Below are 143,566 nucleotides of genomic sequence, written 5' to 3'. Positions count from 1 at the left end.
GACGGCTTCGATTTCTGCACACAGCATTATTTAAATTAAAATGTCAACCTCGTTGCTCATGATGTGAGAAATAATGTAGAGCTACATTTCTTGGGATGGAGACAGCTGAAATTGAGAAAGGTACCACAAAAGTACAGATACAGTTATTACTTGTGTCCCTGTTTCTTCAAGCCCATGTAATCTTCTCTTAATGTGCTTCTGTAGCAGCAAGAATTCCTTTATTAGATCACTCCCAAATTGTACCAGGGACTGCCAACACACACAAATACAGAAACTTCTTCTAGAGAGTTTATTCTCTAAACAGTCAAGCTAAGAGGGGAGTAAAAGGGCAGCAGCAGAATCAGAAACGAAGCCAAATAAAAAGAATTATTGGGGATAGCTGAAAAGACATTTAACTCCATTTTTAACTCCAAAGCCTATTCTCACAAAAAAAAACCAAAAAAACCCCAACAATACAGATATACAAATTGAGATATAAAAACAACAAATTCAACAGAGTGTTTCCATTTCACACAATTAAAATTAACCTGATTAGGACCTCAGAACTGTGGCTGTCCCTACCTGGCCATGGCATCCATGCTGCCATCAGAGAAGAAAGTTGATTTTGAGCCTGGAAAGCATTTGCAGCCCTGTTCAGTTGACTTTCCAAGACACCTTGAACTATAGAATCATCAGCATATTCACCTAAGCTCCTTTCAGAAACCCACTGCCCATCTCCTGAAATCAAACATTATTAAAGGAAATTATTTGCAGGTTTTGTGTTAATATGCATTTACTGCTCCTATATTTGCTGCATTTAATGTGTGAATTAAAGAAGCCATGCAATGAAATTTTTACAGATATGTAACAGACTGAAAGCTTATTTTCAAGTGATATATTTAATCAGATTAATGATACTCACTTGTTGTTTCATATATACCATGAAAAGCAATAGGAAGCTCATAGAGCCCTATTCTCAGGGGATATATTTATATAAATAATTATATACATTTATGGCACTGGATTTCCTCAAAGTAGGGAGTTTATTTTATCCTTGTGCAGCTTCACTCATGTAGCATGCCTGTCACCCTGAAGTGACTCCTAAAACAAGCTGGATGGAAGGGAACAGAAAAAAGATGATTAAAAATGTGTATTTTTGAGGATTTCTTCATACACCAGTACCTGGAGAAGGAATTCTCCTGTCCCTAGGGCTGGAGGCAGCAGCCAGGGAAGAAGGTGCCTCCAGCTTGCCCTGTTTAAGGTTTGTTCCTGTAACAAAGAAACCTTCAAGTCCTTGATATGATGTAGAACCACATTTCTGTCTTTTGGCTACCTCCTGTAACTTGAATAAAACAGAGAGATTAGAAACAGGAAAGGAAAGAGGCAACTCTATAATCTGCCCCTGCAAGTTTAGATTGATACAACATTCATTTCATAGAACTCAGACTGATTTTGACAGCCTGCTGTAATAGATCTTCATGAGGATGATGTTTTTGTTCAAGATATGCTTTAAAATCCTAAAACCTTCTCAAGTTGTGAGAGTTTGAGTCTGTTCTGTCACTGGAGGCATGAAAAGCAGATTTTCTTTGTGTTCACTTTTGGGTACATAAAGGAAGGTGATCACTGTTTAACAATGACTCCAAAACAGTGTCCCAACCTTTTCTATCATTTTTGCTTTTAATTTTATCTTCAGCAAATGAGGATCTGAATAATTTGTTAGATAAGACTGAGCACCATTTTTTGGTCATTCAGACAAGAGGTGAAGTACTGTTACTACAAACATGGGAAGAGCTGCTCCTCCGTCTTTTGCATCTGAGATGGGTTTGTTCTCTTATCATTTTTTTGAACATTTACAGAAAAGTGGCAACAGAAAGCTGAGCCTTTCATCCCCTACATATCAAATATGGCAGGCAGTGAGTGACAACCCCCTAAATCTAAAGCAGATAAAGCAACATCCTTAATCTATTCAGCAGTTAAAGACATTGTAACTTACTGCTGAAGATTTTGTAATTACAGGCAAGACCAAACTCTGACTATTGCAGGCACTGCCTGGTTCTTGTGGCTCTCTCCTGTTGTTCTGCAGTTCTGTCTCCAGGAGATCTCTGCTGCTCTTCTGCTCAGTCCCAATGAGCTCTTTGCTCCCTCCTTCAGTGGGGGCAGAGATCTCCTCAGGAGGTTCACAGGAGTTCAGTGATCCTCTCCCAGCCTTTGGTTCAATACTCTCCTCCTGCACTGCATTTATTTCAAGATCACTGCAGACAATCAGCTTTTCTATAAGAGTACAACAAAATAATGAAAATAGCAATATTTGTAATGAATATTAATTATAAGCTGTAAGTACATTATTCTCTTTGTGAACTCAAGATATAAAGTCACCATTAAAGCTAAAGAAAGGCAGTTGTGGAAATTGAATAAAACTTCCTTAAAAGATTTTAAATTCATCCTATCAGGCTGTGAATGATTCTGGAAGTTGGTTTTCTTTGTTATACATGTTTACCACAGTGCTCACACAGCCCATCAAACTGCAATCAAATAAAATTTTGGCAGCCCAGAGAATGGTACATAATTTAATGACCTTTAATTATTTTGCAGACCATTGTAGTTGACTATCCCGTCTGATATGGGAATGATAAACTGAACACATTTATGTATTTTCAACAAAGATCTTAATAACTCTTCACATTTACCTTGAAAAGTTTCTTTAGGAGAAACAGGATTGCTGTTGAGAGGAAAAAGCAAAAACTATTCAGTGTCAGCTGAGGAAATTAAATGGAAAGAAGACTTTCCCATTATACCCATTTCTCTTTTAAGGGACTGGTTTTAACCAGAAGAATACAGAAAAGCAAAACAGGTCACAGTTAATCAAATAAATGTTGGGAAATCAGAAGAATTGCAGATGTATCAGTTACTGTTTTTGTCTGGAATTACAAGGTTAGTTAAGTACGAGTATCTTAAATGTGCACAGCACAGACTAATGGTAAAATCTGTGTGTGAGTTCCTGCTGAGGTAAGAGCTTAGAAAAGAGAAATTTTCCCAAAATTTAGGACAGGTAAATGCAAAGAAATGCATCTTACATGGGTTAGGATTTCGAAGTGATGCCTCTCTAGTTACAGGCAATTAATAATCCTTAGTGGCTTTAAAACAGTGGACATTCAATAACTCAAATATAACTGCCTGCAAAGAAAAGCCCCTTAGTTCTTAGGGGCTAACCCTAAATTTGGGATTCTTTCCTTTCCTCCCTGACAATCTCTGCATTTCTGATACCTTTCACACTCCAGTGGGTCAGTTTTTCCTTGCTTACTCATCCCCACAGCTCCAGTTTGAACCACTGAAGAGTGTAAAGATTCTTCCAAGTCTTTGCTGTGAGACTGAATAAAAAACAAAAACACAGACCCATGCTCAGCAACAGATTAAAATTTTTAAAATAAATTAAAAAATTAAGAAGTGCTGAAAAGCTGCCAGATTTTATTTGTTAATAAATCTCATAAAGTGCACATCCCTGAACACAACAGAAAAAAATTACAGGGAACTTTTGGAATGATCAATTTTCCCCATATGAATGGAAAACAGTGAAGCAGTATTTTTCTTTATTGGAGGTTATTTAACTGTTTCTATCTTAAATATTTAATAGATCAAGACTTGAACAAATCAGTTCATTGTGAGATTCATTAACTCCTTCATCAGTACTCACATCATCAAGGAACTCAATTTTCAAAGATGACTCAGCATTTGCAGAAACAGTGTTGGATTCTTCAACTCTATAAACAGATGCCCAGTATTTCCTCACCTCTTCATCTGTGAAATACAAACAATTTTCTGCATTTCAGTTTTTCCTGTTCAAAACACACTCAAAAATGCCACAATTTTATTCGTTAAGCCACAGATTTCTCCTTTTATTATTGCTGCTTTTAGCAGAAACTGGTTAAGAGCAGAAATGTTCAGCAATCATAGAAATCTCAAGGAAAAGCTATTTTAGATTAAATAAACAGAAATCTGTTATACCTGTTAACTCCTCAATGTCATCATCATCATCATCATCATCATCATCATCTCCTTGTCCCCCTCCTCCAGCCTGATGAACACCTGGGGCTTGCACAGGCCTTGAATCTTTCATGCAACTTGCAAAAAATTGATCAACAGGTGTCCTGAAAGAGGGAAAAAATAAAATAAAAAATTAAAAAAAAAATCTTAAAAAGTCTGATTTCCTAAATACATCACAAAAAAAAAGAAAAAGGGAAAACCCTACCAGCCTAGTTAATGTTGCTGCAGTAAATAACTCCTCTTAATTGCACTGAGGTGACTTTGCTCCTCAAGAACTCATAAAACAACTCTGTAATGTCCATACAAGAACACTGAATATTCCTTTTCTCTATAAAACTCCTGTAGCAAATGCCCCAAAATCAAGCAACTGAATATCAAAACCAGCCTTCAAATTCAACAATAAACTGATAGCAAAGATATGCAAAGATAGCAAAGAGAATGCCTCTAAATACTCACTCTGCAGGAATTCTGAACTATGAAGTGATTGAGCCTGTTAATAACCATTTTATTCAAGTGAAGTCCCCTGTATACACTCCCCTTAACTCTTGACAATATATCTAATACTTTAAAAGTTTCATCTGGATTTTTGTTAATTTGGCATTTCTGAATTCTTTCCTTAAGAACAGCAAATTCAACAATACCTCCTGTATTTCTTCAGCAGGAGTTTCTCCATGTAGCTCAGGCCATCCTTCTGGAATTCCACATGGATGGGTTCCTTCAGAGCAGTAACATTGGTCTGCACCTCACAAATCCCCACAGGTTCTGCCAGAATTGTTTAAAAAAAATTCTACAGCTGTTCAGGCTTACAAACATGTTCTTCATTTACATTATCCTTGAATGAACATCACATTTGGGTCTGTGCTTAGCTCAGTCTTTGCATAACTCCAAAATTTAAGTGGCAAGCAACATTACATTTACAGAACACAGTCAGTAGTGGGGGCAGCCATAAAAACTCATTTATTACAGATTATTACACTGGAGCCATAGAAAGAGTGGGGGAGATGAAAATTCATGACTTCACAGATCAAAATCCCACAGAAAAGAAAAAAAAAATTAGTTTAATATTATTTTGTACAAAGAGCCACAGAGAAAAACCACTATCTGTGGACTAGAAGAACAAGACACAGATTGGATTTGCACAAATCTAATCAGACCAGAGAAATTTTCCATATTTTTTCCATGCATACTTCAGCTGATTGCAGCTTTTCATTGGGACAAAGAAATATTAAGAGCCTGTGGAAGGCAAGCAGAAAATGCACTTGGATAGAGCACACAAACTCCTGAGCTGTGCACATTCCTTGACTCAGTTTAAAACTGGTTTTATGTTTGAGCATTGCAGTTCATGCTGAAGTGCCATGAGACATGGGCTGGAGAACCTGCCCACTGCCAGAGATCATTACAAAAACTGAGCTGAATACTGCGCATACCATTAAAAAACACCTTCAGAGATGATTGTTATAATAAAGGCAGGCACACTGAGAAAGAATAAAATGGGTTTTCTTAGCTTCACTAATCTAAAATCTCAAGTGGCACCTACAGTATTTCTAATGCCACTAAAACAGAACAAACCATACCTGATGGGACCCCACTGGCACACGGTTCTCCTCCAGGATCACTTTGATCTTTTCTCCACTGAAGCAAAGCTTCCTGAAAAGACTTTGCAGATGCCTCCTCGTCAAAGGCACCACTCCACAACAATCCTTTGTTTCCAAGCTTTCCAAGGCTTGCACAGGTTGATTCTGAGACTGGTTCCTAAATCAGACCCACAGCATTACTGATAAAGCACTTCTGATGAGCAGCAACATTTTTAGTGTCAGCTGTGGAACTGCAGCACTCCATTTTCTGGGCTCAACTGAGCTACCTGGTAACCAAGATCACTCCCCACTTTATGTGATCTTGCTCACAATTAACTGCAAAGATCTACCAAGAGCTAAATAAGAAAGACAGAAGTTTTTTTTACTAGACACACAAAACCCCTACTTTTAAAGGTTTCTGGTACCAGAGGAGCAGTGGCCATGGACACCCACAGCCCATATTTTGGATATTAAGCCATGAACACCACATCCCATGTACAGGAAGGATTAAATGAGGCATTTAATGCAGCATGTCTCATTTAAAGGAATTTATGAGCTATGTGCTTTACTAATGAAGAGCTGCTTATTGAAGCTTCTCAGTGGACAGGGGCACATCTGGAGAGGTCAGCAGGAGGAGAATGGTCATTTAAGGGGCTAAGTGGGATAACCATTAAAACAGCAGTCCAGGGAAGTCCAAATTGTAATTGATGAGATTGACTGAAAACAACTACAAAACAAGAAAAACAGTCCTGCACTGGGACTTCAGTGCTTTTTCAACCTTTATTAGAACAAAGATAATTACTGTGGAATGCTTTTGTTAGCAACTCTTGGATGATTATCAACCAAAACCACGAAATAATTTATGCATTTATGGGAAAGATCCTTTGTCTACACATTCTCCAAGTGAGGGACCTGTTCTTACCACAACAAACAGTAAAGGTACAGGCAGAAAGTGCAATCAGAGTCAAATATCAGCAGCCCCTGCACAAGCAGGGGATCCTCCCAGCTCCTCCTTTCCACCTGTCCTATGCTTTAAGTGACCCAGGGACTGGCTGCACATCTAAGGGCACTTGTGCCCGGCAAAGGCAATAAATGGTGGCTGTTAAAGGTGTCAGTGTCTGCTGATCCTGCCACTGCAGCGCGGGGCGAGCACGGCGCAAAGTTCACTGTGTGAACACGGATCAGCAGGGAACAGCTGGAGCTGCACCTAACGCGGGGCCAGCGAATCGCAGCTCAAACCCTCACAGCAGCGCGGATTTCCAGACCGATTATTCCTGCGGCTCGATCCTTCCCAATCCCGGGGATCCCCGGGAGCTGGAGTCCTGCGGGGGCGCAGCGCCCTCGGGCGGCGACTCCCGGCACTGCGGCCGGCCCCGCGCTCCGGGATCGCTCCCTAAAAACCGCTGGAAAAAACAAAACACGATCTGCGCTGTTGGGAGTGTGCGGTGTTCTTTGTTCCGTAAGCGTTAATGAAACTGGGAGCACGGAAGCAAAATCCCCGTGGTTTTGCTGGCAAGTTACCTTAAATTCCAAATCCGCACATATTTTTTCCCCCCAAAGAAAAAGCATTACAAAGACACACAAAATATCAGTTCCTTTTGAGGGTCGGCAGCTCCAGCTGGTTTAATAAAACAATGGAAATAAACCACAGTGTATTACAGGGTGTGGAGGGGATCTGTCTAAGAGAGATGGTACTTTTTTAGAATAAAAATGTTATTTTCTTATTCAACAGTGGAACATCTCTATTCACATACATTACTTTAAAAATCGAGTTGCATGAGGCTACACCACACTTTAGAGTCTGGGCTTCCTGTTTATTATTACAACTTTCTACTTGCTAAGAGGCAAAATATCCTTATTAAATAGAAATCACCTCACACTTGATAATAGAAATTTCCACTCTAACACAGCCAACACAGTGCCAGCTTGGAAAGCAGTCAGAATTCAACATGTGCCCTGGGCTTTATCTAAGGATTTAAAATTACAAAACATTCAGGGACCACTTAATTTTTCCCCCTTTGCCTGCAACCATACATCTTATTTTAATCACAGAGAAGCATTCCTTAGTTAAGGATGAGATCAGCCTTCTTCAGTCATGCCCACATGCTGGGAAAATTAATAAAAATACAGGTTAAATAAATCCTTTAACTTTTACCAGTTAAAGAAGTGGTCATAGTTCTGATAACAGAACCATTTAATCTGTTTCCTTACATTTAGGGAGATCAGTCTGAAAAATGTCTCTCTATGGGCACTAAGTAGTTATCAGAAAGAAAAATGTGTGTCTACATACTGACACACAAAAAAAATCTACACACACATTAAATTGTGTTGCTTGAGAGTTATTTTTAATCCATTTACTTACCAGTGCCCCACCCTTAATTTCAGGTGTTCCACAGGCCATCCCCTTCACTCCCAATTTTTCATGAGCTATAACATCTCTTTCAGACTTCACTGTTTTTTTCACTGGCCCTGGAACAAAACAAAAATCTCAACTAATCCAGTGTTCTACTCTCTGATTTCTCCACTGTTTAATTGCAGCAATCTCCAAGCAGCAATAATCTAGCAGAAATTTAAGTTTTGTTTAGTTAACAAAGATGTCTTTACCTTGACTCTGTTCCTTGAGTACTTGGAACTTCACTTTTTCTGGAGAAATCTAGAGGAAAGAATATTTACATATATCTGTATAATGATAACGAATAAAGAGTAACTTCTACAGAATGAAAATGGTTTTAGGGAAAGCAGTGCATACATTCAAAGAGAAAACTCCATGGATTGCTCATGATAGCCATGAAGCCCAGGACCAGTTTCCCTCTCCAGACACAAAATATTGTCCATGTGACCCTTCCATGATTAACACCACAGTAATTAATAATTTTCAGCATTTTTGCTCATCAGTTTTCCCCTGCAAACAGGGTTAACCCTGCAGCCTCACACTGCCCCTCGTTCACCCCTTGTTTTAATTTTGCCCTTTATTAAATTCTGCCCCATTCATCTCCTCAGCCACTCCAGCTGAAACTTGAAGTCTTCAAAGCAGCAACAGCTCCGAGTTCCCTGTGTCAGAAGAGGAAAGGGAAAGAGGTGGATAAAGAAAACCTTTTCATTCTGATCCTCTCCTCTCACAGCAAAGGAGACAATTTTATTGAAGTTTTCATTTTCTGCCAGTTTAAGAAAAATTGCCACAGACTTTTCAAAAAAAAAAAAAAGCACCTCATTTGTACATACTGAAAACAGAATTTTCAAAGATTTAGCAGGAATGTTCTACATCCCTTCTTTTAGGTATGAGCAAGATTGTCATAGAAAAAGAGTCAATGATCACCCAACAGAAATTGATTCCTCCAGCTCAAAGGGAATCAGAAGCTTGGCATGGAAAAGTAAACAGTCAGGAATTTTATTCAGAAGGGGCTTAACCTTTTGGTTTTACAGTATTTGAAATTTTCCTGTTCTGCAGCGTAAGAACAGCTCTAAATCTTGTTACTTTAAATAGATTTACTTACATATATGGTTTCCTACCTTCTTCCTGTTTTCATTATTTTGTGCCACAGCTCGGGCTTGGGTCATCCTTGGTCCTGCCTGCCCAGATTTCCAATGATAAGCACCTAACTTCCTACAAACCAAGGCAAGAAAAAACTTCCAAATTAGACCTTCTGCAAGCAAGAGAAGCATAAAAGTTTTCCTTCAGCTTGTTAAACATGAACATCACAAAAATAAAATCCTTGTCTACAGGATCATCAATTTCCCAAAGGAGAAGTACTCCCTTCCATTGAAACCTGCTTCATGTCAACTTTCATAGCAGTTAATACAACATGGAAGAAACTTATTTTTAAACCATTAAATTGGTCCAAGTTTTTAAACTTGAAAACAAAAATCTTATCAAAGCTTGGTTTCAGAAGAAAAAAACAAAAGCATATTTTGTTTAAAATTGTCCCAATTTACTCCAGGACTTCATCCAGCACTACAAAAACTGCAGGAACTTTCAGATCCTTTCCAGTCCAAACCACTCCATGATTCCAATGGTACAAATGCCAAAGCCTCCTGTCCTTAGAGCTCACCACAGCAACCCTATCAGGGTCTGCAGGTACAAGGCTTTGAGAGCAAAACAAGAACAGCTCCAGGAGAATAACGTGGAGACAAAAGTGCCACACATCACCTGCAAAGCACTGCCCCAGCAGCCCAGGGCAGTGCTCACAGAGCTGCCAGCAGCAGGCCCTCAGCAGCACCAAGGGATCCAAATCCAAGGCAATTGTGTTCCCAGTGAAAAAGCACAGCAGGAAAAGGGAGCAGATGTTGCAGAAATCTGCCAGCATTCAGAGGGACTCAGGTTTAAACTTCACCCCAGCATTTGCCTCAGTGCTTGGTCCCGAGCCTTGTTGGCCGTCATGAAGGTGCCTCTCCGGGAAGCCACACAAATGTAAAAGGGAACCAAAGCAAAAATAACAACAGTGTCCTCTGCAGAATCCTCAGAAATGAACAAGGGGGCAGGAGAAACTACTCTGTCTCCTGACTGAACACTAAGGTGACAAATCCAGTCAGACACGGAAAAGGAGAGATAATAAATGAGGAAAACAGATCAAATATCATAAGGGAGTTTAAAATTAATAAAGTCAGGGAAGCAAGTTTATCATTGGAATAAAGACAGAGAGAAGAGACTGAATATAATTGTGAATTCCAAATTTTTCGAGATCCCATGTGAGGAGCTGGAGGTGTGGAGGGAGCATCTAATTGGATTCCTTTTTTCCAAAGGGAAACTGAACCTACCTCCTCTCTTCCTTTTCCCTGCTCATGTTTGTCTGCAGCTGCCGTAATCTCTTCTCCATCTCTTTGTTTTCTGTTTCTAACTGCTCTTTCTCCAACTGCAATTCCTTGACAGTTCTGGAGGAAACAGTAAAACATTCATTAGGAATCACCTGGATGTGAGTAATGCACCTGAAGAAGTCTAAAGCAGAAAAACAGAGGCTGGAAATTTTATCTTTCCAGCCATGTCCCTCTTCTATCTCCCAGCAGGACTGAAAACAGCTTGGGAAAATTTAGGACAGGTCAAGTATCAAAACTGATACAACTGTGCCTGGACTCAGAAAGGTTTGGGGTTTAATTATATTAAAACAAACAATCCACTGATTTCTTTAGTATGCTTGTATTATGCAGGATATTCACAGGGTTATAAAACCGATAACTTAATCAGGAAGTAGATTAAAGCCTGAGAAAAGAAAGGCTGGTGGATAAAAGCATAGAGAAAATGCAAGAAAAGAAACACATCATAATTCTTCTTGCTCTTCTAGTTAATGTTGCATTGAAACCTATTAAAAATTATGAAAACCCATCTCAATCCCAATCAGATGGAATGCACTTACTTTGTTTTTAATCTCACTGAGGTTCCAGATTTTGAGCCTGGGAGAATTACAAAATCATTGACGTTCATGATGCCCAGTATAACGTCTCCTAAAAAAGAGAATTTCAATGATCTACAGTTAGGAACTTGTTGAAATGGGAATTTGATTGAAATTAAAACAGTAAAAATCTCATTACACATCCAAAAATATTCATATATAGAGGGAAATGGAGCACAAAACTTGTTTAGATGAAGTGCCAATAAAATCCTAGAGCAACTCAAAATTAAATTTAACTGGGAAAAAACCCTTTTTTTAATATTACATTTATGATACCAGGGAAAAGATTTTCTTGGCTGTTTCATTTGGGCAATTCCCTAAAGTTCAGCAGAAGCAGATTAATATTAACTGAAACACAGCTTTCTTGAACCAAACCCATAGAAAGCACCAAGAAGGAGAAAATTGTACCACTGGCTATGAAGCCAAACCATCTCACCTGATTCGGGAAGATAAATTCCTTCTGTCACAGACAAATTGATACAAAGGAACACAATAACTCGCAGAGCAGAATTAATCCCTCCTCTCGAGTCTTCAGTGGTATTTCAAAGACTTTTTTTTACCCAGGATGTAAAATAAAATACTCTTCCACAAAGCAAATTCATACAGCATGGGGTTTAAATTAAAGGTGAACATCCAGAGCCTTGCTGGCCTGGAATGTTTGTGGGATAACAGCAGTTCAGTGCAAAACTGGGCATTTCCTGCTGCTGCTGGAAGGCACATGGAAAAATACACAAAAGTTGACAGTCCAGAGACTTACAGCTGACTTGGAAACTCTTCTGCAGCTCGTGGATCTCAGCTTCCTGGGAAGAGCAGGACCTAGTAAATGATAAGGAGAAGCTTAGGGCTGTAAATATCCCAAATGGAAAACTGCCTGTTCACAGGTAAACCTGAAACTGAGCATTAATACAGATAAAATGTGCCCAAGCATCTCCACCCATGAGGCCAAACACCTCAGTGGCACCTGGAAGTTAAAACACCTGGTGCCACAGAACCTAAAACACAACACTTCAGTGCTGACAAAGCATCAGATTTGTACACAATGTATTTCTTATTGTGTCAGAAAACCCAGGCACTCAATTCTAACATCACTTCAAAACAGTTATTCCTTTATCACTTGCCAAGATAAAAAAAAGATTTTATTAATTTTGAATAGAATTAAGTTTTTCTCTTGGTAAATGTATGCTGGCAGGACCAGCACAGATGGACAGGAGGAGGTCACACGCTGGATTTGAGGTGGCCTAAAGGCTATTTAATAGTAAAAACATAGGCAAATGACATAGGTCAACTGAGCAAGTTCAAAGAGGGAAAGCAGTTAATAAAAAAATACTATCTATGCAAGTTAAAGTTAACATATTCCACTGAAAGTAAATATTTAAAGGGATAGCTTAAAAATGTGGTACTACCAGAGATGCTGTGTGAGAATAGTAGAGATAGAAAGCCCTACAAAGTTTCAAGCACACTGGGTGGGGAAAAAACAGCATCAAGTTGTAGATAACAGGGGATAGAGATACACAGTGATCAACCCCCTGAATTATTCTGAGAAAATACAGGAAATCATTGAACAGCATAATCCTGGGAGGGATAAAACCAGCTGTTAAATGAGTCTGGAAGAGTCAAAGTTAAACAAACCCCATGAGGAAATACACACCTTGAGCCTGAATGGCATCCTGAAATATCCCTGAGCTGGGCCCTCAGGGGTGCCAGGGAAGTGCAGCAAAGGCAATCCCAAACTCCCCAGAAACAGGCTTGGAATTTAAATACACACAGGAGTTCCCTCTTTCTGTCTGGTTTTTGTTTAATGAATCCCTTTTCTCTCTAATAGGCAACACAATTTGCAACTCATCAACATCAATAAATCAAGCACTAATTAGCCACATCCTTTCTGCCCGCTCCTCTGCCACACTGGCACTCAAATTTCATCATTCCAGCAAGTTCCTCTGTGCTGATAATGGATGTACAGTTAAAAGTAACAAAACAAAAACTGCTGTTAGGGCTAAACAAAGTTTGAGTCAACTTTAAAGACTGCATAGCTAAATAAACCCAAATTCCACATAGCCTGTACCCCAGCTTAGCTCAAGTCTCTTCCTAATCAATTTCAAGACAAGTTTATAACTTACAGAAAGCTAAAGATGGGTGTAGTTTATTTCACAGTACAAGAGTTTAACCAGGGCAGACTAAATTCCAACAGCTTCCTCACATCAATAAACCCATAAAATCCAAAGGGATGCTACTGTCTATGCAACAGCTCACATCCAATTATCAACACCATGAATGTGGATTTCATGCTACACTAAGTTCCATCCACAATACTTCAAGCCAAACTATTTCCTTTGAAGAATTATTCCAAGTGCAATAAATAGTTTGTCTAGCATTGGTCCCCACCCATTTGCTGTTAATTACAGCAACTGAGACTTCTGGTCCTTCCAAACATTTAACATTATGCTAAGTACTTTAAAGAAAGAGGAGAAAGAATGACATTAAAAATATAAGAAAGAAAAAAAATACATCACAAACTTTAATTCAGGTGTGCTGAAATAATCCCAGCTTTTCAGAATAAATTCATGTTTTCCATTCCCTGACATCTGTGACATCAACCATTTCAAGCTCCACTTTCTATTTTTAAGCCAATTATTCCATTTCTACATGTAACACCATACAATACACAAAGTAAGATCAGCAAAACAACATGAAAACAGCTAAATGCCACTTTCCCTAAGTCCTTTTACCCTATTTTGCAATTCCACCACACTTGGGAAAGATGTATTATCTTGATAACTCTGCAAAATCAACACCTATTTCTACAGGTTGTGTATCTTCACTGTTGTGGTGGTTTGAAGTAGCTTTTTAGTTAAGGGAAGAAATTATAGCAGTTAAGGGAAAAAAACATGGTCAACTTGCGACAACCATTTAACCACGAACTGTAATTTCAGCTTTATTATAAATAACTTCAAACACAAAGGCCATGAGCAGGATGGTCTAGGCCTCTCCATGCACGCTAACAAAAATAATAAAAAAAAAATAAAATTAAAAAAAAAAATCAGAAAAAAACCCCAAAGTGCAAACCAAAAACCTCCACGTTACAAAGCACGTTTCTCAAGAGAAAAACCTTCTTACCCACACTATGGAGTTACAGTCACTACCCCAAGCAGAAGGAAGGCAGGTGGGGTGATAAATAACAGGTGGGGCCATAAGTAACAGATAAGGTGATAAATAACATGTGGGGCAATAAACAACAGGTGGATAATGGCAGCAGAGTCAGTACTTGCCTTTAGAGCTCCTTCAAGCCCCAGTGGTGGGTTTGCAGGCTGTACTCGGTCCCGATGGCCGCTCTGGGGAAACACAGCAGAGCACAAAGGCAGATAGGAAATAAAGGTGTAAAAACCCCGCAGTAAGGCGGTGTGGTTGTCTGGGTTTGTTTGTTGTTTTTTTTTCCCCCTTTCATTACCAGCGTCTTTTCAAGCCTGATAAACTCGGCGGGGTAGGGAAGAATGAACTGCCTGGAACTGTAACCCAAAACCAGAAAGGCGTCAGAAGGGCAATAAAGAGAACAGTGCCAGGGCCAACACAACTGCGGGTGTGCGGGTGTGCGGCCGGGGCGCCTGCGGGCTCAGCTTGGGGGCATTGACACAACTTAAACCTGCCCCGGGTACCCTCAGCCCTCCCCGGGCATGGGATGCGCGCAGGGACGCGCCTGCTGGGCGGGAGCCTCGGCTGCTGAGGGGAGCTGAGGGCTCACCCCGGCCGGAGCTGAGGGAAGCTGAGGGCTCTCCCTGAGGGGAGCTGAGGGCTCACCCCGGCCGGTGCTGAGGGGAGCTGAGGGCTCACCCCGGCCGGAGCTGAGGGAAGCTGAGGGCTCACCCCGGCCGGAGCTGAGGGGAGCTGGGGGCTCACCCCGGCCGGAGCTGAGGGGAGCTGAGGGCTCACCCCGGCCGGAGCTGAGGGGAGCTGAGGGCTCTCCCTGAGGGGTGCTGAGGGGAGCTCCCAGGGCTCACCCCGGCCGGTGCTGAGGGGGCGCTGACGGCTCACCCCGGCCGGTGCTGAGGGGGCGCTGACGGCTCACCCCGGCCGGTTCTCCTGGCGGGGACTGTCCCGATCCCGATGCCCGAGGCTGTCCCGGCCCCTCGGTCCCTCAGCGCGGCGCCGTTGCCGTGGCAGCGCGGGAGCGACCATTGGGCGCCGCCGGCTGGGGGAGGCCGAGGCGAGAGCCGATCCCGTGCGGGGGGCGCGGAGCTCGGCTGAGGGCAGAGCCTCATTTATCACTGAACCGCCGAACTGCCTGAGCTGGAAGGGACATTAAAAATCGTCCAGTGCCACACCTGCCGTGGCAGGGACACCTTCCACTTGTTGCTCCCAGCCTGGCCTTGGGCACTTGCAGGGATCTAGGGGCAGCCGCAGCTGCTCTGGGCATCTGCGCCAGGCCTGCCCACCCTCACAGGGAACAATTCCTTCCTAATCTAAACCTGCCTTCCATCAGTTTAAAACCATTGCCCCTTGTGCTGTCACTCCACGCCCTTCTAAAAACTCCCTCTCTCTCCTTTTAATGCGCCCCCTCCCATCTCATTCCAACCTTTATCCCAAACTTCTGAAAGCGTCCCTCTGTTTTAAGCCAGGCTTTTCTATGGTTTCACTCTGAGGTATTATTTATTCACCACTCTGGAGGAAGCAATCTGCACTTCCTGCTCGTTTAGTGCCGTGCTTTCAGTAGCTGAAATCTAAATCAACCTTGCTGAGAGCAAGGAGGCATCAAATGGCTTTTTTTTAAAAAAAAAAAAAAAAAGTTATCCCATTATCCACACTAACCTTTAGTTAGTGCTCAGAGCTAAACATCCTTGTGATGTTTAATTTTTCACAAAAGCTGTATTTATGCCCACCCTGTAGACTTGTGCACTTGTAGGTCCATGCATCACACTTCAACTATTCCACACCAGGTATTTATGTCTCTGCCAATAAATGATAATTCCCATGCCTCCCCCTCAAAGGATACCTGAAGTGTATGGCAACACTCGAGTTTTTATCGCTTATATTGCTGAAGTTTATTTGCTTTGAGTCGTGTCCTTCCAATTTTGGTGGCTTGACCATTATTTATAATTGATGCTCCTTTAGGGGATAAACAGCCTCCACAGAAAACCTGGAGATTCAGGAAAAATCATGATCCAAGCCAGGATTTAATAAGGACAAAGTATTATCTGTTTGAAATTTATGCACTCTAAACTGTATTTCATTTGGCGAATTTGCATTTGTCCCATATGTATTCAAGCTAGGAGGCACACAATAACTTACACCGTTTTTCTTCACTATATAATCTGTCTGGCAGTAATTTTCCTTCATCATCCTGGTTACAGCACAGTTTTCAAGATTTTTTTTTTACCCTGACAGGCAATTTGAGTGGAGAGCCTGCAGAAACACATATGGATTTATGGAATTTTTGATCTTGAGAAGGAACTCAAGTAGTTTGCATAATGTGTAATCAACCTGAAAATATCCTGTATTCTGGACCTTACCTGGAGTATTGTTTTGTAGTGTTATAACATGTTCTTCCCTGTAGGAGAATCATATTATTAGTAGCCAGTTGAATACAGTTTTTAATATTCTATAATAATGCCTTCCTGAAAGAGATCCCATTGTACATGTGATATTTTTCCGTTATTCTCAAAGAAAGTAGAAGCAATACACTATTCTACATAAATTATGTTAAAACACTCAAGACTACTTTTAATTATAAAGTTTCCACTAGGAAAAATGCGATTTTAGATGTAAGATAATTTCCTGCAGAAAAATTGGCACTCAGCATCCAGAACTTAAATGATTCATAGTGACTTTGTGAGCTTTGGATCGAGTGCTTCAGCTGGAAGAGCATCAAGAGCCTGTTTTGCTGAGGTTTGTCCCCTTAGATTTACATGCATGGGAGATGAAGTAATGCAGGATTTGATGCTGGCATTCTCTATGTCACCGTATTTATAATTAGATTATTTAACTTTCACGCTCAGTTGTATTTTTATTTCATTTACCAAGATCTGATTTTCATAAACATAATTCCCTATTTTTGCAATCAGCTTTCACAAACGTAGATCACACAAAGAAATCAGTGCTTGCCTGATTTCTCATGGAGTCACTTTTATTGGAAGTAAACGTAAAGTTTATAAGGAAAATAAAAACTGAAATTCAACTCAAATCCATCTGGTGGAGTTGTACTATAAGTTATAAACCTTTTGTGTTTCTGTTGCCATTCTCTTCCTTTGTTCTCATACTGCTCCTGACAAAAATGAACCAGATTTGTTAACTTTGTGGGGCTTTTTATCCATATTTAAATATTTTTAACTGGTTTTGAAGCTCTGTATTTGTAGCCACAGTTAGAAAGAACTTCTGAGCACAGAGGTGACTGAGGCATCAAGGGACTGACCAAAAGTGGCTTTTACCAACCCACATTCCTACTTTGATTTGCAATCCCTTACATTTGTTTCAGGCTTTAGATGAGCTCCCAGATCAACATTTCTGAGGTTGCAGGACTGTGAGTTACATTAACACTGGAAATGAAGAATGATCAAGAAATGTAATTTAATTTTTTCACAAGCTGCCTTTGATCACTTTCCATAAACTTTGGTACAGTTCGAATTCCACTTTCATGACCATTAACCAAAGGCCAGTTTTAAAATCTCATAAACCAGGATCTGCAGGAAATTAACTTTAAATTTGCTCTGGAACTGCTTGTTCTTATGACCAGGCAAGAAATAGAAGTAACATCATTTTACTTACCTGATGACTTTCAATAAATAGACTTTCAATAAAAGCAGGGTATTTTTAGTCCTCAGGAGGAGATTGTGTTACTTATTAGTTGTGAGTTATTTGCTCCATTTTGTCCATACAGAAAGAACATTGTTTTCCCTCTTCCTCCCCTGTTTTTAGCTGCAGAGGCACTCATGGAATGACAGCAACCAATCAGATGAAGACATTTTACTTTTAGTCACATCAGATCCCATTTAAGATGGTCTGGAATATTAAAATTATTTCAACTCAAGGGAAACCCTGAACAGCTTTAATCCCTTTTGTTTGATAGGAGAGAGCCAGTTAAATCCATTGGGGAGCAAAACCCAAGCAGGGTTGGATTTACTGCACATGAAATTGCCACATTCAGTCATTTTTTATCTTTCTTCATAGAAAAAAAAGATTTCCTTGCTCAGCCAGAGCTTGTGGTTTGATCACAAACCTTGGGCTCAGCCAAGCACAGGCAGAAATGAACTCAACACCTCCAAGCATCAGAGTTCCCCTGATGAAAAGAGATGTTCACCTCAAGGTGTGTGGTGCAGACCAGGACATTAATTTGTGCCTTCAACTAAAAACACACAGTGCCTTTATTGGCCCTGCTTGACTCAAAACTCAACCCAAAACATCCAAAATTGGAGCCAAGTTGGAAGTTTTTTGTGAGGCCAGGTGATTTTCAGGTTTCATTGCCACGTTTCAGGCTCTGTGACCTGCAGCCTGCACATCTGAAGGTAAAGCAAGGCTGATGCCTCCAAGGAAAAGCACTTTGCAGTAATAAATGGGAGGATTATCTCCAGTGCTTCCAGTGAATACAGCTGCTGGGCAGTGTTTTATTTGTTCACTTTATAAGGATAAAAAAAAAATGAACTTGTTTTAAGCCATTCAGGTTTAAGACAGGCTTTATCTGCTTGGAAAGAAAGATTAGCACTTATTAGAGCCTAATCTTAATGATATCCATTTATAAGTAGGGCTTCAAATTTCCTAAAACATTTAAACACGATGAAATATAAAAACTTAAGACAGCTGAAGTCTTCAGAGAGGAAAAAAAATTGAAAACCTGAAGATTTATCTACAAAGATTAAAGTAGCTTTAGTGGCAAAGCCCTAGGAAAATAAAATAAAATATCAGAAGGAAAATGGAAGCTTTTGCTGTGTCTGTACAAGGCAAATTAAGTTATAGGTGTGGTAAAGTGGCTTAAGAAATTATGAAAATGTAACCATTTAGCTGATGTTTCATAGCCAAAGCATCACAACTGTTTACCTTTGTCTAATCCTTTGTTTTTCTGAATCTTCAGTCTTTGTTTTTCGTAGAGAAGAGTGTTACTGCACTGAGGCATTTTCAGGTTTTAAAAAATAAAAATGATGCTTTTTTATTTATTTTTTTTCCCCACACTGTAGGAAAGAGAGAACATAACTCTTGTTTTTGTGCAGGTATTGAAGTGCAGCAGCAGGGGAGTTCCTGGCTGATTACAGGGTGAGGCAGGTTACAAACACTGCCTTGCAGAAATTCCACACTTTAGCACTGAAATTTCCACCTCTGCCCAGGATCATCCTTCCCTTTGACCCAAAAGCTTCCCCATCCCGAGTGAAAAGGTGTTTTGTGCCCAACCCTAAGAGGAGCCTGGATAAGAAAAGCCTTTTCCTGAAGGTTTTCAGTGGAGGATGGGTGTGAGGAGCTGGAAGCCAGATAAGTGCAGGGATCTCCAGAGCTGAGAGGGCTTTGCCAGCAGGTTCAGGGCGTTTCTCCAGGTGTGCCTGTCAGGAGATGTCCCCACCAACCTGAAGATCAGCATGGCAGCGCCGACTGCAAACAGATGGATGTTTCCTGGGCATGCAGGGAATGGGCAGCTGGGTTTTTATGGAAGGCTGGGCTGAATTTGCTTTGCTTCTGCTCGCCTGATCCACGATGACACATTTTAAACGCCCAGGGTTATACAGATGTGAACCAGAACTCACCTTGCATCCTTTCTTCTGCTGCTCAGGCTCACAGCCCTGCTGTTCTTTCCTGATACCCCAAATTCCTCAGTGCTGCTTTCCACAGAGCCACTGAAAGACTTTTGCTGTCTTTCCATGATTTGCTGTTAATACAGTTCTCAAACAGCTCCTGGCTGGTTTAGGGCATCTTTTACCTAAACTCAACACAGAATTCTGTTGTTCGAAGTAGTTAGGAACATTTTCCTTCCATTTTCAAAACTCCAGCACCTCAGTTTCTTTCCATTCCACAATAAGAAAAACCAGGAATCGGGAATTTGGTTCCAATAACATGCACAAACTTCCTAGAAAGATTGAAACTGAGAAATCCTCAACTGAACTTTATCTATTGGCATTCACTTGGCACGGTTGGTGAGTGCACCTCACTTTTGCAATTCATCTCTGTAATAGATTTGCAGAGCTTCTTCAAAGCCTTGCCAAGTTATTTCAGGTGTCATCATCAATATTTTCTTCAAAAATTGGATATGAGAAACAGAAAATGGGCAGTTTATATGTGAATAATGATTAGCTTGAGCAGCAATACCAAACCATTTCCCGTAGCCCTGGTAGAAATAGTTCAATGATTCTACATCTATAAAAGAGGGTAAGACACAAAAAAGAATGCAGATGACAGCCCAGTTTTACAGCCAGAATGCCAACAGATCATCTTTTAAAGCATTTTCACTGGAATTGCTTACAAATATGAGGAAATGTTGCTTATTTAGCACATCTGTAGGGGAGAGCCAGAGATGCTTCCCTAGAGAAGAGCTTTTTAATATAATCATTTAAATAATTCTGTCTTGCAAAAGTTTGCAGTTTTACTAGACTGTAAGAAACATGATAAGGGTGGTTTGGTCTTCTTGTATTAAATTCCTCTTTGTAGCTAAACCACTGCAGTGGTTTATTGAAACATGAAAAATCAAAAGCTCAGATCCTGCTTTTCTGGACTGGGAGGGATGTCAGCTCCTAGAAGTCATATTGCTGTCATTTGTGATTTGCTGAATAACTGTGATCAACAGGCAGACCTTACAGAGGGCACTGGGATGAAGGTGGGACGGAAAAGGGGTGGGAGAAAAATTCATTTGTGCATCCTCCAAATCTCTGTGGTGTTAAAGAAAGGACTTGCCTCATTCCTGGTTTAAGTTGCTGGGAAACTTTCCATTCTAAACCATCTTTGCTAGTTCTGTGATAAATAGAGGAGGGTGAGAGGGAATGTTGGGGAGAAATTGTTCCCTGGGAGGGTCGGGACACCCCAGCACAGGTTCCCAGAGCAGCTGTGGCTGCCCCTGGATCCCTGGCAGTGCCCAAGGCCAGGCTGGGAACATCTGGGCTTGGAGCAGCCTGGAACAATGGGAGGTGTCCCTGCTATGGCAGGGTTGGAATGAGATGAGATTTAATGTCCCTTGCAGACCATTCTGGGATTCTGTGAGGTTCTCGAATTTCTTGCTGCAGGCTGTCAGAATTCTGAATGTCTGGAGAAATGACTTTCATCAGTTCTGTACAAGTTTGCAAGATGCAAACTTTGAAAAGCTTTTTCTCCTTCATGAATTTAGTATCAGAAATGCTCATTTCATTTCGTCATAGAGCCCCTTGAGTGGAACCTGGAGCTCTGGACAAACCATTTAAAGGCAGTGACAATGAATGGGAGAGGAAAACTTCTCAGGAAGCTCATCTGAAGCATTGACTGCAAATTCTTTCATTCTATGCAAGAATTCCTTTCTTGATTTCATTTTAAGAACTACAACTCTCAATATATCCACATCTCACACAGTCTGCTCCATATCCCTCTGAAAAAGGGGGAAAATTTACCCCTGGATCATCTCAATGAAAGAGATCTCCAACATTTTTGACCTCCCAGCACAGCTGGGTTTCTCTGATTTTACACTGTGATTTTGGCCTTAAGGTATCTCAGTCCTGCCTGAATTCTGCTGGAGATACCAGAGTTCTTTCCCAGCTGGAATTCCTGCTGTGCTTTTCACAGAAAACTCCTGACAGGACTCCATAATTAAATGTAATCATTGTAAACACTGGTACCCCCACGGTGAGCCCTTATTCCATGTAAAATCCCACAAAAAATGTAATCCCTGTCTCACAACTGCATAAGGGGTGTTAAAGTTACACCCTTGCTCATGGCTCCACCAGAATTTTATGGGAGAAGTTAGCACATGGTCAATGTTTGAACAAAAATGCCTTCATAGTGCAAATGTTGTAGTCTGGTTGTTGGGTTGTTACCAGGCAGAAATATCCATCAGGAAGTTGCTGACAATCCTGCAAATAAAGAAGGAAAGGATTCACCTTGTGACTACAAAAAAAACAACAACAAACCAAGCAAATACTGCTGGATTAAGAACAAAAAATGAAAAGGGGAAAAAACGCTTCCAATTTAGAAGAGCTTCACTGGAATCCTTTTTTTTTATATATCCCAAGAAGCAATAGAAATTAATCATCTCTGCTGGCATGCCAAAGTTAGAGACTAAAACATTGGTCCTGCAAGTAAATACAAGTGAAGGTCTTGCTGTTAAAAATTCATGTAAAAATCATTCCAGCAGAGGAATAAGATCAGATATTTTCTTTCAGTTCCAGCAAGCTGACAAAGGAAAGAATTAGATACCAAGTCACAGCGTGCATGAATTAATCAATATGGATTTCAAATGCATCTCCGTGAGAGCTGCAATAAGAGGAGCAGACAATTATTGCATGGCCAAAACCAAGCTGCTACAGAAACAGAATTTTCTTCTGACATTTAAGTTTCTAATCTTTTTTTTACCACTTAATGAATAAAAACTGTACTTAATTGCTAATAATGAGATTGTAATTTCAGAAATTAGACCTTATACGCTTTATATTTTTTAAACCAAATTATCTTTTTCAGCACTCCCGAAAAAAAACATGGGGCCTACATATTCAAAGGGAAGGGGAATTTATTTAATGCTAATCATTACTGTGAACTTTGGGTTTTCATCAGTTGCTAAATGGCCTTGGCATTAGAAAATACCACAGTGATAGGTAATGTCACAGAACATTAACAATTCCATTTTTCTTATCAATTAGGCTGACCTTACCAACACTTATTATTTATTTGAACAAGAAAAATCTAAACACATCATGGATATTACAGTCCAGCTACCACAGAGTTCTCTTAATGCTTTTCCTTACCCAAGGCTTTCCATAATTCATCTCTGAAGACACTAATAAAAACAGCAATTGTATAATCAGTAAAAGCAGGGATTTCTTTTCTTTTGTTTTTACATATCCTACAAATGATCTGCCATTTACTCAAACCCATCATTTAAGAAATAGCTCCATTCTCACATCAGAAAACAGCAGATTTTTTTTATTAAAGGCATTTTTGTCAATAATGATAGTGTGGAAGGATGTGGGGAATTTTCTGTCTCCTCTCAGCACCCCTTTGGCAAATGGAAAACATAAAATGGCATAAAATAATGGACTAAAATAAAATAATCTAAGTGGCAGTGGAGATGCTCAAGAAAAGGGGTTCACGACTGAAAATGTGCTGGTTGCAAATGAAAAGTTGACACTGGCAAACTCCATCATAAAAATAAGGTTAAATTACCTCCAATTCCCTCCTAGCATCCTTGCTGGAGGTAATAAATCATTGCTCAGCTTTAAAACAAGTTGAAAAGCAGATTAAGGACCAGAAAACCAAACCAGAAATTAACTTAAAGGCAAAATTTACATTTCCAAGGTGTAACACTAAAATGGAGGCAACTGTCAGGGCCCAGAGCCCTGGGTGTCCTGGAGTTGGAGTTTCTTCAAATTCTTTGTTTCAAATTAAATTACGAGAAACATCCGTGGACATCCTCAACATTTCTTTGTCAATCCTTGTATTTTCACACTGACAAACAACAAAAGATAATGGAAAGAAGTCACATTGATAAACATATATTTAGAGTTTTTTTCTCTTCTTGCTCCTGAACTTTCTGAAGCCAGGCTCAGGTAATTCCTTTGTGCTACCACTTCCACAGCTGAAGGGTTCGGCCTAAGCTGAGCTCCTCCTCTTTTGGGGATTGTTGCAAAATCTGATAATTCCCAAAATTGTGAGAAAAATGGCTCGAATAGAGGCAAAAAGGTTTGCCCAGTAATTGATAATGATGAAGGCAATAATTAATATTTTATAAACATGGAGAACCCCCATTTATATTAAATTACCAATTCTTGTTCTCTGGGGAAAATGCAGCATCTCAGGGAAAAAAATTCAAGTTGCAGCATGGCCAGGTCCATCCTTAGAGCTCTTCTCCAAGACAGGGACTCTGTGCTTGGTGAATTCCCAATATCCCAATTCCAGTGATATTTGTCAAATATCATTCTGCACGACAATATTAAGAAATGTTTCCAAGGGTTGGGAATCTAAAGAAAATCCCTGATGTTTGGAGCCCCTGTCCCTTCCAGATCAGCTGTTCATGTGAACAAACCATGGTGCTGCTGACTTCCAATTCCACTGGGCAGCTCCTTGAATCCATCACAGATCAGAAGTTCGATGCAAAGCAAACATTTAGGACGTGGGAGAAAGTGGAGAATAACTGGCAAAAAAATTATTCTGAAAAAAACCCAAAAAACTGTAGAGGATTTACCATCTGTTTTGTTTTCCATCCAGGTACTTCTGGGCTCCAAACAAGCTTTTGTGCCTTGGAAATTCACCAGTTTTCTGAAAAAAATCCCTTGTTGCTATGGAAATACCATCCCTTCCCGATGAATACTTCTTGATGGTGGAGGACATTGGCAAGACTAAATGTAAACTTTTTGGGTTTTTTTTAAATGATGTGTCAGACAAAAGCGGCTGGAGCAGGGAGAATTCCTCAGCCCCCAAAAACCACTCGTGTTATCATCACCTGCATGTGAGGAACATGTGTGATGGGGTCATTATCCATCCCCAAAACACATCCAGGGTCCCCTGGAGCTCCTGGCACGGCTGCTGTGGAGAGCAGGGCTGAGCTGAGGGCTGGCTCCGTGCCCAGAGCTCTGTTTTAATGAAACACAAAGTTGAGAGGGATCAATAACGCTCTCCCCTCCCAAACAGCCCGTTAGAGCAGGCTTTGGGAAGGTGATGGGGAAGGAAATTAGATGTCTGTGAAAACTGGCAACATTCCTGTCAGGTTCACACCACGGAGGCTGCCTTGTCATTCTGTGGCAAACCTCAGCAGGGGGATAGAGAACAGAATGAAAGACAAGAGCGTGTGAAAAGAACATGAGAGAAAACCTCTTTTTTCCCCCCCTCTCCCCTTCCTCCCACTTGTTTTTTCTCTCTTCGTGCATCCCAGCAACCCCCAAGTGAAACTCCCCCAGATGTGACCCTCAAGATGAGCAGCCAGCCAGAAAAACAGAGCTGGTGATGTTGAAACCCCCACTCAGAGCCCTCCCATAAACACAACCTGATGGCAGCTGAGGCCGCTATCGACCCCTGAGTAGAGTGGGAAATAAAATGAAGCCACCCCTTCAGAATTAAGACCTAATCCATCCTCTTGCAGCTCAGACTCGTGCAGTGATTTATGACCGAATTCCTCCCACCCCTAGGATGCACTCACCATCACAAACAGGCTCAGGGACCACTCAAAAAAATTAAAACGCAGCTCAGCATAAGCATGGCAAATCTGTCTGTTAACCTTGTGGGTTTCTTCAAAGGGTAATACCCAATGGAAGTAATTTCAGAAGCAACACATGAAACTGAAAAAAAAAAGCAATTTAAAGATGGTGTGCCAGTGAGATCTTGTGGTTCTCTAATAAATTGATGTCAGGAGCTGAAATTTTCACAGAATCCCAGAGTGGTTTGGACTGGAACATTAAAGATAATACAGCTCCACCCCTGCCATGGACAGGGGCACCTGCCACTGTCCCAGGCTGCTCCAAACCTCAGTGTCCATCCTAGCCTTGGACACTTCCAGAGATCCAGGGGCAGCCACAGCTTCTCTGCGCACCCTGTGCCTCACCATCCTCACAGGGAAGAATTTTTCCCTAAAATCCAATCTAAACCTGCTCTGGCTCTGTGGGAAGCCATTCCCCCTGGTCCTATCACTCCAGGCCCTTGTCAATTGTGCTTTTCCATCTCTTCTCTCGGCTCCTTTCAGGTACTGAAAGGCTGTGGTAAAGTCACCTCAAAGATTTCTCTTCTCCAGGCTGAACAATCCCAATTCTCCCAGCCTTAGAGCAAAGCTGCCCATCCCTCTGATCATCCTGGTCTCAGACTCCCTTCCTGTGCTGGGACCCAGAGCTGATAAAAGAAGCAATTGTGTAATCAGTAAAAGCAGGGATTTCTTTTCTTTTGTTTTTACATATCCTACAAATGATCTGCCATTTATTCAAACCCATCATTTAAGAAATAGCTGGATTTTCACATCAGAATACAGCAGATTTTTTTATTTATTTTTCTTTTTATTAAAGGCATTTTTGTCAATAATGATAGTGTGGAAGGATGTGGGGAATTTTCTGTCTGGGGAATTTTGCCTTTGGCAAATGGCAGCTCTGCAGGTGGGGCCTCACCTGAGCAGAGGGGCAGAGGGGCAGGATCAGTGTGGGCAGCGTGCTGGAGACACAGGTGGGGTTTTTAAATCACTTGCACGTTTGGCTGTTCTTATTGGGAGCTCTCCTATATTGAAATCTTCCACTGTTTGATTCTGATTTTTTATTTGTGAAGCCTGAGCCGAGTGCAGTTCCAGAGCACTCCCACTGATGTCAGCAGCATTACAGCTAAGCTGCTTTATGCCACTCCAGCAGCAGTCCTGCTTATTGCAGCTTCTTTCCCTTCAGCTGCCTGCTCATCTTACCCCGTTCTTCTGAGACTCCTTTTTGCAACCTTTTCAGGATGAATTCATCCCGTGGTTTTGGCCCCCTGCAGGGAGTGCTCTGCTCAGACCATCTTGTTCCAACAAGAAGCCTGAGGAGAGCCCTCTGTGCCAGGGACACCTGGCAGCACTCACAGCCCTGCTGCTTCCTTCTGTTTGTTCAAATATTTTTAATGATGGGGGAAACAAATTGTAACAGCTACAAATCTCCTGCCAGAGTGACCAGACTTGCATCATAAACCTTTGCACAATCAATACTTGAGAAAAGCCAAGTGGTCCCTTGGTAAGTTAACATTTTATTTTTGTGAGTTTAGAAAGGGCTGTGGTAGGAAACAGTTCAAAGCAGCATTCAATGTGCTGAATACTTTTACTTCCAAGTGCAAATCCGTGACTGTACCTGTTAAGATTGTATTAGAATGATAAAACAAATTAAAACAGATTTATTGCCTTTATAATATTCCCTTTTGAGATGGAAATAGTCCTGCTTTTAAAACATGAATTAATCTGTTCTATGCAGGTTGCCCACATTGAAAAAGTATTATCAAAAACCATAGGATTGCCTTTTGAAGTAATTTTTTAATCTTTCACTGCCTGCCTTTCTCAGCTGAAACAAGTCAGTAGAGAGCACTTTTTAGGGAAGGCTGAGAAGAGAATGGAGCTACAGCAAATTTCTGGCATGGGACCAGAATCTGACACCAGAAATCTCTTGTGGTAGGAACAAATGCTCCCAGGAATTTTAGCGAGGAGCTCATGGGTCCGGTTTGTGCACAGAGCAACCCTGGGCTCAGCTCCTCCCCTGCCTGCTCATGCCTGGCCACAGGACACAGTCTGTGGGGACCAGGTTGGTTTGGGATGCTCAGGGGAGCTCCACGCTCCCTGTGCAAACTGGAACTGAACTCATGCCTTCCAATTTTTTCTTTGAAAAACCTTTCCATGAAGAAATTCCTCCTGATGTCCACCCTGACCGTCCCCTGCTGCTCAAGGTCATTTCCTCTCATCCCATCACTGGTGGCCTGCAGGAAGAGCCAACCCCCTTTTTTAGAGTCATTTTCTCAGTTGATTTGTTGTTACCTTGTGAAAAACACTTTGAAACACTAATCTGCTGCAATTTCTGGCAGTAGCGGGAAATCCCTCCCGGAGACCAGCCAGCAGCAGGACAGGAGATACTCACCATCAGCTGAAAGCTGCTTTTAAGTGCTTGTCCTTTGTCCCCAGTGCCCCATTTGGAGCACTGGAGCAGCACCAAGGGGGATGAAGAGCCCATGGAGATCCAGCCCCAGCACTGGCAGCACAGGGACAGAGCAGTGTCCCAGCAGGGACAGCCCAGTGCCAGCCAAGGCAGAGCTCTGCTATCACACACTTGGCATTATCACACTGTTTATTGCACTTTTCCCCCGACAGATGATTGAAACCAATTAAATTATTGGAACCAGGGAAGTGATTTATCTTCAAAGTACTGCTCTTGCCTGAGAAAATTAGATAAAAGTACTGACTTTTCTGAAGTTTTATTGCTCCGTGTCTTTACTCATGGAAGGAAGTTGCCTACGTCCTTTGGGAGAGTTATCTCTGACCTGGAGCAGGACTGGGTGTAAATCAGCCTTCTAATGAAAACTTCTGTATCTGAATGGCTGCCAGATCTAATCCCACAAAAAAACCATGTCAAGGAAAGTTAAAATTCATATTTAGGGCTTTCTTATCAGAATTATTTGGCTTAAGAAACACATTCCTTTAAACGCCCCACTCACGGACACAATAAGAGAGTTCCTTTCCTCCTGAGAAACAAATTCAACAATTGCCTCATTTCCCTGATCTGAGAAGCAAATTTGTTATATCCACAAATGCTGTATCACTCTTACACACAAAACCAAGCCCTTACATTATTTCAATTATTGAGAAATACTATTGAGAAGCACTCTGTAGCAAGTAGAAAGTGGCTCTCATGGCAAATACAAACCTGGATTTTCAATAGTGTAGCACCCCACTTCAGAATTTTTAAGTCAAGATGGCTAAAATCCTGGCAAGATTTCAAAGAATAAGAATTTTTATTTTTTTTCTGATCTTTGTCAAGGCAAGTCAAACTTTCCTTTAGAAAGGCATTCAGATATGGACTTAGAACTCCACTTCAAAAGGATCACCAACACCCACACCCCCTTTTCTTCCATTCAAAGAACTGCCACAACATATTTATTTTCTTTCATGGGGATCTTATTTATTGCTGGACAAGCAGGATACAAAGAAATAGGATCTCTGTAATGCCTTAACCCAGACTATAAATGTCAATCACATGAGGGAGCTGAAAAGGGGATTTGGAAAGCATCTCAGCAGCTCTTGGGAGAATCCTGCCCCAAATCCATCCTGCTCTTTATCACCTGCACTGTCCTAAAGGCATCAGCTGAAAAGGAATAAAACCAATGGGACTCTTCCCATTTGCTTTAATGGGCTTTGGATCAGTGCCCAAGCACATTAAGTTTCAGAGATAAATATATTTTTAATTCAATCAAATTTTCCAAAGTTTCTGTCGAGATCAATCAGGAACTGAGAGGTCTTGTGGGAAAGAGCCGAGGCCCACACACAGCTCTGCCTTCCCTTAAAGCTTAAGGAAAAGCAACCCAGATTTAGGCACTGGGAATTCCAAACTCCGCTTAAAATATTTAACTTTCCTCTGTTAATGGCTGTCTCTGGCTGCTGTTGCAACAGTGTCCCGTGTGAATCCCCATCAGTGACACATTAACTGTTCCCAAAGGCCTTGGACAGGATTAACATGCACAACTACCTGGAAAACAGTGTCACACCTCTCCACTGGTCGGTGGTAAAGCAGGGTTGCCTTGAAAAATAAAGTCTAAAACAAGGACACAGATAAGCCTAACATGAAAAACAATTTGATTAATGCACCAAGGGCCAAAACAGGCGAGCAGCAAATGCTGAGCTGTCAGGGCTGCCTTTGGAAGAAATTAATGGAGGGAACAAGGTTTCAGTTTAATGGGATTACGAGAATTTAAGAAATGCTCATTTCTGTCTCAATTTACCTGACATTTTTGTTTACCTTGCAACCTCTTCTGTAACAGAGTTCAGAGCTCTGCATTTGTAGCTCATACATTACATAGGGTTCCTGATAATCTTGCCCTGTGTGGCTCCCACAAGAAATTGCTCTGTCCTGTGCCCTTTTCCTTCCATTCCCTAGAAAAAGCAGCCAGAAGCAGCCTGTGAAATCCCCCTTAGTCAGCACAGGGCTGGGGCTCAGCCCAGCCTTTACCCTGCAGATGCAAAGCCATCCCTCACTCCATCACCAGCTGAACGTGAACAAAACAGCTTTAGGCTAAAAGCAATCTAATCTAAACCAGAGAAATACTGTGACATTAAAAGCGCTGGAAATATATGATAGAACATCTAGAAAGCTTTTAATCTGGATGGGTTGGAGATAAGGCTGTTGTCACTTGCGGGAGGCACGACAAGCTCGCTGTGACTCAGTGATGGATGGCCCAGCCTGTGAGTGCTGGGTCTGTACAGAAACATTATTTGTGGCCTTCTCACAAACATTCATTGTCACTCTGCCTATTTTAAATCTGAGCCTGCTCAAGCTTTAAAGGAAGAGAATGCCATAAATAATGGGTTAGAAACTTCTGAAATTGAGCAAAAAAGCTTTTCTGTGCATAAAGGTGGCAATGGTTTAAAGTCCAATATATTGCCATCTCCTCAGACTAGAAGTTGTGGGAGAGTGGGAATTTTCTCTCTTCAAGAGTATAAAGGTTTAATTTCGAGCCCTGAGAACAGAAATAATCAGGTCTAAGTCCCAGGGCCAAGCAAATCTGTGTCCCATTTGCACCTCAGCCCTGCACAGCTGATTTGGGGCCGGTGTGCACCGATGGCTTTCCATTCCTGCGAGGCACAAAAGGCCACCGCTGCAGCAGATCAATTCTTAAAAATTGGCCTCCCCTGAAACTCCTCAGGTTTGAAATTAAGTTTAAGTGATATGAAGAGGAGAGCATTCGGTGCAAGCATCAGGCAGCGAGAAGGGAAGGTCCCTGTGGTCCTGCAGCAGCGGCAGATGCATCTTCCTGTCACCTCCAGAGCAGCCACCACTGCCTCCTCATGCCCTAAAACTCAGCCAAACCCCCTGTGCTCCCCCCTGCTGCTGACTCTGCCACCCCAGGTACACACCTGGCCAGGAGGAACTGCTGGTTTCCTTTCCCTGTGCCCCCGGATTATTTTAATTATCTGACTCAGAGTTTCTAGGAGCAAGGATAATTTTTCACCACTTAGAAAGCATCAAGCATCTACTCTGCGTGTAATTGAGGTCCTAAAGTCGTTAAGGCAATAACACAGGAGAGCTGTAAAAAATTATCAGAGAAAATACAGACGGGAGAGATAAGATACAGCTCTGGGAAAAGGAACAAAAGTCCTTTAAAGTTCTATTCTTCGAGTCTTTGGCTTAATTAATTAAATCTCCTCAGCTTGCTTTGCTTTATGTAAGCTCCCCATGCTTGGCAGTATCCAAGGCCAGGTTGGACAGGGCTGGGAGCAACCTGGGATAGTGGAAGGTGTCCCTGCCATGGCAGGGGTTTGGAATGAGATGGGCTTGAGGATCCCTTCCAATCCAAACCATTCCACGATTCCATGGCTCTCGTATCCATGGCACTGATGCTAAAATGGCTCTGAATTAATGAACACATATCTGACATTACCCATTATCACGTTACTCTGCAAATATGTTCTTGCAGGAGGAGATTTTATTTGCTTTGAAGTTTACGTGGTACTGGGAAAAAAACAGGCTTTGACCTTGTAAACAACTCTGCACTTAGGATTTAATTTTTCAAAAGCATACGTAAACCTGAATAGTCCTCCTGAATTCAGCATGACTCAAATCTCTGCAGGATTTGGTCTGGCAAATTACACATGCAAATTATTCTACAAGAGGATATTTTGCAGATTGACTTAAACTTGAGCATGAGCCAATAGAGTAACTATTGCAGTAAGATATGTAAATTGCTTTGAATAAAGCCCATTTTCTAGTGACAAAATATTTTCCAGGAGAAATGAGATGACAAACACTCAACCAGATACTGCAGAGAGCAGCATCTCCTGAGCAAAAGCTGCCTCTGAGGTAGGAAAGCAGCTCATTGTTTTCTTCCTGCAATCTGACCTTGCTCCTTAATGAATAGCAAAGTTCCCGGCAGAGAAAGAATTAAAGCTGGAGTTTTTTTAGAGAAAGTACCTCTTAAAACATTTCTGTCAGTTTAGGCAAGCACTGAATCCTCAATTACTTTCCCCAAATTTATCCAGGACAGGTATTAAGCTGGAAAATGGAGGAAATGAGGTTGTCTACAGAGATTTCTTGCCTTTCAGATTCAAAGAGGAAATTATAGTAAAACAGTGCCAGAATAGTGTTGTTTTTTCATATTCAAAGACACACAAAGTATTTTTTTCCTTTTTTTTTTTTTAGTTAAAAAGATCCATGATTGCCATGATTAATGTTTTAACACCACCTAATGCAATCAAGCATCCAGCTCAGCTGCTCAATTCCATTTGCACGTGGCTTCCCTGATGGACAGGGATGGGTTGGTACCAGTGGGAGATCAGGCTGGGGGTCAGCACTTCCTTACTCTGAATTAATGATATCCAACCTTGGGGACAGCACAATCCCTGCAAACACCAGGTTCTTCTCTGGGCTCACACTTGCATTTGTTCTGTAGGGTTAGAACAGGAAACTCAGAGGAAACCTTAAATTTGGAAGTGAATAAATGACAAGTAACTTCACTGCACTCAAACTCTTTGGTTTAAATCAGATGAGGATTTGATCGCTCGCGGTTTTAAAGCATTCCAAGAACATCCGAATTTCTGGAAACTTCAGCTGGATTTCAGTCAGGGAAATTACCCAAACCACAAGAAAAAAAGTAGAAAAGTGACCTCCCTGATTCTGGTTCCTCTGATGAAAAGCCCAGGACAGGGTTGGAGAGAGGGAATCCTAGCTAGGACCCAGGGGTTGTGTAAGGATGAGATCCCAAGCAATGGCTGAAAACATTGCTCCAAAGAGAAAAGAGAGCACATTGGAAAAAAAACAAATGGCACAGCAAAGACAATTGCCCTGGATCTGCATTCTGTGTACACACCTTCCTTTGGAAGAGGAGGTTTATTTTTCTGCCAGCTTTGCTTGCTGCTTCTTTCTTTTTATTTCTCCTCCACACTCGCTGACAGAGTTGCTTCGCTTGTTTTGTTCAGGATCATGAATTTCTTTTGGGAACAGGCTTCTCTCATCAAATATTGCTTTCAAGGCTACAAAACAGGAGTGAATTCCACATCAAAACCAGGGGAACATTTGGTGAGGTGCACTGTGAAAATCAGGCTGCAGGAAGGGTTTAAAAAAATGAGAGAGGCAGAGCTCGAGCACTGCCCTGCTCCAAGAAAAACACCGGATTTTCAGCTTCCACTTCTGCTGACAAGTTTAGATTTTGGGGATTTCTCTCCCAGTTAGGGAACTGAGACTTGTTCAGCCCAAAGGGCTGCAGTGTTTCCATCTCTGCCTCACACCCTTGAGTTCATTGGCCAGGTCTAGAAAATCTGATGGAATGGAGTCATGGAATTGTTAAGGTTGGAAAATGCCTTTAGGGTCATCATGGTCAATACAGAACCACCCCCATATTCACCATTAGACAGTGAAGGGTGAAGATGTCAGGGAACAGAATTCCTACAGAACAGGAGTGAAGAGAGTCTGGATGGATGAGGAACAGCCCTTCTTTGGGGATGTCCTGTTCCTGGGCAATCTTCAGCCAGAGCCAGCACCTTTTCTGGGCACCAAAATCAAACCAGTCCATCTCAAGGGAGAAATCCCTGGCAATGTGCCTTCCCCAGTGCTTTTGTAACTGCTGATTCAATTTAATTTCCTTAAACCTTTGGACTGAAAATCAGCTGCAGATCCTGAAACATCCAAAGAGAGAGGCCTCGCACCCTGCATGTGCTACTCCTTCCAAAACCTTCCCTGTATCAAGCAGAACTTTGCTTTTAACTTTTTCACAGGGGCAAATTCACCTACTCTCAACTCAGGGAGTCTGGGCTGGCTTTTTCTCCCCACCCTCCTCCTCCAAGTCTCCATTCCTTTAATTTTTTAGAACTCCAATCCTGCCATTAAGGACTGAAAAAAATAATCAAATTATCCTCTACTGAAACAAGAGCTCTAAAACTGTTCCCTGAAGGTCTGCATGACTGAGCAGGTTTAGCCTGCAGCCATTTATTTACATGGATACAGCGGGATGGTCTCCGAGGATTCCTCCAGTCCTGGACAAGATTCCTTCTCCTCATGTGCATCAATCCCTCCTGCTAAAGCCAGACTAATTCATGAATAGGAATAAATGATGCTCTCTGAGCTGTTACTATGACACCTGATAGTATCTCAGGAGCAGCGTGGGAGGAAGGGCTGTGCTGCCTTCTTTGGGAGAGGAGCCTGAGGAGTTGCCTCGCTCAGAATTTCACACACTCGGATATTGTTAACGAGATGATGAGCACAGAACGGGCACAGATCTAAAATCACTGCAGCCACTTCAGCTGAGAGTGCACTTGCATTTAACAAGACAGAAAAGCAGTAGGCAAAGGCTGGATTTGATGGCCCAGTGATTGTTATCACTGTAGAGAGCATTAAATAAAATCAAACCAAAAGTGCACGGCACTCCTGGAGCCCTGCTCATTACTGGCCAGGCATGAAATGATGCCCTGAGTGCTGAGGGGGGAAACAGCCAGCAAAACATCCCACACCACTTTTTGTCCACACTCTGGAATCTCACCTTCCAGCTGTAATTACAGGCATTTAGCTCTTGGGAAAGCCACAGGACTTTGTCTATTGATTTCTGTAAGTTTAGGATGAAACTTGCAACGATTTAAAGGACTGGGATTTAAAATGTGTAAACTGTGTTTCTGGCTTCAGTTAATTAAAAGGTACATTAAGCTAAAAAAAAAAAAAAAAAGAAAAAAAAAAAAAAAAAGAAAAAAAAAAAAAAAAAAAGGACTAATTAATACATTACCAGGACTTAATACTTAATTTCAGATACAAGATAGCCATTTAAACATAAATGAGAAAACTTTTGACTGGGAATTGTTAAAGCTAGCAGCAAAAAAGAATCTGATACAGATTTACTGCTACCCTGATCCTAAAGGCAGCAGGGTGGCTTTAATGAGTGATGGTTCAGAGCCTCAAACAGCAAATCTGCTCCCAGTGCCCACATCTGCAGCACAGCCAGAGCAGGAAAAACCTCAATATTCAGCGTGCTGGAAGCAGGACTGGGGTCACAAGACTTTCAAATAAAAACTGGCAGGGATTTTATGAACAATCCAGCTGTTCCCTCTCTGTAGAGGTCACTGAGAAGCCAAAGCCATTTAGAACTGAAATTCAGATTTGCCAACAGCTGGGCTTATTTACTTTGGTAATGGGGATATTCACACACAAGCATCACACTCCACTCGAGTTTGGCTTTTAAAATTGCACTGCCCACATGGTTTTAATGGCTTTATCCCTCATTTATCTCTCATTTTGAGCAACCTATGGTCACATGGAAGTGCCAGACCAATTTTTCTTTTGCTTGATGAAGGTGAGGTTTGGACAATTAAAACTAAATTAGTGAGGAAGCTCTGAAATGCTGGAATTGTCTGAATAAAAATGACAGTGTTTACACCTGGCCTTCCACAGAAAAGCAGAGAGAGCGTTGCTGCTGTCATCCTTACAGAGAAATAGCATCCCCTGGTCAGATAGAAACAGGCAGCTGATTAAAAAATTCACAGCTCATGTGGCAATTAAATCAGCTTCAAAGTATTTAATTTAGAGGCTGCACACTTGGCCTTGCTGAGTCAGCTGCCAAGTGTCCAACACAATCAGATTCTTTCACCTCATTTCTTTCTGGAAGCTGAGCTGTTGACCTTTGAAATCCATCTCAGCCAAAGTGAACGTGTCTCACAGCAAAGCTCCCAGTTCTCACCTCCAGGTTCCTCACCCTGGGATCTGCAGCCTGTGATCACCTCAGTGCTCCAGCCTGCGGGGCTGGATGTGCCCATATCCTCCATCCTTCCCACCATGGGCAGGCTGGGAGCTGGCAGGCTTGGAGGGGAGCTTCTCTAAGGAATAGGAAGTGCCAAGCAAAATTCCAAAGGCATCAGGAAGCCTCCTGGAGGACGCAAGGACACTGATGAATGCGCCAGTCAGCTGCTTTAATGCGTCCAATTAAGCAGCTGCACAGACCCTGTCAAGCGGTTTCCAAATGGACTGAGGGAAGTCTCTCATCTTATTAAACAGAAATCACCTGGTGCAATCCCCAGATGTAATTTTCCTCTCATACTCCCATGTATTTCACAAATTAAAATCCTTTTTATTTGGTCAAAGCCATTCAGGAGCAGGTATTCCAGACTCGTGTTTTCAATTAACCTGTGAAGTCTGATCCAGCACCTGATTGAAGGAAGTTCTGATGTTTCCATCAAATTCAGAGGGTTCTGGAACATTTTTACAAAATAAGGAAGTGTTGAGATAGGTTTAAGAGTCTCACTGCTTACTTGAAGCCCCAAATCAGCTGCTAAGCAATAAATCTTGGAGTTCTCTATTACCTTCATCTCCTTTTAGCACAGATGGTAAAAGCTAGTGACCTTTATATTTTTTTGTCTTTCTGTGCTGAGAGCTGGAGTAATGAGAATATAATGAAGGTCTCTTTATTTTCCAGCAGCCTGGGAGGACACAGATTTTCCCAGCACTGCTCCACTGTCTTTTCCCAAAAGTATTTCTCAGGGAGAGGAACAAAATCAGACACATTCATGCCATCAGTCTCCTTGAGGGCTCCAACACTCAGTGACCTAAACACACCCTTCAAAGCCAGGTTTACTGGAAAAACAAATGGAATTTTACTCCTGTGAATTAACTTTTCTCATCTCATCTTTATAACGCTGTTCTACCAGGCAGATAATGTAGTTACAGGCAAAAAGTGTTCAGAAACTCTAAATAGAGTAAAAAGATGTTTTGTTTGGGGTTTTTTCCTCCTTATTACCACTTAGGGGAAATAAAATCCCTTCTCTGCTAATAAATAAAACCCATTTCTCTCCTAAAACCAGCTTCCCCTTCAGCTAAAAAGCCCAAACTTCCTGCTCTGGTGGGATTCTTCCCAAGTAAGATGAGCACAGGGAAGTGCAGCAAGAGCTGGGAAACTGGGCCAGCCTCTTGAAGATAATTAATAGCGTTAATTACTGCTTTGTTTTGTGCAAACAATTCCATCCTGAGGAGAATTCAGGCACAACACATCATTTGTTGCTGAGCTATTTGGATGCCACGTGAAGCAGCGACACCAAGGCTCAGCTGGGATCCGGTTTGATCCCGTAGCAGGAGCAGAAATGCTGTGAGATCAATTGTAGAGCTGAATAAATAAATCTGCTGAAATAAATCTGAATCAATTCAGCTGAAATAAATCTGTGTTTCCTGTCGGTCACAGCCCTCGGGGAGTCCCCAAAGGCAGGAAGAGGAGGGCAGTGTCTCCCTCAAGGCTGAGGAGGATCCGTGGGGATGGATCCAGGAGCAGTTACCTCCGTGAGCCTGCCCTTGTCTGCACTTTGGTTTTGCTCTTGCTGTCACCTTCAGTGCTTCCCTGAGCTTCAAACTGCCAGATCCATCTGTGTTTGCAGAGCATTCAGGGGGAGGTTTTTCATATATGCACAGTTTATATATTTATTTAAAATATTGATATAGTTATAGACATATGGAAATGCAGCTTGGAGCAGACCTTGAGGGAAGATTGCAGGATAAAAGGTTTCTTGCCTGCCAGCCAAGGAGGAGAGTCATGGAATGGTTTGGGTTGGAAAGGACTTTAAAACTCATCTCATTCCAGCCCCTTCCATGGGCAGGGACACTTTCCATTATCCCAGACTGCTCCAAGCCCTGTCCAGCCTGGCCTTGGGCACTGCCAGGGATGATCCAGGAGCATCCACAATTTCTCTGGAGCTGCTTCCCCTCCTCAGCCTCTGCTTCCACAGGAGGACGAAGGGATGGGGCACAAAGCTGTGCAACTTTTTCCATCAAAAACAAGCAACAAATCCAGTTGCAGCAATTTAAGGTCACACCAAGAACCTTTTAAATCCAAGAGAACTTTTCTTCAGCATTTTGGAGGGCTTCAGACCAGGTAAGGAGCAATCTGCAAATCAGATGTGACACAGCCTACTCGTACAAATACAACATGTTTAGCAAGTCAGCCAGAAATCCAACTTACATAATAAGGCTTCTAATCATCTTTTTTTAATGAAATTTTAATTATGGAAAAATTAGTATCTGGTCTAGAGGTTTCTGCATTACCATAAATGTCTCCAAAAAAAGCACATACTCTAAGAAATACCTCCCGTTGCTGCAGAGCTGGAAAGTAGGACATGTTGATGGAATCCCAAAGCAATTTTTACTAAAAGCACTATTTCTGAGGAATCTGGCTCCAACAGAAGAGAGAATCCCTCGCAAGCCCACTTTCTCACGAGTAAAATATTTACAAGAGCACCCAAAAGCCAGCTTCTTCTTCCTGTGCTTTTGGTAAAAATGTACCAAAAGTGGAGCAAGTTCATCTGTTTCTCTTCCAGGCACTCTGAAAACTCAGGGAAGAAACTTTCTGCATGGCGCCCGCTGGGCTGGGAGGTGGGAGAAGGGGATCACACCCCTGCTCCTGGCTGGCATGGCTGGGAACTGGCAAAAAATGGAAATTCCTTGGAAAAATGCACCTATTTGGCCATTTTTCTATTTTCATATGAGAATAATGAAACCTACAGTGCTGGGCCAAAATTGAGGTGTGGTTTCTGACAGCTTTATAGAGTGAAATCAAGGGAGAATGCTCTGGAATTTAATTCTAGATTGAAATTGTATGAAAAGTGCTTTTCATTCCATGTTCTTTTTATTGCTGCTCAGTCTTCAACAAATATCCCATGCAGAATTAACCCCACATATAACAAAATCACCTTCAATTCTAATTCATTTGGATGATTCAGATGCTGGAGCTGGGAAATTCCATTTCCTATTTGCCCATCACATGATGGTTTGGTTCCTAACTGGGGGGTGGGGAAAGCAAACTTGAGAAAGCAAGAATTTACTTAAAATCCAATTTATGTTGCCTTAACAGACAAATGATTCAAATTGGAGGCAGTGTGAGTGTTTTCTTTTAACATCAAATCTTGTCTTCCATCACCCTCCAAAAAATTTGGTCTGAAACTTCCTGGTTTTTGGCTTTTTACCTAATTCTGATGTGTCAAAGCATACCTCTGCATAACCCCCCTTGTATAAGTTACTTACAAGTAAAATAATTGTTTCTCTCCAAAATTAGGAGATTTTGGAGATAAAAAAGGAGTTGCTTTCCTCCTCATCTTCATCCTCATCAGCCTTTGTTCTTGTTCTTGTTTTTTGAAACATCCTTCCTGTGAAAGACAAGCAAGATTTTCAATTTGCTGATTTTCTTAAAAAAATAAAAAAAAAAAAATACAGAAGAAGAGTTTGCTTGAAGCTTGAATAATTTCTTGTAGTCTTCAAATAAAATCAGCAGACTCTCCTACAGATAAATATATCAATTGTCATCCTTTTCCTGGAAGAAAAAAGAGAGGAAGAAAGCACATCTCTCCCCTGAGACATCTGCAGAGCCATAGTATTTATTTCTACCAGAGAGGTTCTTAAAAGTGTTGTTTTTAGAAGTCAGGATAACTCCCAGCCCACAGCTGCTTTTTATTTGTATTTCATCTTTCTACCCAACTACTGCTAAAGAGGGAGAAGTTGTTCCTAAGATATTCCAGCCTTCCACACGGTTTGTACAGGGAGTGAGGCTGGGACCTTCTCACGGGAACCCAGCCCTGGAAAAACATTTTCAGGAAAGAAATTCCCCAGGAGGAGTTTGGGAGCTTCCCAAGGCCCATCACGTGCTGTTTGTAATCCTGGGAAGGGAGGATTGATAAGGGGAAGTCTCCTCCTCCTCATCTTATTTGGGTGGGAGTGGGAATCAGTTTCTTTTGAAGTGCCTGCTGGGCATTCCTTGGAGTGAAAGGGATCCCTGGAATTCCCTCAACAGCTCAGACTTGGAGTTTGGAGCTTTGCTCCATTTTTCCCTATGCTAAAGCCAAACCTAACAGAACAACACCAAAAATTAAAGCCACAAGCAAAACCTGCTTGATTTGCCCTTGTCCTATAGGGAACAAAAATAATTGGGCTGATTTCCTTGCACCCCACCTGTGTTTTCCATAATTTCACTTGTCTGATCCATCAGGAGATCCTGGCTGCCTTGATCAGTGGTCATCCCAGACCCAGCTCCAGTCTGAGCATCCCACCCTGCCCTCAGCCCCCTCCCAGGATTACACAGCTTCCATGGGAGCACAGTTTGCTCCAGATTTCTCCTCAAACCCCAAACAGGCTCAGCAATTCTGCACTGAGGGAGCCACTGCTGTGCACAACCTCATTGTTCCAGTCATTCCTTAAACATTGACTGGGGCAAACCTGCAAATCAATTCCCTCCACAGGAAAAACATCCTGCAGGTGGCTGCTGGAAGGATTCATTTCCCTGCACAGTGCAAAATGAGAAACAGTTACAGCAGGAAAAAAGCTTCTTTCAGAACTCTACCTTTATTTCCTATTCATGAATACAGCGCTCCCAAGTAAATCTCACTTTGTAAACAGTTTTCTTTATCGGGCTGGAAGTACCTGGTGAAACTGGATGTAGATGGGGAGGGGGAAAAGCCATAAATCAACAGCCCAATGGACAGATTTCTTTGAGCAGAGTAAATAAATTTGCATGTTTTCAAATTGTTTTACAGACGCACGGTACAGGTTCAAGGAATGGCCAGGAGAAACAACAGAGAATATATTTCACTTTCTCCAGACAGAAATCAGCTGAAGAGCCCACACAAACCCAGAATGTGCTGTCACAAATATCCTGTGCAACCTCAGTGACTTTAGGACAATTCCATGGGCTGCAGGCAGCACACATTAGGATTCTGTGTTTGTTGCCAGGCTGGGTTTAGACTATTTAAATTCCCTGTCAGGATCAGTTATGGTCAAATCATTTCCCATAAAAAGAGAAATGGATCCGTAACGAGACTTAATGCTTTGTTGTTTGAAAAACTATTTCAACACACTATTAAAAACTCCAAGGACTCTAATTGAACTGGCTTTTTAAGGAGGAGACAATTAAAGTTTGCTGCATAATTAATATATCACAGCCATTAATAACCCCTAAATGATCCCTAAATTTCATTTTATTCATTAGGGACAAATTGAGCCGACTCATTTTACAGGAAATACTTTAAAACACCTGTCAGTGAAATATTCCTTCTACCATCTAGAAAGAGAAGCCTCCTAACAACTCCCTGAAATTGGTGTCACTCATTAAAATCATCTTCAGACATTGTGTGCCTTCCACAAGTCCTCTGAGCACGGTCACGGGGCTGTTTTAGTCACCGCTTATCTCCAAGAGATATTCCCAGCTTTTATCAAGGAGCTTGTGTTTGTAAATAGGCAGCACAAAAAGCCACAGCTCATTTCCCCACTTTTGTACTGAGCTGCTTCATGAATCCCAATCTCTTTTGAGGAGAATTTGCACATTCACACGGTTTTATTTTAACGAGCTAAATCCTGCCATCCTTCAGGCAGCTAAAGAGATTCGGATCCCGGAGATTAATCACGGAGCTTCAGCGGAACCATTCATTGAGGGATGATCAAACTCCACAAACAAGGCAGCAGATGGTGGCCAGGGGAAGCTTCCAGGCCCTTCTCTAACGAGCACAGCACCGGCTCAGCCTCGTTTGCACATCCCAGCCCCGGCATCCAGGAGTTGTCTCTGCACGGGCTGGAAAGCGGCGCCTGATTGTGGGACCTCAGCTCCTCCAAACTGGCCTGGCTCCTTTGGGAGCCCTCGAGATGGGGAGTTCAAGGCGTGTTTGGAAAACACTCCCAGGCACGTGATGGGATGCTTGGGGTCACACAGCCAGCCCTGTGATCCCTGTGGGTCCATTCCAGCTCAGGATATTCACAGAACCATGGAAGGCTTTGGAAGGGACCTCAAAGATTCCACCCCTGCCATGGCAGGGACACCTTCCACTGTCCCAGGCTGCTCCAAGCCCCTTCCAGCCTGGCCTTGGGCACTGCCAGGGATCCAGGAGCAGCCTCAGCTTCTCTGAGCACCCTGTGCCAAGGCCTCCCCACCCTCCCAGGGAACAATTCCTTCCCAATATCCCATCTAAACCTATTTTGTCAGTGTGAAGCCATTCCCCCTTGTCCTGTTGCTCCAGGCCCTTGTAAAAAGTCCTTTTCCATCTTTCTTGTTGGCTCCTTCAAGCACTGGAAGGCCAAAATTAGGTTACCCTGAAGCTTCTTTTCTCCAGGCTGAACAATCCCAGTTCTCCCAGCCTCTTTCCATCCCTCTGATCCCCTTGGTGCCTCCTCTGGGCTCCCTCCTGTGCTGGAGGCCAGGGCTGGGGCAGCTCTGCAGGTGGGGTCTCACCTGGGCAGAATTCCCTCCCTCACCTGCTGCCCACACCAGTTTGAATTTTGATATTCTAGGATTCTACAAATTTCTATCACCAAAATGTTGTGCTCACGACTTCTGGAGAGGTTCTGTTGGCCTGCAGAACCCCCAGCACTGGAAGTCCCTCTGCAGCAGCTCCCAGCAGCAGAGTGAAGAATAAACCCCTAAAAGCTCCACAAGCTTATTGTTCCTTTGACATATCAGTGACATTCACAGCACCATAAACCTTCCTCATCTGAAATATTTAGCTCCTTAGCAGCAGTCAAACAGACATGCATCCTGCCTGGCACATCCCCACCGTAGATCACGAATTTATTTCTTACAGCCCTCCTGGGTGCTGTATGTGCTGAGACAACTGCATTCCCAGAAATGGGCATAAATATCTGTATTTATTTTCTCATCATACTGGCTGGGGAGTTGGGGGGAGAGAGAGAGAGAGAGAGAGAGAGCCAGAGTAAGAATCATACAGAGAAAATGGCCTGACAAACGCTCTGGGTGCACTTCCTCCAGCGGAGTGCTTGACATTATTCCTCATCTGCTGTGCCACAGCTCAGAGTGGGCCGTAATTATGGATTTCCAACTGGCATTATGGTTATTATAGATTAGATGTTCATCTGTAAAGACTGTCAAACCAATGAAATTTTCAGGTTTTGAGTAGCCTCCAGGGCAGGGCTCTGCTAGGCTCGCTTTCCTGAGCCATTAGTTTTATTTATAGTCTAGGACTAAACAAGGCAGGAATTAAGGGAATGCTCCTCGCTGAAGGTAATGGTATGGAAATGCTGATGTAGGTCTGTGGCAGCAGACAGGAGCAATAGCCTTGAGGAAATATTGGAAGTGTGGAGCTGAGCAGAGCAAGCCGCACCTCAAGGCTGCTTTTTGTCACTCTGACAGGACAAAGTTGTAAATAATCCCCCTCACACTCTGCACTCAATTATCAGTAATTTAGTGGCCCATAGAATATGATATGCACAGGAAAACACAGCAGCCACCCCGAGTTCTCAACAAAATCTCTGGGATGAGTTCCTTTCTCACCTGCTTTGGATTGCAGAGGCTTTGGAAGATTGAAGCACAGCTAAAGGTTGGCATTTTTCAGGCTGCTATTCCAAACAGCTTTTCCACCATAGTTCCTAGGAACAACATGAAGTTGAAATGAATCAGCCAATCTTGAGCCAAAATTACAGAAAAAAAAAATAAATAAATGAATAAATTCTTATTATATACATGTGCTCTGTGAAAGCTCTGCTTTTTAGGGCAAACAGAACTTTCAGATCTACATGGGTTTGATGCTGGTCACTGAGAGAAAAAAAAGGAGGGAGGAAATGTGATTTTTGTAAAGATAAGATTATTAAAATATTGCTAAAAGTTTTCTAAGGAAGTGGGAAGTGGATAATAAAGGTTTTGGTGTCCTGTACATCACCAGCAAGTCCCTCTGTGGGTGCCATTTCCCACAAGGGACAATTCCAAGGGCTCCTTGGAAAGTCAGGACAGCAGCTTTGGCTGTGGCTCCTCTCAGTGCCTGTTTTGCCAACTCCATTGGCAAAAATTGAACTTGCAATCACCAGGATCACAAAGTATCTGAAGGAAAGGCTGGGATGCTTCAGCTGCTGTCTGTGCTGTGAGGAGCTGCTATGGAGACACCCCAGCTGAGCCAGGAGGCCACTGAAATACCCAAAATACCCCCATTCAAAGGGAAATCAGTGAGAGGCAAAGATTACACAGAGCACTGCTTGAAAAAAGTTTAATTTTGTGTGTGTGTACGTTGGACTTTCATGCACAATGTGCTACACAGAGGTGTTGATGGCTGCACAGTGACAGGCACCAGCCGTCCCTGTTAGGCCCTGCACTGCAAATCACACTCACCCCACACACCTCAGGGGAAAAAATGCTTATATGGGGAAAAATAAAGTAGATTTGTCATTGATACTCAAAATGATCCAGGGTGAATGCAGGGGAGTGGATTGGGAGTGGCCCTGAGGAGGAGGACTGGGGTGGGTGAAAACCTGGACATGACGTGGCCCAGAGCCCCTGCCCTGGGCTGAGCCCCAGCGTGGGCAGCAGGAACGGGGACATTGTGTCCCTCTGTCACAATATCCCTCTGAGAGCCCAGCAGAGCTGCCCTGGAGCTGGGGAGAGCCCAGGGGAGCCAGCAGCATGCTCAGAGGGATGGAGCAGCTCAGCCCTGGAGCCAGGCTGGGAGAGATGGCAATGCTGGACAAGAGAAGGCTCAGGGAGAGCTCAGAGCCACTTCCAGGGCCTGAAGGGGCTCCAGGAGAGCTGGAGAGGGACTTTTTATCAGGGCTTGTGGCCACAGGAGAAGGGGCAGTGGTTTGAAGCTGAAGGAGGGGAGATTCAGGCTAAATACAGAGAGATTGTTCCCTGTGAGTGTGGGGAGGCCCTGGCACAGAGAAGCTGTGGCTGCCCCATCCCTGGGAGGGTTCAAGGCCAAACTTGGAGAAACCTGGGCCAGTGGAAGGTGCCCACAGCAGGAGGTGGAATGGGATCATCTTTAAGGTCCCTCCCAACCCATCCTGGGGTTCTGTGATTTGGTCACACCTGGCCAGTGTCCCCCTCAGCCCCAGCCAGGACCTGGGGATGGATCCAGCCCTGTGTGAATTCCCAGGATCCATGGGGCAATGGACATCCTGCTCCCTGTAACTGGGACCTGCAAAATGCCCATCCCAACCCCCCTTCCCCTCCTCCAGCATGGACAGACAATTGCTTCCCATTATTCAGGTGGAAGGCTGTAATTACCCTCATAAAAGATGCACAAATAAACCAGTCACAAGCAAATTAATCCAGTCACACCTTACTACTTCACGGGAGTGCTTTGTCTGTACTGGCTTAAACACGATTATTATTTCTAATAGGTCGAGCTGAATTTCAACAGAGCTGCCATGAAAGTGCTGCCTGCTGACAAATCAAAGGTACAGCAGGAACTGCTGCAAACCCAACACTGAACAGGCCCCCAGCATGTTCCTATCAGATCACAGCTACAGGGACCCAAACAGAGACAAAAATCATATAAAATATTTCCTAACAGCTATTATAGTGACACCCTGATCTCAAAGAGTCTCAGATCTACGTCACTGGGACAGAAATTTCCCACCTGAAGCGGTGTGGATGCTTTCCCAGTGATCCATGCCCAGGAGGATGGCAGCACTCACACAGAATTCTGTGAAAGCCAAGGAATCTCCAGTGAAGCCTTCCAGTGATAAAATTCTTTCCACTCCTGTTTATCTATTGATTGGAAAAAGACAAACTGAACCAGGCAGCAAAATTTATATCTCCCCGAGGAGCCCCAATAGCGGGATGATATCGGATACAGGTGGACATGGCACAGCTACAATCAGGGAAAACAGATGGTTGCCTTTTCACCAGAGGGAATTTAATGAGACTTTTCCTGAGAGAAATAGGAAGCAGAAATAATCACTAACAAAACTCTTATCTTTAATTTCACCATTTGCTTTTAGGTAGAAAAAAGGAAGAGTCAGTGAAGTGATGCCAGCTGAAAAGTGACAGTGTTCAATAGCTTGGTAGGAAGAAAAATACACTGATCTTCACCAAAATAGAGACCTTTAGTCCTGCTTCATGGGCAGAATACAAACAGAATTTAGTCTGCCTACAACAATATTTTACAGAGTGCAACAGTGTTTTGGTGTCTGTAGATTATCACTGACTTTCTACCCAGTCTGCCAAATAAAGCTTCACTTTAAGAGTCCAAACAATAATGAAAAAATATATCAGAACAAGCATTTAGATGATGCAGCTTGAATGAGGTGAAGTTTAGACCCAGCTGTCTGTTGAAAACCACGTAATGATGAACATCATTCTAGGTGCACTGTAAAAATCACAGATCCAGAGGTTCAGAGGGAATTTTGGCTTCTTAGGAGCAATAATTCCTGTGCAGGCACATGTGGACAGCAGCAGTTTGTTCCCATCCCTGGGAGCAGCTGAGAGTTCTTCCATAAAACCAGTAAATACTCTAAATACACACTACAAAACACAGAGAGAGGCAGCACACACCTCTGGCACTGAAGGCATTTCTCTCCCTTCACAGTGCACTGCCAATACCTGGTGTTGAGCCCAGGGGTTTTCCTGCCTGAATTTCAATCCCAAAAGGCAAAGATACTTGTTTGGAGAGTTTGAAAATAGACAAGGACACAAAAGCAATTTATCCCTTTTTATCTTTCATCTCACACTGAACAACTGCAGTGCAAGTCTTCTCCTTAGCCAGGGCAACATCTGCATTCTTGGAAATTCTGAGTTTACAAATATAATGTTTGGAAATTGTGCCTCGATATTTTTCACAATAATGGCATAAAAACCTAGCAGAGAAATTCTCTTTATCATTTCAATGTTTTGATGATCCAGAACCATTTGAAAGTGCCCTTGCTTGTCTATTGCAAAGCAGAAGGAACAAAGCCTTAGGAAGTCAATACTGAGTCAATCCAGTGCAGAAAACACCTGAGCAAGGACAGATCCATGGCTTGAAAAGGGATTTATTGAGGACAACTGCTGCCTTGATTTGCAAGAGATCTGGGAAGGCATTTCTTCAGTGTGCTTCAGCTTTTAAAGCAATTTAGTGACGTGCAGGCAGAGCCCAATCTTCTCCCTGCACCAAGTTGCCAACCAGGCAGGAGAGTTACTCATCTTAGAGGAAATCAGGCTTTGATAGATTTTTATATCTTAAAAAAAAAACCCTGAAGCAAACAATACATTTCAGGAATCTATTTTTACTTGCTTTTTCTTACCACGTGTACGGTACCTGTACCAGCACATCACACTTGTCATCCTCTTTAGAGCCAGGATCCAATGGATCTGTCCTTTCCAACACCAATTTTATGGTGACTGTGAAATCAAACTGATAATTAGGAAACTAAAAAAAAAAATAAAAAAAAAAATAGCATATGCAGAGCAGAAAAATGCTCTGTTATATTCAGAGTCAATAAAGCAATGAAAAAATTAAGAAATAAAAGGATGTAAGCAAAGAAAAATCAGGTGACAGAAATCAGTAGCTACTGTGGCTACATCACACCCCTCTCACTATGGATTTTTTTATCTGTCTTCAGATAAAACAAAAAAAAATCTGTTTTCAGATAAAACAAAAAAAAAATCTGATTTTTTATCTGTTTAACAGTTTTCCCTGCACTAGTCCAACATCAAGCTAAAACCCAATAAAAATAAAGTCTATACCTTGCTCTGCACCAATATTTGCTTTTCCTAGGCTGTTTTTGGTTAATTTACAGTCTGGCTCCTGCAGATTAAAACAGCTTTTGAAAAGATGCAGTTTGGGGAAACATTGGTAGCACATCTCATTTAAATGCAGTCTAATTCATGCAGTGATAATTTATATTGACAGGACTTTGAGACAGGAAGTGTTTGCCATTATAAGCTGGAATGCATTTCACCTGCTGGAATTCCAACATATGCATTTTTCATGGCATGAATCGATTCCAAAGGTGTTGCATGTGTTTGTTTTATGTCTGTGAAGTTCAGGGAGGCTCCATCTTCCAGTTTTATTTACAGGACAGGAAAACTGAGATAAGGAATTCCCTTGCTGCACCATCCCTGCTGGATTCACTCAACCTCAGCTTCTGGACACAAATGTAAAATTCTGACTGTTCTTAAAATTTGAACTTCCAGATTATTCTTTGCAGAGCATCACCACTGCACCTGCTTTTTCATTATTATTTAAAGCAGGGCTGTGGTTTTGTAATGAGCTTTTTCAAAGTGGAAATGGAAGGCAGGTACAATACTCAGCAGACCTGATGAGACCTAATGTTCTAAGGCAGAACTTTTGTATTTAGACAAGCCCTAATGGAGCACTAAGAGAAGCCTCTTTTCCAAGAAATGCATATTATTATTACCATTTATTAGGGCTTCTCTGAAATAACCTTCCTCTGAGAGCACTTCTAATTAGACAAAGCCAAGAGCTTCATTCACACTGACCTCAGCTCCAGCACCCTGGATAATGGGGAAAGGCAGAAGGGCACAGCCTGGATCTTTGTACAAGAAAGCAATGAGAACAGAACATTTTAAAAGAGTTTTCATTAGGGAGAGAAGTTTCTGCCTGTGAGGCACGTCCAGGACCAGAAATGCATTACAAACCTGTTAATTGTTATTCCCTTTTAACACTCCAGCACCTGGCTGTGCACAGGCAGGGGAGATCCCACTCCAAAGTCTTCCTTTGCAGGGATAAATGTCTGAAGCAGCTGATGCCAGGCCTCTCTAACTGAGGATTCTCCCCCTGAATCTCCTGCTGGGCTTTCCAAGAGTCTCACACAATGCAGGGTTTTGTGGGGACTGCCAAAAAGGGGCAGCAAAACCCACGGAGGTTTTGTAAGGTTTGTGACACAGCCTCTCTCGTTTAGCTGGAAATAATTGAGTTAAAATCAGCAGGATTTCTACCATATGTTGCCCAGTCCTTGAATCGAGGATTACAGGTCATGGTTTTTGTGAGTGACTTAGGGTTCAGGTGAGTGATAAAAATCAAACTCCATTTTCCCAACAGCATTACAGCTTCAACATTTTCCTAGCAGGGGAAAACAATGTCCTGTTGTTTGGCCATTTAGTACCAGTGTGGATGAGACTGTGAGGCAGGAAAATACCTTGAGAGGCTAAAGGAGAGGGATGGGCTTTCCCACACCTTTGCAGCTCCACTGGGGGAAGGTCCTGCTGGCATTGAGGTGCTGACCCTCAGCATCCCCATGACAACAACTCGGATTTCCTGCCCACTGCCAGGCAAAGGCAGCAGCAGCAGCTCTGTGTCTGAGCTCATTACCTGGGGGACAGCAGGAACTGCTGAAACAGAGACTCTGGCTCCATACATCTTCATTAAAATCATCCCATACACTCGTGCTCTGAACCTGGGAAAGGCTAAAAGCTGAAATGCAAATCACGGAGCACTCAGCATTGATTTTTTTTTTTTTTTTCCCCCACCTTTTTAATTCCTTGAAAAGATTTCTGATCCCACAGTGTTGGAGCTTCCAAGGAGACACCTTTGTTACTCCTTTGGAACAGCAGCAGGGGCGAAGCAGGGCAGCACCACGAGCACAGCACCTGGAAAATGGAATTTAAGGAGGTTGAGGAGACAGCCCCTGAACTGAGAATTCATTGATAAGATCACAATTAAAAATTAGGACATGTTTCATTTTAAATCCACCAGCATTGTTTTTTTCCCATGTTTTGGCTCAAGCACAGCAAACTCCTCCTGCTGTTTCTGCAAGCTCTCAGCAGAGATCTGGGTTTGCTGCTTTCCTTTGCTCCAAAGCCAAGGAAGCACCATCAGAACGTGCCATCTTTCACTGCACCAGCACAGCCACGGTCCTGTGTTTATAAATTCAAACTCTCAGGCACTTGAAACTCAAGAGCATCCCTGGAAGTGGCCAAATCCAGGCTGGAAGGGGCTGGGAGCAGCCTGGGACAGCGAGAGGTGTCCCTGCCATGGCAGGGGTGGCTTCAGGGCCCCTTCCAACCCAAACCTTCCGTGGTTCTGTCATTCCCTTCCAAATTCTCTTCACAAAAGCTTCCCACTATTTCCTGGCACTTTAAAAAACCAAATTTAAATGTATTTCTTCCCAGTGCCAGTCAAACCTGAGAATTTATCCCGAGGTTTGCAGCCAGCACATAAAACAAAACTGCTGAAACCTCACAGCACAAACCAACATTTGCTCTTATCATTTAAAGCCATAAATATAACACTGATCTATTCTAGCAAAAACTGGCCAAAGCCATCAGAAATCTCTTCCTGTATCCTTGTAAAAATTCATTGAAGTGAGGCAGCATGATGCTGCCCTTTAGAAAATCTTATTTAATTACTGAAGCCCATTTGAGAAGCAATACACTTCATACTTGCCCAATTACAAAGTCTGCTTCTGCCCTTAAAAACAATCTCAAGCAGAGCCAAAACTAAGCTGTGATTATAATTAAATTTCCTTTTTACATGAATGTTGGTATTTTCTTATGCATTCTGAGCTCTCTGCTGATTATTGTAGGATACTGAGAGGGTGCTCAGAAATTAAAGGAAGAGTAAAGAAAGAGAAAAAAATTATTATATTATTATATAAAATATTATATATTTTGATATACCAAGGAATCATGCACTTTTGCAAAAATATGCTGGCACTTTGTTATGGGTGAAAAAGTTATTTTAAAAAAAAAATCATGGGAGCTATCATGATATTATCACTAATTTCAGAAGGTTTACTACATACATCCATATAGGTATAAATTTGTATGAGTAATTAGTGGAATCAAGAGCATTGAAAAGTACAATTGCACAAACATGAAAGGAGAAAAAATATTTTTTATATTATAAAATAATAAAAAAAATATGTTCCAAGGCAAAGTAGAACAAGAGCAAAGAGAAGAGGAAAACCAGGGGGAAATGTTGATTCTTGGGAGAAAGATTTCAGCAACACAAGGCCAGAATGTTGAATCCATTATTTAATTAGTGTTATTAAAGGTGTCAAGCAGGGAGTTAACAGCAGGGCCAGGAGGGTAAGGGCTGTCCCTGGAATGGGCTGGATCATAATGGGACAGGACAGATGTTTGCAGAGTCTGAGCAGTGAACCTCAAACCCCAACAGCTCTCCTTGAGGCACTGTGGATGTTACAGATACATTTTATATTGTTGGCTTTTTGCAAATATTAAAATGAATGTTATGTGTATAAGAATGAGAAATTTTGTTGTATTAATATAGTTTTCTTTATTTCTGTTATTGATGAAATTTAGAAATAGTAGTATAATACATATATGTTAAGCTATGGCATAGTATTAAAATAAAAACTGATTTTGTTTGTATAACCCAAAGACTGAGGAAAAAAAAAATAGCTGGAGAACTCCTGCATTTGTAAACTCTCTTATCCAGATGAAGACAGCAGTGAGCAGAGCTCTGGGGGAGGAATTTATTGCATTTCTGTGATCAGGGAATGTAAATCTCGATGGCACCAAGAGGATTGATCTATTGGGAAGGGGGCAAGAGAAAACTGAACAGAAGAACACCAAAGATCTTAAGAAGAATGTCTGAATATGTGTGAGAATTTATGGATATGTAGTAGGGTTCTGTTTTTAAGGGACAATCCTCTGTCAGTAAGGTGTGCTCTCTTGGCTGAATGCAGAGACACCCAGCCAGATCTGTATACTTTACTTTACTTTTTTCTCCTAATTGTTTTTTAATTAAACTTTTAAATTCTATAAAAATTACGTGAACCTCGTTTTTCACAGTGGAAAACAGCCCAGGAGCAGGAAATTGAAAAAGGCAATTGTTCTCCCTGCCTGCCAGCAAAGGGAGGATAGAAGAACATGACAGCATTATTCCCACCCAGAATAAAATAAAATAATTTATATAAATTAATTTAATTAATTAATTAATTTAAATAAAATCGGGCTACCCCGGAGCTCAGCCAGGAAGGTCCCTCTGCTGTCACCTGCCTGATGGGAACGACCTGCTGGCATTTGGGAGGCACCCCCTGCCAGCAGAGACAAAGCTGGAGATCAGTCTTAAATGATTTTTATTTTTAGTTTATTTTTTATTTTAAATGGTTTTTAAATGCATTTTTTATTTTAAATGCAGCTCTTTGACAAAACACAGAGGTTAAGGATATATTTAAACATATTTACACTGAAAAGCACTGTAAATATGATTTAGATTTATGATTTAGATTTGTGATTTAGATTTATGATTTAGATTTGTCCAGCAAATCTATGGCTCAAGGAGACAACAAGGCAGATCTGTGTGGTTAATTTAGCTCAGAGGGGACTGAGGGAAGCTGTGACAACAACCCCCAAGTACCTCCTGCACTGCAAGGAGGGAATTACCCATTGTCTGTGTCCAGGAAAGCTTTGGGGACCACAAACTGCAGGAAGAAAAATTCTAATTAGACACCAGAAAAAGCTTTTTAAAATATTTTTTTTTTTTTTTTAAGAACATAAGTCTAGAAGGAATTATTTGAGGAATTAATGAAGACTCCATTACTTGAAGTTTTTGATCTGTTAAAACAACTTTTAATGCCTCCTGAGTGCCACTTGTCCTCTGTGGACAGCATCCAGAGGATGAGGAGCAACTCACCCAAGGTGAGCTGAACAAGCAGTGTGAGAGGCAAGTTCATATCTAGCAATGAAGAAATGGGCAAAAATAAGTAAAAAGATACATTGGAAGAACTGACATTGAGAAATGTAAGTTTCTGCTGCAGGTGAAAGGTACAACACCCAGAAAATGTGGGTTAAAAGTCAGAAAGGTGGGGAAATGTATTCAGGGATGGACACACCACCCCAGATAACTTCTAGAAACTAAAGTTTCACTATTGCTCTGGTCAGATTTAATTACCAAAGCAGTAAAATTCAAGATTTTCTTGCCTTAACAAGCATTTCATAGCTAAGTTATCAGGCTGGTTACTCCTGTGAAGGTTCCCTTATCCAAGCTCACACTCAGGGTGCTGAAGGCAGCTTTGATTTCCAAACTCCAAACTTTTATTCCCAGCTTGTGCAAACACCAAACACCAGTGCTCTGGATGTGAGCTTACACAAGGCTTTTTCCCTGTTCTAAGCAATTTCAAAGATGTGTTTTTAGTAACTCATTTATTGGCCATTGCCACCCGTTTTCAGTGCCCAGCTGCACAGTTATATTTTGCCTTTTAAAGCTTGCAGGGAGTGAAAAACTCAGGTTTTGCAGGACCTGCCCATGGAAAGGGAGAGCATCACCCAGCTCTGGCTGAGCTCTGAGTGTGGTGGCATTCCCAGAAATGAACCTTGATAAAATCCAACTCTGTGTCTCACAATGGGTGCTGTTGAACACTCCCAGCTCAATAGATGGAGAACAGTTCAAGGAAATCAGCATCTAAAATTGGAATGTTAAATAGCAGAGGGGAAAATAAAACACAGGACAGGGAATATCAAAGACCAATAGACCAGTGAGGCTGAAAAATGCACATTTGCAGCTCAGAAAACACAAGTTTCACAGGTACCTGCCCTAGATGTATTTATCATCTTCCCAGCCATGGTTCCAGATACTAAAAAGCAAAAATAGCTTTAGTAATAAAAAACACAGGCCACAGGGCAAGAAAATAGGTTTAAATCTAGATACTAAGAACGCTAAACCTCTGAGGGAAATAAATCTGTAATCTAAATCACATCCATTTATAGATGGGAGACAGATTTGCTCTATAGAAGGAGCTGATTCATCTAAATAAACTACCAGGCTTGTATTTACAGCTCTACTGAGATGACTCTGTTCTCCTTCACGTGGGTATTACTTTATTACCAGCTTCCTTGAAGCAATATTTCATTTCAGAAAAATGAACTGAAAATCCAACATTTCATGTCAAACCCAGGATGCTCATTCCAGCCAGGATTAGCTGTGGTATTGAAGCATCTTTTCCCAAACCACCATGAAGCAACATCTTACCTTGTTCCCCCGTGGAGCCTGGGGCCATGGAATGGTTTTGGGTTGGGAGGGACCTTAAAGATCATCTCATTCCACCCCTGCCATGGCAGGGACACTTTCCACCATCCCAGGCTGCTCCAAGCCCCTTCCAGCCTGGCCTTGGGCATTCCCAGGGATCCAGGGGCAGCCACAGCTGCTCTGGGAATTCCATCCCAGCCTCTTCCCACCCTCCCAGCCAGGAATTCCTTCCCAATATCCCATCCAGCCCTGCCCTCTGGCACTGGGAGCCATTCCCTGGCTCCTGTCCCTCCATCCCTTGTCCCCAGTCCCTTTCCAGCTCTCCTGGAGCCTCTTTAGGCTCTGGAAAGGGCTCTGAGCTCTCTCTGGCTCCTTCTCCTCTCCAGGTGAGCATTCCCAGCTCTCCCAGCCCAGCTCCAGAGGGGCTCCAGCCCTGGGATCCCCATTAATGAAACAACAAGGTACCTCCCCACCATCCCAGTCTGAAGTAGCATTTTTCTCGAGGTTTTAAGAGACCTATTCAAGAAGCATTTGTTTCACTAAAGTGAGAGCTGTCTGTGCAGAGGGAGCCGGTTCCCAGCCGTGCTCTCAGCCAGGTGGGCAGGATGCTTTTCCAGCGAGCTCCATCCCCGCCTGCCTTTCCGCCGCTTTAATCCCACCGTGCTGCCCACACCCCTGAGCACCAAAACGCTGGAAAAGCCGCCAGGCCCGGTCCCAGCAGGCCAGGTTTGTATCTCCGGGAGGGGCCAGGAGCTGGAGCAGCCCGGTGAGAGCGTTCCCCGCCGCTCCTCCCTGGGATGCGCATCCCGGAGCATCCCCGCAGCCCGGCAGGACACACAGCCCTGCAGCCCGGGAGGGAGCACGGCAGGGAAAGCTGCCCCAGCCTGCCTGCAGCTTTCAGGGCAGGGATATCCCCAGGAACAGCTGGAATGTTAAATGGGAGGTTCACCGGAGGCGAAAGGGAATTTGGTAGCCGGCAGCCTCTGGAGACCGGCGCTGTGGGGATAACCCCGCAGGTTCAGGGATCTGCTCCTGCCGCGGCTGTTTCACTGGAGCACAGGGCACACGAGCATGCTGGGTGGCTCTGGAACACCGAACCCTTCCCAGAATTAAAGGCCGGAAAGGGATTTACTCAGGAAAGGCCGGAGGGCTCCAGCTGCAGAGCCAATTCCGCTGGAACTGAGGGGAAGCAAAGCACTCGTCTTCCTCTCCAGGCTGGGCCACAAGAACAGCAGAATTTGGCTACAGAGGAGCTGGGGCTGCCCCTGGACCCCTGGAAGTGCCCGAGGCCAGGCTGGATGAGGCTTGGAGCAGCCTGGGATAATGGAAGGTGTCCCCATGGCAGGGGTGGCACTGGCTGGGCTTTAATGTCCCTTTGAATCCAATCCATTCTGTGATTCATGATTATGAGATAATTTCCCGTTAAAGTAAGGGCTTGTTTCTTTTCACCCCTCTGACATCTCTGAAATCCTTTCCACTGACACACTTTCACACTCTTTTTTTATTATTTTTTTTTTTCTCGGAGAAATGCAGAAAGATCAGTTTCCCTTTTTCCCTTACCTGCTCCAAGACCGAATTTTTCCAGGATCCAGCCACAGCTTTGCCTCTGACCCTGCTGCAAGTTCCCTGCCCCATTTGCAGGAAGATCAGTTCATTATTGGGAGAGATAAAGGGGCACCTCCGAGCTTCATTAGGATAAAGAGAAGAATGGGATTTTAGATTTCTGGGAAGAAACCAGCAATCTTCTGGGTTCGCAGCTGATGCTGAATGCCTCCGATCCTCAGCACCTGTGAACAGAACAAAGAAATCACCAATTATCTCCAGGTTTTGCCTCGGAATGGGATTCAGGAACAAATAGCTCACACAGCAGAAGGTCTGCCTTGCTTATTATTTTCCTCATTTGCAACTTAAAGCATTTTGGTTGGCTCTGTAAAGAGTTGTTATTTGTTTTGTGTCAACAGCCAGGGTCCTGCTGTACAATTATTCATCGCATAAACACACATTTATTCCAGCACTATCCTGCTCCAGCACATTTTATTCTCTGGCTTTCGCATTCCTTTACAGAAGGAGAAGGGAGCTGCAGGGAGGTTTGTGGCTTGCAGCTCTCGTGCATCTGAGCTCATCAATCACACTCATTTCCTTCCCCACAGCCTGTGCCTGTCTCGTGTGATGTGGCTGCATTCAAACCTGCTTGTTTTATAATCAGGTGAACGAGAGGCAGCAGAGCCGCTGTGTCTCAAGTCTCTGGCTCACACACTCAGAAGGAAATCTGAATTATCAGACAGAAGCTGGAACATCAGCAGATCTGCATTTTGCAGGGGTCTCCAAAGACCTGGGAATAGCAGGCAGGAGCTGTGCAGCCACTGAGGCCCGTTGGGAAGAGATCCAGCAAAAATCCCCTGTGGAATCGCCCAGGGGCTGATGCAGGAGGCTGAGGTGGGAATCTCGTGGTCTCTTGTGCACAGGAATGAACAGGCAGGCTCTAAACCAATATTCTGTGCTGTGAGGAGCCACCCATGATGGATCAGAGGAAATGTCCTGTGTGCAGGGGCTGGGATCTCTGCAGCATTCCTGGAGAACAGGGCTGCATCAGTAACTGGATGCAGACAAGGAATAATCCTGTAATTAAAGAAATCAAACAGGGTTTGCCATGCACCTTTCCTGGATCACATTCTGCTGTACAGAAGAGACAGAGATTTTACCTCATCAAATACCCCATTTCTCCAGGAAATGAGTGGATGACATCTTTCATCTATTATATAAATTTTACCATTTTTTTACAGTGGTAATAATATATAATGCGTTTTTTTTCTCTTAATTCCACCTTCAATTCTGTGTAAATTCACCCAGCTTATTTTCCAAACTCCATCCTCTCTTTTCTTCAAGCTGATTTATCAGATGAAATCACAGCCACCCTCTAACTGATGCAATAATTCACTCTGATGGCTGACACACATACAGGTGAAAAAATATTGGCACAACACACAAAGTCATCTTAATAAATCATGGTAAATTAGTAGGGAGAACTCATTTTCAAGCTTTTAGCATAACAATTAAGATGAAATGAGAGTGGAAAGCAAGAGCTGAGGGCCAGGTTGGATGGAGCTCTGAAAAACCTGCTCTGGTGGAAGGTGTCCCTGTCCATGGGAGGGGTGAAATGAGGTGATATTTTAGTCCTTTTCATCCCAAACCATTCTGTGAAACTCCTGAAAAAGAATTCTTGTAAACAAGCCTCTCTCCACACCAGCATGAGTACATTAATATCACTGCCTGCACTTGAAAGAAAGGCATTTAAGGAGGAATTACACACAACTATGAAGCAATTCAAGAAATTGATCCATACAGAGGCAAGCACATAATTTTAAAAGATATTATTAAGCTTCACCTGTGGGCTGGTAGCAAGGCCATTAAGGAACTTTCCCATGATGAACTGCATTTAGGGGAATTTTAGTGGAGGTGTCGGATCCTGTGAGCTCCCCAGTGCTTCAGTTCCTGGCTGCTCACGTGCTGAAGCGTGTTCCTGGAGACCTGCCAGGGATTTTTTCATGTACTGGGAGACTTTGTAGAGTGGTGAATTTGGCAGTGCACGGGGTAGTGGATGCTCAGGGATGGGAGGAGCCCAGGGACAGCAACAGCTCAAGGTGTGGAGGCTGCTCTGCTTCAGAAGGGACCCAGTGCGGGGAAACGCTGCCCTGCCATGTAGGACACAGCTTCTGGAGCTGGGATAAAGAGTCTGGGAACCACCACTTCAAACCTTCCCTGATTAACACCACTCCCATTTCATGATAAATACAGCTCTGGAGGGATTTCTCCTCAATGACTTGAATTGTGCCTATGCAAACCTAGTACCAATGTTCACAAACACACTTCTTATTCTCCCACAAGTGCACAGCTGTTCTATGCATGATCACGACAGGTTCAAAATGCACAACTTTCCACTTAAAACCAAAGTGCCTTTGTGATTTTTGCTCTGCAGCCTGTACAGAAAGACAGATAAGGAAGGGTTGAAGCCTGATTGTTGCTCTAGGACTCAAATCTGCAAGGCTGTAAGAGGCATTTATGAGAAGTGGTGTTTCATGAGCTTGGTAATTTGCAGTTTGTTACAAAGACAAATTTGTTTCTGACTAAATTGTATTGTAAGTCAGGCTCCTCAGGGAACATCTGACTAAAAGGTGATGTTAAAGTAATTTCCATAACATCAAACTATGAGACAAATTATAAACTTCACGGAGGAGAAAAGTGGGGGAAAGGAGCAGGAGCTGAGATGGAACGAATTTCTTCCTGGTAGTGCTCAGAATGGGGAGAGCTCAGATAATGCTGTGAAAACTGCAGTGCTAAAAGTGCTTGGAAACAAGCACAGCCTTGGGTTTTCAGCTGTTTCACAGTGAGTGACTCCATCCTTGAAGGCATTTTTCAAACCATCCAGACACCCTGCAGAGCCTTCTCCAAGGAGGAGACTCCTGGCAGGGACAGCAGCTCAGCCACTGCTCGGGAATTTCCCTGGACCCCAAAACCTTCCCAAGGTAAACCAGGCACAGAGCAAATCTCACTGCTCAGCACAGGATTGTATCTGCAAGGGCTCCAGCAGCCACGAGTGGGGTGCAATGGGATATTCTGAGGGGAAGGAGCAGTGATCCATTGCTCTCCAGGAGAGCCAGATGTCATCCAGGAGAGCACAGCACAGCAGCTCAGACCTGACACCGAGAGCTGACTGAGAATCCTGGGATGGTTTGGGTTGGAAGGGACATTAAAGATCATCCCATTCCACCCCTGCCATGGGCAAGGACATCTTCCACTATCCCAGGCTGCTCCCAGCCCCAATGTCCAGCCTGGCCTTGGACATTCCCAGGGATCCAGAGGCAGCCCCAGCTGCTCTGGGCACCTGTGCCAGGGCTTTACACCCTCCCAGCCAGGAATTCTTCCCAATATCCCATCCAGCCCTGCCCTCAGGGAGCCATTCCCTGTGTCCTGTCCCTCCATCCCTCATCCCCAGTCCCTTTCCAGCTCTCCTGGAGCCTCTTTAGCCTCTGGAAAGGGCTCTGAGCTCTCCTTGGAGCTTCTTCTCTCCAGGTGAGCACCCCCAGCTCTCCCAGCTCCAGAGCAGAGGGGCTCCAGCTCCAGGAGCATCTCCGTGGTCTCCTCTGGACTCATTCCAGCAGCTCCAGGTCCCTCTGGTGTTGGATCCCAGGGCTGGAGGCAGCTCCACAGGTGGGGTCTCACCTGAGCAGGGCAGAGGGGCAGAGTCCCCTCCCTCGCCTGCTGCTTTGGGCTTGGAGAGGAAAAACAGAACTTGTCAGCCTTGGAATTTCCAATCAGGGCATTTATCAAGGCAGCTGCACCAACTGCAGCACAGAGATCCCATCTTATTAACAGTCCTCACCTGGCAGATTTTTGCATTTAAATATTTTAATATCACTGCTGTGATTGTTTTCCTTAATGAGGCAGAGGAGCTTTCTTCCAGGAGCCTGAAAGACCTCAGTGTGCCCAGCTTGTGACAAACAAGGGGGTGACAAAGTGTGGGAGGCATTGAAGGTGGCCAACACCAACAGAAAAAACCCTGTTGAGTGTAGTACAATGATTATAAATGTGAGGAACGGCATGCAGCAAGGATGAGGGCAATTTATCCTGAATATTAGAAACAGCTCAAACACTGAGGCTGAATTCATGTTCTGTGTGCCAGGGGAAAGGACTAAATGACATGAGAGACTTCCTTTTCCTCCTGTAATTCCCCTCACCTCATGATTCAGTGATAAATTCCCTTCTTACCTCTGCATTTCATTCAGGTCATGCACAGACACAGCACCAGGACAAACCTCCAATGCCACTGAAGCCTCTGATGCTGTGAGCAACAAAATACAGAGTCCTCCCCAAAAGTTAATAATCTCTCACTTTGCTCCAACATCAATTGGATATTTTCTTGCTGTTTGGTAATTTCTGTTTTCTTCTTACAGTTCCCACTGGATAGCTGAAGCACTGACGGGCTGCTCTAATAGGAATTGCACACCTAAATTATTCAGAGCCAATTTATATTTATATATATAACTGTACCAGTACTGGACTTTTACCTGACTACATTTTCCCCACACCCTTTATTACCCAAAAATATAAATAAATGCCATCACAGCCTCCCTCAGCCTAGGAAAGACTTACCAAAACAGCCCTATGTTTACAAATAACACAAAAGAAAGACAAAAAAATAACTACAGTTTGTCTTCTGCTGTTCACAAAGCTAAAACTGCATTTACCAAGGAGCCAAGCCAGCTTCACTGGGAGCTGCATCCATGCCATCAGTTTTTAAAGACCCTAAAATTATCTTGATTATTATCATATTTTAAAACACTCATCTATTGTTTTTAAATTATCAGCACAAAATAAACCAAATTGAAATAACGATTATTGTCAGATTTTAAGTCGAGAGAGAGAGAGCTTTGAAGTTGGCACGAAGGGGTTCAGACACAGAAAACCAATCCTGATCTCTCTGTAAGCCAACATTTAATCATGATGCAATAAGATCAGTATTGGAGAAAAAAAATTCTCCAGTTCTAGAGCTTTTCCTGTCTTTCAGGGATGAGTTTATCCCACTGCAAGGGGTGAAGCAGATCTGCCACTGCTCACTGTAATCTACAGCTGCAGTGACAAGAGGGAATTTCACCCATCCTATTTAGCTCCCAAAAGGGTAATTCCAGCAGTCTCCAGTTCCCTGGGAAATGCCCAGTGGTTGTTGCTTCCTCGGTGGGACAACCACTCCCAAAGGCATTAATTATTTCCACTTCTAACAAAAGGCCTTGGGTTTGTTTTGAGCTTTGGACACAAACTCGTTTCAGCCAATCCACTGAGCATTGCAGCGAGTTCTGGGCCCTTGCTCCATCCTGATCTGCTGAAACTGGCTGGAAACTTCTGTGTCTTTCCAGGAATGTCCTAGGGATTATCCTTCTGCACACATTTAACCACAATTTCTGCAGTTATTCTTTACCAGGAATTTTTCTGTGCACCTACTTTGGGCAGAGGACAAGGGGGGCAGTGGGGAATGGAGCTCCTGGCTGTCCTCTTAAATCCTGACTCATTTTTTCTCCTAAATAACAATGAGAAGTGAAATTTGGCTCCATTATACTTGTCTAGGAAAATCACAGCTAGTTCTTGTATCAATTCCATGAATATTTTCTTATTGCTGTTCCTACCAGTCTGTATTTTACATTATCACGTTAGTTTAGACTGCAAATGTTGAAGAATAACTTTTTTCACTCATAACACTGAGGATCTCTGCTTCAGAAAACATAGATACACCCTGATTTTTTATGGTGCTGAGCAATCCCTGCTAAAGGCTTTGCTCCCAGTAAGAGCAGAGGGAACAACCCAGAAGGAAACAGATCAAAATCACTTTTCTCATCAAATTGTATAAAAAATCTTCAAGGTGAATCAGGAATTTTCTTCTACTGGAGATGTTTTAATTCAGATTTAAAGAAATAAAAAACAATGCCTAAAATTTAATTGTTTTTTAAAAAGGATAAAATTTCCTTTTGCAAATGTTAGCTAAGCCATCCTGATTTTTGATAATTTTCTCCCCATGTACACACTTCTGTTTTTCTAGTTAACCACAAGCTTTGATCCATTTTTAGAGCTAGATGCAATCTGTCCAAAGTGACATTTTTTATTCCAGAAGAATTTTGTGCTGAAGAAGCTCACTCAGCTCTGCTTCGATTGATCCCTACATTATATCAGCGCTCCCCCAGGTCCCAGCCCCCTTCCAAGCAATTCACAATTTACAGGACCTCTGTAGGGGGATGAAGGGAATTTCTGCTGCCTTACAGCACCATGTGAGTTTATTCAGTTTATTTTACCCAGGTGCTGAAGCATTTCTTCACTTGGCCCCCCAGCCCTGGCTCCTGCAGCCAAACCTGTCACTCAGAAAGTGAGAAAAGCCCAAGCATCCCCCCTGCCACACACACACCCTCTAAAAGAAATAAAAATAAATTGCAGCAGCCAAGGAGGGCAGGAGCAGGCCCCAAGCAGGGCCCAGCTGAGACATTTGATGGCACAGAGGAAATGTTTGCAGCGGCTCAGAGCCTCCAAACCTCCTCCCTTCGGTGGGGATAAGCCCCAGGTATTTATAGACTTGATCTCATTTCCTGTCCTGGGTGAGTTACACAAGGTTTCCCAAGGACTCACGTGCCACCCTAAGGCCATTTGGGCTCTTTTTCCCTGTCAGGTGTCCAGCAGAGCACAGAATTCCTGCTGGAGAAGGAGGATTTCCCTGTGTCAGGAACAAACACAGCTGTGGGCACCACAGCTCGCTCCAACAACCCCATCGCTCCTGGCCCCAGCAATTCTCTTTTTTGCTCCCCCAAATATTGAAGGAGAGATTCATAATATCTCTTCTGGCCTTGAATAGATTTTGAACGAGCCAAAGACTTAATCTCTCATCACAAAAAGATTAATCAATGCCCTTGATCTCCTTAGCAGCACTTCTCTGGTTCCAGTCACGACAATCCTGTTGGGCAGAGGGAGCCTGAACCACACATCCACTTTTCCAGCTCATCTTTCCACTGCCCCTCAGAGCCAGGAAATACTTCCCTAACTCTGCTGAGGATCATTCATCTGCTCAGTTTCAGAAGAAAACCACGGGAAGCTTTCTCACAGCTCTCACACCAGTGACCACAATCATTCTTGGATCAATACATCCCTGAGATGTTCTGTGTGTACCCAACCAGCCATGGACAAAAATCAGCCACTGTTCCAGCATGGGACTCTCAAAGTCTCATCTTGAGGTGCACCGTGGTCAGGCTGCTGTGTTATTTAGGAGTGCCTGTAGTAAAAGGTAAACTGTTAATTATTACAGATTAGGGCAATGATTTGCCAAGACAGGCACCACAGTTTCATTTTTTACATTCAATAAACACAGCATTTGAGCCTTGCTTGGGCAAACCCAAAGAAGCTGGCACATTGCAAGCACAGGGTGCCCAGAGGTTGTGGATTCCCATCCCTGGCAGTGTCCCAGGCCAGGCTGGACAGGGTTTGGAGCAGCCTGGGACAGCAGGAGGGGTCCCTGCCATGGCTTGGGCTTGATGGCTTGATGGGCTTGATGGGCTTGAAGGTCCCTCCCAACCCAAACCATCCTGGGATTCTCTGATTCTCTGTTTAACCCCAAACACAGGACAGGCCCAAACTTCTTAAGTCTAAACTTCAGCAGTGCTTAACATTTTCTTTATCCCTTTTGTCACCTCTTTCTCTCACATCCCCCTTTGTCCACTCCACGCTTCTTTGGTCAACTCATCTCAGTTACAAAATGTAAATTTCAAAATAATTTGTCCAGCAGAATCACTGCCACCTCCTTCAAACAGCCTGGGAAGCAAAAGCTGTGCTGTGCTAACAGAGCCAATTTGTCCTGCTCTCAGGCAGGGATCAGGAAGAGCTGGAATATTTGGCCACACCACAGCTGGAGGTCAGAGGTCATTGTGTTCCCCCTCACCACCACACATCAAGGGATTTTTTCAAATTATGAATTTTATTAAATGAGATACTAAAGTTTCTATTACTTTTGCATCATTTTTCTGTGACATTCTGTCCTAACAGTCACTGAAATCAAACAAGAGAACTTTTCCCCCTTACAAAGGCAGCTTGGTCCATAAAGACAGAATTTAATAATTTAGACAAAATAAACCTGGTTTCTACTTACATTATTCCAGTGTTTTGGGGCAAAACTCTTTCTGTTTTGAACTCCAATCTCTTTCACCCTTAATCTGTCTCATATCTGTGCACAAAATTAAGCATGACATGACCCCACTCTGAAATGAAAACTTTCAGCATTACAATAAATAATCCTGTGCTTCTGGAATAAATCTGAAATGATTCCTCCTAGGAATAATTTTTCATAAAGATTCCAGCTTCTACTGTAGCCTTGAAATAAATTAAAAAAAAAGATGCTAAAGAATGTTGTTGAAACACCTGATCTTTAGGAAAAACCCACAAAGCTCAGAAATTTTATCTGTGAGGTAAATAAAACTTATTTAACCATATAGAGAGTGTGGGTAAGACCCTTTCTTGGGTTTCTATTCCTTTCTCTGGCAAAAGGGAGAGAAAACTACAGCTGCCACTGCTCTGCCCAGGACAGGAAGGAGCAGTTTAAGGTACCTGAGCATTTTCCTGCTCCAGGAAGAAAACATTCAGCAGACAGATGAGTGAAACAGTTAAAATTTTCACCTTCCACACAATCATTTTCTACAAATTATGACTGTTTTCCTCCAGTATTTGCTTCTCCGATTTTCTCCTGGCAATATAATCCATGCAGAAAATTATCTGAGCTCTTTAGCTAAAAAGAGACTTACTTATTTATTTCATCTCAATTCTGAAATATTTACAGGATACCATCTAATTTTGGAGTGTTCCCACACTGGAAGTGATTTGCCTTTGCTCACATTAAATGTTCCTCATTCCAAACACTGCAAAGCACTCTAAAATGTGATATTCCCTGCCTGCAAAGCTTTCCTTTGTGCTTGGGAAATGTCAAAGGTGATGATGGTGAGGATGATGATGATAATAATAATAATTTAAAAAATTATTATTATTATTTTATTATTACAACAAGTTAGCTGAGATCAGGGCTTTGTTGAGTGCAGTCCTTAAATGAGGAGCAGGGAGGTTGAGGCACAGAAAATCCAGCAGGTGAAGTTTGGGATGCTGGAACCACGTTCCTGTTTGGGACAAGGCCACCTTTGTCCCCTGCCAGTGGGGGATATGAAGGGAGCTGGGTGTTTAAAGTGCCACACTGATGAACACTGGAGCACAGAGGATGGGTTTTTCACAATAAGGTGATCCATCAGGAAAGGGATATTAATCCTCTCCAAAACTGCAAATTACAAAATTATTTTTTAAATCTTTTTTTTGACACAGAGTTGCCTTTTGAGGGATGTTCTACACATTGGGAAGGGGTGAATACAATGCTGGAAAAACAAAGATACAGCTCCAGGCTGAACTCCTTCCTAGGGAGGAATTTTTGTGGGGAAGCAAGAGCAGCAGTTCCAGCCCCACCAGAGCCAGAGATTTCCCCCCACACCATCACTCTCCTCCAGGAGCAGCCTCCAACCCTGCCACAACTGGAAACCTCTTAATGCCAACAGCAGCAGCTCACAGGAATGATGTTCCCGTGCCACACTTGCTCTAAGGAAAACTTCAAACCTTGTTTTAGTACTTAATTACATCATTTCCAACACTGTCCTTCTAGTTTTCGTGCTCCATTCTCCATAGAGTGAGTTCTTGTGTCCAGTTTTAAATTATTTCACTGAGATAAATCAACCTAAAAGCAGCTTTTTACCATAGAGACTGAAAGAGAATTGTAGGTGTATTATGTGTGAGGGATGTAGGTTGAGTGTTGGCTTTTCCAGCTCTAATAGCTCAGGGATAAAATTCATACAGAATGAAATGATCTCTCTGCTTTCTGCTGCTACAGAAATCTGAGGGATGCAACAGCTTTTACAACTCCTTGGAAGTTGTAAAAGGGGAGAATTCAGCCAAGCAGTGACAGTCTTGCAGGGAGAAGGGCAGCAGTATCACCCCAACAACAGGAACCCTATGTGATATATATAATCCCCAAATTTCTTACCCAGCTTCCACTGTGGTGAGCGACCCCACACTTCTGAATTAATATGGAAACATCTTGAGACATTATTTAAAGGTTTAACTAATTTGTAATCATTATCTACTGGCTCCCCACCAAAAAAAAAAAAACCAAACAAAAAACAAACAAAACCACAAGACTAACACTCACCACTTGGGAGGGTTCTCAGAGGTCAAGAAAATAAATGTTAAGTCCATGTTTTTCATTAATTTCTACCACATAATTCTCTTCCAAATGGATTTTGGAAAGGGAGAAGTAACAAGTCTTGCCTGCAAGGCACACAGGCAGCAGGAGGTACAGGCTTTGAATTGGCTTTTAAGAAGTCAGAAAACCCACAAAGCTGCCAGCTGGTAAAATTTAGTTCCAGGTCCTCAATTCAGAGAGAGACAATCCAGAGATGAACAGAAGCAACAGCAGTTTGCAGCTGAACCGTTCCTAGCAAAATCCATTTACTTTAGGCATTTTTGATGATGAACTTTTCCACTTGCTGCTGAAGTTGGGCTCAAAGGACAGTGACTGATAGCTTGGGGAAGAGCTGAAATTGGAGCTGGAGGTCTGAGCACAGAACACAGCCCAGTGGCTGCTGTGGTGGAAATAAATGTGTGGAGGTGTTCCTGTGCAAACAGCCCCATCCATCCTCAGCAGCCTCAAGGGTTTGGAAATAAACACTAAGTCTGGGCTGGAAGTTCTCCCCTGAGCTAAGGCTGAGGGCAGAGCAGGGGCACTCTCCAGCACACCTGCCCCAAAAACAGTGACCCCAGAGCTTTACTGAGGGACTGATTTGCAGCCTGTAGAAATATTTAAATTCATTAAATAAACTGCCAGGAAGGTTTTTTTTTCACCTGATCCTTTTCTACCACTTATTACAGCCCACATAATGTGGAGGAGGATGTGGATGCTGCTTGTTTTGGCCCAAAAATGGGGTAAACAAAGCAACACCAGCTCACCCTGGGGGCTTTTGCTTTCCTCCCTCACTAGAGACAGCACAAGGACACCAGGATTGTCCCCTGGGCTCCACATCCTTGTGCAGCAAGCCCTGGGCAAGGTTACACATCACACTGACACCTCAGGAAACGAGAATTGGCCAAGGGGCAGCTTTGATCCTTAATTCCTGCAGCATGCCAGGCTTGCTGTTTAATTCCTGTCTGACAGACACGAGTTCCACAGGTGCTCTCACACCTCAGCTCCATTTTCCTCATGCATTACTCTGCTCATGCAAGTTGCTGCCTTCTATTGGCAGGGAATTACAGAACCATTATTGCATGTTCATGAGAAAAAGCTTCAGATAGAAAGAGGTCAACAGGTTGAGCTTCACTTACTTTGGCACCGTCAGCAGTTGGTATTGCTCATATTTCGTGACAAAAAAAGTCTCTCCTTATGCTGGAAAGAAAAAAAAAAAAACCCAACCCCATACTTTGCTCTTATGTCTTGGAAATGCAGACATTTGGTTTTGAAAAGAACAGCTCAGTTCTCATTCAAATAAAAAATACTGACTTGCACAAGACCTTACTGTTAATCGTTTGCTTTGGGTTTTATATTTAAAGTCATGTAAAAAAGGCAGGTAAAACTCAGCTGCAATTGAGTTTTCTTTGCCCCTTACACTTTGTAATTTTTACTGAATAGAAATAAGGTGGGGATTTTTTTTCCCATTACTTGCAGCAACCGTGGCTCTTTGTGGGGCTTCAGAGTGCATTAAATTTGTATCTGACAAGACTCTTCCCGAGCTCCCTAAATACTGGGGCTGGGCTAAAGGGTCACAGGGGGATTTTACTCAGATATGGCTGCTGCAGATTGTCCAGATCCAGAGGATTGAGTGGAGTCCCCATCCCTGGAGGTGTCCAAGGAGGGCCTGGAGGTGGCACTCAGTGCCCTGGGCTGCTGGGGACCAGTCAAAGATTGAGTCCAATCTTGGAGTTCTTTCCCAACATCTGTGATTCTGAGAGGTTTTCTCCTTAACCTTCACAGGCAATATTTATTATCCTTACTGCATTACAGCCTTGAATGGAATTTCTGCTCTCCCATCCCAAACCACTTAAGAAAATTCTGTTTGTCACTCATTAAGCAGCTGTAGAGAACCACAAGAAATTATTAATACCACATGGCTGTGCAAACAGCAGGGAAAAAATGGTTACCACATTTTCCTCAACAAAATCCTTCCAATTAACATTTTAGTTAGGAAATTCACTCACCATGAAAGCATCTGCATTTTCTTAAAGGTTGTAACTCAGTCTTTTAATTTTTCTCACAGCATTTTTCACTGTGGCTCTATTGGAGATTAGATACCCAGCAGCAAGAAGGGAGACTAAGTGAATTATACTTTTAGCTCATACTTTATTCTCTTTACTTTAAAACTTCAGGAACTCAGGCATCCATTTCACCCATCATTTATCCTTGGAGACTAAGACAGCTTCAGGGAAAAAAGCAATTACCTACTATGAAAAGTCTAGGAGTTACAATTATGAAATAATAAAATGTCAAAGACACGTCTAATTTAGATATAGGGTTTTATACTTTTTAGTGCAGTGAAATGGTACAAAATATTCTCTGAAATTTTTCTATCCATCAGGTGGGATCACTCCTTTGACTGTGATACCAAATGCAAATTCACAAGTGCTTATACAGCAGATCTGAGCGTGCATTAGAAATCAGCCATTGAAAATCTATTTTGCTTACCTTGTCACCAATAATGGAATTACAGCACTAAAAAACACTTTTCCTTCTTGGATACACTAAGTAGAACACTTCTGTCTCCAGAGTGAGAAGAACTCAGCTTCCCTTTAATGTCTCTTCCTCTCAGAGCTTGAAGTGTCACTGACAGTGCCCACAAAAACAACTCAGCCTCCCCCCATGGCCACCTCTGGTTAATTTGCTCAGCTGAGGAATCCTCATGATTTATAAACCTTTAAGAGCAAGAAACAAATTCCAAAGGAGCAGCAATAGCAGAGTGTAACCAAACTTTTCACTGAAGTTGCCTGAGAGAAGTGATCTTTACTCAAGGTTCTCTGGGATGGTCAACTCCTGACCTGCAAATTCTGGCTGCCAGGGAAAGCCTTTCTGATCTCTGCATGGTGACAGCAGCACTGCAAGGTGGCAGGGAGAGGGAAGAGATAAAACCCTTTATTATATAATCAGACTCTGATAGTGCCAAGGTGTGGCAGTGCAGCCCAAATTCACAGCCTTGCACCTCAAGTGCTGCTGAGCTCCACTCCTGACCCCGATATGAACATTGAAGCCATGAACTTGCCCAAATCTGGCAAAAATACTTGTGATGCCATGCTAGACTGGGGAAGAGATCCCAGGTGACACCAGGGAGTCAATCCTGGAGCTGTCCCCTGCACTGCACTGATGTGACAACGCTGCCTCAGCCCCTCCTGCTCCCCCAGCTGTCCCAGCAGCCAGGCCTGGATGGGGCAAGGACAACAAGGTGCAAAATAACAAATCAGGGGGGAATGCTCAGGCAGTCCAGCGAGCAAACCTAGGGGAAAACATCCTGCACTGTCTCAGACATCAAGGTCTGTGGGGCAGGAGAGGGACAGAGAGGGACATCCCCTCCAATGACATCTCCAGGTGAGCCAAACCCTCCTCCTCTGCCTTGGAGACACCAACACCAACGAGTTTTGTAGCAAAATTCAAGCTTGTGTTACAGCATCAGGAAAATTTTTTTTTGTCTGAGCCTCAAAGAGCAAATTTAGCATTGCCCAAAACCTTGCTCTGTTTAGAAGTCCCAACCCTTGTGCATCTGTAAGAAGTGGAGCCCATGGTGGTACAAGATTCATCCCAGGACTAAGTGAAGAAGAGGGAAAAAGAACAGTTGGCTGTGGCCAAGGTTAGTGAATTGTTCATCATAAATTAAATTTATGCAGCGTGTTAAATTTCAATATTTGAAGGGGTTTTTTTCTTCTTTCAGACTGTTCTAAAATGACATCTAACAAGAGGAACGAGGACAAAGAAGCTGGCTTTAAAATGGAACTGGGCAGTTTCAGGGCCAACATTCTACAGCACCTTTTAACTCCTGTAAGAGAAACCAAAGGACCCAGGAGCATCTTTTCAGTCCTGATTTTTAGCACTAGGCTGTGACTCTGCTCCTGAACCACACTCCCCACTGTTCTCTTTCAAAAGCAACATCTGCCCAGATGTGTACAAGAAAAAGTAAAAAATGACAAAGTGCACCAATGCCCAGGATGATTATGCACAGCTCAGGGAGTTCCCACAGCTCCCAGCACAACCTGCCTGTGCTGCTTCCCCAGAAGGTGAATCCTGGGGGAGGATGAGCCAGGCTGAGCACAGCAAAGCAAGATTCTCAGGCAGAACCGCCAGGGCCTCCTCCAAAGGCAAGGGATAATCACTGCTGTGCCCAATCCAGTTATTACTCTTGCACATTACTCCAGTCTGAAGGGGAAATCAAATAAATGTAGCAATCTAAAGCTTAGATTTGGGGCAAGTTGGTCTTGACAACCTTCTTTTCCTTCCCCACCCAGCGGAGAGAGGCAGAGCCTCTGCAGAATGAAGAGATAACACCTGCAGAACAAACAAGGCTTCCCTGGACACGCAGTGTGAGATCTGAAAAGCACATTAAGAAGGAGCACTTTGGTGGCAATCTAGATAAGATCATGAGATAATGTTTAATCCAGGCTGACGCTATCTGCTCCTGCTGGCTGGAGACAAGGAAGGTCTGACACCAAGACACTGGCAGATTTCATACTCACCACTTCTGTCAGCTCAACACAGAGCTTGCTCTGAGCTGGGCACCTGGCACATCTCACAGACTTGGACACAAATCTGTGGCTCAGTATTAAAGCTTCCAGCCACAAACAAGCCAGCCTAAGCTTTTCTTCACTTCTTTCTAGGCTGAGGAAAATCAAAACAAGTGATTAAGACGGTTCTTTGCTTCATTAACAAATATACAAAGTTTTATTTTGTTTATTAGATTGGTTTTCTGTATGTTAACATTATCATAGCAGTTATAACCCACATTCACAGCAGAAATTTTCTAAGAGCATTTTGCAACACTAACTGCTGTATCAGAAATCCTTAAGAGAAACTTATCTTTTAGCTACTCAGGTAACTTGAATAATAAAGTGCAAAACCACAATAAAATTTGACAGACATATGTCCCAGCTCATATTCAGTGGAAAAGAAAGGTTTATAAGACCACTAGATATGGATTCACTGCACACAACAGAAGAGTGTGACCTGAAGACACAAATTTTCAAGTTTTCCCATTACCAGACATTGATTACAATGAATAATTTTCCATTACTTTTAAGGGTAACATATAGAAATCACAATGAGGTTATAAATAAAACAGAACACATTGGCCAGACAACCTGAAGCTTAGCCCTGTATTTGGTACCTTTTACCCAATAAAGGTTTTGGGAAGAACTGATGAACAGGAACAGGTCATTTCTTGATGAAATAGCCTCTGATTTGACAAGGAATCAACTGGCAGGACATGACACAGCAGCTTGTTTCGAACACAAGTCATAAATGGATTTTTTATATGTATTTTTTACCACCCATAAACATGGTCTCATTCAACTAATGATTGCCAGCATTAATTACTGTCCTGCTCAATCCAAGGAAACAGAGAAATCTCAGAATATTATGGGAATCAAGTCCAATTCATAAAACATCACCCAATCTTTTGTGCTCCTCTCTCTCTACAGCCACTGCTGCAGCCTCTCCAGTACCAAACACTCTTTCCAAGACAGATGAAGTTATCACAAACTCCAGGGGCCTTTCCCTTCCTTCTCCCTGACTCGTGGATCTCCATGAAGCCCTCTGGAGCTACGACTGAAGCGAGCATCATCCACAGGGACACTACTCAACCCTTCTGCTTACAGAATGCAAAGATGCAAATTAAATATCACTCTAATTTCGTCAGCTAACATTGCTGCTCTTCTATCACTTGCCAGAAAATGACAGTTCAGCAGGCCAAGCTTTAAGAAACACCAGAAAGTTTGAACTATAAATCGATTCTGCATCCCTTTACTAAGCTCACTTTGCTAAGGACACGAGACACCACTGTCAGAACAGAGAACAGCAAGCTTTAAGGACCACGTCCTGCTTATAGCTCTATGTGTAACCAAAAATTGCACAACATACATTCCCAAAGAACTCATTTTTACACAACACTCTCCTTCACATTGCTCTATTTCACTACAGTCAGTGCTCTCATCGAGGAAACAATTCCATGCACAAATAGACAGCAGAACATCCAGTGCTATTTGGGAGGCTGCAGATTGCATTTCCCCCCTTTTTGATCCTTTCAGATCAGCGAATGCGAGGGCCCAGCTGTTGTACCTGGGATAAGGCACTTGCCCCAGATGAGCAGTACAGCACCAGGCCAGCGTGCCAGACAACCTGGAGGGACCTTTTCTTCACCATTCAGAGCCAAACAAGCAATAGTTCTGGAGCAATTGTGCTCTTTCAGCCTGGAGTGCTCCTCCTGCAACAGCTTGTGCAGCTGCTTCACATTCTTCCCTAAACTTCCTAGTAATGGCCACAGATTTTGCAAACTTCCAGAGGTTTATTCTATTTCCAAATCAGCTCGAGGTGCACTTCCAAGGGATTCGTCAGAACTCATGAAACATCACCAGGAAATCACAAAGAGAAAATTTCCACCTGTCCAGCAGCAGCTTTTAACCATCTACACAGCCAAGGTTTGTCAGTCGAGGTCTCACATGATTTCAATTCCCTGAAAAAACAAAGTTGCCTTATGGCATGCATAGTATAGATATCACTAGTGCTACCTGGAAGAGTTCTAGCTCCAATCCTCCTCCCTCCCAAAGGGGACAAACTCAAACCCCCTTTTCTGAATAGTTTAAATTCAATCTTTGCTGCATATACTTCAAATAAACCTGCGCTCCAAACCTTGGAATAGCCTCGGAGTAAAAATCCTGTTAACTCACCACTAACAGAAGACTAAGAAAGAAGTGAGATCTAGTTTCTATCAAAAACAAAAGCACATCTCACTTCTGGGTTTATTTATTACTTTCTCAAAGACATTTTAATATAATTATTCTGATATTCTGGTCTGGATAACAGCCAAAATCTCAGTTTTAAGGAAAACCCCTCATTTTACACTGATTTGAACTCCCGGTAGCTTTAAGCACCCAAATAATTTTAATTTTTTTTTTCTATTGAATGAATGTTCTGCAGTTCTAGAAAGATGAGTTATGCACTTTTGTTCACATACAAAAAGACAGTCTAACAGATGTAAACTATTTATTGAATATTTGCCACCAATATTGTTAAATACATAATCTTGCAGTTTTCCGCTTTCAAGTTAAAATGTCAGAAACAGAACACCAAATATTTACAATTCTTGTAAGGAATGTTACATAATGACACATTAAGGCGTAAATTCTTTTGGCTTATAATTCTGAAAAGAATGATAATAGCAAAAAGTGATGCAAAATCTTTCTTGTGAGATTATGATTAAGCTACAATGTTTTACAAAAATATGGTGTAAGATGGCAATAATCCCATTCAAAATCCTGCATTAGGCCCCTCGAGAGGGGCTGATAATTTATACAGTCAAAACTTTAAAATTTACATATAAAGGTACCCTATCCACCATTGAAAAGTACAACTCTCAACATATACAGTTTTCAGGCCACAGTTTTGAAGGTCTGGAGTATCAAGTTGGTTTGATGAATTAGTCGGTTGGCACTTATGAACACATTTATTGCCCTGTGGAAAGAGAAGAATATTGCTTCAGACACTTCTAGAAACACGGCATTGCAGAAACCCAGCATCACAGGCTTTGAGAACTGGAAGCACAGGGATGTTCCACCCTGTGCTGACCTACCTGCAGCTCCCTGCTGGCAGCCAGCCAGCCTCATCTGCATAGCTAATCCCAGAAAGGCTGTGTTGATTTGGCAGGAATTGAAAAAGATTTTGGCTCTCTATCATCACTGACATCTCAATCCTTTCGTTCTGGGATTCAGATAACCCAGGGAAAAATGTGGAGCAGATGACTGGGGCTTGGAACCAGATGATCTTTAAGGTCACAGCCATTTTCTCACTCTGTGATTGTTAAACACCTTTCAAAGCTGAGCTCTTCACCCCACCAGGAATTCCAGAATTGGCAGCTCTTCCCTCAAGGAATACAGAACGTGCACACGAGTGACAGCAACACATTATTTTAGTTACCTTTCTGCTAAGAAAGGTGTGGGGTCACAGAATTTTTCAGCTCAGTGATGACGTCTGAGCATGGCTTGGGTTTGGTGCTGCTGCTTTCTGGGGGGAGCAGGGATCTCCCTCCATCTGCAGCTCACACAGGCTGGAATTCCTCCTGACTTCCCAAGGATAGGAAACACAGGCCTCATGGAATTTCTTACACTACTGCAAATAATTAACACACTTCAAGCTTAAGCCCACAACACTCAGTACTTCTGTCCAGGAATCAAAGCTACCGAAACCTACATTTCTCATTTTGGTACCAAATTTAGCCTCGATTTCAGGAAAAGGAGAAAAAAACAAGAACGCTTTGATGGGAGCAGGATTGTACTCCCAGCTGGTCTCAAGACCTTTCTCTCTTTTAGTAATGCACCATCTCCTGGGTGCTTTCAGCCTTTGCCAAGCTCAACAAGAACGACATCAAAGTTGGTTCCATCTTTAAAACAGAAACTTGGCACTGTCAGAATCCGAGAGGGACCCACTCATCCTCCAAAAGAATCACTACAGTGAACTATACAGGAATAGTGACCTCACAACCCAAGGTGAAGACCTGGAAAAAGACTTCAGTTTGAAGGCTAAAATGTTCAGTTAGAAAAAGATTCAGCTGAATCATTCCAGGTACTGCAGAGCACTGTGAGGGTCTATAAAGAAAGGCCAATAAAAATGTAAATCAAAGAGAACCCTGCACAGATGTTTTGTATTTGAAAATGATACTTCAAATAGGTAAATTACTTTTCTCAATAAAAAAAAATCCATAATTTCTTTGTCCTTGTATATGCACTGAGAAAAAAAACAGGGCCAGGAAATTTAACTTATCCTATTTCCAAATTCAAAACAAACACATGGGTGTTACATGGTGGCGTATTTAACAAATTTCCCTTTCCTCAAAGGCATTTCAAAAGAAACAGCATTTTAAAGCAGCCATAATAATGAGAGGACATAGGTAAGGAAATAATTAGGCAACTCCTAAAAAAGGCAGCTTACACCCCAAAGCTTGTCCTATTTTCCTGCTAGTCAAAACAAAAACCTTTCATTATGTTATGTGAAAACAGCAGGACAAAAGCATACTTACTTTCCATCTTTAAAATAGGTTTTCAGAGTATCACTGAAACTTTTGGAGTATTTTACAAACTCTTTCTTTTGGTGCTCAAGTGCCTACAAAAACAAAAACACCAGGAGAAGAGTCTTAGCTCACATATTTCTTGGTACAGTTTCTGAGAACCTTGATGTTAAACTGATCAGGAAATTAATTAATGTTACCTCAGGAATAAAAATTTTTAGTTTTTTTTCTTTATAAGAAACAAAGAGAATTTTTTTTTTATCTAAAACTCCTGAGAGACCCATCATACAACCATTTTGTTGTTAAAGCATGGTGTCATTGATCCAGAGGATGCCTCCTCTTTTGCTATCAGAAATAGTGGATGCAGAGCTGGTACACGTACCCGCCGGTTCTGGTACTGGTATTTCTTGAAGACATTATTTACTGTGTCAAGAAGCTCCTTTATTGCACTTGCAATGTCCCTGTTGGGAAAGAAAAAGAGAATTTCAATATCCTTAGGAGATCCCATGAAATGCTGGAATTTAATCCCTTTCTGGCAGTCAAGTATTTCTTAGGGCAGTCTCTAGAGAGGAGGTGTCAGACATGATGTAGCCACAGCAGCGTCCTGGGAATCCAGCCTTGGAACCAGCAAGTTTGGTCAAGTATCAGCCTCATCGTTTCTAAGTGGGATTGGGCTCTCTTGCAATGGGAACAGTGCTGCTACATCTACAGAATTCAACATTCAGGCCTAAATACAGCAAGTTTGACCTCTCCATCTGCAGCAAAATCAAATACTTACTTGATTGTCTGAAGAAACCTCACTCTGTCATTGATCTCATCTGGAATCTTGCTAAGAATCTGTTTAAGTGCTCGTGCCTTTTCATTAAGATCTTGGAATTCAGGTTCAGGTCTTTCAATCATATACTCTGGCAAAAAGAACATATTCAAAACCAGCATTAGTTTGTCCTCAGGTCTGCAGTGACAGCTAAAAACACGACACAAAATGCACCAGGACTGCCAGGGTGAATTTGAAGGTGAGCAGCGCAGAAACAGCCGTGAGCAGAGAGCTGCAGTGAATAACCCCCGTGTGAATCAGGACAGTGCAACAATCACCTTTATTACTGCATGGTGGAAAAAGAGCCCATCTTACTTTATTTCAGACATTAAAGTCATCAAATTCAGTATTAAAATAACTTAAAGCCTGCAGTATATTCTCCTTCTGTGACAGTGTAACTGCTGCTTTTAATTTGAAGCAGGGGGGAAAAAAAGAGGATGTTATATTCTATATTTGGCTTTTCCTGGTTAGCATTGCAAAAGGTGAACTATGCACCCATAAAAACATAGCTCTAAACATTCATTCTCTTTCTTTCCTTCTCTTATTAGTCAAGCATGGTTTTCAGGGAGATTTAATTTCTCCAGTACTGGCATTCAAAAATAAAAATTTTCTTCTACCATGCTGAAAAAATTCCACTAAGAAACAAATAATCTCTTCTGAAAAAACAAAGAAATAGAGAATTGCATGTTCCTAGTTAACAGTGTAATTAAAAATACAGTTATTCAACATAGGATTTATTACCTTCTACATCATCAGCTGCCATACGCAGAAGAGACTCTGTGAAATTCACATCCACACTTTTTTTCTCCAGAATTTTCATGATGATGTCCTGTGTAAGACCTGGATTTTCTTTTTCAGCCTGTGTAGCAGAGAAATGTTATTTTCTTAAGTATGCAGGACCTGGACATTGCAAGCACAAACATTTTCATGTAAGTTGCTTCAGATACTGCAGGACTTTGCTAGGAACTTTGAAAGCCCAATGGCTTTAGACCAGTAGATTACATTAAAAACATTTTTCCACTACAAAATTCATTTTTCTTGGATTATATCACTGATTTTGTATAAGTAACTTTTCCAATAAGCCCTTGCACTCAATTTGAGTAAGAAAGGTTTTAATAAATGTTTCTATCCTGTTGTATTTTCATAAACACCAAGTTTTGAGACAAAGATATGGTATCCCCTGGAACTGAATTCACTCCAACACAGGTGCTACTCCCCCACCTTCCCCATGACATTTATAAATGTGCCTCTCATGAGTCACATCATATGCTCAGACATCACCTGGGAATTGCTCTTTCAGAAAAAACCCAGTTTTTGATTGATGATATATCTAAGTACAGAGCTGGACTGACACTGGAGCTGTTCACATCACCTGTGCTGCTACCAAAATCCTGCTCTGAGTGGAAGAAAAATGAGCCTGGTGGGTTTTTTAGCTGGCACTACCATTTTTTACCAACATCTCAGTTTAACATTACTTGCATCCAGCTTAGCTCCTTACCACCGATTGTGAACACACATAAAACCAACCCACACTTGTAGGAACTCAGTTTAAGACTTGAGACCATCAAAGTACATTTAGATTTAAGTGCAGGAAGAGGGAAGTATCCCAGAGCTGCACAGCTCAGATATGTCATGCCTGACATTATTTTGTTTCAATATTTCAAAAGATCACCACTTCAATAAAGTGTAAAGGAATATCTGTATTTTTACTCTTTAGGAATACAATGGCAAAGTCAGAAGAATCTTTTTTTTTCCATTTACTGCTGGATTTCTACACAAACACTCAACTTCATCCACAAAAGAAATCCCATTACTATTCACTTTGTAAACCAATTTCAAAGTCTGCTACGTGCCTATTGCTCATGAGCACCTATTCTACAAATCCTGTGGGTTTATTATTTATTCACTGACTGCTTCCTCATTTAAGCTTTTGTTCTATGTGGACAAGAATCTGTTTAAAATTGCTCATTCAGATTTCTACTCATGACATCTGCAGACACCTCAAGCTTCCAGTTCATGCAATTGTCCACTTTATTTTTAGACTACTGGATCAAGGATGAAGTCTTAGATAAAAAGACAAGGAAACAAGAGAGCTGACCTTTTAGCTTCATCATACACAGCTTACTTTTGAAACAACCATTTTCCAATGCAAGTTAATTCTCACCTTAATAAATGCTGCTCTCAGTGTCTGAGCTGCAGACAGATTTACTCTTTCTAGCTGCAATAAAAGTTTAGAATTAATTATTAACATTCTGTTGTTATCAGAACAAAACAAGTCAAATCACACTTTGCCCTATAAAACAAAATGGAAAGGGGGCTTGACAGAAGCTTTCAAACTGCTGGTCTCACTTCAGAGATACTTTAATCACAAAGGAAAGAGTTCCCCCCTCAAATGAAAACAAAAATCACTGGATGTATTTTGCAGCAAAAGTCCAGCAGAAGATTTTGAGAACACCTTGGTAATCTCTGATATTCAGAGAAAAACAAATATCTTATTAAATTACAACCATTAGCAGTAAAATTAAAATGCATCAAGCTGTTCACAGGTTTGACTGTGTGCTATTTCCTGCCAGAGAATACAAGGGCTGCATTTTTGTGAAAATCCTCTGTTAAAGGTAAGAGAAAAGCTCAGGACCAAGACAATCAGCAACCTTTAATGAGCATGAAACTGTTCATGGCAAAAGGGTGAAACAACACAGAGAGAGATGTGTTAGACAAAGCTTTCCCAAGATGGACAACATGCTACTGTGGCCACATTTCCCCAAATAAAGGGGATTGATTATTGCATTCCAAGGCAAACTGGAGCTCACCTCATTAAAGACAGGGTACATGACAGCATAGAGAGGCATGGAAACCATAGAAGTGGTCTCTGCTTCATTCTTCATCTCTTCCATTGTCATCCTCATTCAAAGAGCCACTTCTCAAGGAAAACACTATAGAAGCAAAAAACTCCTCATTCACTGGAATGTCTCTTCTTTTTCCTCGTTGTGCAAGAATACTTGAAGAACTTGGAAAATCTGTTGTCCTTAGGGTGTGTGAGAAAAGAGAAAGCAAACACAAATTACAAATGCTCGTGAGGGACAGATTCTAAATATGACAAGGCACAGATCAATGTGAGTTTTACTGCCAGAAACCAGGGATTTCTTACAACAGGAGTCTAGTAAACAGGGAATGACCACTTGGTGTAACTTCAAAACCCTAACTGAAAGCTATTAAGCGAGTATTTTAAAGAAAAGGTGCTACCACAAGTGTTTTTTCCCCTTCAAGCTCTTATGGAATCAATTCTCCTGAAAGCAGAGATTTTATGTGATGTTTACAAAAATCTTGCCACCACTCACATGCAGCAGCATAAGGCTCCTGACAACTCCCATCCAGAAAAAGCTTGCACTACACATGCTGTAACCCCAAACCTCATCCAGCTGCATTGTGACTATTAAAACTACCTATAAATACTCCATATTTTTGCACATGCACCAAGCTGTGATTCTGCTGGAGATTGGTGCCTACTTTCCACCCATCTGAATGTGAACACTACATCTTTGGTTTTATATAAGCTGAAGTCATGTTTCTACTCAGGGTGTGTCACCAGCTATGTTAACTCAATGGAAAATTATTGTTCCAGTAACTGAACCTCTGTTTTGGAAGTTCTCCACCCAGCCCAGCTCATCGTACCCAACATAGAAGGATCATTGCTCAGACCCAGAAATTATGTGGAAAAGAAAAAAGGTCACCTTACAGTTGATAAAAACCCCTTGTTCCAGCCTGCTGTATTTTCTATTAATCAGATTCTTTTAAAATATTTTATATGACATAATTGAGTTTAAAGATCTGAAGTCCAAGTCAAAAATAAAGATAAAAAGAAAGATACTAAGGGTTTTAACTTTTAGATTTGCTTGAAGTATTTAATGCACCAGAGGAAGGATTTTTCCTCCTAGCAAGCTCCAGACACCAGGCATTTGCATGTCTCTGTAATTTACTGACATTTTAGTAAGAAGTGAAAAGAGTGAAATGATAAGAAACAGCAGAAACTACTCCAGCAATCAATATCACTCCCTGGGAGTATGAACAGGTTAAGAACATGCCAAGACATTTCTTCAAGCCATATTCCCCATTATGCTCTGCACTGGCTGAAGATCTCGAGGCTGTTTAAATGGAAGAAAAGGTATTTTTTGTCCAGAGCAGATATATAATTGTTTAGCCATAATTATACAAGTGAAATTTGTTACTGATTACAGTGAGCACAGAGAAGAAACTGGATGATTACAAATACTGTGCATATCTCATCTGAGCTTGTGAACAGTAAAAGCTGCAGAAAAATTAAACATGACTACAGTAAAAACTTTATACAAATCTTATAACATGGACTGCTTATTGCAAAATCTCACTTTGTTTCTCTTGCTGTTCCAACCTCCAAGTGCCACAGATGAGCTGATTCCTCCAGCTCCAGAAAAGGATTCCTGAGACTTTGGAAAGGGGTCTGGATGGATGAAATACTGCAATAATCAGGGGTCTCACAAATCCATCACCCACCCCTGGTATTTTACAGCAGTCAAGAACATGGAAGAACACAAGTGAATATGCATCATTCCTCAAAATGTTGAGTGTTTTCCCAAGAACTTGTTTCAGTTACATAAATTCATGCAAGGTCTGCTCACATGGGGGGAGGAAACTTGTCTGAACAAGTTTTCACTCCCTACTGCAGGTACAAGCTGTCCCATTTATTATCCATGTGCATTCCCTGCTGGATGGAGATCTGTTTGTTTTGCTGTTGAATTCCTCCTTTCTGGAAGTCCAGTAAATATCCACTCACACACCTGACAAGCACCACCTGCATTCACAGATTAATTTATAGCAAGTTTTCATCTGTATTCTGAGAGTAAGTTTTTTAAAATGGTTAAATCAGGTCACTGAACATTGTTCTACTCCCCAAAAGATTTTTATCACAGGAAGAAGGGCAAAAAAGGACAAAATTGCCATTAGATATAATTACTTTGTTTTTATGGGTTGGCAGTATCCACACACACACAAAAGGAAATACTAAGTGAAATGATGGATTTTTATGATGATGAAAACCTATTACACTGTGAGCTACCATGAAGAACTCATTTTCTACTGAAGAACCATAAGCTATTGTTACTAATCCATGGTACAGTAAAACCCTCATATAAAAACAATTATACATTATCTATTACCCCTTTTCCAGACATTGACACTCTTTAAAAAAAAAATAATAAAATACAACGCTTGGATTAACACAAAGGATACCAATTTTGCAATTGAAGAGGTGGGTTTATATATTCATGCACACAAGAAATATTTTAAGAGCATCAAATGCTTTCATTGCCAAGGTATGAAAAGAAATATATTCAATTTATCACACTGCTTGTTCATTATTTCATTATTCAGAAATCTTCCTGTTTTCCAGAAGATACACTAGTGCATCACAGTGTCATGAAGTACCTGACTGCTACAATTCTCAAACTATTTATCTTTACAGTTAGGAATCAACTTCACATCTTTTGGATGAAACTTACTCACTTCAATCTTTGCTAGTGTTAAATAGAAAGAATAATTATCTTCACAAAAACTCAATGCTCACTGTGCTACTGAAAGTCAGTTTGTAATAGCTACACTAAACCACGTCCAAATATCCTTGAAGAAGGTCTCAATCCTGATTAGGGACCAAATCCTCAGGAAAACGGAAGTTTCTGTTCTATTTTTTAGTGGACTATCAGCAAGTCCACTAACCTTCAAAATGGCCTGACTCAAGCTGAAGTTTAATGCACATTATCACGCAGCAAGGAGGAGCTTTCAGCATTTCTTTTAGGATGTGATCAAAAGCAGCTCTGCACAGCTGCCAGACTCCATGACAGTGTCTTGTAACAGCTTAACTTCAGTTCCTCCAATCTCAAAAGAGCCTTTTCTTTGAGAGGAGTTTACCCTAGATTCATCTGTCATCTGGTTTTTTTTTTACATTCTCACAAAAGGTGGAATACGACTCCATGAGAAGGTGATTTACTAGGACAGCACAGTGGAGTGGAAGAGTTGAGAAAATCCTGGAAAACTGTAAGATGTACAAAAGGTGTTACTCTGCTGGCAAACTTGTTAATTGGTCTGAGGGGGCAGATGAGGAGAAGGCAGCAGGACACTGCCAAATACTAAACCGAGCGTGAGCCTGATCTTCCTTTTAGTTACAGTGAGCCTGCAGATCCCAATCCTTGGATCTGCAAAGAGAATCCTGGGAGAGAATGTCCAGAATGATACAGGGAATTTAAAGAGAAGCTAGATTTGTCAAGTGTGCTAAAACACCAGTTAATATAACCCTGAGTACTCAGTTCTCACCCATCAAACACATCAGGCTGTATTCCAAGAGATGCACTAACATGGAATACGTGCTTTCACTGTCAGGATAAATCTTACATGTTAACCTTTACGTCTCGGTGCTAAAATATGATCCCAGCCAGTCAGCAAACACGGAGAGAGCTGGTGTATTTTACATGAGGAATAGATCCAGAAAGGTTCTTGGACAGACCTATTCCCCCATAGCCACCCAATGACATTTTAAATCATTCAACTGAACTTTAGCAGAAAAAAACCCAAAAACCCAATCCCTGCCAAAAAGGGTGAAGAGCACAAACCACCACACTTCCCAAATGTACAACCACCATTATCAGTGGCTAAGGTGACAATTTGCTCTCTCTAATGCGTTTCATTTACTGTCAGACTTTTGGTCATACACTTAAATCAAGCAGAACTGCAGAGCTGCTAAATAAGAACACAACCATCACCATGTGACTACAGCAGGCAGGATCTTCCCATATCCACACCTGCTCCTAGGCCAGGCTGAAGATGAGTGAGGTTTCCATCAAAGGAAGGTGTTTGTGTAACACAACCTTCTGAAGCAGTGCTTAAAGCAAAGAGAGCAGACTCTCATGATTTCAACTTTTCAAGTTTTAAACCAACAGAAACACTTGGTATCAACTGGCAGAGTTTCAGCTCTGTCATCAGCAGATCTACCTCTGCACTGATGTTGTCTCTATTCCCTTCTCCAGGCTCCATCCACCCTAGATCTGGTAAGTGCTTAGACATTAATATTCTTTTTTAGAAAAGTACTACAGAGGAAGAAGGCCCAAGGCAATGATTACAAATATTATTATTTTAATGGCTGGCTTCTAGCAAAAATCACAGCTCCATTCCTGCTAGAGAAGACTACCTTACTGCCAAGAGGTTCTGCTCCACTTTTTGCAGTGAGGATTCAAGAAGAGGTTTCACCTTTAGGCTGATCTGAGATCCCTAAGTTACCAGAAAAACTCATTCAAATCCAAGGCCAATGTACATGGGAGGAGGGAGTGTAGGTAACTTACTGTTGCTGTTGTAAAATTTATGGAAGTAAAAAGAATTGCAGAATACACTCTTTTAACTATATACACACCCCACACCTGTCTTGGTAACTTTGTTTCCGTCATTAATGGTCACTTGAATTAAACAAAAACCCCTAACCCACACATATTTATTTTATTTTTTTTATCAGATGTTACTTTACCTGCCACGCTATTTTAATTATCCATTGCAATTATTTCCCACTGTATAACTTAGATTATTTGATACAAAGCTTCAAAGCTTTGTGTTTCAGACACAGAATACCTTCCTTCTTTTTAAAATGGAGTCTGGGTGGATTCACTGGGATAAGCATACAGATCAAGCATTAGGATACCAATCTGTATTTTAAAATCAGCAATGATAACAAGAGACTTAAAAGGCAGCCTACTAAACTGATTCCATATTCTACTGATTCTTACACTAAACAGTTTCACTGAAGAGCTAATAAAAGGAATGTCACCAGCAAATAGCACTTTAGTTTTAAAAGTGTCTTCAAATGCCTCTCACTAGAACAGAAATACAGTTTTCAAACATCTCCACACACGTGTAACAGTCACCCCCAGTGAAATTCACTCTGGCAAAGCAGAACTGCTTATGCATTTGATTACTGTAAGAGCACTTCTATGACTAATTCAGAAATGACACAAACCTGTGATAAATCCAAGATGTCTATTTTTAGAACCCTATCAACTTAAAAAACAAAAACCAAGCCTAGCCTGAAGTCAGGCATATAATTAGTCCGTGTTCTTTTGCTGGACTTCAAAATGGAAGTGATTTAATCTGTCCTAATACACTCAGTCTGTGTCTCACATGAGACCCTACAGCCTGTGCTCCAGTTCCACCAGTCAGCAGCACCAAACTGTTATACAGCGTAACTGAAACAGGTCAAATGAATGTTGGAATAAATAACCACAACAACATATCCCCACTCCTCTTTGGGAATGTGAAAGTGAAGCCACTACTTTATCAAACACACACAGGTATGACACAGCTCCAAAGGGACAAAAATACTTTCCAACGTGTCAATAAATACCAGAGAAGAATTAGTTCCTCTGATAACAGGAACAGCGCAAGGTTTCAGCCACACAGTATGTGTGAGCTACAGAAAAACACCAACCCAACTCACCAGTTCAGTGAGCAAGTTATCGGGATACCCCAGCCCAGAACATCTCCCCTGACTGCTCAGTCCCTAAGGGGGACAGCCCGGGGGAGAAGGAATCGCAGAATCAATTAGATTGGAAAAGACCTCCAAGATCATCGAGTCCAACCTTTGAACAAACACCGCCTTGTCAAGCAGACCATGGCACAGAATGCCACGTCCAGCCTCTCCTTAAGCACCTCCAGGAACGGTGCCTCCACCACCTCCCAGGGCTGCCCATTCCGATGCCTAATCACCCCTCCTGTGAATAATTTCTCCCTAATGTTCAAGCTACACCTCCCCCGGCGCAGGAAGGGGGAAGAAGCCGAGGTGCCCTTTCTCCCTGCCCGCCGCAGCCACCTGACAGCGCTCCGCTCCGAGAGGACGAGCTAAAAATAATACACACAAAAATAAAACACATCCGGGCCTGCGCCTGCCGGGCCCGGGCCGAGGGAACCAGCACCAGGCCGGGAACCCCGGAGCGGGGCCAGGCCCCAAGCCCCGCGGCCGCGGGAAGGGCGGGGAGAAGGACAAGCCCTCGGCGGCGCCTCGGGGCCGGAGGAAAGAGGTCACCGCCCGGCCGGGAGGGGAAGGGACACCCCGCGCACCTTCCCCGCACGCCGAGGCCGCCCTCAGCCGCTTCCTCAGCCCGGCCGCGGCGCCGGGGGCGGCTCGACCGCCCTTCTCGCAGCCCCGGAGGGCGCGGCGGGCCCCGCGTCCAGCCCGCGGAGAGCCGGGCAGGGCAGGGCTCGGCACCTCACCTGCCCCAGCCCGCCGAGCCCCCGCTGCTCCCGAGGGGCTTCGCCTCCGCCGCCGCGCCGGAAGCGCCCGCGAGGAGCAGGAGGAGCAGGAGGAGGAGGAGGAGGAGGAGGAAGATCCGCGGTGTTACCACACACCAGGCGTTGTCCGGAACCGCGCGCGGGGCCCTGGGGCTCGTAGTCCACCCTCCGCGACCACAAGCCCCACAATGCCGAGCGGAGCGGGGGCGGGCCGGGGCGGGGACAGCGCCCGGGCGGAGCGGGGCTCAGAGGCGCCGAGCACAGCCCTGCACGGCAGAGCCGCGGCGGAGCGCGGAGCGGCGGCAGCACCGCCAGGCAGCGGGTGGGGCGACGGCGGCGGGAGTGCCGGTGAGTGCGCCCGTCACTTCGCGGGGCTGTGTGACTAAATAAACCGCTCGGCTCCGGCTTATTTCTTACACCGAGCGGAGCTCCGTGCCGGAGTAGTGGCGGTGCGGAGGAGCCGCTGTCCGTGCGGGGGTCGCCGGCGTTCCCTCAGCGCCTGAGGGAGGTGGGGACGGGCTGCGCCCGCTGCGGCGGGAGAGGAGGCGTTCGGGTTCAGAGCTGCTTCTCCGATGTGGGATAACCGGGGGGAGGCTGCAGACAAGCCCAGAAGCCGCTCAGGTGCTCGCTCGGCTCCTGCGGGCGGCCAGCGGAGGGACGCGCTCTCTCTCCGGCGCCGCGGAGCTGAGGCGCCCTCAGCCCGCGCCCCGGCGGGAGCGCTTCAGCCGGAGTTGTGCTCAGGTGAAGAAAGTGTGGCGGTGCCGTGCCCCAGAACCGGCCCGCGGGTCCCTGCAGCTGTTCCGGCTGTTCCCAGCCCGCAGCTGGGCTTCCAGAGCCCGCCTGTGAGGGGCTTCTCCCGCCTGTGGCAGCCCCGTCCTGGCCGCTCGCTCAGCGCGCCGCAGACCGTGTGTGCGCCCCGAGTGCTGGCCCTTAATAAAACTAAACTTGTGCATTATTTGCCGAGGTGATTCTGCTCCTAGTAAGCTTTGAGGTTTGAAGTTTCGAATTACACTGCAGGAAGAGCTCAGTGATTAAAATTTAATATTAATGTTCAAGCATCGACTCAGTTCTAGGTTCTATTTAGCGTTTCAGACGTGTCGCTGTTAACGCTCACTCTTTTAAAATGCTGATCGCTTTTACCTAGTGTTAAGGCACACGGATTCCCCATCGTGAACATGAAAATGAACAGCTAAAGCATTAAACTTGTCAGGCATTGGCTGTAACTTCTTGCAGTGCTGGAGGTAAGGTGGGAAGAGTTGGATGCCTGTGGGAGCAGAGGGACGATGGGCAGGTGTCCGTGGGTGTTACCCATCCACATCTCCTCCTTAGGGGTGAGCAAGGGCACTGAGTGGGGGAAAAACAGGAAAAAATGCACCTGGATTGTTACACTTTATTACACATGTGAATTTTCTCCTTTCCGCACCACCTTGTTTTGTTATAATCAGATCGATGGATGATCTCTCACATATCAAATGCTCTACGCATCCTGGATTAAAGGGCTGCTTAAAACGTGCATAATGTGCATGAATTTTGTGCTCTTAATCACCTTTGAGCTAAGATTCTTCAATTTTCCCCTCATTTTTGATGTGATCTGGTGATTTAGTCTAATGGAAAATTACGCCCTTCTGTGTAGGAGAGAGGTGTTTACCAAAATGTTGTAGCATAGATTGAGCCAAGTGTCCGTTTAGTGGTATTTTATCCTTTCAGTGAAATGAGTAAATAAAGCTACAAAGCTGTAGTTGTAGAGCTGCTAAAACTTAAGATTGTTACCTCTTCCATCAATTTTGTGCTACTTTTCCAGATTCTGTCAGGTCTTGGTTGGAGTTTTTGGGGTTGGACCAGATTCACACTTTGTTATTTTACATCCATTGTATTTTTTAGAATTACTCTGGATTGGTTGAGTGTGATGAGGAATAATTGCCAAGGGAAGAGAGGGAGCAAGAATAATTGATTTTTTTTTTTTTAATTTTTTTAAATTTTTAAGGTGTGGGTGGTCTAAAGAATTACACAGGGCAGCCTGAGATGTAATACAATGTGAAGGCTTTGTGGCAGTGTAAAGTTTCCTGTTAAAGGCAGTCATGAGTTCCAAAATTTGACCTCATGAGACTGTCTATCCTGTGTTTTCACATCCTCTAGTCCAATTTGAGTTGGGATTTTTAAATTTGCTTTGAGTTTGTCTTTTCATCTGCCATTGTCAGAGATTTGCTCACATGTAGATGAAAGTTATTCATGAACGTGTCAGTCATCTCCTTTCATATTCAGGGGTGAACAGTTCTAGGAACACTATTGTTGTAATAACTCTCTTGAAATTTATTTTGTTGATGTAAATGTTGTATTTATGTGGAGCTTGGTTCAGTTTATAACCTGGTGTATCACAACACGTAGCAATGAAAATAGGTTAGTGCTGGTAGAATTCTTCACAGCAGGATCTGACTACTCCCTGCTCCTTAAAGGCTTTTTCAACTAATGTTTTACTTCTCAAAATTTCAAATTTGTTTTTTTTTGGGCTGATCATAATCAGTGAAGACACATTGTTGGCATGCCTGAATACCTTTTAAAATAATTTCTAGCAATTTGTGTTCTGTGTGGGCAATACATTATTCTGTCTGTGTAAAGCACAAGCTGAATTAATATAGGGTACATCTGTCCTGTACTCAGTTTTCAGGCTGTCATTATCAGAATTAAGCTATGTGTTCAAAATAACGTTAAAAGTTGGTGTATAAGCATGGTTTTCAAAGTTAATGTTTGGTTTTCTTTATTTTATATACACTTGCATATCCCTGATACACTATAATGGGCAGATGGTAGGGAAAGATGTCTGTATAGTCAGCTGTAATTAGTGATAAATGTGTCTTCATGCATATATACATACTTTGTATGTATGAAAAAACAGTAGTTAAATTTGGAAATCCCTTTGAAAATTTTGGGTTTAATTTGTGCCTTCCCAGCATGGGCTTGTGAACTGGATGACTAAACATTAGCAGAACTTAGAGGTGGGGGAAATAACATACCATGTATTCCTGCAGGAGGAAAAGAAATACTTTCTGAGTCTTGAATTATTGAATTGACAGAAGGATACATTTTCTGTAAATGTGAAATTTCTTTGTGAAATAGTCCTGGACATAAAGCTGTAGCCACTTCAAGACAAAAGAATGAATCCCATGGTTCAGTAATAGCGGTGAAGTTTTTGGTACTTATTTTCCCTCTGTACTTGGCATTTAAAGCAGTATGAAATGACAGGGATGTATGGATGCATTGATCCCATTAAGAATGTGTTTATTTATGGTGTAAATACCTTAGTGCAGTCACTAGGAAGGTTATGTTGGAGAAGGTCTGTAGCTCTAAAGTAATGTGAGGATAGTTCCTTGCCTGCTTGTGGCTTGGTAGCTCTCAGTAGCATCTCGTTTGGTGGCCTTAATGAAGTATCTGTGATAAAGAATTGTTCTTATGTGGTGTGATTAAAATATCAGCTCTAAGGTCGTGTTCTGGTTTGTTTAATACACTTCAAAGCTAATGATTATGAGAACTGCAGACCGTGGCTAATGGGATAAAAGCTGCGTGAGTTATCCATGTCCTTTTTGGGCTTTTAGAGTCATTGCAGAGCAGCTGTAGCTGTGAGATGGGAAAAGAGGAAATTTCTTATTCATACAAGCTAATGAGTTAAATGTGTGTATGGCTTTTGGGTTAATGAGATTTGACCTCGTGTGTTGTAAAGGATTTTTGGTTTAGTTCAGTGTTTAAGTGTTATGATAATTCTTGAGAAATATTTTTGCAGACCTTGAGACTCTTCTTTCAGGAAGAATCAATAATGACAAGTAATTTACTGTCTAGAAGAAGAAAGTTAAAACAATGTGGTTGTATTTAGTTTTAACCAACTAGCTTCCAATTTATAGGCTGTCTTTGCACTAATTTATGTACTTTGTGTACTTCAGCCCTGAAGTCTTTCATCATTAGAGCTAAAGAAATAATTGCTTAATAATGCTCTCTGTTCCTACTCTGCTGTGTGAGTCTGACAGTTCCAACCCCGTGATGGCTTGACGGGCCTAATGGACAATCTGCTGCTTCTAGAAAGATCTATTCTGTCTGAATCAAAACTGAAGCTGTGCCATATGTGCAGGGGGATGTCAGATGTACAAACCAAGCGCTTGTTAGCCAGCAGTGATCTCCCCAGACCCTGGAAGAGCTGCAGTTCCAGTGCTTTTCTCTTTCCCTCTATTTTTGTCATGCATGTTTCTGTGTGCGCAGTAGGTTTTGGGGGGGGGGGTGGGGATTTCCTCATCTTGGAGAGAGAACTCTCATTTTCTTTTTAACTTTTCTGTACAACACACTGAAAGCTTTGTTTTGCTTTTGTAGTTCTGAGAATTCTCCTCAGATACCATGGAAAGCAAAGGCTTTAATTCCCTTTGCAGTAAGACAAACTGCCCTATGCTCACCAGTTGCATTTTGCATCTGATACTGAGCAGCAATGCCATCCCAGCCTTGATTCTCCTGTGCAAGTTTGGAGTGAGCTGGAGGACTTGGACATCTACTTTTCACTGTGATTTTTTTAACTGCCCTTGGCATGTCAAGGTAGTGTTAAGAGCGTGGGTACTTTGCCAAAGACAGGCTGTCGGAACTCCTCAGCATCACTCAGCCACTGGAGATTGCCTCCTTCCCTGGCAGAGCAGCAAAGTGCCAGGGTTTGGGGACTGCCTCCATGTCTGAGGTGATGTTTGCTGCCCTAGTTTTCCCCATACATCTCAGTTATATAAGCTGGAGTTGGAAAGAAAGGTCTAAAGATTTAAGACATCATTTTTTAATTGGTACACCAAAACTGCCCTTTTCCAATGCTTTTTTTTCTCCACGTTTAAATTAAAGCAGCTCCTGGAGCATTTAATGACTGTGTACTTCAACAGCAATTGGAGTTCACTGAAGCAACTCATGTTTTCACTCTCAGATATCTTCTTCTCAAAAGAAGCATTTGCTCCAGTTTCTAAACTATTTAAAGCAATTAATCAAAACCTAAGACGACAGGAACAGCTTCTGTAATATCAGGTCTTTAACTCGAGATGAGGTTGATGCAAAGGGAAAGTGCCCAAGTCCCCACAAGTGTGTGTAAAGCCTGTAGGTGAATGATGACCTTTTCATCTGCTAAGAGATATGAGAAGTGGGAGGAAGAAGACAGGGGAACCGAGTTATTTTTACTGTAAATATGTCAGTTTATTGACTTGTTAATTTCAGATTTATTCAAAAAAGCAGGAGGAGGAAACACTAATGTCTGCCAAAAACAAAGTAATTAGTGGGAGTTGAAAGATGTCTAATGACTCTTACAAGTACTCAAGAGGAATAAGCTAGTCTCTTATTAAACTGGATATGGACTTTTAAAACACTGTAGTAATTCTATTTTATTTTTAAAATGTGCAATTGCATATGGTAAATAAAACCTCTTTATTCAAGTAACACTGTTTATTCACAGTAACATTACAGGCAGAACGTAGAGTTTTGATTAAAAAAAAAATTAAAAAACTGGAGCTGACTCCACATTTCTAAAATAAGGTTTCAGATAACACTTGACAAAGATGATGTTTGAGTTGAAGACGAGAGAAGAGTTTTAGATTAATGCTTAATATGCCTACTACACTTTCTTGGTCTAGAGTGACAAACCAGATCTTGTTTCATGACTTCATGTGCTATGGAGCAGCTTCTTTTTTCTGTGCCAAGGGACTCTGGCTGTGATTAGTCCAGTCACAGGATTCACCAACACATCTGCTCTCCTGGTTCTGTCTATCCAAGGGAGCTGTTGGTGGAGATCTGTGGTTTGGGGAAGCTGGGAAAAAGAGGACAGCCGGGTCTGAGAATCTGAAGAGATACAAGCCAAGGGTTAGGAGGAGCAGCCATCCAGCAGTTGGAAATGAAACCTGGGAGATGCAGAGCTGAACCCTTGAATTCAGCACTGCTCTGGTCTGTGGTTGCTGTGATCTCATTTCCATCCTGCAGTAATGCTGACTTAAGTGTGACAGATAGGGATTATATGTTGTCCCCAGCTGGAAATAGTGAAAGTCTGGGAGGGCTCTTTTGCCTTTGCCTCTGGTCATTCCTCTGCATCTGAGCTGGGCCTTTCCTCTCAATCCTCTTGGCCTGCTTTATCTGCCTCCCTCCATGCCCACGCCTGTCCACAGGGATCTCCCTTTCCATACTCTGCTTTCCTCTGCTGTGCCCACAGTGCTCTGTGCTTCTGCAGAGTGTGCTCACAAATCTCTGCTTCTTTTAACCTCTAAGGCTCCTGTCTTCTGCCACCGCTGCAAGGACGCAGAATTGTGTTTGTGGTGCTTTGTAGCTGTAATCACTCATGTTCTTCCTGGAGTCCTGTGCTGTGCGTGCCTGCCTGCAGCTCCCCACCTCACTGTCACCTGTGTGGCCACTGCAGGCACCAGCTGTGCTCTGAGTTGGCTGCAGGACAGCACCTTGGATTAGTCCTCCCCACATCTCTGAGGCACAGGGAATGTCCTGGTGTCACCAAACCCCACGGGGATTTCGGAGCTTTTGGAGTCTCCACTTGCTCAGAAGCTACTTGGCATCATCTGTAGCTGACAGTTCCCATCTGCTCTTCCTACCATGCCTCTGTTAAAATACTAAAGAAAGCAGGATATTAGATATATGAGAAGATACCAAGGAAAACAAATATTAGAAAAAAAAGCGAGCAGAAATATTTAATTACAGGGGATGTGGAGCAGCAGGGCATATAAGATACCCATGACAGTGAGTAAGAATCAAATTGACTGTAAGTAGATCTATTTTGAGGGGATGATATGCATGAAGCAAAAAATGCCATTAGTAGTTTATCATATAGAAATGTGAGGGAGGAAAATGTGCATGCAATATTAAAACACAGTGCACTTGTGGATTTGACATAACACATAGCAGGTCCCCATATATGAAGTGACAGCAAAATACCCTTTGGCTGCAAGGGGACAAGCTTTCACTCAGTCACGATGCAAACAAGTTCTTGAAGTGATGGAAGCATATTTCCCAAGAAGAACACAAGGACATCTCATATTTGGAAGGGGAGAAAAGCAGCAGAAATTCAAATCTGCGTCTAAGAATTGTTACAAGGAGCTGGGTCTCATAAGGATCTTTGTTACCTTTTGTGAAAGCCCTATGGAGACAGGTATGAAAATGTGTTCCCACTATTTGTCATCTCAGCATTGGTAGAGACTAATTAAATTGATTTACACCATCCTTTCCTAATCCTTATCCATGTAACTATCCTATCCTGGAGTTATTACTTAATTCCTTAGGAATTGTAGGGCTTTGGAAGAATCCCTGGAAATATTGCTGAAGCACTGAGACAGCGAGGACAAAATTAACTTTTTGCTTTCAAAGGCTCTAGGATTTTCCCAGGAGCTCAGAGAAGGTAACACCAATGGATTGGATAGTTTTAAGGGAAGAAGGGGAAAAACTTCCTTGTTTTTACATCTTTTGGTAGTGGACAAGTCACTTAATCTTTATTTAACCTACGTTTTTCCTGTATAAAATGAAAACAGACTCTTCCTACTCATAAAAGCTGTGAATGGCTGTGAAGCATCTGGGGTTAATTTGTTACAGGTAAAGGCCTATTTGACTGTGATTAATACTTCTAACAGCCTCAGTCTGTATAAGCCATGTAAGCAACTAGCTGGGCGTATCATTCATCAGCCATGGTGATCTTTGCTGGCTCACAGCAGCTTGCTATAGATTTTTAGAGACACTGGATCGTTCCTATTATTTACTTGAAGGATAAATTGCAACATTTATCATGGCATTCCCATTTTTATTTTGTAAATCTTTCAATAACATGATTGAAGAACACTTTGAAAGCCAATAAGTGCAGATCCCAGATATTGTTGGAATTGTAAGGGTATTTTGCACCATCCTGATCAAAGTAACAAATAGCATCAATGGACTGGCACAACACATAAATGTTTTGTGTTTTCAAAGAGGCCATTAGAACACAGCATTCATTTGGAAAATATTTGGAATAATAACCTATCATTCACTCATAGAAAATTTCAGTGTTGAGTTGCATTTCAGTGTTGAGTTGCATTTCAGTCAAGAAAATACTTGATATCCTTTAGAAACAAGAAACTGTGCCATCACTGAAGCCTTGCAAGGTTGTGCCGGGGCAGGAAGCAGCATATTAATGTGAAATTTCCATCTTTTTCACGCTTAAGTGGAGCAGATCTGAAGTCAGTTCATTCAACAAAATGGCAATTTGGATCTATTTTACAGAGCTCACTTGAGGCAATGTGCTCTTGCAAGTTCACTTTAAATATGGATTCTGAAACTATGGAAGATTTTTGCATATTTCAATTACCATTAGTTCTGTTTGCTCACATTTTACCTGGTTGACTAGAGAAATAAAGTTTTCCAGGGTATCTTTTGGCATATACAAAATCTAGTTAATTAAGACATGCTATACTTTCTCCCCAGAGTCAAAGTATAATGTTCAGCTGGCCGACTTGCATGAATAATCCATCACTGTGAATCATTAATTTAGAAGACAAGCTATGGTAATTGATGTCTTTATGCAAGCTATGGAAATGCTTAGGGAAATTGCTTATTTTTTTCTTGTTAGTTCCTTTCTTTTTTTTTTTTCCATTTGCTTTGGAATATTTCTAGGCCTGAGTAATGTGGATTCTGAAATGGATTCACCTGAGATTAAAGTTCCTGTGGGGATGGGATCTTTTTCTTGGGTTACAGTAAAAGTCTGAATATTTTTCATCTGAAAAACTCTTAAAATCATAAGACTTGACCTTATGCTAATCTTGTGTGCATACATTGGATGAACCACTTTAAGTTCTGGAAGTTTCTAGAAAAAGGACCTGGCATGGTGGTCTTAGCAGGCTTGCTTTTTGGCTTTAATGTGGTAAAAATGCCTTTAAAAATTCTTAAAAATTCATAATTTGCTAATGCAAGCAGGGATTTCAAGCACTACCGAGTAAGTTGGTATTTAGACCTTTCTGTGTTATCCTGAGTTGCCAGCATGTTTTTGTAGCAAACTAGGCATATAAAAGGCTGCTGATGTGTATATTTTGTTGGAATATATATGTATATATGTATATTTGAAGGTAATTTACCATATAATTCATAAAGCTCACCTATATATTACATTATACTGGAACCATTATGTCTCAGTGGCATGAAAATTTACTCATTTTGTTTCCTTTCTGGGAATCTCTTCACTTTCACTCCTAATTGAAATATGAGGGTTTGCTACCACTTTACAATTATTTTGTCTGTCTTCAGAACAAGGAAGAGGCAGTTGGTTGGTATTGAATTGGAGCCAACAGCTTGGTGGCATTTCAAAAGTGGGATATCAATAACCCATATATGACTTAAAGCATATATATATTATATAATAATGTCATACATGCCAAATATTATGAAGTCTATCCATTGATACTAATGGGATTTGGACTATGACTACATACTACTATGATGGTTTTTATTCCATAGAGGAAACTTCCTAAATATTTCTTGTGTGTTCTATAGCTGAAATGCAAAGTGGACCATTTCTACAGATAGATTTTAAAATGTAACAATTCTGAAAATGAGCAGGCAGGCTTATTCTGTGTTTTTTTTTTTTGTTTTTTTTTTTACCCTTGAATATTTATTTCCCATTTAGGCATCAAACTAGAGGCTTATTTGATCTCATGTGCTTGGCTGCTCCTGTTGTTTCCAGCTGAGCCCTGATCTGCTGCAGTTTGAGAAATCCAGCCCTGAATTTTGACATTTTACACAGGAGCAAAAAGAGAACATGTTCCAAATAAATTCGCATTTGTGCTGAATTCAAATAGGTTTTGCTGTTTGGGTTCAGTTTCATAAGGTAGGAGAGGTGAAATGCTGCTGATAGCTGCAGTTATTGAAAAATGGTAATCACAACTTTCATAAAGTGAGATAAGCCATGTTTATTAATGCTTTTTGTGGACATAGAGTGACTTGGCCCTGGGACATTAAATGCCTAAATGGGTTGTGTAATTAGCTTTTTCCACTTATGGATCAAGCAGCTAAACACACAACATTTTCTGAGCAGCTCAAATTATTTTTGTCGTGTTAGTTTAAGCCAAGGAAAAACAATTCTAATTTTTCAGGTTTTTTAAATAAAATCAGAGCTGCACAGTGAACAGAACTGGGGTGCTGAGGAGGTTTCTATGCCAGCCATAAAACTCAAACCAGGGATGACTTCTGCATTCCCATCTCTGACACAGAACAGAAACTTGAACCATACTGGCCTGCTTTGGCAAAGAATTCCAAAATCATTGAACCAAAACCATGGCATGTAGTGGCTATGGGTAGAGACCTCCCCAGGCAACCTTTTCCAGAGCTTTCTTGTGTTTGCCAGCAAAAATCTATTGTTTAAGTTGAGCCTGATGTTTTCTTACTACAGTTTGAAACTCAGTTTGTCCCATCCACTGTGCATACACAATCAGAACAATATTTTAATGCCTTTTTTCTTCTCCTTCCATGATTGATATCAAAGAGAGGAACTGAAATAAAACATCCCCAAACTGGCCAAGTTTGAGCTTTTAAATCCATATTAATTTCATACTTGGCTACATCAACTGGCATCATTGTTAGTCCAATTAAAAAATAAACACCCGCCCTAAAGAATTTGCAGCCAGGCTGTGTCTCACTCAGTCCTAGGGGAATACTCCTGGTTTTTGAAAGGCACTGCTTGAGTGCCTGCCAAATGTAAGCTTTCTTCCCCACAGTAACCACCTTGACCTCTTTGACAGTATCATAAACCAAATAAATACACAGCAAAATCCCCAGTTTCATCAGGACATTACAGGGGAAGATTTCAAGTCTGGATTTCTGGATAAAGTAATCTCAGCAGTTCCTGGAGGGAGTGAATGGGGAGTTGCCACTGTCAAATAGGAGGTAAATATTTCTCTCCCTGAAGCCGTTCAGGAAAAAGACCTCTGAAAATTTGAACAACCTGAGGACTTTGAGGTAGTTAAGCTCTAATTTTGTAGTGTCATGGTTTGACTCTTTCTGTATAAGACAGGTTAAACAAGTAGGACCTTTAAAATGAGAAGAAGGAAATGTTTGTTTAATAAGGCCCCAGTAAAGATTTTTTCCCTAACGCAAACTCGCTGAATGGGAGTGAAAAAGTGTCTGAGGTTAGGGATCAGCTGTGACCATTCAGGCTTGTAATTACAGCTGTGATAAGTGTGTTTTCAAGTCTTGCTGTACTAAGAGTTTTCTTAATCCATTATTTTACTAGGCCTTTCATTGCATCTCCTAGTACATTGTTACAATTCCTGAAAACTTCTGAATCATGGGAAAACAAGTGTTAGGCTATTAATTTCTGGCTCTATAGAGACATAAACTTGAGTCTTGCCTGGGCAAGTGCATGGCCGTGTCTGACATCACTAATATTGTATTTGGGAGCCACAGTAAGCACACAAATATTGCAGCTCTGTGTGGTGAGGACTGGACTGTTTAAAGTCAAGTTTTTTAATGTAGCATTGTGGGGAAAAGTGTAGTGAACTTGTGGTCCATTATTAGTAGCCTTGGTTACTGTGGGCTTTGGGAGCTGGAAAACAGAGGTCTCCTGGCAAAGGCTGGATGTCTTCTGCTCTGGGCTTCCCTATATTTTTATGGAAACAAGCACTGATGTCTCAGCTGGTTGCTCTTTAAGTGCAGAAATTCACGTTTCTGAATGTCCCACAGGTTTGGACACTTGATCCAGTGGAGCTGCTGTCACCTCTACACAGGCACCTTACTGCTTCAAACAACAAATCTCAGTGTTGCTCTTCACTTCCAGGTAGTATGGTTCTGTATATTCTGCCATGGCTGAATTTGAACAAAGAAGAAATAAAGCTAGAAGTAATTTTAGGTGGATGATATCATGCTCTGAAGTGGGCCAGCTGTAATTTTGGTGTCTCATGTGTCCCAATGATAAACTTTGATGAGACAGAGGTGGCTGAGCTGCAGAACCCACAAGGTGCACAGCTGATCTTTGTGTGCTGCCTGAAGGATTGGCGGAGTCTGGGTGCAGTGAGAGATGAGCTGTTGCCCATTTACACCTGGGGGTGTATTTGGATCCTGTGCAATAGCTGTCCTGTGGTGACTAACTAAAAAAATGTGTGTAATTTGGGCGCTGCTTCTCATCCAGCTGCACCAGCTCCAGGAGGTCTGTGTGCCTAATGAGTTTGCTGCTAAGACAGATTGAGTGAAAATTAAAATATTTTTTCTTCTGTGACTATATTGATGGAACTGTTTGGCACAGACTGGGTCTGAATTCCTTGCTTTGAGGTGCAGCTGTCCACCTTGCCTCTTTGACAACTTAATTTAGATATAAAAACCGGATAACCCATCTGAAGCTTGAAAAGTGGAATCTTATATATAGGCACAAGAATTCAGGTTAACCTACTTAGTTTTGAAAGCCACTGTAATTAAAAAGATTAACCTAATTTTAAATAAGGGTGTATGTTACCGACCAATGGAAAATACTGGACGCACATGAATCATAGCTTGTCATACAAAAATTGGGAGTAGTGGCACAGTCTTGTAGCAAAAGGTAGAATTAATATTAACTTGCCATAAGAAGACAGCTGAGACTTACTGGAAAACAGACAGTTTGTTTTGGGGAGGGAAAACAACGAGGTTTCAACCTCAGTTGAAACCTTCAGTTTTCATTCTGGGTGTTAGAAATTACTTGATTCCTTTCTTTAAGGTATTGGAGTTTTCGAATGATAAAAATCTTAAAAGAAAACAAAACCAAAAGCAAACCACCCAACCAAAAATACCCCCAGACATCCTCTGCACAGCACGAGCGTGTTCCTGGAGCCTCAGGGAGGGTGTGTAGATGTGAGCCAGCAGAGCACAGCACGAGTGGTCTGTTCCTCCAGTGCTTTGTGATTGCTCTTGTTCATGGGAATTGCTGCAGCATTTACAGTCAGGTCTAACGTGATGCAAACTCCTCTGTGTGGGAGAATAAGCAAGATTAAGACAAATTCAGCTCCCTCCATGTGGTGTTTAAATGGCTCATCATGGAGTGGGTACTTGGAACAGCGTCAGTTCCCATAAACACAAACCAATGAGGCTTGAACAGTGAGCACAGAAGTGAGCTCCAAGGCCAGATTCCACCTTCCAGGCACAGCTTGAGTTTTGGACTCTGAACTGAGCTTTTGTCCATGGTGAGCCAAGAGTGATGTTTCAATAGCCACAAGGCTCCAAGGCCGGGATAAATTAAACTATCAGAATAACAAGCAAATATTTTATTCCCCCCCCCGTAAAACAAGGCTTGTTTTTTGCCTCTGACTGAAAAAACCTCTTTGGTCGTTGTGTGTCTTCTGTTCTGGATAAGATGCTTGAACAGCAGGAGGTAGTTTTTCCTCGCTGCCTCTCTGTTTCTAACTTTCCAGTTTATCCCTTAAAGCTGCTGTTGTTCCAGATATTCTCTACGAACAATTCAGAAACACATGCAGGGCACCAAGCTTACGTCTTGTTTTCATGGCCTGCCAGCTCTCCCACTTGGAACAGCATGAGGCTGCTACTGTCCCATTTGTTGGATTTTGTTTGTTTTTCTTCCCTTGACTTGGTAAATTCATGGATGCTTGTGAAGAAACAAGGACATGAATGATGATGTGGAGATAAAAGCATGAGGATTTTAGTGGCGATTCTGTCCACTGTGCTGTGCTGGGTGGTTCATTCCTCCTGGCTTGTCTGTGTTGGTGTCTGGAGTCTTGTCTGTAAAGGGGCAGATATCCTGGTTGCTTGCTTTCCTAAGATATTTGCAGAGCTGCTCTCAAGTGCAAGTAATTTAAAACCAGACTTGTGGAGTTGTAGAAGCCATGGAGATAAGAGACAATTGAAAATATTTGAGAATATATGAAAAATACCAGCAAAGTAAATAGCAGTGATGCTGAGGCCTGAGAGGCAAGAATTGGAACTGGCCTTAGGGTAGGAGCAAAGAGGAGTTTAATTCTCTTCTCCTTGTGGAATTCCCATGCTTCTCACTCCTTTGGGAAGATCAGCGATCAACGTCCTTCAAATCAAAAAGAAATTCTTATGGAATGCCTTATTGGAGGTTTTCCACTTGTTTTCCTTGTTTTTCCACTGTGAATAATACAGAGTGAAAAAATCCTGCTACTGGCTGAATTTGGCATCGAGATTATTCTGTAGTTTTTAGAAAAAATAGTCTGTACTTTGTAACAGATGTTATTCTGCTATGTTAGAGAAATATTTGGAGAGGCTTAAAGCTAAATTTTTCCCTCAGTTACTGATTTTGCTGAAATGTCCTTGCTCAGTGACTCCATTCTTCTGGTTCAGAACTGAACCCCCCGGGCGACTTTTATTTCTCACCCTTTTGTCTCTGCAGACTTGGTGCTAGACCAGCTTTTGAGACGTTTTTCATTCTCATTTGGTGCCTCAGCCATGGCTCTGCTGGGCAGGCTGGGTGCACTTGCCAGGACAGCTCTCTCAGCTGGTTTTAAACCTGGGCTTTCCTAGGCCATGCCTGGCTCCTGGCTGTGCCAGGACAGCTCTCTCAGCTGGTTTTAAACCTGGGCTTTCCTAGGCCCTGCCTGGCTCCTGGCTGTGCCAGGACAGCTCTCTCAGCTGGTGGCCGTGTCCTGGGCGCTGATGCCGGCAGCTCTGGGGTGCTCAGCACTGAGCTGGTGCTGCTGTGAGCACTGAGGCTGTCAGGACAGGCTCTCTGAGGTGTGCAGCTGCTCTCAGGAGTGATTGGGACTGGCTGGAAGCTCTGCAGTGGCTGCTGCAATCCTGAGTTTTCCGTGGAGAAAGGGACCAAGCGTTGGAGGAACGGTGTCCATGCATTATATACAGCCTGGTAATGACGAATTGCTGCTGGTAATTAATCAGGGTATAACATCTACTTTGAATGCTGGGGTTAATTGTTTGTTTTTTCTTTTTCTCTAAAGCAATCTCTGTCTTATTACTGTACTGTAAGAAAGTAATTCTGATCTCAGAAGTGTTAACAGAAGTGAATAATAACTCTCCTGGCAAGAGGGACGTTACCTAAATGTAAATGGAGCCCAGTGTTGATTGCAAGGCTGAAGTCAATATTATTTTGTAGGAAAACAAGCTGGTTTGTATGTCATGCTTGCTTTCAGTTCATGCACTGACAGACTTCTCTTCTGAAATCCTGATGCATTTTAATTAACTTTCTTCATCATCTTGACACAGCTATACCATAGCCTGATCCCTTTTCTTCTGAAGCCCTTGTGAAGGGAGATGGGAAAGGTATGGAAGAATTAACTTCTATTTTGGTCTTTTGAAATGGTGTTTCGCACCATATACTTTTTCTATTTAGTTATTCTGGGATGATTTAAAGATTGTCATTGTACATTGTGTTTTGTTAAGGATATTTGAAAACTTTCCTAAGCTGGATCATGGGCTTTTAAAAGACATTCAGCAAAGAATCCTCGAGAGATGCACAATTTCTGGGTACTTCTCATGCAGTTTTTCCTATTCCTATGACCCTAAGTAGTGAAGGGTTCCTGTTCTGTTTTTTTGTTTCTCCTTAATTAGTTGTGTCTTTTAGTCCTCCTACTTTGGAAGGTTTAAAATTGGCTGTGAGAGCTTGTATAATGTCAGGCAAAGTACACAGACTAATGAGTGACTTTATGTATAAATAGGGAGTTGCAAGAAGAATGCTTGAAACACTGTATTCCAAACTCACTTGCTGTAAATGCTTCCACAGGATATATTATTAATATATTTTGGTGCTGCTGAAACTGTAATATCATCATGCATTACAGCAATATCTGTGACATAAGTGACAGCTTTCATCACTTATAAAACTACACTCCAGTACATGCAGGAATCTCGCCTTTAGACTCCAACTGCAGTGATTGCATCTGGCAGTTGCATATGGTGAAACTTAGCTACTGCCCTTTTAATTAAATTATTGTGGGAGCTTGCTACTGGGAGCTTCATGATCAACTGAGTTTCACTGGGAAATAACAGAAATGGGACTTACTGTAAGTAAGGAAATTTCTGATATGTGCAAGGCAGGCAAGAAGTTGTTCTTGTGTCTAAAATAACTGATTGCAGTGTTCTATCTATGCTGCTTCTGATGGAAAGGGACTATTACAGAATTACATCTCACCCTTCCTTTTCCAGATAGCCTAAGGAAAACTGAGGGAGGAAAAGGAATGCTGCTGTCTCATTTGGGGTATCTTCCCTAGATGGTCGCACCCTGAGTGGAGCACTGCATTGGCCTTTTCACTGAAAAGTCATTGCAGAGGTAGAAAGTGTCAGAATTGGTTCTTGAGAGCCTCTGAGACCCAACCCCCCTCCTGTGTCTGAGCATTGTCCCTCCTTCCACAGCAGTCAGGGCAACATCTCCACCAGCAGACCAATTCCTACAGGAGAGACTCATTCAGAGAGCTGTGCAGGGCTGGCGGCCTCACTGGGACAGGAATGGATGGCAAAAGCCACCAAAACCAAACAGTCTGTGCCTAAGATGTTTCTGTGGAACTTGCCAGGTAGAACCCCCCATTTTGGTCTGCCTGTCTACATAGCAGATCCTGTGTAGTATTTCAGTCCCAAGCCTTGAAGCTCTCCCCAGGCCGACTGTGTTGACTTCCTCAGATGAGCCACAGGCACACCCCCAAGTTCTGAACCTTTCAGAATCCCTAAGTTCCATAATGCTTCAGATTTTCTCCTTCACAGAACTTGTGGGTTTTGTGTTTTCTTATTTATAGCTCTTACTTTGTGGGGCACACTGGAGCTGTCAAAAATAAGGCACTCTGCCAAAGTATTTCTAAAAATTTGTTTCTCCTAGACAGAAGAAACAAACAGAGAAATTGCATCTGAGTCTTCCCAATTGCAGGCCTTACAGCAGTAGATTCAGAAACAAGACCACCTTTTTTAATTGTCTAGACATGTATTTAGATGTTCGCTTTAGGCTATTCAAATTTAAGTATTTTGGACATGGCTTCTCAGCATCTCTTTTTATTTTTTAATTGGAGCTGAGGGAATACGCTTGAGGAAGCGCAATTAAGACAACTTTGGGTTGCATAATTGCCTCAGCAGGTTAGTGACTCAGTGCCAAGCTCCATGAAAGTTTAAAAACATTTGGGATTCAATGGAAAAAAATGTCAATATGAAAATTTCCAGTGTACCATTTGCCTTTCAGGTTTTCTCAATGCTCTTGGTGCCATGGGGTCATTTAAAAAAAACAGAAATGAAGAATCCTGAAGGGCATGACTTGGCTGTGTGTTGGAGAGCAGGGTTTTAGTGTGGTCCAGACACTTCCTGTGGAATGAGTCTTCCTTGTGTTAGTCACTCTATACTGGAGACTTAAATTCCCCACTATTTCCTATATCACCATTGTGCTGCTCTCTAATGAAATTAACCTCAAGGATTCCTTCTCCAGAAGGCAATGGCACCATAATTGACAGATGGTGATAAAATCTCTTAACTTATTAATAAGTGTTTGTGCAGATTGAGATACAGATGTCATTGCATTGAGCCAAACTGATTCCAACAAGTTCAGTGGTTCCACATGTGTCTGTAGAGTCTCTGCTTGACAAGGTCAGCTGCTCACACAGGCTAAGGGTAAACATTTTTTTAGGGATAAACATTTTTTGCAGTGCAGAAGATGTTAAGTACATGCCCTAACATGAAGGAGCTGCCTTGCTGGCTAAAGGGAGCACATGTCATAGTGCAATCACACAGGGATGTGCCTGCCTGCTGCCCAAGGGATGTGGAGTTTCCCAGGGCTGTCACCACTGCCAGGGACTGTACTACAAATACCCAAAGTACTTTGGAGATCCCTTCATGTGCTGCTTGCACTGTCCTCGATAGCTGTGGCTTAAAACATTTAATGGGCATTTAGTTCTTTTCCCATTTTCTTGGCTGTGTTCTGGTGGTTCTAAGCAATAACACCTGAACTGTGTATCAGTTCTGGGATCTGTGTATCAGGGTGTTTGATTTGGCTGCTCTCACCTCCAGCCAGGCTCTGTGTGGCAGCCCCAGGTGTGAGCACTGCTGGCTCTGGGTTCCCCAGCAGGATGTTTGATGCACTGCTATCCCCTACATACCTGCCTGCTTTCCTGGCTGTGGAAAAGAAATTGTTTCTCAGGTGGAGTCAGCTCAGGTTTGAGCTTTATTTCTCAGTCCCTGTGCTGGACAGAAAGAGGGGCTGAGTGCTGAGAAGGAAAAGGGGATGAACACAGTGAGCAGCTGATGGGAGGAAGTGTCATATTACTTCTGTGGGGTTTTCCTGTGGTAAAACCACCGCATTCTGGAGGTGAGAATGCTTTTGCTCCAGTAGTGCTGGCTGGAGGTGCAATTTTGGCCCAATCTTCAAATAAAAATCTGACAGGTTCTGATGCTGGACAAAGTAGAAGGGACTGAAAAGGCCGTTCTTGTGTTGTTCGGCAGTGGATCTGGTGAGTTTGTAAAAAGCTTGAGGTTTGTGGTAGCAGCCACGTTCCCCTGTTGTTGTAGGGCCTGAGGCAAGCCTGAACTAGCTGGGAGCAAATCGTGGACATCACTGGGAGCCTCCTCTGCACATCCTTCAGGGTAGCCATGACAACCATTCCTGGTCTGGGGAACAGCTGAGGAGCTCACTGACTGCTCCTGCATCCCCTGTGCTCAGCTGGGGCTCAGGGGGCTCTCTGTGGAGGGGAACTTGGGTTCATTGTCTAAGCTGTGCCCATTTTCTAAACTGTTGTTATTATTCAGGTAGTGCCTCTCTCTGATATTTATTGGTAGATGTGATTGCCAAAAAGAATTCCGAGTCAAGGTACCTGCAGCAATCGGTGTATTTACCGACTGGCAAAGCAGCAGTGCCTGAATTTCACCAAACTCACATCTTTCCATGATTCACCTGCCACAGGCATGATGCTGTTCTGCTTGGCTGTGGGGGGAAGGAGAATCCCCCAGTTCCTACCTGAGGGCTTTTCCTCTGACCCAGCAGGTCTTGTTCCCTGAGCAAATCCGTCTGTTGCTTTATCAAATCGTTCTGCCAGACTTCTGTCTGCTCCTGCAGCTGCTCCTTACAGGAGACAATGTAATCAGAGCTGTAACCACACTTGTTTTCCTCCCAGGGTTTTTTTTTAACACACTGATCAGGAATCAGCAGTTTTTCTCATTTGTACTTCCCACACCTTTGGTGTTTAGCTTGCAGGTAGCCAAGAGTAATCTTGAAGGCAACTAATCTTAGTTTAGTCTCTGTGTGCTGAGGAACCAAGGCAATGTATCACAGTTTTATTTTGTAGGTTTTTAAAGCCATAAATTAGTTTCTTTATAAAACCCTCTGTAAAGGTGTAAAAGAAAAGGAAATTATAACCCATTTTTTCAACCTGTCTGACAAGTACAAGGTACTAGCATTCAACCCTTAATTGAATTTTTGGCACCTTCCTACGCCAAGTCCAGGTCTTGCTGTTTCAAAATTCGTGGTACCTCGTGTCTGTGAACTCAGTTGGAGCTTGTTGATAGGATATCTCAAAATATCTCGGCTTACAGAGAGCGCCTGCCCCTTCTGCATTTTACTGGAACCGAATAGTTCAGAGTTTGTGGGTGTGAGGGGGCGAATTTGTTCTGCTTCCTCTTAGTCATCCCAGCCTTATGCTGGGGAAAGGCAAGAGCTGGATAAGCAGTCCTGTATTTATCAGATAAATGTTTTTCTTCAGACACCTCAAGAATGGGTGTCCCTGGTGCCCGTGCACAGGAGAACACCTGGGCTGGCCCCGGGGCAGGTGAGCAGCAACACTGAGCTGGTTGTGGCCACTTGGGCTGAATTTTGGGAATTTCCAGCTGTTTCCTGAAATGCTGAATAAAAGAGTTTCCTGGATATTGAACCAGGTTTGACCTCACTGCCACTACCTACTGAAGGATGGATATCTGGTCTCTTGTTGGTTTTAGTGTTCCATCACTGCTTTTTTCCCCTGAGAACAGTTGCAAGCCAGAACAAAACTGATACACTCTGACAAGCCTCTGTAGCAAGTGAGGAGTTGTGATGAGCAGCTGTTCTTCAAGGAGGAGCTGTGGCAAGGAGAGTTTATTTGCGCTCATTCCTTGATTGCCTGATAGGAGAGAGGTGTTCATGCACCAATTGATGAAATTAAACAAAACTCAGAATCTGTCTGACACACCCTCAAAGGAGAAATTCATACCTTGGGCCTTAATTACTGTATGGCTGAGGAGTGAAAGCATTTTTAGCAGCTTTTTTATGCTTAGAGTTAGCCAATGAAAGCAAAATGTACACAGTAACCTTTGAAACTGATGATTGCTGATTTCTAAACATTGTTCAGTGGGGACGTTGACTTCTTTCCCACTGCTGCAGGATGATTTAACCAGATTGCATTGATGCAAATCAGCAATGACAGACTGTACTGGGGATGTCTGAGGAAGACAGAAAAGACTGAGTAAAATTTTGATGATACTCCCAGGGACTGTTTAAGTTCCTGGATGTGCATTACATAATGTTCAGCTTCATTTCCTTCACTTGGAGTGTGTTTGTGAGTAGGGTGCAGGCAATTTAAAGATGCTCTCAGTGCTGCTGCAGTGACAATCCAGGGTGCCCTGGGCTCTGACTGGGGAGAGATGCTGAGAGGATGCTGCACCAGAATCAGTCTCGGCTCTTGGTCGGATCCAGCCCTCCTGCCTGAGGAAGCACAAACACCAAAGTAATCCAGCCTGAAGGGGAGGCAGGATCAGAGGAGCAGGAGCTGCTCTGGCTGGAATGATAATTAAGAGCTGGATTCCCAGTTGTCAGCAGAGCAGTGTGTGCATGAGCCAGAAGTGTGACAGGAATTGAAGTGAGGAATTTACCACAGACATTTGCCATTAGATGGATGAGATGAGACCCTTTTCACACCGGTTGGCAAGGATTGATCAGATGTCTGTGGTGTTTTACAGCCTCCTCCCCACTGACCAGCACCCACAGATCTTTAGTTTGCCTTAAAGCATCTTCCCTTGCATTGGACTCATTCACTTGGTTTTATATTTTCACTTTAGAGAGCATTGCCGGCAAACGAGCTGATAAATTCTCTGCCCATATCCATGTGTTCATTCCTGCCTCCCTGTCTTACTTTCCCCTTGGTGTCTGTATGGGGAACTTCACTCTGAACTTCATTAGAAAACCTCTCTAGACTAAAATGATGTGGAAGGGCAGGGGAGGAAATCTAAATTGTTTGGTTTTAATTCATTCCTACTGGGAACTTCTATTCTGCACAGTTCAGCCTCTTGTGTTGCCATCAGTGGGATTTGGCTTGTAGTTAAAAACATAATTTTGGTACTTTGTCTTTTTAAGAGCATTTCAGTATAAATTCTATTTGTCTCCATCTATGTACTTAATCTATTTTCTGTCCAGCTAAATAATGAAAAGTAATACATCTTAATTATTTCACATGAGGAGCTTTTGGTGAGTGGTCACATAGAAATATGATTTTGATTTGTGTATAATGTTGGGGTTCCAGCATTGTCTAATAACAAATATTTTATTAGCTTTCAGACAGTCTGACCTGCATGTTAAACACTTAATTAAGATGTATAAATTTCTCCCCTCCTTCCCCTATGCAATTATTTAAGCCTGTCTGGCAGTAGTACATAGGACAGAGATCAGAGATGGAGTGCTGAACAGCTGCCTCTGCCACTGCAAGGCTGGGGGACTTCCCTTTTTGAAAATTGCAGATTATTTCACATCTGTTTTAACCACATCAGGTCTCCAAGTGAGCTTAAGCTGTTCTTGATGCAGGAGTGGAGAGCTTTAGCTCTCTGTATAATTGCATCCATACTGAGCTGCACCACTTGTTTGTATAGATTAGGGTGGGAGAGCTCCCAAATTTGGGCTCATCCTCAACAAAAGAAAGATGAGCTCCTGCTTATCTGTTTCCTGAGTGCGGTTTTTGGTGCCACTATAGACCTGTGTGATGGAGGTTTGTTAAGCTTTTCTTGCCTAGTGCAGCTTTTAGGATAAGAGAATAATACCTGGGCTCAGTCTATCACGGTGCTGTGCTGGCTGAAGTCTTATGTAACACTGGCAGAGGCATGCTCCAGGGCTTTTAAATAAAGAAATCTACAATGCCCATGATCACAGAGAAATCCAGCTATTTTCTATAACAGAAGCGTTAATATCCTTAAGTCAATAATTTATAAATGGGCAGGTTAAAAAAATGAACTGCTATTAAGCAGTTGTTGGGGAAGTTTGTGGTGTGTTGATAATGTTAGGGTTATAAATAGTGTCTCAGTGTTTCTGAGATAAATAATGATGGTCAAACTGGTGTTTTGCACTGGGCAGCAGTGAGGTGCTGGGTAGTTCTGTCAGAGCACTGGAACATGCAGACAGAAGGATTAAAGCTGGTGCTTTAGGCTTTTTATGACTTATCTGTGCTGTTCCTAAATGGAATAAGAGCCTTCAGTGGACATTTTTGCTATCTTACTAAGAATCAGAGGAAGATTGATCAAGTAATCCACAGAAGTGTTGCCACCATAGATAATTTATTGGAAATGTAGAAAGGGGAATATTTCTTAGATATGTGGAAAGAATCAGAGGAAAAGAGATGAGGGGCAGGGGAGCGGCCAGGCTCTCCTTTTCCCCTGAACCGTGTGGGATTGCTGCACTGGTTCATCTCTTCGATTTTCCCAGTTCAGGACTGAACAAAAGGCTGATGGAGGCTGGGGGACAGGAGGAATCTTAACTAGTGCTGGCACCAGTGGCTGCCAAGGCACGTGTGTGTACCCTGTTGTTCTTTGTATTTCCTCAGCTATAAAATGCGAGTAATAACACTTAAATTATGGATCATTCAGTGCTGTGTGAGTGAATTAGATAATGCTACATAGGCCTTTGAAGATGAAATGCAGAATATAAATGTTGTATAAAGCTTACTTTGTGTCATGTCTATAAAACCCCTGGTAATGCAGCCCCAGGATGGTTGGGAAGCATAAGGAGAGGCACTTGGGCTGGCTGCATGCAAATTGATTCGGCCGAGCAGCAGCATTCACACAAATCTGTGCAGTGCTGACGAGCCCTGCAGCCTGGCACAACAACTTGTAAACACTTGTGGATAAAGCTCTGAGTCTTGTCCTGTCCAACCCCCTGCTTCAGCAGGATTTGCTCTGTTGTGTCTTGGAGACAGCGTGGCAGAGGGAAGGAATTGAAACGGGAGCTCTGGTGGTTGCTGTTTCTCACCCAAGACTTGCAGCAGTAGTGGGTTGCATGCCAAGGTAGCACAGAGTTTAAAGGAAAATAAAAATGGAAGGATGAAGTTACACATTCCCTGCTCCAGGAGCTGGAATTCTACTATCAGTAGTTGTGTGATGAGCTAAACTGGGGTAGAGTGAGAACTGTTGCTTATCCCAGAGCATTTCAGCAAAGCTGGGAGGATGGATTAGTCAGAAGCATCAGTGCTAACCCTTTTTTAAATTTAGTTTCCATCCTTGTTCCCACTGTTGGATCTTTCTCACTGTGCAGTACCTTTGTCCTCTGAGGCTCTCTGAGCGAGGGTTGACTCCCAGCTAGCAGAGCTACCCAGCTTCTCACTGGTATTTACTAACAAAAAGGGGTTTATTTGGTAACTAAGGCATGATTGATATTTTTTCTTTTTCTTTCAAAGAATTTTTGGCCGCTTGCCATGTGTTTTGCAACTGAGCAACATCACGGAGCAGTAACTTTGTCAGGGGTGTCAGCCAGCTCTCTGGCAGTGTCTGAAACAGTTTTACTTGTTGGGGGCTTAGAATGACTTAGATAAGTTGCATCTTACTAGAAGGTGAAATGAAAGAAATAGCAGATTTCTGGGTCTTCTGGATGGAGAAGTGCAGAAACACAAACCAGTTCCAGGTCAACATTGCTGAACAGCCACAATTCCAAAGGGATGGGGTTGCTATCTTTGGGGTCTTTTTCTGTAGAAGTCTGGGGCTGGAAGATTTCACAAACATAGAGTTTTTTTTGTGTGTGAAAATACATCATTACTTCTGTTGTAATAGTGTCTCCTCCAAATAACTGCATTGTGCATTGAACTCTAGGGATTGTCTTCCCCCACAGATTTAAGATTAAAAAGTTGACTATTCTTCTTTATTTCAAGTTGAATTTTATATTATTCAAGCAATCTTATTTTGTCTCAAATTCATCTTGCAGGCCTTAAAATCTCAAGACATGTATTTCCTTGGACTGCTGTCTTTGCTGGCTTTGCAAAGCGAAGCCTTCAAGACCAATTTTCCTGATGAAACCATTTCTGAGCTCTCTGTGAACATTTACAACCAGCTGCGAGCCACGAGGGAGGATGAGAACATCCTGTTCTCCCCTCTGAGCATTGCCATAGCCATGGGAATGGTGGAGCTGGGAGCCCATGGAACCACCTTGAAGGAAATCCGACATTCCTTGGGGTTTGACAGCTTGAAAAACGGTGAGGCCTTTCCATCAAGTCTTACTTTTTGTGTTAGAGAAACAGGAGCAAGGGTGGGAGTGGCTGCTCATGTCCATGGGCTGTTAATCACTGGATTTCTCAGTGTCCTTGATGGCCTGGGCAGGCTCAAACACGTGGGTTCTGCATGAGCTGAGAGACACTGACCTAAACCCTGTCTGGGGTACCTGAATCTTCAACAATTGCAGCTCACACTGCTCATCTTGGTTTCTGCTGCAAAATAAACTTGTCTTGGCCTCTAGAAAGAGAGGATTTTTTAGGAGCATTGTTTTTAGGGATTATAATGAAAGCTGGTAAGGAAAGAAGTAGTTTCAGCAAAATTGTTTTACTGACATCCAAGTAAGAGGTTTGAAACCTGAATGAAGTTTCTTGTGCCATGTTCTAGATTTGGAGTCTTCAGTGAAAGGATCTTGGGGAGGAATTTCTGAACTCAGACATCGAACTGTGTTTGTCAGAACCACTGCAGAGCTGATGCCTCTCTGTGGAGGCTGCAGCACCAACTGAGTTCTACATTGTGTCTTTAAAACAATAATTAATTATCCCTTAGCTGTAATGGAGAGAGTTGTGCAGTTGATTTTTTCTGGGCTGTTCACTATTCTGAGATATGAATAAGTGTTCCCATGATTTCTGCTTGGAATATATCATTGCAATCAGTTTTTAAGGTTTATTTTGTTGGGTTTTAAATTAAAAATTTCACCTTCAGGCATATGATGCAGCAGTACAAGCTTCCTGTTTTAAATCAGACTGTTTTAGTCCTATTCAGGATTCCTCATTACCTGCCAAGGATTCTGTACTGCCCCACTAAAGATCCTGAGAAATTCTAGACCTGCTTTTGGCATAGAAAAGACTATGGGAGGTCCTTAGCTTCAAGACTTGAAATTAATTTTTCCTTAAACAACTGGCATTTAGGATGGAACAGAAGTTTTGTTATGAATTTTTGGTGACGAGACTTAGAAATGGAACCTGTAAGAAGAAGTTTCTAAATTTCTCTTTTGGTGTAGAAAGTATTTCCACTGACAGCTTTGCCACTGGTGGGACTCAAATGTCTCATTAATTAGAATAATTTTAGCTAGTAGAAAAAACAGGCTCTAAGTAATATGATCTCAGAGATTATTCCTTCAGATCTGAAGGTGTGTGTAGGTTTAGAAACAAGTTTGTTTAAAAAAGATGTCTTTCCTTTGCATAAAACATTTTCGTGAATTTTCAGCAGAAAAGTCATGGAATAATTTTCCTTTCTGAGCCACTGAAGCTTTTTTTTCCCTTCCCCAGGTGAAGAGTTTGCCTTCCTGAAAGACCTTTCTGACATGGCAACCGCTGAAGAAAGTCACTACGTGCTGGACATCGCCAACTCCCTCTACGTGCAGAACGGGTTTCATGTCAGCGACAAATTCCTGCAGCTGGTGAAAAAATACTTCAAGGCTGATGTAGAGAATGTAGATTTCAGCCAAAGTGCAGCTGTTGCTACTCAGATCAATAAATGGGTGGAGAATCACACAAATAGTAAGTCCATGTGATCCTTTTGTAGACTTCCTGCAGGAAGTGTTTCTGCTCCCAAACTTGCGCAGTGATGTTGGGTTGGTGCTTTGGCTTTTATCTGTTCTGAGACTGAAGTTTCTCCTCCCAGGAAAAGAATTCTAGTATTTCTATTTTTTCCTGTGTAGGAATGATCTGTCATATTAGTCATTGTTGATCATGTGGCATCTATTTGAATATTTGTTCTCTGTTCTTACCATCTGTAACATTTATTGAATGAGACTGTTTTAATGGTAGGCATTTTGATAGTATTTTAAATGTTAAAAAACATGAGAAGTATTATTGCTAATGGCAGAAAAGTTGTCTGCAGAGGGGTTATTGGCTCATGCTTTGGATGTGTGGAGTATCATTCCTCCACTGAGGAGCTCATACTCACAAGGTACTGAGAAATAGAATAGTAGGGAATAAAAAGATAATTTTGAACCACAAAATCAGAGTGTGTAATGTAATATTTTTCAGTGCGAGGAAACGAGATAGCATGTTGAGAGGGTAGTTGATTTTAGGAACGCTATCAACAGTTTCACAACACAAATTTGCAGCAGGGGAGTTAAGCACAAAATTACTGTTGTAAATATGCACATTGAGAGCTGCGTGGTGCTGGCTTGGCTTGGCAGCTCCCAGAGAGGTGGCATTTCCTGGATCCATGCTGAGTCCCAATAGCTGGGAGTCTCCTGGTGTAGGGATCAAAGCATGTTCTCATTCTGGTTCATCTGGCCCACTCTGAAGCTTGATATTTTAACAGTAATTCATGGAGGTCTGGCTCTGACACAGTTGTACCATTGGGAATCTGAAGGGATTGGAATCACCTGGAAGGAATTAACACATCCCCTTGTAGTCTGAGCACTTCAGAATCCATAATGCTTTATGGAAAAGCACAGCTCCAAAGTGGAAAAGCACCTCCTGCAATGCTTTTATTCCATTTTGAAAATGGTCTAGTTTTTTTTCAAGGGAACACAGCAGCCATTCTGTTCCTAACAAACTGCCCTTTCTCTCAGGCTGCAGAAATAGCTGTGTGTAAGTGATGCAGCAGATTGCAGAGTGTTTCCATGGATTTGGTGTCTGTCTGAGGGAAAAGGAAAAGCAGGGCCCACCAGGGCAGCTGGGGGGCTCTTGGTGTCAGGCTGGGATGGTTCCAGTCCCTCAGCTGATCCCTGCCCACTCCTTGTCTCTGATTTCCCCCTTAGGAAAGGGGCACAGCACAGGCAGGTTTTCCAGTTCCAGCATGTTCAGCGTGATGGGAGGCTCGGAGCAGAAAACAGAACCATCAAAGGTTTCTCTGGGCAGGAAAAGTCTTAACATTTCATTAATGTATTAACAAGATGTGGCTGAAAAAACACAAAGAAATATGAGTACCAACTAGAGATCTAGAAATGTTTTCCTTCTTGGTTTGTCTTTTGTTTTTCTTCCAACTCCAAGTGAGTAGTGGTCACACCTCCCTCCTCAGAACATTCGAGATAAAATGAAGTACAAACAGCAACCCGGAAGAAATCCAGCCCTGTGATACACAAATTTCACACCAGTTAGTCAGGATCATATGCTCCAGAAAGCAGAATTAATTTGTTTTTTAAACCATGGATTAAGGAGTAATAATCAGACCGAGGAATGTGTTTATTTTAACACTTTGCATTGCAATGTCAGCTAAAAATAGAAGTGAGCAAGAAAGCAATCTGAAGGAGGCTGTAATTCCAGAAGAACAGTGACAGATCTGGTCAGTGCACCCAGTTTACCAAGCTGGGAATGATTTTGGTGAAATGCAAGGCATTTGAGATGAGCTACAGCAGGTACCAGACTGCATTCTGATGCAAATGACTTATTCAGGAGTAGGAGCAAAGCAGCTGCCATGCTCAGCTGCTGAACCTCCCATGAATAGAGCAGATGCTAGATGGTTTTCCTCTTTTGCTTTTCAAGAGCTAATGTCACTGGAACAAATGCTGGGAATTTATGTGGATTTTTGATGCTCAGTCCTGGCTTTGAATTCGGCAGAAGATCACTGCAGCTCCTTCAGAACTGGCCCAGGTGAAGCTCCAGTGGGTGCACTTAAATCCCTTTAAATCAAGCACCCATTTAAGTGCTTCTTTGGATTGGAGCCAAAGTTTGTACAAGTTCTGACCTTAAGATGGAAGTGCTGAACTGTTTCATAGCAGCAGGGCAAACATTCCAAATGTGACTCTTTTTCCACGTGATTTACTTGTAGGGTATATTTAGTAGTGATCAAGAAACAGTTGCCTAACACGTACTTGATGGAAGGCTTTGCACACCTACACTGTGATTTAGGTTTACAAAACACTGGCACTTTAATTGGAGATTTAATGAAACATCTGAATTGGAAATTACATGTTAACACTGCTTTTTATTTTCCTGCATTTTTCAAGCTGCCTTAAGTTTGGATTTAATGCTCAGTTTGACATGCAGACTGACAGCTGGGTTTCTTTTTAGGTATGATCAAAGATTTTGTGTCTTCAAGAGACTTTGGTGCTCTAACTCATTTGGCTCTCATCAATGCAATCTACTTTAAAGGCAACTGGAAGTCACAGTTCAGGCCTGAAAATACCAGAACTTTTTCTTTCACTAAAGATGATGAAAGTGAAGTGCAAATTCCAATGATGTACCAACAGGGAGAGTTCTACTACGGTGAGTTAGACCTTTAGCAATTTAGAGCCACTAAATCTTCACTTAATGGGTTTGTTGCAGTAATATCCATTTGTATTGTTGTCTCTTCTTCCACCTAGAATTTATAATGTGCTGCTTGCCCAAAGAAGGGACTCAGAGTTGGGTTTTATTTTCCCTAATGTGTGTATTATAACTGGTAGCAACATTTATAATGACTTGCTTGGTGCCACAGGATGGATTTCAGAATGTTTATCCATTGGATTTAAGCTCTTTGCAATTCTTGAGCTTATCACAAAAATATTTTTCTTGTGCTGTGCTAAACATCCAAATGAATAATGTTTGCTCATTACTGTTGGACCGGTAAAATAGAGGTTCTTTGAACAGCAAAACTAATGATCATTTTTAGTTGGAGCTTGAACTCCAAGTGGGTTTTAAAATGTCTGGTACTGGCAATGTTTTGCTCAATCTCATCACTGAAAAGTCCTCTCTCCTGAATAAAAAACTCTGCCCATTTCCCTGAAAGTCTCAGCAGCCTTAAATTTTAGTCTTTTCTCTGCCTAACCACTGAAAGTTTTGTCCCAGAACTGTGATTATCTACAAACTGTGTGATAGCTTGAGCTTGTATTCTTTAAGAAATCAAATGTAAGCCTCAAATTCTGTGATGAAGAAACCAATATGAATTTCATACAGAATAAAGAGGGTCATTTTTAGTTCCAGTATCTAGTAAATACTACCTAGGATCAGGCCTATTTTAATGACAGAAGAAAATTGTTCTAACAGGGGTTTTGTTGTTTTCGTCCTCTAGGAGAGTTCAGTGATGGCTCCAATGAAGCAGGAGGGATCTACCAGGTCCTGGAAATACCCTATGAGGGGGATGAGATCAGCATGATGATCGTTCTTTCCAGGCAGGAGGTTCCCCTGGCCACACTGGAACCACTGGTCAAGGCCTCCTTGATTAATGAATGGGCTAATTCTGTGAAGAAGCAAAAAGTGGAAGTGTATTTGCCAAGGTGAGAGCGTGCTCCTGTGTCACTGGATGCGGGAATTGCATCCAAATTGAACTGATCTTGCTCAAGCCTGGAGTGATGCAGCACCTCTGGGAGGGTGGCTTTGACAGCAAGGCCTGGGGAGTGCAGTGCAGAGTGCTGGTTATTTCAGCAGCACACCTGCACTGCATCTGCACCCCTTTCAGAGGAGAGCTCTCCAGAAAGGAAAGTTCCCTCATCAGAGGTACATCCACTCAGAATGATGCACAGACTAGTGCAGAACTCATTATGGATAAGTTCCATTTAGATAGGAGCCACAGAAATATTGGAAGTCGGAACTACCAAATGTTTCATTTAGGTGCTAATTAGGTTTCTATGTGCTGCTATTTTCAGAAGTTCTAGTGGTGTGTGTCTGTGCAGATACAAATGGATGAGTATTGAGGGGTAATTCCAGTCAGTTTAGGGTTGTTTTTTTTCCCAGCTGTAAGAAGTGCTGCTTTCTCTCCTCAGTGCAGCAAAGAATAACAAGACATCAGTACCAGAAGGGCTGGAATTTGTCAGTCCATTTGCAGACAGGGGCTGTGTGCTCAGTGCAGATTTGCCCTCATGCACCATTAGGATCTTTCCTGGAATCCTGCTTCATCCACCTTCAGATATTTCTCATGCCTGTGCTCTGCCTGCCTTGGTAGCAGAGTTGTTTACTACTCAATGTCACTAATAATGTACAGCTGGATCACATTGTCCTTCAAGTGATTCATGATGATTTCATGGAAGTGTTTATGTAACAATGGAGCCCATCTCTGAAAAGAATCACATCATTTTTGTGGCACCGTGCACTGGGTACATGGCTGCAGAAAAAATAAACCCAAGTGAATCCTTTAATCATTAAAAAAGTTCTTTGATTTCAGGTGACTTGGAGATGTGAGCTTGTTCCATTTCACAGGTTCACACTCCCTGCAGTCCATCCTTTCCCAGGCAGGGACCCCTGGCCAGGAGCTGAGCACAATAAACGAGGCCAGCCAGGATGAATTAGGTTCAGCTGGACTGGTGCTGTCAGCGTGCCCTGATCCCAAACTCAGATGGAATCCACTTCTCTGTAGAGCTTAAAGGCAGAGGGTTGAGGATCCAGCAGCATTTTGGGGCTGTTTTTCACTCCCTATAGAAAGTTTCTCTCTTATTTTAAGCCCCAGTTCCTTTGAAGAAGCAGGGAGAGCAACAAAGAGCTGCATTGCAGGTTTTACACAGACTGAACCCGCTGGACTCTGTTCCTGGGATTTGTTTCTTGTTTTTCTCTTGGAGCTTCAGGTCCCAGAGGCCTCTGGAAGTCCACTAAAACACGTGAGAGGGGAGTTTTCTCTTAGGCTGCTTTTCCTGCAGGCTTGGGCAAACCTAGATATTTATGAAAAATCTGAATATTCTTCCATCCTTCAGCTTTCCTTTTATACCTGGCACAGCAGCCTGTGCATCAAATGCTGAAGTTGGGCACCTTCTCTCCAAGAATTTCTGGAGTAAGAGATCCACAGCAGATCATGGAGATCCTCCACTGGCTATGGAGAGAATCTCTAAAAATGAGAGTATCTTCAGTATCTAAGCACAGGAATGGCATTGCAAACATATTAATTATGTTTATGACTTGGATTTAGTTTTTATTGGTGATTTGGGGTTCTGTTAGCAAAGACTCCAGGGTTCTCTGGAGCCAGATTCTCAGATGGGAATTTGAGGCCTGGGGTTTGTGTGATCATAAAATGTCCTTATTTATTCTGCCCTCAGGCTGCTTGGTTCTTATCCAAGAACCTGAAAGAATGGGATAAACACCTGCAAATTCAGGCTATACAGAGGCAAACCAGGTAGAAACACATGCTAATCACCTTCAGTGTTTTCAGATTACAAAAGAACTATCTTGAGCTTGGAATTCTGTGTAGGAATTCCACAGACTCCTTACAAAAAATCCAGATATTAATTGCTCCCAAGGTGTTGGATTCACTTTAGGGATTCAGAGGTGATCCACAGGATTTTGTCAATGCTCTAAATAAACACTTCATAAATATTTGATGCTGTGACTCAGAAAGGCATGTTATGAAATGTGGCCTCCAGGCTCTGTCCACTGAGAAATTGAAAGCAGCAGTGGAATAAAATTAAATTTTTATATCTTGAGAGATGCTATCCAATTATAAAGTGAACATTTTTTAAACTTATACATTTGTAATGGGACTGAATGACTTGCCAAAGCAGAGTTAATCACAACTTTGCAATTTCTGTCTGCATTATCTGTGTGCAAATGAAATTGTGTATTATTCCTCTTAATGGCAAAGGAGAGATTTGTACAGAATTGTTAAATTATACTTCCTCATTTTCATTTCCAAGTCATTGTTTCCAGTTTAACCCAGACTAAAATGATCAACATTTTAATCCACTTTTTGCATAGGAGTGAAACAGACCATGAATCTAATTTACAAAGCTGTCTCTCCAACATAAATTACTTGAAGAGCATGGGAGGAGCTGATACCTACTAGTGGTGCTACAGTTTGCAGATCTCCTCTTAAGGATTGTTCCAGTGTGCCCAAATTTCTGAAACAACCTTCTTGCTTTTTTGTGCATTTAAAATAGCTTTAAAATCTTCAGATGGTGCCAAAATGATAAGTGGTGTTAGCTGAAGGTTGTTTTCTTTAAAAGAAAGAAACAGCAAGCACTAAAAACACCCCACAATGAAAATCCAAACCAAAATGAAAGAAAAAATCCTTGAGATTTCTGGTTTTACTTTTTAACCTGCTGTCTCAAGTCCCCTTTTGATGAGGAATGGGCCAGTGCTGATGGTCCTTGAGATCCAAGCACAGAAGAGGCACAAAACTCCCTCTGGAATACATTCCCAGCCAGGTCCTGCAGATTTAGCCCTGGAAGGAAGGATTTTGCCAGAGAAAGCCCCACATCCTGCCTTGCTTCCCCTGCCCAGAGCAGCTGAATGGAGTTTTTTTGCCTGGTTTTGTTGTTAGTGGGGTTTTTTCTGCTCTCTTTGCTTGTTTGTTTTCAGAGTATGAAATCCTGGAGGCTGCTTCTAGCACCTGGGGACAACCTGGCTGAAATTCCAGCCGGGATGCTGGAACTGATAGCAGCTGACAGCTTGGCACTGCAGCCTGGGTGCAAACAGTGCCTCAGTCCCCAGGGCCTGTTCTCCAAGCAGGAATATTGATGTCAGGCACTGCAGCCATTCCTCTGTTTGCCTGTCCTTCAGCAGGATTTCATCCATCAGAACCAATCTAAAAACCTGGGATTTTCTTGCTTTGGCTCACTCAGAACCCTTTGGAATTTTGAAATGATGGTGTTTGGGGTGAATCACTCCAGGCTGCAGTTCCCCTCTCCTGGATGAACAGACCCTGTACCCTCATCCTCCTTGGCTCTGTGGATCCTGAGCATCTGAAAATCACAGAAAATTCAGTGTTTTAAAGGTTGCATGACACCATAGAAGATGAAGACATCTTTTTTTCTTTCTTAAAAGCTCTAAAGTAGAAGATGGTCTGATGTGGAGTGGTAATGCATAACTACAGAATGTCAGTGACATAAATGCATCATCTTATTCTGGTGCTTGTGCAAGTTTTAAATTTCATTACAATGTCCTGATTCTCTGGTAAAATCTCCAGAGAATTGCTGGTTTCTCCACCTAATCTTCTCTTCAGTGTCTGTTTCTCAGACTTCCCTTTGTGGTTTTTAAAGCTCTCAGTTGCTACTATTCCGTGATTTTTGATACTGAAGTATTTAAATCAGATTTTCAGAGTATTTTTAGCATCAGGAGTTCCTAAGAGATTGTGGGGGAAATCAAAAATTACCATCTGGTTCGTTATGTGCAACAAACAGTGCAAATAACCAAGTGTCAGGGGTAGTATCGTGGAGCTCAACATTGCCAAAGTCTGGGAAATGAGATGGAATGTCAGTTCTGTGCTCCAGGTTGTCAGCTTTGATTTTGAATGCCATCCTCACTGTCTGTAAGGAGTGCACAGAAATCCAGATCTGACTGAGGGGTAACTCCTGCTGAATGTTTATGTCAAACTGCAGAGCCTGAAATTAAATTTCAGAGTATGGAAGCTGCCCTGTTACTTTTGAGAAAAGGCCTGTTCTGATGTCAGCTAAAATATCGGAGATCTCTTTAATAATTGATCTGTTCCTCTCACTGCTTTCCAGAGCATGTGAGGAAAGAGGGGTAGATCTGTTTGGAGTGGGCTTTTACCACAAGACAAAACTCCAAGAAGGGAAGTAATTAGGTTTATTTTCATGAAGGGATCATTTGATATTTGTACAGCTGCTGTGGTATTTTTGGTCTGTTTTGTTGGTCATAAAAAGCAGGAGCTCACCTCTGGAGCTGCTGGGCAGCCCTTCACTCATCCACCTGCCCAGGATTTGCCTTTGCAGAGGTTGCAGGCAGGGAGGCCCCAGTGGCTGCTGCTGTCCTTCCCCAGGCATCCTTTGGCATTATAACCGACCTGTTTGCTTCCCTTTCCTCAGATCCACGTTCAGTGAGGCTTCCCAGGTTTATCTTTTCCCTAAACCTCTCCCAAGCCTCCCCCTTGCTCGGTGTGCAGGAGCATCCTGTGCCACAGCTGCTTTCTGGGTCACGTTGCACTGCTGAGCACGAGTGTGTTTGCTGTCTAATGGCACAGACTCAAACCCATCCACCTTCCATCACTGTCTCGCTTTGATACTCTGCAGTTGGAAAAAGATGCTTTGTTTGCAGTTATTTTTCTTATTTTTTACCTCAAAGTTTGTTTTCCATGCAGACTTTGCTTGCTGCTTTCTTATCCTGATATTCCTTGCTGATTTGATGCTGCTGGCTCTACCTAAATCACGTTGAAAGCTTGATACATTTAATTTTTGGGGTGAAATAAAAATCAAAAAGGGAAACAGACAGCACTGAAATTTTTATAAAATGCATTTTAACATTCATTTGCATTCTCTGTAAGTTAGGTACAGTTGGAAGTGGTTTTCAAAACATTTTAATGTAAATATAGAAGGAAATATTTCTGAGTTTATTTTCTGTGGACTTCTTTACTGTGCAAAGCAGGACCTCTGAACTGGACTGTTCTATAGCATTGGGAATCAAGTCTCAATTCATCATTTTTAGGGTTTTTACCAAAGTCTTTAAAGTAGTTCTGGACATGTTTTACAAATGTCTTGTGAGTGTAAAAGTGGTTTTAGTTTTAGAGCCTAAAGGTCAGGGACATTTGATTGAATGAACAACTTGTAGACTTGTTACCACAGTAACTGATGCAGAAGCTGCCAGAATACCATGAGAAGCTTCTTCAGTACTTGAATTTTTGTCGGTCTCTTCTGATTCTTTAAAGAACTTCCAAGGCAATAAAACCACAAGAATCAGTTCCTGTGTTTTTATTCCTTGCATGCCCTGGAATTGGTCTGGGCAGGGTGCATGAGCACTGCCGATGCCACCAGTGATTTATCAGGCCTGAACTATCTCCAGATCCCATTTTAAGTCCTAAAATTCTTCTCTGGATAATGATAATTCTGGATGATATCCATTCCACCCCAGATTTTTGGCTTCCAGTGTCATTTATAAGTTCATTATGAAAGTAGATTATGTACTGGATTTGTTTCAGGTTTGTGTGAGGAAGATCCCCTTGACTCTTATCCAGTTCTGCTTGATGTGCAGATGATTCTTTTTCAAGCTGCCAAGGCTGGTGCATGCCAGGGTGTTGGACATCTCAGCTTTTCATCAGCTGTGCTCTGCCCACAGCTCTGGGCCAGACTTTCACCTGAAAAGAACATGTTGTTTTTCCATGGACTTGGGGAGTTTAATCCCAAAAAAGGAGATTGCACAGAAGCACTTTGATTTGCTTCTAGCATTTCTTTGCCCTGTCACCAAGGACTGAGCTGTGGCTGCAGAAAGCAGAACAGCATCCTACAGATCATGCTTTGTGTTGGACAGCTACAGCCAGCCACTGCCAGCACATTGTAAATCACTATAATTCATCTGGGCATTCTCCAGAGCACCCAGAACTCACCCCATGCAAGCAGTTATAGTCACTCTCCTGTATTTATCTGGAGACATCTGGTATTTTCTGCTTGGGGCTGCCATTACTAATATTTTTCTGCCATATTTCTCTGTTTCTCCAGCTGTCCAGTCTCTTTCTGGCCATGCATAAAGGTTTTTTTTTTGTTTTACTGACACCAGGCATAGCTTTTACAATGTTTGAAAATCAGTCTGTAAATGGAACAAGCTTTTGCTTGTTTTCCACTATCCCAGGTTGTCCAAAATTCTGCCCTCAGGATAGATCTTAGTTTGTCCTTCCAACACACTGACCCAGCCTAGAACAGAGTTTTTGCCAGGTTATACTCAGTGCATTTACACTAACAACTATTTGTTTTCCCCACTCTTTACTCACAATCAAAACCCAATTACAATTGTGCCACCACACTAATTAGAAGCTGAATCAGAAATGCTTTATATTCATATTCATAGTTGGTCTTTCTTATGCTGTCAAAGTAAAAATGGAGCATCTTTCTTACTCCTCCTTTGCCAGCAGCTCTCTGGGAAGTTCTGCTGTCCTTTGCCTCATTTGATATTCTGTTCTAGTATCTGCACAATTAAATTCAGGTTTTAGAGAAAACCTCTTGTGTAAAAAGTAAGCATTTCCATTAGCTGCTGCATAATTTTACACTGCAGTTTTATGGGCAGGGTCTGCACATACCATTAGCATATTTTTGATTGCTTCTATATTAGAAAAAAATCCAGCTGTGAGTAAACTCATTTGTTTATAAGCATTTTTTGGAAGGTGTCACTAGCACCGGATCTCCTACTTTGCATTATTTATCTTGGTGTTTTCACCTAGAAAATTTAATCTTCTAATAACGGTAAGTAGTGCTTACATCTGGCTTTTTATAATTTTCTCTTCCATTCTCCAGGTTCACAGTAGAACAGGAAATTGATCTGAAGGATGTCTGGAGAGGTCTGGGAATTACAGAGCTGTTCAGCAGCAGCGCTGACCTCACTGCCATGTCTGGTAAGAACTTCTTGTCTCTCGAGGTAGATGAGGAAATACATTTTTCACCTGGGAAAGTTCACTCTGAGTGCTTCAGAACTGGGTCTCATTAGAACTGGAGACAAAGTGTGATCCCCTGCAAGAGGCAGCTGCACCATGGAGCAGTGCACGGGTGGCAGATGGGATTCACACCCAGGGGGTCGCTCTGGTTTGTTCCCAGCATGAGGAGCACTGAGCTGCTGCACAATTAATTCCTCTCCCCAGATACCTGGAAGCAGCACGGGAAGGAAGAGTTTGGAGATAAAAGCCATTTAGTTACAAATGCCACCTGCATTCAGCAGAAGTTGAAATATTCAATACCTTTTAAAATCCTTGTGGAAATGAGATATTTATGCTTTTAATACCTCCTAAAGCTGTTCACAGAGTCACAGAATGGTTTGGGTTGGAAGAGACCATAAAGAACATCTCATTCCACCCCCTGCCATGGGCAGGGACACCTTCTGCTATCCTGGGTTGCTCCAAGCCCTTTCCAGCCTGGCCTTGGACACTTCCAGGGATCCAGGGACAGCCACAGCTGCTCTGTATTGAGGTGTCACACTGCCACCTGTAAGATTTGGGGTTTTTTCAGCTCTATGTGATACTCCCCAGCCATCCAGGTAGGTTCTTGTCTAACCCTGGGACAATCACACCTGTGTGCCTCAGTCAAAACACACTGGTAATAAAGGCAAACCTTCCTCCCACATTCACAGAGGAATATTTGTGATGTTCATATCCTTTCATTTTTGCTATGTTTGGAATATTCTTTATTGTGTATCGTGTAGCTTATTCCACTGGTTTGCCACTTCCATTTTTCCAGTGAAACTGGGGAAAAGCTGGCTTTAGCTAATATGAAAAGAGTTGAAATAAATGAAAAACCCCTTTTTTCAAAGAAATAGCATTTTTCTGAAGAAAAACACCTTCAATTCCTCTGTCAGCTCAAAGAAAAGTCAGCTTCCCACTAAATTCTGGTCTATTTATGGGAAATTATTTACTTGAGAAAAAGCTCCAAGGAGAACAGAAAATGCACAGGGAACCACAAAGGCAGCACCTGGCTTTTATTTAGATCTATGTAAAATTAATTTATATATCAGGGCCATCTATTTATCAAGAGGTTGGCAGAAAGAATCATGTGCTTGTCTCTCAATCCATGTGACTAATGATTTGTTTAAAGTTTTATATTTCTGACAACTGTACTGTGCAAAATCAAAACACTGCATTCTGCATGACTGAATTAACTCCTCTTTAAAGATTTACTTGTTACTTAAGTATAGAGCAGTGTATAGAGAAAATTCATGAGTTTTATTGTAGCTTTCCTGCTTTTCACTGAAAATAGGTTGTTCCACCTGGGCATGAAAAGGTTATTTGTAATTTAGGCATGGAAAAATGATTTTGAGGTGATGTCTTTAATGAAAACCCCACAGTTGATGCTGTCTAAATTAAGTTTTAAGTAATTAAAATACAGACTACTTTCCTTCTTTCTAATTTTCATAATTTAAAATATGGCTGGAGGAAGGGAGAAAAAGTCATAAAGACAAATTGTTTAAAGCTGACTTTTACAAACCCCTGAAAGGGACATCAGGTAGCAGGGAAGTGGAAGTTGGAAGCTTATGTGCATCTCAGGGTCAGCCCTCTGGAAAATCTGGCACTTCATGAGGCCTTAAATGCAGGTATTTCAACAAACTCTTTAACTGGACATTTAATTTAGGAAAATATAGGTCAAATTAAATCTGAAGAGATTTTTGATAAATTTGGTTGTGTTTCAAAATCCTCTCCTCCTTTTCTGCTGCTCTGGCATTGCTGCCAGGGAAAGTCTCCTGCAATTTCAGAGTGACCCTAATCCTGTCACCAGATGCAGGCAGATTGGTGAGCTCAGCAAAATTCTGTGTGGCTTTAGTGGATATAAACCAAATGACAGGATTATTTTTCAATATTCAGAATTTTTTGCTGTTTCACTTCAATTTGGAAAATGGAGCCAGAAGGAGCAGCTTTTCCTTCAGGAATGTCTGGATTCTGAGCAGCCAAAGAGAAAGTGTTAATCCAGGTGCACTTTTCAAATGTTACTCCCTTGCAGAAATTAAGTTCTTTGACAATTGCCACAAGCGAGTAGGAGGACATTCCTGTTGGGCTGTCAGCTCTCCTGTATCCTGGCTCTCACTTTCAGAAAAGACTCTGACAGTGTTTACTTGCATCTGATTCCATCAGGTGTCCAAAATAATCTTGAAACAACTTCTGCTATTTGAGATGTTATCATTGTGATTTTATCATATCACATCAATTTGCTGCTTGAGTGTTTTAACACCACTCAAGACTTAGCATTGAACTCATTTCAATACTAAAACTCCCCTTCTCCTTACAATGATTATAATATTCCTGTCTGTTTTATAGAACCTTAAAAGCAGCTGCTTTTAATGCAAGCTGACCTGGGTGCCAGCAAGCAACAAAGGGATCTCAGTGACTTCCTTTCACAGTATGAAGTAGTTAGGAGAGCATCAGTCCAGTAAATAACTCTTGGAAGTCTTGACTGACATCCATATAATTTTTCTGGGACAGCCTAAGCAAGAAGAGCCAATATAAACCCACATGGTATTTTTTTTAAAATGAGACTTGCAGAGCAGCCAGTTGGCAGCTGAGTGGGAGTTTGCAGACATATGGAGAGTAGTGACAAATGAAGTGTGGTGCCAGCAGAGTCGTGTTCATTAGGGGGCAGCTCCAGCTCCCTCCCACTCCCCATGGGTCAGCCTTGGGCCTGCACAAAGCTGAAACTTTGGCACCAAATCCCCAGGGGACTTCCCTGAGATATTCACAACCAAGTCAGGCTGGTTCTTGTGGAAATCCACAATCAGAGAAGCTCCTGGAGAGAAATGAAGTGATGGGAGATGCTCAGGTGAGCCCCTGGGAAAGCTGCAAGGAAAGGTGGATAATCCTGAGGAGATGGGTGTGAGATGGGAGCGTGGCAGGCAGGGATGTGACAGTCACAACCTGGATCAAAGGAAAGGCTGCCTGAACTCCCAGGGACAACATTGTGCTTTCATAGGAAAATAGATTCATTCACTGCAGGGAGAGATGAATGGGAAGGATGTGATAGTGGCAATATACAGAGAAGAATCTAGAGAAGGTAATTTGGGATGTGGAATTGCTCTTTTCATCATCCAAGGACAAAGATATCCAATGAAGTGAAAGGCAACAAATGGAAAACAAATAGAAAGTGCTTCTCTCATAAAAAACTTAACCACAGGGATCTTTGCTGGGTGTTCCTTGAGATTGGCAGGACTGAAAAAAAAATGGAATTGCTCCAGAGCAATCAGAAGTCTCTATACTACACTGAATTAAGGCACTCTGTGTATAGAAACTTGGGTTAGGGTATAAGGCACATGCTGGGTGAGAGGGTATTTTTCTCTTGTAAGTTGTGCTGCAGTTTTCATCCACAGGGCTTTTCGTATCTTCTGAAGCAACAATTCCATAGCTGGTAACTGGGTCTACTGCTCTCATCAGCAGAGGCACTTTCTGTGTTCCTGTCAACTTAAAATGTTGGTTTTAATACTCAGATCCTGAAAGCATTCACAAGTAGACAGCCTTTTATACCTGTTGGCAAATGTTTGCAATGTTTGTGCTCTCAGAATTAGGGCTCTGAGCCCATCAGGTGGAGACCAATCTTCTGAGATGCTGTTTCCCATCAGGAATACACCTTGGAGTTCCATATGCACCACCAAACTATGCAAAATAAAGCACTGGGAGAAAAAATGTGGAATATTTCTGTGAATATTACAGAGCACAGGATCAGGCTTCAGTGCTGCAGTAATAAAGAATTAATTGAAATACATGATTAGGCTAAGTGGGCGTTTCCTTGTTAATGAACATTAAAATGTATTTGGATTTAAGAGTTTTGCTTAATGATAGAGACAAGTGGTAGCTGCATGTCCCATGTTTTAAAGGAACAGGGTAGAAACTTGATCCCAGCTTTCAGGACAGCATTGCTGAAGGCTTGGGGCTGAAGTCTAGAACTGGTACCAGTATTAACAGCCTCGTCTATGTTTTATTGCACACAGTCCCTGAGGGGATGATCTGGGGCTTCTGTTGGTGTGATTGAAGTGCAGCAGCTGAACTGGGAGGTTTAATTCAGTGCTGAGTGTACAGAGCAGCAAATGAGATCTGCTGGGGAAAGACTTCTCCAACTGCTGCTCCTCGTGGCTTTGGTATTACAGCCACTGAGTATTCCAATAGAGCTGATCCTTCAGCATCCAACACAAACCAGTGAAACATTCACTGGCTGCAGCAGGAGCAGGCTGGGACTGGAATTAAAATACTGACAAAGGATGGGAAACAAACAAGTTTGAAAAAAACCAGCTCTGTGGTGCTTCTTGCAATAAATATTTATCTTCAGCTTCTTGTAAATATAATAGAGGAAGAAGGAGAAGACCTCATTTTCCTGGAGGAAGTCTGTGTTGTACCTAGTGCAGAAATGAATATTTTTAAGTCTAAGTATTTGCCTTTAATGTCATAATAGTTTTTCCCACTAATTGTATTTAAAATCTTGATTCCAAGGGCTGTTTTTACCCTCTCTGCTATACTGGGCTCCAGGCAGTCCTGAGCTATTTTAATATCCATGGTGCAGGAGAGCACTACAAATGCTAGTGAGGTAAAGGGTGCTGTTAAAAGGTATTGGCAGAAGGTGTTTTAATGCAAGAGAGCTCATCTCCTTCCCTGCCTGGTGTAGAAGGTGGATAATGGTGTTGGGTTTTTGGCAGTGTTTGGGGAGGGTTCTTTAAATGCTTCAGTCTTATTGTTGAGCCACTTGAAATATGTTCCCCTTTCCTCTGCAGATAACAAAGAACTTTACCTTGCAAAGGCATTTCACAAGGCATTTCTAGAAGTTAATGAGGAAGGATCAGAAGCTGCTGCTGCCTCAGGTACCTGACTGAAAAGCAGAATTAAATCAAATGTCTGAGTATTCTGTGCTAATTAATTTTTTACAACTGATTTGCTGTATAGCCAGGAAAGCTAAATAGCAGCATGGAGACACAGCATAGCAAGTGTGTTGCTTGCAGAAGAGAATTCTGCAAATCAGAAGTGTTGGCATTTTTGTAACATGTTTTACAAAGAATTTTGAGCATCCTCTGAAAAACCTTTTCTTTATTTTGTTTCTGATTGTCAGGAGAGTACAGACTGCAGTTTATGTTTCCGTTATGGAACTTAAGCTTTCATCATTTTTCACCTGCTAATTGAGATGGTCAGAGGCATTTGATCCAGCAGAGTTAGAGGGAGGATGAGGGTTGTTGTGGCAGCTGCATTTTAATGCAGCTCATATTCAGAGATATGAGATGGGAAGTGCTGAATGCACAAGCAGAGCTGTCCTCCATTAATGCTGGGGGCAGGTGCTTGGTTTACATGATTGTCACATGAAAATAAGTTCCATTTGTTGTCCATATGTATCATTAGGTGATTTCTAATTGCCTCTACTTTGCCAGTCTTTGAGGAGAGGAAGAATTACTTGCCAGGTCTGGGCTGAATTGTGCCCAGCTGTCTCTATGGACATACTCCAGTCTTTATGAACAGTGGAGTGAGAATTTAGAAGTAAATGAAACACTGGGAATTAGTAATAATATCCTGGAGAAATCCATGCACCTCCAAATAAAAATAACAAAGGGCCAAATTCTGCCTTATTCACAGATAATTTTACCTTCAGCTCTGCATTATTTAAAGACACCAGCCAAAAGCTGCAGGATCAGCCTATTTAATCTTTTGCATATTCCCTAGTTATTAGGGGTTCCCTTTCCCTCTCCACTGTGTAAAACAGGTCAGCAGTGCTGGTTAATGCAGTGCACTTCCCTCTGTGAGTGAGCAGGACTCATAACTCCTCTGAAGACTCTGGATCTTAAAATTTATATGCTGCTCCCTCAGCCTGGGAAATTGCAGCACTCTGAATTGTTAATCATTCTTAAAGCCAGAATAGGCAATTACTCTGCAGGTCTCTTTCCTTTTCAGTGAATATTTTCCTGCTGTTTTTTGGTTGAGTGTGGGACTTCAGTGGCTGCAGGAAGAGCAGGAGAACAGGCAGAGCTGTTTGACAAAGTTCTGTGTTCTGTTTCTTCCAGGAATGATTGCCATCAGCAGAATGGCAGTGCTCTACCCCCAAGTCATAGTGGACCATCCCTTCTTCTTTTTGGTCAGAAATAGAAGAACAGGTGAGAATATTGCAGACTTCTCTAAGTTTTTCACAGCACATCCTCAAACAGTCAAAGGAAAATTGCATGTTTTGACCAATGGGCTGGGCTTGTATTATGAATTTCCCTTAGTTTATTTTAAAATGCCCAATGCTGAAAGACTCACCCTCTCCATGCCCCTAAATCTTTGTCCAAATAGAACACCAACATCTGACATAACCCTGAAAAATGCTCACAGAAACGAAAAATTCACCATTTCTGTTGTGAGAACAGAGTGTTACTGCCCTGAGTATCCATAATCATTGCACTCCCTGAGAGCTTGGCTGCAGTCAGAGCAGTGAAATACATTCCCAGAATCAAATGATTTGCATAATGGAGGGACATTACAGCTGGGAACAATTCTGTTGTGCTCTCCAAGTGCTCTGTGGCAGGTGAGGGATGAGAGCAGCACTCAGCAGCAGAAGGGGCAAGGATTAAGTAATTCCTGAGTCTCATATTTGTAATTTGCTGTAATGATGTGGATGTGACTGGGTGATAAAACACTGCTGTGCACCCACGGAGTTTTTATGGGTCTGTGTTTGTGCTCCCATCACAGGATCAGTGTTTACTAAACCATTCAGTGGCAGTGAGGTTTAGTCTGGTTAGGCAGAGACACTTGTGGGACTTGATTCAAGCACAGCACTGAACGAGCCACTGAGAAGAGAATAAAATCCATCCCAGCTGAAACCAGGCCAGCAAGGCAGGATACCAACTCTTAGGGGGTTTTAACCCGAATAAAATTAAATATTCTTACTGCTGTAGATACATTAGACAGAAAATATATCTGGAGGAGGGTATCTGGCCTTTATTGCTACTCAGTATCCAAAAATCTCCCCTAAAAGAAAAGTTCAAATCGGGACAGAGTGGAACCTGGTCACTTTGGGGAAGGTCTTAAATTGCAGAACCCTTGTTGCATGTAGAAAGAGGGGTTGCCAACAACTGTAGCTAAAGCCTCAAAGCTTGTTACTAATCCAGAATCTGAGGCTGGAAACCTTTTGTAAAAATCCTGTTGACTGCCCTTCCTCTCCAGACAAGCCCAAGTGCTCAGGTTTGGTTGCTGTCTTCAAGGAGGGCTCTTGAGCCATTTCTAGTACCAAGTTCTGAGGCATTTGTTCCTATAACAATCACACAGCACTGCTGTAGAGGTTATTGTTGGTATTCATCATCTTCAATCCTCAGCTTCTTCTGCTTCTGACACCTTTCCCTGCCTTCCTCCTTTCCCACTTTCTCCACAGGTACCGTGTTATTCATGGGAAGGGTAATGCACCCCGAGGCAATGAATTCAAGTGGCCATGACTTTGAAAAGCTTTAACTGCCACCAGCTACCAAAAGGAGGAGATAAGCACATAAAGTTTGAAGTTAATATATTAAGGTTTGCTGTGTTTTCCCCCAAGATACTGTTTCAAAACGCTTTTGGATCTAACTGTGTGCGAGTCAGTTCCCAGAGGAAAGCTTACAGTATTAAAGTAATGGTTCTGTTTCTGTCATTGTGATTGCTGTGTCCTTAAAATAAAGTTGTGTACATGTCAACAATTGTTTCTTGTTCTAGTGAGTTGTAAAGCAGAAAACTGCAAATCCATTATTTGTAATTTTTTTACAGTCCAAAGACTGACTTGATCAATGAGACAGGAGCAGAATGTGTGCAGCTCTGAATAATGCAAATGGCAAAGCTTGGTGGGCATTTCTAGAGCTGAAGAAGCACATGTGGACACTGTGATCTCATCCTGTCCCTGGCACAGCGGGGACATCACAGCCTGTGCTGCACTGCTCCATCAGAGAAAATGGAGCGAGCTGAGCCGAGTGGATTTGATTCTCTGACTGTGCTAGACTTTGTGTGAACTCTCCCACGTGATTCTCAAGTGCTGCTTTTCTGGATGCTCCTGCATGTGACTCTGCCACTGACCTCCCCTAAGTGTTGATGCCAATAAAACCCGATCGCATGAATATTTGAGACCTGTCAGTGTAGAAAGCTCTGTGTGTGACTGAAGTAAAGGAGTTCAGTAGTAATGGCATTCGTGTGGACATATTTTTTCTCCCCCACAGCAGTTCTACTCCTCAGTATCTCATTTCAGGGCTCTAGAATGCTCTTTCTCAAAAAAAAAAAAAACAAAAACCACCCCAACTTAAAATTGTCTAAAAATTCTAGTCATAAATAAATATTAAAAGAAGAAATATCATCCTTTTAATTTCCTAACTTTTTCTTTAGAATGGACTGACAGAGAGGAGAATGAGCCATAGCACAAGGAAATATTAGCAGGGGCATTAGTTTCTGTTTCCATTTGGAAGAGGAGGAACAGTACCCACTGTCAGCAGAGAGACATAGAATTATTTCCTCCCTCATTGTGCAAAATACAAAAAGAAAAGAGGTTATTAAAAAGGTGAGAGAGAATAAGAGGGAGGAGCTCCTTTCAAACAGATCATAAATACAAACCTTTGGATAATAAATGGGTTTTTCTCAGTCAACAGGAGTTTTCTCTTTGGAATTCTATGGGAACAAATGCATTTTGGCTGAAGTACAGTTCCAGGCTTCCCTGGCAGTCACTCACTTCAGAACAGCAGAGATATTGCTCCCAAAGTTATTCATGCAAGGAGAACTTCCAAAATCTGACACATTGTTCACTCTTTTTCTACTGCTGGTGCAGCTCCTGCAGGTCAGACCGGGACGTGAGCGATGTTCTCCGTGGAGGATGGGAATGTTCCCTTGGAAAAAGGGCTTTGGAACACATCTCCAGCCTTCCTCCTTGAACCTCTTCACAAATGGGGTTCCTAAGTGTGGTGCTGGTGCTTATCCCCTTTCTATATAATAATCTGGACTGGGTGAGAAAGCTTTTGTATTCAGATTTAGATGGAAATGGTAATTTTAGCTTTGTGTAGCTAAAAATGTTATGCTGGGGAGGGAATAGGGAGTGCTGCTCAGAAGGAACAGGGGCTAATTTTACCAAGACAAGTGTCTCACTGCAGGTAAAATGAGCTTTGATGTGGGTTACACAAGGGCTGGTTCTTCACATTTAAACTGCTCTGTGGACATCCCCTCGTGTCTGTAAAAGTCACCACGTGCTGAGGATCTCCTGTGGCTTTAATCTTAGGGGAGCCTTGTTTTTTAAGCTTTTGAACATTTTTAACATTTTTTTTTTTTCAGGCTGATTTTTGTGGTGTTCACTCTGACTGAGAAAAGACATGAGAAACCTTCAGTCATGTTTATTCTCAGTCCATCAAAAGTTCTTCCTGATCAATTTTGTCTTTTCTTTGTATCAGTTCCTTGCAATATATATATTCCTTACCAAGGGAAGGGCTGGAAACAGATTTGGGCTAAAGCTTTGGATTTTGGAAGGACAGCTGCCAGGCAGGAGCGCTTAGAGAGGAGATCAGGCAAATGCACAGAATTCCCCTGCAGCTGCATTGAGCAAAACTACAGTGGAATGATGCAGAATCATAAATTCCAAATCAAATTTCCAGACTTGCCTGAGTGGGCACATAGGAGAACCAGCAGGAACAGAAATGCAAACACTTGTGATTTCACTGGCTGCTCTCCCAGGCCTTACAGATGCAAAATAACCTTTTTCTGTTACTTTGAAATTGAAAATTACCTGGTTTACAACAACAGGAATTGATTTATTTCCATAGTTTTCAGTAGCAGTAATATCTTAAGCATTGTTGCCAGTTATTAGGTATATGAATGCTGTTCCATGATGGTTTTTACTCCAGATTTTGTATAATATTCCTTTCAAAGACGCTGCTGCTTTTTCACTACAAAACTAGCAAAATTGGTTTGTCTTTTTTTGGCATCTTTTTTTTTTTATTTGGTAGGGGGAATTTGTCATTTGTAGCTCATCTGTGAATTAAGGTGTGTAGTCTTCAATTTAAAACTGTTTTGTGTTGGAGGCTCTATCAGAAAATAAATCACTGGAATTTCTCTGCTGGTGCTGCTGAAGTGGCCCGTGGTGTGAGGATGCTGGGGTCCTGCTGGGTGCAGTTTCCTGATGGGATCCTCTTCTCTTCCTTGCACACACGTCCTGGAGTCCAGGTGGGAATGATTTCCAGAGCTGCACCTGGAAAGGTTTTCCCCACAAATCCCTTCAGCAGTGGTGCTACTACTGAAAATGGATTTATCTGACAGCTAGGATCCCACTTGTACGTGACCTTGAGCACCTGAGGGGTTTTGTTGAGTCTGTATTCAACTAAAATTTGTCTTGTTGTGTGAGTTAGAATGGGTTTGTTGCCTTTCCAAGCAGGAATTTTCACTCTCCTTCCACAAGCCTTGCTGGTGGCAGAGTGAACTTTTGTACCAGTGTGTGGGAATCAAGGATGTGAGATTCCTCAAAGAAATAAGATCTTGGTGTTACACCAAACAAACCCCAACTTAGTCAAGCCTCCTTTGGCTAATTTTTATTTGTCAGTGGTGGACAGAAGAAGAAACCACAAGATGTCACTCTATCCTAAGGAGATGAGAAGGACTTTCCTTTTGACAGGAATCCTGTGGGAGTGTTGCAAAGCTGGATATCCTGAGCAGAGCCCAAGGACAGGTAGATCTCAGCACAGTGAGTGAGAGATGCTGAGTTTGGAGCACATTTAGCCCCAGATTCCTGGGTTAGCAATCACAGATGGGAGGAACAAACCCCCAGATACCTGCTGTGTGTTGCAAACCTCCCTCTGATTCTTGCTAAGGGATTTCTGCAGGAGTTCCATGGCTCCCAGGGGAAGTTTTGTCCTGCATGGTGCCGATGAGCGTGGTGTGGGGTGAAATAGCAGGACTGGGTTGTTCTTTAACCTGTCCCCATGAGCAGCCCCAGAGCTCTACTGGGGTTATTTCAGAGAGCCACTGCTGTAACAGGACCCAGGATTTCTGTTCTACAGGAGGGAAATAACTGGGATTGACTCATGGATGTGTGCTGTTCTCTGTTGATTGTCTCTTAAATTTCCCCCTTTCCCTCTCTGCCTTACAGTCACTGGAATTCCTGCATGAGCAGATTCCCAGTGTGTTCTCCCTTCCAATTTCCAATTGCCTCCTCTTCCAGTATTGAGGAGGCAATATTGTTCCTGTAAGGATTTTCTTAAAATGACCACAGGGCCTACTCCAAAAGTGGTGTTCACAAGCTCATTCTTGAATTGTTCCTGTCCCTTCTATTGGGCAAACCTTGCTTTTGTCCCTGCAGTGGAAAATAGGAGTGGCTGGATCAGAAGGAGATGGAGGAGTACCCCAAACCCCAGTGCAGTGCCTCGGTAGCTCAGATAATACCAGCAAGGAGCTGAGTGCCCTCGGGAGCTGCTCTGCATCTCCTGGTACAGAATCCAGCTGTGGATTCCCTGAGCCTGGAAATCTGTCTGGAGTTCCCAAGGGTGTGGATCAGGCTGCTGCAGTCTCAGGGCTCCTCACAGACAGGGGCACCTCTGTTATCTGCTTCTTGGGCTTCTGGGGCTTCCAGCTGGGCTGGCTAAGGGCTGTGAGCAAGGTTCCACATGAGGAACCATCCTCAGTGCCCATCGGTGATGCTTTGAAGCTCATTAGTGCTCTGGATCTGTCGCCCCCTCCACCAGGGCTTCTCAAATGCCGTTCTTTTCATACAGCGCTCCCTTCCAACAGCATCCACAGGAAGATTTTCTTTCATATTACAGCACTAATTAGAAGCCCAAGTCATGGGCCAGTTGCTGTGGAACTGAATGAAAAGCCTGGCAGAAGTAAGGATTTAAATGCAGCTGGAAGTGCAGTTTACAGACAATAGCACAGTGCAACAGTCCGGGCTGAGAGGCTGATGAAGGACATCAGGCTCAGCTGGGCACTCTGGCAGGCAGGTAGATGGAGAAAGGTGGAAAAGATAAATGTATGAGCCCAGATACAGATATTGATTGTAAAATTCTAGCTCTGCTAGGAGCTGGCTGAGGAAAGAATTGGAATTGTTCCTGCAGCTCAGGAATTGAGTCCATTCCCTGGGTTTTTATCTTTTCAGCCACACTGAATCACAATAGGAATGATGGCTCAGATATGACCCAGGCTTTACTGATAACAAGTTGTTTTACTGTCTCTCATAAACACATATCCTCCCTGTGGAAGAGTGATCTTTTTGGAGCAACTGAGGGAAAATTCCTACAGAAAAAAACATTTTGTGTTTGTGTAGAAATGCTTTTAAGAAAGGAAGGGAAAAGATACAGAGGAAATCTGGATTGTGTCGAAATCATGTTTTTAACATTCTCATTAAGAGATTGGAATTACCCATGGAAAAAAATGAGCTTCAACCATTCCTTCAAGTATTCTAGTGCTACCAAAAGTGTTTGAAGCCATTCATGGGTTTTTACTCTATTTACAGGTATTTGTTAGAAGTCATGTTTTAAATCCAAGCTGGAATCCTTGCAGGTGGTAACTGGGTGATAATTTTGCCTGAACAGAGTGAATGAAATATGTTAAAACACAATAAGGAATAAAAGATATCAGGAAGTCCCTCTTGCCCTGAGACCTGTAAGGATCATGCTCTGGGCAATGCCAAATCTCACTGGTCACCAAGAGTGTGACACAAAAAATCTGTTTATTTGGGGCTTTTGTCATTGCCAGTGTATTTTGTAAATGCATGTTTCTAAAGTCAACATAAAAAGCCAAAAAGTCAGCATAGCTTGACACAGGAATAATAACATTTCTGAAGTTTATTACAAGACAAATACCGGTCTCAAAATTCTTTGGCTCTGCTGGGGAATGTTCTCCTTGGGTCAGGCTGCAGTTTGGGATCACCAGTGTGTAGTGACAGTGTCATTTTCCAGGAGCAGCACCGTGGAAAGCTCTCCTGCCAACTCCAGAGCCAGGATACGTCTTCATCAGCTGAGCTGCTTTTGGCAGCACACTTGGAACGAGCTGAGCTTCAAGGTCTCTTCCAACCCAAACCATTCTGTGATTCTGTGTTTCTATTAGAGCCCTCAGCAAAATCCAGAGAGGGAGAAGGGGCCAGTTCTGCTGCTGCTGCTGCCTGGTTTACATCTGTCTCCATTGATTTTTCCTCCACAGAATGTTCTCTTTGGTCAATACATAAAGAAAATCAGAGACAATGTGCTCCAGTTTGTAAGCTCACTTCAGATTTTTTGATCAGAAGTAATTTGTGAATCATCCCAATATTTCAGAGCCAGTCTTACTGCTGCAGTTCCATGGGGAGCAAAGTGACCAGGCTGACTGGAGTGATTTTAATTCATTTATTTTCATTAAATATATTTTATTAAAATATATTTTATTTCTTTTATATATATACATTATATTTTTATTATATATCTAATATATCTTATATATTAATACTATATATAATATAATATAATACATATTATGTATTTTATTTGTTTATATAATATATATTAATTTCAATTATTTAATGTGCTTATATTAATATAAGTATATATTATAGTATAGTATAGTATATTATAGTATAGTATAGTATAGTATAGTATATTATAGTATATTATATTATAGTATATTATAGTATAGTATAGTATATTATAGTATATTATATTATAGTATATTATAGTCTATTATAGTATAATATATTATATTATAGTATATTATAGTATTGTATATTATAGTATATTATATTATTATATATTATTATATTATATATTATTTATAGATAAAAGTGCTCTGAGGACGTGATCTCTTAATTACTGAGCTTTTAAATCTTAGCACCTGTGGGGCAGAGAATGTGGAAGCATGAGCAGAACAGCCTCGTGTCAGCCTTACAGAAAGGCAGGGATGTCACCAGCTCTGATGAGCACATCCAGGCACATCATCCTGAGGGAGAGCTCCCAACAGAAATTAGGGAATGTCGAGTTCCACAGCCTTAAATTCTTCAGTCGAGCAGACAATCTTGTAGTGTCCAAAGAACTCAGAGCAAAGAGCATCATCAGGAAAAGCTACATTGTCATCTGCAGCCTGTTCCAAATCCCTTTGTGCTCCATCAGGAAAAGATTGCCATTATTTTTGTCAGGTTTCTCTCAGCCCATGCCCTGGAGCCTGAGTTCAAAGAACTGGCTGGGAACTGACACACCTGGGATTTCTTGTGAGTAGAAAAGTTTTGCCCAATTTTGCCAAAATTGCAAAAATTACTTCAGGGCATTTACCTGAAGATATGAAATAGTCTTCTAATCACAGTGTTTCTACAGAAAAAAAAAAGGTGAAGACTCTATGCATGCAAGATGTAGAATTTAGAAAACTGCATTTTGTCTGTTCCACATGCACTCATGACATGTGGATTTATTATGGCAACCACAAATCCTGTTATTATTTTGCTACTAAAAGTAAACAACACCTAAGCCATTACTTCATGAAACCATGAGATAATGCAGTACAAAATAATGAAGTCACTCTGTGCCTCTTGCTTTAGAGGCTTTTCCTTGGTGCAGGATTCCTGTAAGGAATGAAAAAGGTTCTTTCCCCCCTCCCTTTCTCAGACTCTACCTTGGCTGGGTTCCTCCCTCTCAGTGCCCAGAGTTAAATGATGAATTTTGGCCTCTTGAAAGTGATGGCAGCAAATTCCTCTGCCTGCAACCACTGCACAGGGAATTCCCCAGGGTGAGAGGAGCAGACAGATGAAGGCAGAGGCCCTGGGGCAATAAAGGAATATCAGTGTTTAACAGGAGAGGCAGTGGCAAAGCTCCCCAGCCACTGGCAACACCCAGGGCCCTGAAGAGGAGCCAAAACCCCTGTGGGAGGAGCTGGCAGAGCTCTCCCGAGAGAATTGCTTTGGTATTACTTGGTATTTTCTAGATAGAACAACTCTCTAGTAGATTTATTGGCAGTGCACTGAGTGTCTTGAGCACAAGTTAATTCGGGCTCTCTTAGCCTTGATAACACTTGCTTAAAATATGCTTCCTCCTATGGATGACAAGAGTACAGAGATTATATTTTGATAGTTCCATGACAAGTGACTTCCAAAAAGCAACATGGAAGGCTATTTTTCAGAAGGGCCATTAACCAGCTGGCAGCCTGTTTTCCACCCTTCATGGCAAGCATGATAATCTGAGCAGCATTGAGGAGCAAGGCTGATCAAAGTCTTCACTGTTTTCCCAGGAAATGCATCCTGATGACTCCACGGAGAAAGGTTTTCAAGTGGAGAGATTGTTTTACATTTCTATCTCCCTCAGTGCTGCAAAGCCTGGCTTATTTTTTAGGGTTTCTGTACAGAGTCCTTTTTTTTTTTTCCTAGAGCTTGGGGAGTATTAATTTTGCAAGTGTGTTCACATTCAGCACAGACATCTGACAACAGCATCTGATAAAGCTGGGGGTATCTGTGACAGCCTGGTGCTTTTGTGTGTCACGGCAGTGGTGACTTCAGCTGCTGGAACACTATCTAAACCTGCACAGACACAAGCTGAGGCTCATTCCTACCCAACACAGCTGGCAGAGCAGATAAAATCAGTATTTATTCCTGGTCTCAATCTCAGAATTTAACCAGCACCTTGCTGATAAAATTTTGCTTCAGTGGGGCAAAGGGAAACGCTCTTTTCCCAGCTGGTCACACCTGAGAGCTGAAGGGAGGTGCTGGCTCAGGTTTGCTGTGAGGATGGTTCCCCTCCTGTCCTCCTCCAGCCCCTGCCATCCCTGGCTGGAATTTGGCACAATCCAGGGCTTTTCCTGCCTGCATTTCATCCCCCTGCAGAGGGAAGGGGATGTGGATGTGGGGTCTGACTCCAGGGTGCAGCTGGGGCAGTGCCAGGGCTCAGAACTGGGCTCTGCTGTGCCCCTTTGGCTGCATCCCAAGAGATCCATCCCTCGGGAGACAGCCTGGAACAGAGGGTGACCCTCACTGTGAGTGGCAGAATCCAGGAATGGGAGAGAAAATCCCCTTGGTTTGGCTCTGGGCTGAGGTCCCTGCTCTCCTACACTCCATGATGTCTCTCTAATGCTGAAAATGGGAACAGTGGGATGCTGTCAATTGCTGGCTGTAAAACCAGAGTAAAATCTGTAAAACCAGAGTAGGGCTGATGTGCAGGACAGGCCTTGTCCCAGCCTGCTGGCCACATCAATCACCCACTGGCCAAATCAATCACCCACTGGCCACATCAATCACCCACTGGCCAAATCAATCACCCACTGGCCACATCAATCACCCACTGGCCAAATCAATCACCCACTGGCCACATCACCCTCTGGCCTGCTTGGACCAAAGTGCCAACAGATTTATGTGTCAGGAAAATGCAGTGAACAACCAGAGCATTTCAGAACAAGCTGACAAATCTGCAGCACTCAGGAGCAGCAGCTGATGCTCCCTCAGAGATGCAACACGACTCCTATAATCACAGAAATGTATTTAATTCTGTTTATTTAAACCAGCCCCGTGTTTTGCTGTGAGCATTCATCATCTGGTGTCACACAGAGGAGTAGGAAATGTCACCCTTTGAGTCACATCCCCAGTGCTCTGTTAGCAATGCTCTGGCTGTACTCCACAGCTGGAGAAAAAAGGGCTTCATGCCTTGCTGCCTGTAGAGCAAACACGCTCTTGCAGCTTCATTTTGTATTCAGCAGCTCTCCAAAACAGTGAAGGCAGCATGAAAAATGAGGAGGAACACGGCTGAAGCTCAGCTGCTGATCTTTCACAACTCAACTGCAAAAACTACGAGGTCTGAAAGGAGACTTTAAAGTACAGGTATCAGCAGAAATATTAAACTGCCTTAATCGAGAAAAGAACACCTGGTCACTCAGTCATTTCATAAATGAAAACAGGGCTCTCTTCTTCCCCCAGCACAAGGCAAAAAGAAAATCCTAATTTCCCAACTGGGAATACAGCACAGAACTGGCAGCAAAGTGAAGCAGTGAAAGATGGTGTAGTTAATGGTTGGGACTGGTTCAGTGACCTGGCAGACCTGTGACTGGAGAATATTGTGACATAAAGTGGTTTAACAGCACCTTCATAGCCCCTCTAGGGCAGTAGTGGGCTTGGGGCCTCTTTGCAGTCCAGAGATGAGGATGGATGTGAAGTGTATGGGGTTTAATCCTTTTTATTTTCCCTTAAAGAAAGGCTGCTTCTCCTGTCACCTCATCTCTGTTAAAGCAAAAACGTGAGGTGGGGAATGACCTCTGGAAAAGAGAGATTTGTGTGCAGAGGGGATTTGGGGCTGAAAAGAGCTAAAGCAGAGTGAGGCACTGGATGAAGTCATTCCACTGCCAGGTTTGTCTTTGCTGGGCCCTGATTGAAACCCAGCTGCTGGCAGGAAAACCTGATGGACATGGATGGAGCCCTGCCCTTCTCAGGGACTGCAGCCGGGCTCTGGAGTCCTGCAGCCCTGAACTGGTGTGGAAATCCAGCGGTGCTGGGAGCAAGGGAGAGGAAAATCCATCAGATGAAGATGCTTTAAGGTCTGCTTGGCTTTTGGGTGTATCCAAGTCCAGAATCCCCTCTCCACTGAAGCCTGATTGAAGATAGGTGTGGAATGGGATGTGGATGGGAAGTGCTTGTAGCTGGAGATGCCCTGCTTGGCAGGCACAGCCCCTGGGCTGTGGGACACAGCGGTGCAGAATCATCCCAGGAACGGCTCAGCTCCCCCAGCACTGCTGGAGGAGAACGAGCTGTAGCCCTCAGGACATGAGGATGTGATACAGCAAATGCAGTCCCTGACTTTGAGCAGGAACACGTTTTCATTACATTTAATTTCTTTTGGCAGGCCGTGCCAGCTCCTAACTTTAAATGCAGGAATTGTGGACAGCTACAGCGTGTCTGTCTCCTGCCCATAAAGGAAGCACTGGAGAGAAGCAAGGTTCATTCTTCCTTTATGTAACACAAGGCTGCCATTTGCTCAAAATGAAAGCAAGTGGGAGTAAATTATTTGGATTTCCTGACAAAAGCTGCTTGAACACAACACCTTTAATAAAAACAGTTGATTCTTCTCATAATGCTCCTCTCCTCTTTTCCCCATGATCACAGGAGGCCCTGCTCGCTGCTTTCAGCTAGAGAACATCTTTATTATTCTTGCAGACAGTGAATAACAAGGCATTCATTTGAACTTAATTTTTTTTGGCAATAAGACCTGGGGAAATAATAGGGATAAAAAAATGGGAGATGTCAGGAACAAGTTCTGCCTGTAAATACACGTTCAGAGTTCTCAGTCCCTTCTTTGATTGGAATGGGGACAGGCAGTTCTGAATTTTAAACTGAGTTATCTTTGTCATTCTGCATTGTTTCTCCATGTTTTCCTGTTCTCTCCCTCCCTTCTAAGCTCTTGTAGAGCTGGGTACTTTTTTACCACCTTGGCCCAGCAATACAATTATTTTCCCATCCCACACTTAAAGAAATGATGTCTATTTGTCTCAAACATCTCATTTATGACAACCTGGCAAAGCCACTTTAATAAAGAACTGCTCTGGTGACTCCCAAGTATTCCCACATTTGCAGGATCAGATTTTCAGGAAGGCAGGGGTTTGATGGATGAAATAAACCACTTTTTTTCAATATATTTCAGGTAATCAATTCTAAAAAAGAAAGAAAAAAAAAAAAGAAATGTGAGTCTTTAGCAGCTGGAAGCGGTTTCAGATAAATACAAGAAAATGTTGGAAGTGTAATGGCATCTGCAATGATGGAAATTAGAGAGGAGAATAACCAGAGATGTTGCTTCCAACAGCACAGGGGAAAAAGAGGCTTACTAGGCTGCAACAGGAAATTGTCTATCAAAATGAATTTAGAATGATTTTCATATGATTAAAACTACCTGATGAGACTTATGTTTGATAAATTAGGAAGTACTTAATGAATCTTGTACTCCATCGGGAATTATTAACAATTAACTCACGAAAAGATGAAACATGAGACTCATAATAAAGATGTGGGTGGAGGAAACGAGACTGACCTCGCATGGAGGTTTCATCTCTGGGTGGTTCCATCAAATGGAACTGATTTGTTTGTTCTGGCAGCTTGGGATGTTTCAGATTTTGAGGATTAGGCAGGAATGGCAGCTGGGGAAGTGGAGGGTGACAGGAAGCTCATTAAAATGGGTGGCAATTTGTCACTGGGCTCCAGAGAGCTCCAAACCATGACCTGAGTGAGGGTTCATTCCCTTTGGAGAGGTCTGGCAGGTACCTCTGGGTACCTCTGGGGTTTTTCCACAGTCACACACAGGTTTGGTTCTGCTCCAGCTGAATTCCGTGGCTTTGCTCCTGAGGGCTACGAGGTTAATCAAGATTTTATGTGCATCTGTGGGTTGGGATCTTATGTGCATCTGACTTCATTCAGTATAAAAGCCATGCTTTAAGGTAAAAGGGAAAATATACCTCATCTCAGGGGGGTGAATACTGGGAGAAATCATCAATCAGGAGTGTCACGTGCCACCAGCTCCACTTGGGATACAGTTACATTCTCTCTTTCATACAGGCAAATGAAGACACAGTGAGTTCTGTCCATTGTTTCTTTTGGAAAGAAAGTTTTGAGAAAGAAAATCTTGAAATGTTACTTATTTGAGGTCTTTCCTCAGTGTCAGAAAAAGTTTAATTCCCCCAGAAATTGTTGACCTTCATTCTGCTAGAAAAGATAGGCTTGATGCTGCAATAGGCCTCTCCTGAACCAAATAAAAATGCTTTCTTCATTCCACAAACATCTTTTCTTAAAGCTTCCTCCAAAGATTATTAAATCAAGGAAAGGCTCACTCTTCAGTCCCAGACATTGTCATTATGACTTGCGAGCCCATTGTTTTTCCAGGAGAGAGAAGCAAATTTCAGTCCCAGTTGCTTGGTTACAGCCCCTCCAACCCTCTTGGAAGGCATGGGTTTGTAACACCTTTGAGAAGCAGACATATATAGTTTTCACTTCAATTATTTATGCAGCTCGTTGTTGATTCCTTTTTGTCTGCTGACCCCGATGAAATGTTTCACTGACTCCGCTCTCCTCCTCTCCAAGGCTTTATTCTGCTGTCCTTGGCTTTTCCCTGGGAATGCTCTCCAAGTCCTACCAGTGGGAGTCAAATACTTTCCTGGAATCCTGAATGGGCAGGACAAAAAGAATTGTGTTGCCTGGGTAACTCAGCAAAATAAGCAGTGAGTGAGTTTGAGTGAGTGTGCCGAGGCACAGATGAGCGTTTGTGCATCCAAAGCGCGTTCCTTTCCCAGACCACTGAAACAGCCCAAGAACCCCTCTCTTTCTGACTGACTCATCCAACATGAGTGCCCTGGATTCCTGCATGTGTTCAAGCCAGGTAAGATCAATAAAAGTCAACTTTCTGCTGGTGCTGAAGTGTTGTTACGTGTTCAGGTCTGATTTTACCGGTGCCATCGACCTAATGGTTTGTTATCACCAATAGGCATGAAGTTAACACCAAAAAAAAAAGGAGTTTACATAAAGAACGTAAAATTATATCAACAAACTGATTTAACCCTGAACCAGAAAAATGTTGTAATAGAGAAATTTCTTTTAAGTGTTCTTTAGTGATGATTATCAAAATGTCAGCTCAGAAACTCAGCCAGTAAACGCAGACTTTAAAGCCAGACTGTTCATCCAGTCTGGTCTTAACGAAGTCAGTGGCTGGGAATCCTGTGTGAATGCTGACCCTGGGCACAGGAACAGAATTTCTGCTACCACAGTGCCAGGATTTCATGGTCTGAGCATCCCAGTTATTTCTGTATAAAAGGAGGAGGGATAATATTATTTCCTTTCTTCCTACTCTTTGTCTGTCTGCTCTGTTCAATTAAAGCACAAACTCTCCGGAGCAAACTCTGTTTTCCTGACTTTCTGTGGTGCCCAGAACAACGGGGCCTCTGGTGGCCTACAGCAGAGAGAATAATTGGGATTGTTTCTGTCATTAATCAGACCTCAGGATGAGCTGGATTCTGCCCAGTTCCTACATATTTCATGGACATGCAGGGAGGAATCCAGCGGGACAAAGAAAGATGTGAGAGACACAGGGTTGAGACCGATGCCCACGCTGCATTTACCCAATTAAAAGACAAAATTACTGGTCAAAATTAGATAAAGAGGGGAAAAAACTATTTCTTCCTTGCAGAGCTGGTTTTCTGAATTTCTTGTCAGAAGCATATTTTTATGGGCAGGTTGTAAAGATCTGAAAAATAGTGTTTATAATGGAAAGGCCGACACCATGTAAAATATGTCGTTCCTCTGAAATAGCACAGAGATAATTTTTCATGGGCTTTATGAGGAATGCATTTGCCATAAAAGATCTGAAGCCCATTAGGCTGTGATGGGGACCAGTACCTTTCATTTTGTAGACAGAGGAAAAATGGTGAGTAGAAAGGCCCCAAATTACAATCTTGTTTGATTTAGATATTAATTTTTTTTTATTCTTAGCAGGCAGAGCAATGATTTGCTCAAGTGACCTGATGAATCTCTTAATACCCCATCCTCGCCCACCCCGTAATAAACTCAGTTCTTAGCACATAAAGTTTTAATGAAACCTGTGTGGAATGACTACTTTGTTAAATTTCACATAACGATCTGTCAGTTCAACATTTGGAACCACAGAATGCCTCTGCATGGAGCTGAAATGCTCTAATTACCATTATTCCCCTCTGCTTTACTGGCACGCTGCAATTTGCCAGCAGAATTTCTGAGAGAAGGTTTTGGAGCCTTCAGCAGCCATTGGGGAAAGCACAGACCTGTCTCTACAGAAAGACCTTATAATGATCAGCCTTTGTAATGACCAAAAAGAGAAAAGAGGAGTGTGAAGGAAAAGGAGGATAAGGAATATTTTATTATTTTTTTTCTGTGAAGAAGCTGAAAGGTAGAAGTCTAAACCACAAGGGTTTTGACTATACACCATTTCCAATTAAATGTCCCTGGGCACAGAGGACGGTGTACTTTTTCAACACTGATTTTAATCTATTTATCCCCTCTTTTTTCAGTACAGAGCCCAGGAGCTCAAGTGAGGAGGGGGCTGTGCCTGTGGTGTGGGAGTTGCAGGTCAGGGCACCATTTACAGCTCCATCGTAACCTTCCCCTAAAATCTGGGTCCCACCACTACTGCTGGAGTTTAAAAGCCATCTGTGACCTTCAGCAGGCACCAACCAGTGCCCACAACCATCCTGAGCTGCTGCAATTCCACCCTGGAGCCCTGCCAGCATCTGTATTTTGTCTGGGTGAACAAGCAAAAAATGCATTTTGAAGGGAATAATTCACTGGGCTGAGTCTCGGAATCTACAGCTTTAATGTTCTGAGAAAAATATAGAAACAGACATAAACCTGACCTGCTGGTTCCCACCAAGAGAAGAATCTCTTGTTTTCACTCTCAGCTGCAAATTCAAAGAAGGAAGCCTGGAAGATTTTCCTAAAATGTCTGAGCACGTTCAAATGAGGCAAGAACACCCAGCAGAGCGAAGAGGTGCTCATAAAGAACTTTCCTGAACATTCCATAAAATGTGAGACTCTTTGAGTATCTGCTTTTCATCCAATAGATACATTAATAAGGCATTTAACAAGCCATTCATGAAGCAGGAGATCTTTTAGGCAACGAAAATAAGAACTTCAAGCGGGCAAAACTGTGAAAGCAATCGGTGAAAGTGAAGTCGCAGGAGCGAGCAGCCCGGAGATTCAG

At 42.4% G+C, this 143,566-nt stretch overlaps 3 protein-coding genes across 7 annotated transcripts in view; 1 reads left to right on the top strand and 2 right to left on the bottom strand.

Moving 5' to 3' along the window:
- The window catches only part of ZBBX (zinc finger B-box domain containing), a 13,062-nt gene extending 1,295 nt beyond the window's left edge, over window positions 1-11,767 (bottom strand). Inside the window, exons 1-15 of the mRNA XM_058843436.1 lie at window positions 11,736-11,767; window positions 10,943-11,030; window positions 10,350-10,463; window positions 9,105-9,198; window positions 8,199-8,247; window positions 7,957-8,063; window positions 5,595-5,772; window positions 4,662-4,782; window positions 3,982-4,124; window positions 3,671-3,774; window positions 3,244-3,347; window positions 2,667-2,698; window positions 1,973-2,250; window positions 1,162-1,321; window positions 562-717 (exon numbers count right to left, since the gene is read on the bottom strand). Coding sequence (XP_058699419.1) covers window positions 562-717; window positions 1,162-1,321; window positions 1,973-2,250; window positions 2,667-2,698; window positions 3,244-3,347; window positions 3,671-3,774; window positions 3,982-4,124; window positions 4,662-4,782; window positions 5,595-5,772; window positions 7,957-8,063; window positions 8,199-8,247; window positions 9,105-9,198; window positions 10,350-10,463; window positions 10,943-11,010 — 1,708 coding nt within the window. The 5' untranslated portion in view covers window positions 11,011-11,030; window positions 11,736-11,767. The remainder of the gene's footprint in view (window positions 1-561; window positions 718-1,161; window positions 1,322-1,972; window positions 2,251-2,666; window positions 2,699-3,243; window positions 3,348-3,670; window positions 3,775-3,981; window positions 4,125-4,661; window positions 4,783-5,594; window positions 5,773-7,956; window positions 8,064-8,198; window positions 8,248-9,104; window positions 9,199-10,349; window positions 10,464-10,942; window positions 11,031-11,735) is intronic.
- Window positions 11,768-72,214: 60,447 nt separating this feature from the next.
- Window positions 72,215-84,546, bottom strand: PDCD10 (programmed cell death 10). 4 transcript variants are annotated; one of them, XM_058843710.1, is made up of 8 exons: window positions 84,477-84,546; window positions 77,873-78,087; window positions 77,227-77,280; window positions 75,804-75,921; window positions 75,027-75,153; window positions 74,631-74,709; window positions 74,261-74,343; window positions 72,215-72,699 (listed from the first exon to the last, which is right to left on the bottom strand). In XM_058843710.1, the coding sequence occupies exons 2-8, from the start codon at window positions 77,966-77,968 to the stop codon at window positions 72,618-72,620; spliced, it is 639 nt and encodes a 212-aa protein (XP_058699693.1). In that variant the 5' UTR covers window positions 77,969-78,087; window positions 84,477-84,546; the 3' UTR covers window positions 72,215-72,617. The 4 variants fall into 4 exon arrangements, with proteins under 4 accessions (XP_058699693.1, XP_058699691.1, XP_058699694.1 ...); XM_058843708.1 differs by having other exon boundaries at window positions 84,342-84,544; XM_058843711.1 differs by having other exon boundaries at window positions 77,873-78,079; window positions 84,342-84,482.
- Window positions 84,547-84,571: 25 nt separating this feature from the next.
- Window positions 84,572-129,082, top strand: SERPINI1 (serpin family I member 1). 2 transcript variants are annotated; one of them, XM_058843707.1, is made up of 10 exons: window positions 84,581-84,707; window positions 96,054-96,147; window positions 108,439-108,706; window positions 109,994-110,224; window positions 112,694-112,888; window positions 113,673-113,877; window positions 120,760-120,857; window positions 125,696-125,782; window positions 126,968-127,057; window positions 128,311-129,082. In XM_058843707.1, the coding sequence occupies exons 3-10, from the start codon at window positions 108,457-108,459 to the stop codon at window positions 128,385-128,387; spliced, it is 1,233 nt and encodes a 410-aa protein (XP_058699690.1). In that variant the 5' UTR covers window positions 84,581-84,707; window positions 96,054-96,147; window positions 108,439-108,456; the 3' UTR covers window positions 128,388-129,082. The 2 variants fall into 2 exon arrangements, with proteins under 2 accessions (XP_058699689.1, XP_058699690.1); XM_058843706.1 differs by lacking the exon at window positions 96,054-96,147 and having other exon boundaries at window positions 84,572-84,707.
- Window positions 129,083-143,566: the final 14,484 nt, after the last annotated feature.

The sequence above is a fragment of the Poecile atricapillus genome, chromosome 8, assembly GCF_030490865.1.
Source record: "Poecile atricapillus isolate bPoeAtr1 chromosome 8, bPoeAtr1.hap1, whole genome shotgun sequence".
Taxonomy (NCBI): domain Eukaryota; kingdom Metazoa; phylum Chordata; class Aves; order Passeriformes; family Paridae; genus Poecile; species Poecile atricapillus.
The sequence above is the reverse complement of the archived record's forward strand: the minus strand, read 5'-3'. Positions and strand labels throughout refer to the sequence as shown.

Excerpts from the sequence above, each read along its gene's own strand:
- PDCD10 (XM_058843710.1), bottom strand. The coding sequence starts at position 77,968 with ATGAGGATGACAATGGAAGAGATGAAGAATGAAGCAGAGACCACTTCT. Across the intron at positions 77,281-77,872 it reads TGTACCCTGTCTTTAATGAG|CTAGAAAGAGTAAATCTGTC; the intron begins GTGAGCTCCAGT and ends CTTTTATTGCAG. Across the intron at positions 75,154-75,803 it reads GGCAGCTGATGATGTAGAAG|AGTATATGATTGAAAGACCT; the intron begins GTAATAAATCCT and ends TCTTTTTGCCAG.
- SERPINI1 (XM_058843706.1), top strand. The coding sequence starts at position 108,457 with ATGTATTTCCTTGGACTGCTGTCTTTGCTGGCTTTGCAAAGCGAAGCC. Across the intron at positions 125,783-126,967 it reads AGAAGCTGCTGCTGCCTCAG|GAATGATTGCCATCAGCAGA; the intron begins GTACCTGACTGA and ends TGTTTCTTCCAG. Across the intron at positions 127,058-128,310 it reads GGTCAGAAATAGAAGAACAG|GTACCGTGTTATTCATGGGA; the intron begins GTGAGAATATTG and ends CTTTCTCCACAG.